Here is a 144,179-nt window from a genome sequence, read left to right as displayed (position 1 = left end):
CATCCAAACTACCAAAAATTAACGCAATATTCATCTATTTAAAAAAGCAGATCTCTGGAACCGCGCTACCGCTACGGTCGCAGGTTAGAATCTTGCTCGGGCATGGATGTGTGTGATGTTCTTAGGTTAGTTAGGTTTAAGTAGTTCTAAGTTCTGGGGGACTGATGACCTCAGAAGTTAAGTCCCATAGTGCTCAGAGCCAGCCAAAAGAGCAGATCAAAATTTGCTTGACGCCTTCCTAAGAAACTGAATTCAGAGAAATAGTATCGAAGGCAGTCAAGGGATATATACACCAAATAAATTACTGAGAGATGGTACTGATCCTTCATGGTACAGAAACAGGTCGTAACACTGTTCCAGAAGCAACGAAAAAAAACATGCCACATTTAAAGAACGTAAAACATCTTTACGGAAGATCGAAATTTAGGACAAAATTCAGTGCGAGATGCTCTTAATAGTTTCACAACCAAAACCTCTCTCGAAATGTGGCAGAGATTCTGGTCGCATGCAAAGTGCACCAGCGGCAAGACGCAATCAGTGCCTTCACTGCACGATAACAATGATGGTGTCACTGATGGGTGCCACTAAAGCAGAGTTACTAAACACGGTTGTCCGAAATTCCTTCACAGGAGTAGACAAAGTAAATATTCCAGAATTCGAGTGAAGAACAATTGCAAACACGAGTAGCTTAGAAGTAGATACCCCAGGTGTAGCGAAGCAGCTTAAAACAATAAAGGCAAGGCCTCTGGTCCAGATTGTATACCAGTCAGATTGCTTTAAAAATATGGTGATACAATAGCTTCGCACATAGCAATAATATACAACCATTCGCTCGTACAAAGATCCATACCCAAAACTGGAAAGTTTCACAAGTCACACCAATACCCAAGAAAGGAAATAGGAGTAATCCGCTGAATTACGGGCCCATAACACTAACATCTATTTTCAGTAACATTTTGGAACATATATTGTGCTCGAACATTACGAGTTACCTCGAGGAAACGAATTATTTGCAAATAGCCAACACGGATTCGGAAAATATCGTTCTTGTGAAACACAAACATAACCGAAATACTGCATGATATTGAAAGGGCACCTCAAACTGATTCCATATATAGAGATTTCCAGATGCTAATTCTAATCAACTTGAGTGCCTATGGATATCGTCTCAGCTGTGTGACTGGATTCGTGATTCCCTACCAGAAAGATCATAGTTAATAGTAAGTAACAGAAAGTCATCGAGTAAAACAAAAGTAATATCCGGCGTGTTACAGGCCCTCTACTGTTCCTGACCTATGCAAACGATTTATGAGATATAATGTAAACAAGTTATAAGAACTGCAACCAGTGACATTTTTGAATAATAATGCTTTATTCCATTAACCGGTTTTCGAACCTTTTCAGGTTCATCTTCAGATGGTTTCGGGAGGATCCGGGAAGTTACATCAGTACTGGTAGTAGCATAATGCTGGGTGCTGGTTCTATGGCAGAAAGATGGGTCACACTTTAATGTATCGCCATGACTATGCTTATCTGTCGATAAAAAAAAAACAAAAAAAAAACTAAATTTACATCCATATTTTCGAACCTTTTCAGGTTCATCTTCAGATGGTTTCGGGAGGATCCGGGAAGTTACATCATTACTGGTAGTAGCATAATGCTGGGTGCTGGTTCTATGGCAGAAAGATGGGTCGCACTTTAATGTATCGCCATGACTATAGCTTATCTGTCGATAAAAAAAAAACTAAATTTACATCCATATCGACAGATAAGCACATTGAAAATATTTAAAGAAGGGGAGCTTGTTTTGTATTATCATGAAACAGCTGAGAGAGCGCCACGAATATGATACGCGGATTGGGGAGCAATTATTGAAACAATGGGACTTTTTTGCTGCGGCAGGATCTTCTCATCAAATTTCAATCACCAACTTTCTCTTCAGAGTGTGAAAATATTTTGTTGGCGTCCATGTACACGGTAAGAAGTGATCACCATAATCGTATAAGAGATACCAGAGCTCGCACAGAAGGATTTAAGTGTTCGTTTTTCCTGCGCGCTGTTCGATAAACCCTCTGCCAGGCATTTAATTTTGTATTAGAGAGTAATGAAGTAGATGAAGATGTAGCATAATATGACTACAGTGCCAGTGAGTGAGTAATGTAGATGAAGATGTAGCATAATATGACTACAGTGCCTGTGACTCAAGTTAGAATTGATCGACTCATACAAATAGCTCGCTGTGGCAGTTTGTAGGGATATGAAACGGAAAGACCACATAGGCCCCGTCGCAAGTAAAACAGTGACAGACTTCCCCTTCATCGCTAGACTACGAGGGTAATGCAGTCACTCTGTTTACAAGATACTCGACTGACCCATCTTAGAAAACTGTCACATGGAACTCGCACCATGCATGACTGAAAGGACGTCATGAACGAAAACAAAGAACGGTAACACGAATGATCATAGGTTTCTTTGACAGACGGGAGAGCGTCTCGGAAATGCTCAAAAAACTAAACTGACAGACTTTTGAATAAAGATGTGAGTCTCCCCGATAAAATCCTATTTACAAAGTTTCAAGAATCAGCCTTAAGCGATTGATTTTGCAATATACTACAACCTAATCGTTGAAATGGCTCTAAGCACTGTGCTACTTAACATCTGAGGTCATCAGTCCCCTAGACTTAGAACTACTTAAGCCTACTAGCCTAAGGACATCATACACATTCCCGAGGCAGGATTCGAACCTGCGACCGTAGCAGCAGCGCGGTGCCGGACTGAAGCGCCTAGAACCGCTCGGCCACATTGGCCGGCTACTACAATCCCCTACGTACAAGACCCGTAGAGATCGCGGGGTACAGGAGTAACTACAGCGTGCACAGAGATGTTTAACAAATCATTCCTCCCGCACCCCATATGAGAATGGAACGGGAAGAAGCCCTAGGTGGGTTTTTTGGGGGAGGAGACCAGACAGCGAGGTCTTCGGTCTCATCAGATTAGGGTTCAAATGGCTCTGAGCACTATGGGACTCAGCTTCTGAGGACATCAGTCCCCTAGAACTTAGAACTACTTAAACCTAACTAACCTAAGGACATCACACACATCCATGCCCTAGGCAGGATTCGAACCTGCGACCGTAGCGGTCTCGCGGTTCCAGACTGTAGCGCCTAGAACCGCACGGCCATTCCGGCCGGCTCAGATTAGGGAAGGACGGGGAAGGAAGTAGGCCGTGCCCTTTCAAAGGAACCATCCCGGCATTTGCCTGGAACGATATAGGGAAATCACGGAAAATCTAAATCAGGATGGCCGGACGCGGGATTGAACCGCCGTCCTTCCGAATGCAAGTCCAGTGTGCTAGCCACTGAGCCACGGTGGAAGAAGCCCTAGTAACTGGCACAATGGGAAGTATTCTCTGCCATGCACTTTGCCATGGTTTGCGGAGTATGGATTTAGATACAGACCTCCAATTTAACGTGGATTCAGATACACGGAGGAGGCATTTTTCCCATTAACAAACATTGCCATTGCGATAAGTGACAGATAAGATTCCTATGACTAACCGGGCATCGAGCCAGACACCTCTGGATGCGGAGTCGAGCACTTAACCAGTGACCCACCGAGCCACAAAGAGGTAGTAAGTTTAATAAGAAAAGCCGTCATGTGAGACTGTAATAAGCGTAAGAATCTCTTTCGTAACCGATTTTTTATCTTAATTTTGCCTGAGAAAGACTGCACAGCAACGAAAACATGCTGATCGGGAAGTATTACTTTTTTATTTTTATTCAAAAAATAAAATTTTATTAAAAAAAACTAAATTCAGAAACGTTTGGAGCTTTGATTTAGTTAATTAAAAACTACATTCCTTACACGTGCCGCAGATAGAAATTACATCTCACATAATGGACACAAAAAATGGTTCAAATGGCTCTGAGCACTATGGGACTTAACATCTGTAGTCATCAGTCCCCTAGAACTTAGAACTACTTAAACCTAACTAACCTAAGGACCTCACACATCCATGCCCGAGGCAAGATTCGAACCTGCGACCGTAGCGGTCAAGCGGTTCCAGACTGAAGCGCCTAGAACCGCACGACCACACCGGCCGGCTCATGTACACAGGTACGTTACTTGCACATTCGAGAACCCTTAAATATTACGAGTATAGCCAGCTACGTAGTTGAAGCGTACGATCACCCATGAAGATAGGCTGCAGTAAAAGTTCTCGGTTCTCGAATGCGTATTCAGTTCATTTTCTCTCCCCCTCTCTCTCTCTCTCTCGAGAAACTTCCTTGAAGTTGTCTATTCTGCCCGCCACTACTTTCTGCGGGCGAAAGAGGAGCATTTTCAAGTTAACGGGACCACAAATGCAAATAACTGAACGGTTTAAAGAAGCAGCGTACCTTACAGAACAAATACGCGGAGTAAAGAAACGGCTACAGGTGTCTTTTACTCTTTCGTTCCGCAAGTGTCAGCCAGTTAGAATTAAACCATCAAGCGTTACCGTACTTGAGCCGGCCTGTCTCAAGAATGTTCGTACCAGCCTAAGTAATGTAACTACTACGATAGCTATTAGAAGTAAGATAAGAAACATAGCTTCACAATGAGTGCGACAAGGGCAGTCGTAGGTCAACGCGATGTACGCATTGTGGTCTCAGCATGTAGCCCAGCGTATTTCCTGCCATAATTACAGAGAAAACGTACGAGTACTTCCCGTTCCTGAACATTCGCGATATTGATGCTAATGAACACAGTGTTCTGATAAAGTTCTCTTTGTTCTGCTATTTACACCGTCATCCTGCATTACAAATGACGTTTGTGAAATAGCAGTAACTGACTAGTTTGCACAAACTTAACTTGGATGACACACAGCACAACCAATTTTTTTATTGTCAAAAATATCCCCCTTCTTATTAACCTAGTATACAAACAAGAAATAGTAAACGTGAAAGAAAGTTCTAAGTTCGTAAGTGTGCACATTGATGAAAACGTAAACTATAAAAATCATACAGAAGACCTGGTAAAACATCGAGATTCGGCTACTTTTGTCATAGGAATAAACAATTTTGGGTATACGGAAGTCAGTAATTTAAAGTATTCTGCGTATTGTCATTCACTAATGTCTTAACAATTTCTCACTTAGGCAAAAGTAATTATTACACAAAACAAAGTAGTTAGAAGCGTGTGTTGGTTTCACACATGTACAGCTTGAAGGCATCTGGGAATATTAACTACAGCCTCGCAGGATATTTATTCCCTTATGAAGTTATCAAAAATCCACCTGAGTTTGAGAGTATCTGAGATATTCGCAACATTAGAAGGAAAAACGGTGTCCATTACCCTTTAACGAATCAAATTTTAGCACAGAAAGAGGTGAAATACGCAGATATTACACACTTTTACAGTCTACCCATGGTAACAAGATGTCTCACAGATAGCAGAAGTGTTTTCAAATGTAGCTTAATGATGTTTCTCCTTAATACCTCCTTTTATACCGCAGCGGAATTCTTGAGCAGGACTAATCATTATTACGCAAAAAAAACCTGTAAATGGTCAGTGTATAGAGATATAAATGACACATTCCACATTAAAACATTTCTAGGGAATATATTATGGAACAAGTAACTAACTAACTAACTATGGGGAAAATTTATATTCAACAAAACAATTCTTAGGAAAGCTGAAAACTTACACTGTGTCAGTCATAAAATCACGATTGTAAAAGAACTGGACAATGTTTCGAGCGTTTACGTAATTAACACGTTTTCTGGAATATCCGTATTTCGTATCAGCTGCGGAATTTTTTTAGGTTTTTTTACGTTTTTTTGTAATAGACAAACTGCTCTTTTGCACTCGACCGAATACTAAATACTGCCTGATGTTAGTTTCATTGCACTGGTATGGTTGATTCTGCTGTCTTTGAAGTATATCTGTAATAAATTGATCTAAATGCAAAGAGTACGATCTCTATGGAGTGAATAATAAGATGCGAAGATCAAGTTTCTTTTCGTCAACGGACATTGCCTCCCAGGTCACGTGCTTTGGGTATGACTTGAGGTTTGTCAGTCAGCGCTCTGCAGATTTTGAATGTCATTACTTTGCCAGTACGGGCAGATCCAGTTCAAAAGTACAGACACAAATGCGTTACAAAGTACCAAGGGATTTGTACATGCATTTCACAAATCTGCATTTAGTATTAGGCATGAATTTGGCTTACAACTTTCAAGAGATAAATTCAACGGCATTTCACTTGCTTGCGACTAGTATCACAACTCAGATGTTGCTGTCTTTTTATTGTCAAACGGAAAGAAGGGATTACACCTGCTATTATTTAGATTTTGCAGTGCACTTTATCGTATTGTCGCTTGCCCGTTGTTAATAAGCTCGTAACTCATATTACCTACTACTGCACCCAAGAACATCGAATCTGGAGCTATGAGATGCAGAGATTGGTGGTTTAGGTTAGTCCAACATTTCTTAGATACTTTTCTTTGTTAATTTTTCGCTTTCTAATAGGTAAAGCCACAATAGTACATATTTTTATATTTTGTCATGTTCACTTGCCACATTTCTACATTGAAGAGCCAAAGAAACTGGTACAGTTACCTAGTATCGTAGAGGACCCACGTGAGCACCCAAGAACTGCCGCAACACGACGTGGCAAGGACTCGAAGAATCTCTGACGTAGTGCTGAAGGGAACTGACACTATGAGTTCTGCAGGGCTGACCATAAATCAGTAAGAGTACCAGGATTTGGAGATCCCCTCTCAACAGCGCGTTGCAAGGCACCCCAGATATGCTCAATAATGTTCATGTCTGGAGAGTTTGGTGGTCAGCGGAAGTGTTTAAACTCAGAAGAGTGTTCCTGGAGCCACTCTTCAGCGATTCTGGACGTGAGGGGCGTCGCATTGGTTCAAATGGCTCTGAGCAATATGGGACTTAACATCTGAGGTCATCAGTCCCCTAGAACTTAGAACTACTTAACCCTAACTAACCTAAGGAAATGACACACACCCATGCCCGAGGCAGGATTAGAACCTGCGACCGTAGCGGTCGTGCGGTTCCAAACTAAAGCGAATAGAACCGCTCGGGGGCGTCACATTGTCCTGATTGAATTGTCTAAGTCCGTCGTAATGCACAATGGACATGAATGGATGCAAATGATCGGACAGGATCGTTGCGTACATTTCACCTGTCAGAGTCGTATCTAGGCGTATTGGAGTCCCATGTAAGTCCAACTGCACGCACCCCACACCGTTGTAGAGCCTCCACCAGCTTGAACAGTTCCCTGCTGACATGCAGCCTCCATGGGTTCGTAAGGTTGTCCCCATACCGTACACGTTCATCCGCTCGATACAATTTCAAACGAGACTCGTCCGACCAGGCAACATGTTACAGTCATCAAAAATGTTGGTGTTGCTGGGCCCAGGAGAGGTGTAAAGCTTTGTGTCGTGCAGTCATCAAAGGTTGATACGTCGCGCGGCTGGCGCCAGTACTTCTGTCCCGCTAGTGTCATCTTTGCTTTCGATTTTTCTTTGGACGGCCGCAAGTCAGTTGTTCATTGCGGGTTCGGCTATTTAAGTCTGCAGCGTCGAGGCAACGGCGCACTGCGTGGTCTGTCTGTCGCGAGTTACTACTGGATCGGGAGGTTGACCCTTACTTGGCGCGCAGGATCATTGCGCGTCATACGAGTGGGGTGCTGCGGCCGGAGACGGCGGCGAAGTTGGGTTCTGGCACGACGCGTGGTGTTTGGTTTTGTGCTCACCACGCAGTTCACGTTGAGGTGAAGAGCTTGCCGGAGCGCCACCTGGATTAACCTTCTGCCTGGTCATATGGTGTGTTTTTGATTAAAGCTGATGCAACTGTGTGCCTATTTATATCTATTAATGGTTAATCAATGTTGTGTGCCGTGTGAATGCCTTAGACATACCACCTTGGTTTCTTACTACTTGATAAAAGATCAGCGGATATATTTACGTGGAGTGCAGTGCATTTCGCCCGCTAAGGTGGGGCGTGGCATCGGGGCTTGACGAGTTGGCCGTTGCCAGCGGAACTGTGATTCGTTTGACCAGCTCCATGTGGAGACCCTCTTCCTCGGTTACCTCTTTGAGTATTGCTTCGCTCCTGGTCTCTGGCTCCGTCAGGTCGTTAAGCTTGGTACCCCGTTCCTCCGCCACTCTGGCGAATGTACTTTAGGCTTGAAGTATGACTTCGATCTTGTAATGTTGAGTGGCAATCTGTCATCAGCGCCCGAACGAATTAATTAAGGCTCCGCTTGGTTAATTGGCTTTTTATGTTAAGACATTGTATAACATAGTCTTGCCGTTCTGAGTTTGGTAAGTTTTGGTTTTATTAAATGTTTGTGCCAGGAGCAACAATCAAAAATTGGTTCAAATGGCTCGAAGCACTATGGGACTTAACATCTGAGGTCATCAGTCCCCTAGACTTAGAACTACTTAAACCTAACTAATCTAAGGACATCACACACATCCATCGAACTTGCAACCGTAGCAGCAGCGTGGTTCCGGGCTGAAGCGCCAGAGCAACTTTAATTAATGCTTTATACACTGGTTAAGTAAATGTTCATAGGGGTTTGAGAAAGGTTTTATTGTAATTGTGTTCAAAAATGGTTCAAATGGCTCTGAGCACTATGCGACTTAACTTCTGAGGTCATCATTCGCCTAGAACTTAGAACTAATTAAACCTAACTAACCTAAGGACATCACACACATCCATGCTCGAGGCAGGATTCGAACCTGCGACCGTAGCGGTCGCTCGGTATTGTAATTGTGGTGAGGTTGTTAAACACCAACCTGTCATGTTGTATTAAATTGTGTAAGGTAGATAAAATTATTTAACACAAGCTGTGTGTATTTCGTATTATGGCCCTGTTGTTTTCTGTGTAATGCTAAGATGCCAAGGCGCGTGTCAGGTACACGAGTGGACATTCGGTTCCAAAAGCCCATATCGATGATGTTTCGTTGAGTGGTTCGCACGCTGACTCTTGTTGATGGCCCAGCACTGAAATCTGCAGCAGTTTGCGTAAGGGTTGCATTTCTGCCACGCTGAATAATTCTCTTCATTCGTTGTTGGTCCCGTTTTTGGATCTTTTTCTGGCCGAAGCGATGTCGGAGATTTGATGTTTTACCGGATTCCTGATATTCACGGTACAGTCGTGAAATGGTCGTACGGGAAAGTCCCCAAATCATCGCTACCTCGGAGATGCTGTGTGCCATCGCTCGTGCACCGACAACGAACACCACGTTCAAATTCACTGAAATCTTGATAACCAGTCATGGTAGCATCAGTAACCGATCTAACAAGTGCGCCAGACGCTTGTCTTATAAAGGCGTTGCCGACCGCAGCGCCGTATTCTGTCTGTTTACATATCTCCGTATTTGAATACGCATGCCTACACTAGTTTCTTTGGCGCTTCGGTGTATAAAAGTGTACAGTATGCACTATAAATAACACCTGAAACCTCAGAGTTGGATAAATGTACGACACACTCTTCACCAACTTGAGAGCCATACTCTTCGAACCACTTTGAAGCGAATGGCAGAGAGTACACTGCTGGCCACCGTAAATGCAACACCAAGAAAGACAAGAGGTAGCACAACAAAATTTATTTTGTAGATAACATGTTGACCAAGTATCAAATGATTGCGTTTACAGACGTCTGTGACATGTGGTTCCCGCCAGAATCAGTAGCCAGAGTAGCCGCCATTGTTGGAGATCACCGCTGCCACACGTCTCGGCATTGAGTCAAAGAGACGTTGGATGTGTTCCTGGGGTACAGCAGCCCAAGCAGCTTCCACACGTTGCCAAAGATCATCTGGTGTGGCAGCTGGGGATGTAATCTGGGTCACTCGTTGAGCAACCATGGACCACATGTTTTCTATCGGCGAAAGATCCGGAGAGGGAGCCGGCCAGGGAAGCAATTCAATCTGGTTATTGACGAAGAACCTTTGGACAATGCGTGCCACGTGTGGTCGCGCATTATCCTGTTGAAATATGGCTGTGGCCGAGCCCTGAAGGTGAGGAAGGACAACTGGCTCCAGCACCTCGGATATGTAGCGCCGTCTATTTAAAGTACCGGCAATGCGTACTAGAGGCGTGCGAGAGTAATATCCAATACCGCCCCGTACCATAATACCCGGTGGAAGACCAGTGTGGCGGTGCATAATGCAGCTGTCCAGCAGCCTCTCTCCACGGTGTCTTCACACTCGAATCCGACCATCGTGGTGCTGCAGACAGAAGCGTGCCTCGTCGGTAAAGACAACGTCATTCCATTCTGCCGTCCACATCCGTCTGTCATCACACCATTGGCGACGGAGACGTCTGTGGTTCTGCGTCAATGGTAGACGAAGCAATGGACGTCTTGCGGACAGACCACTCTGCTGTAAACGGCGTCGAATGGTACGCGCAGACACTGGATGATGCGTTACAGACGCAATGTGCTGTGCTATGGTTCGGGATGTCACTGAGCGATCCGTCACTGCCATGCGCACAATTTGCCTATCAGCACGTGCAGTGGTGCACCGAGGTGAATGCGATCGACCACGTCGGTCCGTCGTACCCTCCTGTATCCAACGGTCACATATCCGCATTACAGTTGTTTGGTTTCGTCCAACACGACTAGCGATTTCTCTGTATGATAATCCACAATCTCGGTAAGCCACTATCCTTCCTCTGTCGAACTCGGATACTTGATCAAACGATGTTCGCTGTTGTCTACGAGGCATAACTGATCGTCTTGTGAAACAACCAAAAGGTAAACACACGTGCCGAACGTACACTCGTCGAAATCGCCAAGCCTTAAATGGCGCTATGAGGTGGCACCACAGGCGCGCGTGATGTGCGTCTGCGCTGAAATTCTAATCAGTTGCATATCTCATCGCTGCAAACCCATGGTGTAAATTTCACTTGATTCGGATGCTTCCTTCAGGGTGTTGCATTTACGGTGGCCAACAGTGTAGATATGTGCATCGCGTCGCACTTACACTCGTGAGCCCGCGTGCGGCCGACTGCTCCGTTCCGCTGCCAGCACCGCGGGTAATCGAGCTTAATTTTCCCAGGAGCAGAGTAGGTGAGCCGCGATGTGCCGTCGAGGGCAGCAGCACAGTCTGGTACACGACCGAGCCCAGGTGTCAACAGCTCTGGGAGGTGGGAATGACTGTCCACAAGCGATCGGACTTGCTTTCTGAATCGTTTGTCCACCTTTGAGAATCGGTGAAGGATTGATATACAAGGAACATGGCGTCCTTGAGCCTTTGTAAAGAAAAATAACTCGTAATGCAAAATAATGGGTACAACATAGTAGCATGTAATACAGCGATGAACATAGTACGAGCAACTTTTTATTGGTTTATACAATTCATGCTTTCCCTTCCGTCTTCCTGATCCCTTTTATGACACTTCATCTCAAATATTGTAGCTAAGTTGTTATTATTTTTGTCTTCCACAGTAGGAATATCATCCACAAATGTTTCAACAACCTCTTTGTACATTCTAATTTTAAAAATTCTTCTTCGTGTAATGTTCCTGGATAATTTTCGACAAACACGGTCTTTTGCGGTACACTTTTGTAAGTTCTCAATGTGTCGGTGGTCAGATCCTTAGCCCATAAAATTCAAATGGCTGTGAGCACTATGGGACTTAACATCTGAGGTCATCAGTCCTCTAGAAATTAGAACTACTTAAACCTAACTAACCTAAGGACATTACACACAACCATGCCCGAGGCAGGATTCGAACCTGCGACCGTAGCGATAGCGCGGTTCCAGACTGAAGCGCCTGGAACCGCTCGGCCACAGTGGCCGGCCCTTCGCCGTACCGGAAGCAACTTGAACACGCTGTCACATGAAAATCGCAGGAAAACTCATTGACTTCGTGAACCGGTCTCACTCACTGCTGCAGAAATGCACAATGTGCACCCAATTAACGCTACGTTTACGCTGGCACCGACAAAAGTCGTCAGACGCTGTCGTCAAAGGCCGCCCGATAACATCGGCCGACAGAATGGACGTAGCGCGTCCGATCTCCTTTGTCAGGGTCAAGGAGGTTAGGTTAGGTTAGACTCTATTCCATGAGTGAAGTAGGTTAGATTTTAACCTCTTAGGGTGGTGTGCACACCACGACGCCTCTGTGCTTGGATACGAGTGGTGCCTAGCGCATGCTGCTATTAAAGAGACGCCGAAGGCAAGTGAAAGAGCTTCCTTGTCTCGTAAAGAACGTGGCGAGTACTATACACGCTGTGCTCAGTTATCGGAATAAACAGACAATTTTACGAATATATGGGATACCGGGACAAACGTTCTGTTACATACTCGAGGTAATACGTGGTAACCTTGAAAAGCAAGTAATAAACACTGTGTTTCGCCGAATTTGTTACAAAGTTGTGCAGACGTGCGTCAGTTAACCTTCAATGATTGTCATTTAGCACACGAGTGAAAGACAAGCTTAAAGCGAAGCATAAGATACGCTAAAACCTAAACCACTTAAAAGTGGAAATACATACGGTGCACTACATTTTCATACCACTTCATGTTAACACAATAACTGTTCTACTGGCATAAAACGCCAGTTTGTTTGTTTTTGCTTTAGGGCGCAAAAAACACCTGGGGTCACACGCGCCCAAGTGAAAACTAGAGAACACGAACACAGAGTGCAGTTAAACGACTATGCGTCAGCCCCAATGGACAGAATAGTAGGCAGCTAAAAACAAGCAAGCGGAAAAAGGGCTAAAAAAACACCATACAGTAATGGAGGTCCAAAACTAAATATTAAATGGCCTTCGCCATATTTCTACGGCGGAAAAAGTAAAACTTGGACGACAGCTCACGCGTCATTCACTAAAACGGCTGATAAAAAATGGTTCAAATGGCTCTGAGCACTATGGGACTTAACTTCTGAGGTCATCAGTCCCCTAGAACTTAGAACTACTTAAGGGGCTCCGGAAAGGCTCAAAATCATGAAAAGTTCAATTATTACTTTTTTGCGTTTTCTGAATCTGCAGACTATTACCTTTTAATAGATATATAATTTATTCAATTCCGAAGACTACAACTATTTTTAAATTTTTTTTGAAATGTGTTCTACATGGGCGTGACCCACTGTGGCGCTGTTAAACTGCTGTCAATTGGTGTTATTATTAACGTCCGTGTTCATCAGGTACATTTTAGTGATGTGAGATAAAGTATGTGTTGTGGCTAACCTGTGATGGTTCAATATATATCGCTGGTGTGATTGTCGATTGTTTCATGTTTATTTACTCTGTCGTTATCTCGAAAATATTCGTAATTAATTCTGTTTCTTGAGTCTCTGTTTTGTTGAAGTATAATAATGAGTAAAAGTAAAGTTATTAGAAATCCTCTGAAGGCTTTTAAGAAAAGGAGAAATGTTGGAAAGCCAAAGGTATGTGTTATTACTGTAAACAATAAAGACGATGAAAATCCCCAACATAGCTTGTGTCCCAAAGAAGAAGACAGTTGGTGTAAATATAACAAAGGATTGCTAACTGGTGAAGTGTACACTCATAAGCATAGTCTGCCTCATGCAATAATGGAGGTGATAAAACCTATTTTCAGAGACTTAGCAGCACTTGAACTGTTGAAAAAGTGTATTCACGGAAAAACTCAAAACCCCAATGAAAGTGTAAATAGTGTTATATGGTCGAGAATCCCCAAGACTGTATTTGTTGGAATAGAAACACTTCACTTTGGTGACTATGATGCTATTGCGACTTTCAATGATGGCAACATTGTAAGGTGCAAGGTATTTAGAAATATGGGAATGAAGATAGGTTCTAACATGGTACGAGCGATTCTTGCTTTAGACAAGGAACGCCTTCGGGCTGCAGACAGGGCTGTAAAGTGTCTATAAATACAAGCAAGAGTAAACAGGAGGAGGAACAAGAGGAAGCTGGAGGAGGAGTTTGCAGAGGATGAAGATAATCCATCCTATGGACCTGGAATGCACTAAAAAGTTAATCCAATCTTTGTCGCTCGATTCCCAAAACTTTTATTTTCTCATACTAATTACATGTTTTCTAAGGATCTTCCAAACATATTTGTTTCAAACTTTCAGTAAATGTTACACAGTACCTTCTGCATAATTTAACACAGCCTTTTTCCAAAAAACTGTATATTTTTGAATATATAAATAAAAAATTGCAAAAAAATGTTGTGAATTTTCATTACAATTGAAAAAAATCATCTTTAATAACTGAACTAAAATTTTGTAAAATGCCTGTGTTAAGTTGTAGCCCATATTCCAATAAATAATCTGTAAAAAGTTCAACTTCCTACCTCAAATACTTTGTGAGGAAAGATGTAATTTATAAGCGTTATTTTAACATTGCAAGTATAGGGCGTTCCGGAGCCCCTTAAACCTAACTAACCTAAGGACATCACGCACATCCATGCCCGAGGCAGGATTCGAACCTGCGACTGTAGCGGTCGCGCGGTTCCAGACTGTAGCGCCTAGAACCGCTCGGCCACCGCGGCCGGCTGGTGGGATCCACCGGCATCGCAGCCACTGTGACCGCAACCTAAGGAGGTCGGATCGCATGTCCCGGGAATTGCAGCTGACGCTCTCAACATCGTGTCTCCACTAATGCACAGGTGAATACTGGAGGTGCAGACGAGAATGTGTCGGAAATATCCGTTTACCGTCCCTAACATCCGCTAGTGTGCAGCTCTGTGCAGACAATTCAGCGCAAGACACTGTGACTAGCCCCTTTTGCGTTAGCGTATATTATTGTTATTATTATCATTATTACGTCTGAAATAGACATCGAACAGCAAAAGCCCTTCCAAAGTCCATGGATCATAAAATATATTCAGGAGAAAAAAGAGTTTTGCTGAAGCTGGAGGAGGGAACCGATACTCGCCTGAAGAAATCAGGAGTGAGCGTGGTATGGCATAATTTTACACAAGTTGCGAACAGTCAAAATAAGTCTGTAGGTTTTTCAGAGTGTAGTGGCTGTCGTACGTTATTAGCTTTCCGTGATGACAATAACAGTTCCATGAGCGACAACTGAATACCTGCAAATCTTCTCCTAATAGTCAGATCAGTAGGAGTGGCAACATTCCAGTCTCAGCAAAATCCATTGTCCTGGCAATGAGCACAAGAGATCTGCAGCCGTTCAACAAAGAAGCAGGAGAAGACATTCTAGATCTTGTACGGACACTACCAGAAATAAGAGCACAGTACCCCACTGCAAGTGCAAGAGACGTGGTTCCTCATCCATCAACAGTATCTCGCCATGAAAAGAAGTCGCAGACGAATACCTATGGCTACGGTCCCCCAAGTATTGCAGGATGTGGAGGACGGTGCGTGCGCGCGTACGTCTGACATGTAGACAGACGCGTACACTAAAAGACGTTATCTGACTCTTACAACGCATTCAGTCTCGCGAGAGTTGCAATGCGAAAATCAGGTCCTGTTTGTTGCAAAGTTCCCATCTCATATGGAGAAAAGTTTACTGCAATAATCAGCATCCACCTGCACAAACGGAACTTCATTTTTTCTACCGGCGTCAAAAATAAGATGTATGCAGAATTTTGCAGTGGCCTTGTGGGCCATAGTTCATAGTGGACACTCGCAAATAATGTGATAATTATAATGTTTACAAGAAGGGCACTAGATGTCTGAAACCGTTAAAGGAAGTAAGATTTCTTTTGTGCAACTGGTTGGTGATTATTTGAGTAAATAGAAATACAGTTGTTGTAGATGGATAAAATACTAAATGGAGAAGAGTGCAAGAAATTTACGGAACGAAATTGAAAATAACATAAGCAAGTTAGGGATATTTACAAGACATCTCTTTGGTCTTAAGTTTGTTACCGATTAGGAGGCAAATATTAGAAAGGTACTAGAGAACTATTGTCGTCTGCCGTACAACGCTCACTCCCACTATGGCTCCAGTATATTAGGACATGTTTTTGTAAAACAGATCTGGAGATGGTGATTATAGATCGAAAAATGTATCACAGACCTAAAGTAAAGAAAATTTATTCTATTTTCGGGTCACTGTTCAATACGTGACCATGTCGCAGCTTGTGGAACAATCACTCTCCTAGCACTAGGAGCCACACCCTTGAGCATAGCCGACCGGAGTGGCCAAGCGGTTCTAGACGCTACAGTCTGGTACCGCGTGATCGCTACGGTCGCAGGTTCGAATGCTGCCTTGGGCATGGATGTGTGTGATGTCCTTAGGTTAGTTAGGTTTAAGTAGTTCTAAGTTCTAGGGGACTGATGACCTCAGAAGTTGTGTCCCATAGTGCTCAGAGCCATTTTGAACCTTGAGCATAAATGACTGCACGAATAATATCCTAACGTTCATCCGTCGCCGGAATCAACTAAAAATGCCGTCAATTATTTAAAAAGAAGTGGCCATGTGAAAGGCTCACGGTTGTAGTTTCCTTAAAGCGATACGTTGAGACTTGCTGGAATACTTTGAGTGTCGTGCTAAAATCCGTTTTTATACAGCATGAACAAATTGCTGAAATTTCACGTGGATTCGGGGAAATACTCTTCTTTGGTAACTGAGATTACCAGGTAGCCGACAAATTAATTCAGTTTCTCGAAGAATTCGAGAGGCTATCAAAACTATGGAAGCTGACAGTGGTCCGACGCTGCAGTTGCCTGTGCCATAGGTGTAGCACATACAGGAACACTGTGCTGAGAGTGCACCCTGGAGTGAGATAAGCACTCCAACAAATGTAAAACGACGCTTTTAGGAACAAATAAAATTTATCAACAATCAGAACTGGATAAGAGATCATATTTCAAGAAGCCGGAGGGCCTCAACGTTGTCGAACAATTGCAGAGAACAACATTGCTGAAAGTAAGTGCTCAAAATCTCTTGAGCAAACAGTGGAAGTAAAATCAGTGCATTTACTCGTATTATTTCTAGTATCACAGGCACTTCAGGTAAAATAACTCTCTATACGTGAGAGAGAGGAATTTAATGCCGCAACACGTTCCGTATCACGTATGCGATGGTAACTGAACACGCTAAGTAAATATTTTATTAATATTTTTGTCTTCAGTGTTTGATGGTACAATAGTGAAAAGAGGTAAATTAATGTAAAGACTAGACCAAGTTTATTAGCAGCTACGCGATATGACACATTTGTCCTCCATGCACGCACCTTACATTATTTGCGGAATGTTGTACAGACGACGAAGCCTCAGCATCGACGCCTTCAAACAGTGCTAACAGTGTCTTTGCATCGTGGATGGTGGAGGAGGATACTGTCCACGAAGTTTCCGTGTATGTTTGGTAGGAAAACCAGTTGAGGGGACTCGCATTTGGGAGGACGACGGTTCAAATCCGAGTCTGGCCATCCTGATTTAGGTTTTTCACGTTTTCCTTAAATCGCTTCAGGCAAATGCCGGTACGGTTCCTTTCAAAGGGCACGGCAGGTTTCCTTCCCCAACCTTCCCTAATCCGAACTTGTGCTCCGTCTCTAATGACCTCGTTGTCGACGGGACGTTAAACACTAATCTCCTCCTGCTCTTCCAGTTGAGGGACCGTTACTTCTAGAGCGGTGCAAGTCAAGGACAACAACTTAGCTTAGACTGTCCCAAGTGGCACGAGAAGTTCTATGTACAACTGATGATGGTCGAAGTAGAGAGGATATAAACTGTAGACTGGCAATGGAAAGGAAAGCGTTTCTGAGGAAGAGAAATTTGCTATCATCGAGTATAGATTTAAGTGTCAGGAAGTCGTTTCCGAAAGTATTTTTATGGAGTGTAGCCATGTATGGAAGTGAAACATGGACGATAAATAGTTTCGACAAGAAGAAAAAATGGTTCAAATGGCTCTGAGCACTATGGGACTCAACTGCTGTGGTCATAAGTCCCCTAGAACTTAGAACTACTTAAACCTAACTAACCTAAGGACAGCACACAACGCCCAGCCATCACGAGGCAGAGAAAATCCCTGACCCCGCCGGGAATCGAACCCGGGAACCCGGACGTGGGAAGCGAGAACGCTACCGCACGACCACGAGATGCGGGCTCGACAAGAAGAGATTAGAAGCTTTCGAAATGTGGTGCAACAGAAGAATGCTCAAGATCAACTTGACTAGAAGAATGGATTGGTTGGTAGGACATGTTCCGAGGCATCAAGGGATCACCAATTTAGTGCTGGAGGGCAGCGTGGAGGGTAAAAATCGTAAAGGGAGACCAAGAGATGAATTGACTAAGCAGATTCAGAAGGATGTAGGTTGCAATAGGTACTGGGAGTTTTAAATTTGCCACCCATGTAAAAGGATAGTTTCATTACGCTTTACGGTTTATATAACAATTTTATACCGCACCTACCACTCAGTTTTACTACAGTTCAGTACCGACCTGTTCAAAATGCTCCTTTACTACGCATAATGCACTTTTAACTTGTTTCGTGTCTTTTTATGTAATTCCTTTGTTTTTTCTTCATTTTAAATGTAAACCACTAAATTCAAATTGTGAATGTCCGGGCTAGTGGCCCCGCGTTCTTCTCTCCGTCAACAGATGGCAGCACTTTTGCCATTCTGGTTTACCAATTTGCCTCCTCGTTCGCATCCGCTACTCCCTGTTCTACTCTCAGAGGCAGCACACCGCGCCTGGTACACGCGGCGCTCGGGGACCACAGCAAAGCTACGACACCTGAGGATGGGCTTATAACAGTCCGAAACTGGTCATGTGAAAATAAATAAATTTAAAGCTGAAGCGGTATTTTCAACCTATGCTTGGCAGTTCTATCTGGAGCTACATGTACACTGCTGGCCATTAAAATTGCTACACCACGAAGATGACGTGCTACAGACGCGAAATTTACCGACAGGAAGAAGATGCTGTGATATGCAGATGATTAGCTTTTCCCAGCATTCACACAAGGTTGGCGCCGGTGGCGACACCTACAACGTGCTGACATGAGGAAAGTTTCCACCCGATTTCTCATACACAAACAGCAGTTGACCGGCGTTGCCTGGTGAAATTTTGTTGTGATGCCTCATGTAAGGAGAAGAAATGCCTACCATCACGTTTCCGACTTTGATAGAGGTCGGATTGTAGCCTATCGCGATTGCGGTTTATCGTATCGCGACATTGCTGCTCGCGTTGGTCGAGATCCAATGACTGTTAGCAGAATATGGAATCGGTGGGTTCAGGAGGGTAATACCGAACGCCGTGCTGAATCCCAACGGCCTCGTATCACTAGCAGTCGAGATGCCAGGCATCTTATCCGCATGGCTGTAACGGATCGTGCAGCCACGTCTCGGGACACTATGGACCGGCAGTACACCTGTGGACTGTTCGAGCAATCCATGTTCCGTTTACAGCATCGTGATGGCCACATCCGTGTTCGGCGACATCGCGGTGAACGCACATTTTAAGCGTGTATTCGTCATTGCCATACTGGCGTATCACCCGGAGTGATGGTTTGGGGTGCCATTGGTTACACGTCTCTGTCACCTCTTGTTCGCATTGGCGGCACTTTGAACAGTGGACGTTACATTTCAGATGTGTTACGACCCGTGTCTCTACCCTTCATTCGATCCCTGCAAAACCCTACATTTCAGCAGGATAATGCACGACCGCATGTTGCAGGTCCTATACGGGCCTGTTTGAATACAGAAAACGTTCGACTGCTGCCCTGGCCAGCACATTCTCCAGATCTCTCACCAATGGAAAACGTCTGGTCAATGGTGGCCGAGCAACTGGCTCGTCACAATACGCCAGTCACTAGTCTTGATGAACTGTGGTATCGTGTTGAAGCTGCATGGGCAGCTGTACCTGTACACGCCATCAAATCTCTGTTTGACTCAATGGCCAGGCGTATCAAGGCCGTTACTACGGCCAGAGGTGGTTGTTCTGGGTACTGATTTCTCAGGATCAATGCACCCAAACTGCGTGAAAATGCAATCACATGTCAGTTCTAGTATAATATATTTGTCCAATGAATACCCGTTTGTCATCTGCCTTTCTTCTTGGTGTAGCAATTTTAATGGCCAGTAGTGTAGAAGGCTGTAGTATGTAGCTAGTCACCCCATTCAACACTGGTTCTTTAATTTTGCAAGTAAGATTTCGCGGTATATTTCGTGCTGCCCTTCGTTGTATGCGTTATATTCTCCCTGTTAGTCCGTATGGGTCACAAACATCTGTGACATATTCCAAAATAGGTGGAAACAGTTTTTTGTATGCAAACTCCTTACTAGACTGAGCTTTCCCATTATTCTATGACAGGATTGATCATTCGAAGCAAAAATCAACTCCAAGATCTATACGTTAAGAGCTAAGAGCACTTGTTCATCTTTGCGACTGTGAAACAAACCTCATCTACTGAGCAAGTGCTCATAGCTTTTAAGGTATGCATTTTAGAGTCACTGTTTACTTTACTTTCCTTAATTCGAATTATCGTTTCTGTCATATACCTGAGTACTGACCGTTCGTGATGGGACACCTTGTATATACCAAGCCTCACATATGTAATCTGCGCTTGCCAGACAAAACCTATTGTAGACAACTGTTGCTGTTATTAGGGCAAAGGCACGGCGGTCGACGGTGAGCCCCTGCGACTGTAAAGCAATGGTCTGTTGTCAGGGTCGATTATTCGCCCGCCTCCTAGTAGTTTCTAGACTCAGTTCCAGAGCATTGATGCAGAACGACGTGAATAAGTTTCTTAACCAGGAAAGTCAGCTTGCACAACCCACTTTTTGGAATGCGGATTGGTTATAGGCTGTGACAGTAGATCCCCTTCGTCCACAAACAAGTAATCTCCATATTTATATGCGACACAACTTGGGGCCAACTAAGATCGAACTTCTGAATCCGTTTGTTCGAGGGACATTTAAAAATCTTATGCAGCAGAATTAAGGCGTGTGAAACTGTTTTTTTACATCCACCTAAATCACGCTTGTACTGGAAACAAGTAAGAAGTGACCACTGGTGAAAAATTATTGTTCGTGAAATCTTTTGGAGATCCATAATGGCAAGAAATCGAATAAAGCGATGGTCTGTTGTCAGGGTCGATTATTCGCCCGCCTTCTAGTAGTTTCTAGACTCAGTTCCAGAGCATTGATGCAGAACGACGTGAATAAGTTTCTTAACCAGGATAGTCAGTTTGCACAACCCACTTTTTGGACTGCGGTTTTGTCTATAGGCTGTGACAGTAGATCCTCTTCGTCCAGAATCAAATAATCTCCATGTTTATATGTGACACAACTTGGGGCCAACTAAGATCGAACTTCTGAATCCGTCGGTTCTAGTGACATTTTAAAATCTTATGCAGCAGAATTAAGGTGTGTAAAACTGTTGTTTTGCATCCACCTAAATCACGCATGTACCGGAAACAAGTGAGAAGTGACAACTAGTGAAAGATTATTGTTCGTGAAACCTTTTGGAGATCCATAATGGATAGAAATGGAATAAAGACCATTCCCATTCACGCTTACATAGTAACATTAAAGAGTGTGTTGTCATCAGTCACTGTGTTCGAGAACCTTTTATACTAAAAGGAAGGGTAGGCTTAAAAGTTAATAATTTAGCCAGATTTGCAGGCTAAAGAGCTATTTCGATTTCACTCATTCTTTCATTTATTCGTTCCTTCACATTGCATGCTCATAAACTCATCATGAAAGAGGGCTTTCAGTGATGTGGAACAAGGCAAGTTACACACTAAGTGGAAGAGGATTGGCAGAAGCTCTACCCAAGTCTGGTGCGGTTTGCAATTGTTATGCTTCGCTGTGGATGGAGTGTCCCGTTTAGGTGACCAGTTTGAAAAGTATCTGACAACCGAAGGACGTCTCCAAGTTACTTAGGACCTGGTAAATTTAAGCGGAGAGCTTAAAGCCATTCTTGTTACAAAGAAACAGGCTTTTTTAAGCTGTATCCTTCTTGGCGATTCAAAAATGCTTAGAACGGACACCTGACCGCATTCACAGAAGTTCTAAAAATATCCGGCTTGTAAGCTGCGAGGCTCCGTCTGGGTTTCGAAGCAAAGATTGATCAAAATCGTTGTCACGCCTGGACCCTCATGAAACACACGACTCACATGAATCCAGTTACCATAAAAGTGTCGCGCAGCGGAAATGCTTGTAAGATCCCCGACTAATAAGAAATTAATGTGATGAGAATCTAGTCCCTATTAACAATGTTGTAGCGACGGAGTCCCCGTGTACAATTAAGCGGAGGCACAAAATACAACAACGAAATTAAGTTCAATGTCCAGGATATTACAAAAAAATGGGAAAGCTACTGACCTAGATGGCGTTAATTCTGAATGAATGAAATATTGAGGAATCATTTCAGAATTTTGGTTCCTTTATTTTTTAAAGACCTGTTGAGAGAACTGTTCCGCACCTGGAGAATGGAAAACAACTACAGTTATTTCTACATTTAAAAAAGTCTATACGAAAGTATAGTAATTTGTAATGGAATAAATTTACTAAATGCAAGACATAAAATTTATGTGAAAATTCTGAATCAAGGACTACAAACTATCGTTGATGCAATAATCTCAGAAGAACAATCAGATTTCAGAAAGCGACATTTGTGTAATGATAACATATTTACAATAAGACAGATTATTGAAAAACGTTGGAAATTTGGTTTACTAACGCATTTAGCATTTACTGATTATAAGAAAATCATTGGTAATGTAAAAAAGATCACTTTTGTGGAACATATTGGTAATAAAAGGTTTCTCTAAACTAATTATTAATACCATAAAGTGTCTATAAATAGGTCTTCACGTTCGAAAATGTCAGATGATGTTTTAATAAATCAACGAGTTTGACAAGTGTGCAGTCTGTAACACGCATTATTTAATATCATATTTTATGACCTAGTTATGAAGTGGAAAGGAATTAAAATAGGAACTACTGTACCATTAAATACTGTGTATATGCTGATGATACAGGAAAGAAAAGATAATTTACAAAGATTTGTACGTAGCTTGAGGCAACACGCGATATATTACAACTTGACTATATCTCCAAATAAGACAGTGATAATGGCTTTCAAAGGAAAGAAGTTTATCAGATCGAAAATAATAATAAATGAGAAAATTTTAAAACAAGTATCCCACTTCATTTATCTAGAATGTTATATTAGTTTCAACTAAGACAAAGACGTTCAGAAGAAGGATAATAAATATCAAACTATCGGCGGAACAATTGGAAGAACTTATAGGATAAGAACAAGATAGGAGACACAAGTGAAATTTCTTAGTTATGGCTGGCCTTACTCTTTTGCATGGTTCCGAATCACAGTAACAGAAAGAGAAAAATAACGTATACAGGCAGCAGATATGAATTTCATAACGTATGTAGGGGTCTATAATAAAATGGATAAAGTAAGGAGTAAAGTGATCAGATCAGATTTAAAAATCTCTTCAGTTAATGACAAGATGCTGTAGAATAGAATGAAACTGAAGGATCATGTTGAGAGAATGACAGGAAATACACTCCTGGAAATTGAAATAAGAACACCGTGAATTCATTGTCCCAGGAAGGGGAAACTTTATTGACACATTCCTGGGGTCAGATACATCACATGATCACACTGACAGAACCACAGGCACATAGACACAGGTAACAGAGCATGCACAATGTCGGCACTAGTACAGTGTATATCCACCTTTCGCAGCAATGCAGGCTGCTATTCTCCCATGGAGACGATCGTAGAGATGCTGGATGTAGTCCTGTGGAACGGCTTGCCATGCCATTTCCACCTGGCGCCTCAGTTAGACCAGCGTTCGTGCTGGACGTGCAGACCGCGTGAGACGACGCTTCATCCAGTCCCAAACATGCTCAATGGGGGACAGATCCGGAGATCTTGCTGGCCAGGGTAGTTGACTTACACCTTCTAGAGCACGTTGGGTGGCACGGGATACATGCGGACGTGCATTGTCCTGTTGGAACAGCAAGTTCCCTTGCCGGTCTAGGAATGGTAGAACGATGGGTTCGATGACGGTTTGGATGTACCGTGCACTATTCAGTGTCCCCTCGACGATCACCAGTGGTGTACGGCCAGTGTAGGAGATCGCTCCCCACACCATGATGCCGGGTGTTGGCCCTGTGTGCCTCGGTCGTATGCAGTCCTGATTGTGGCGCTCACCTGCACGGCGCCAAACACGCATACGACCATCACTGGCACCAAGGCAGAAGCGACTCTCATCGCTGAAGACGACACGTCTCCATTCGTCCCTCCATTCACGCCTGTCGCGATACCACTGGAGGCGGGCTGCACGATGTTGGGGCGTGAGCGGAAGACGGCCTAACGGTGTGCGGGACCGTAGCCCAGCTTCATGGAGACGGTTGCGAATGGTCCTCGCCGATACCCCAGGAGCAACAGTGTCCCTAATTTGCTGGGAAGTGGCGGTGCGGTCCCCTACGGCACTGCGTAGGATCCTACGGTCTTGGCGTGCATCCGTGCGTCGCTGCGGTCCGGTCCCAGGTCGACGGGCACGTGCACCTTCCGCCGACCACTGGCGACAACATCGATGTACTGTGGAGACCTCACGCCCCACGTGTTGAGCAATTCGGCGGTACGTCCACCCGGCCTCCCGCATGCCCACTATACGCCCTCGCTCAAAGTCCGTCAACTGCACATACGGTTCACGTCCACGCTGTCGCGGCATGCTACCAGTGTTAAAGACTGCGATGGAGCTCCGTGTGCCACGGCAAACTGGCTGACACTGACGGCGGCGGTGCACAAATGCTGCGCAGCTAGCGCCATTCGACGGCCAACACCGCGGTTCCTGGTGTGTCCGCTGTGCCGTGCGTGTGATCATTGCTTGTACAGCCCTCTCGCAGTGTCCGGAGCAAGTATGGTGGGTCTGACACACCGGTGTCAATGTGTTCTTTTTTCCATTTCCAGGAGTGTAGATTGCCAAAAATAGCAATGAATTATCGGCCGATTATAAATGGAGAACTAGGTAGACCGTGTGGATGGATGATAAAGACCGGAACAGGTGACTACGACATCTAATCCTTGGAAGTAGATTGTGATGATGATATCCAGGATATTAGAGTTTCAGTGTTTCAAAACGCTATCAACTAAACAAAAGCTATGGAAATACGCGTTATAAAAAAAGTGGACCATACGGAAGAACACAACATAAACATCTAAAGAATGTTAACAATATTACATTGAAGTACTAGGAGGTAAGATCAAACTGCCAATGAATAAGAAAAAGGATTTTTGTTACATCGAACACGAAAGTAAGACACAAGCGCTCCCTTGATTGTCGGTATGACTGATTACTCGATCCCAAGCAAAGCAAGAAAATAGCCCAAAGTCCAAGATTCTACGCCAGAAAGCTCTGATTCGTCACGCAAACGTATGTATCCAAACATCTGACAATTCAACGTTACCTAAATTGTGAAATCGATAACTTCTAAGCTTTATTACCGACTCGTTGCGTTGTGCCGCAGATTTATTTCGCCATCGCTCGATAGCGACTGTGGCAGCAAACGAAGTGTCACTGTCGGTGAAGATGCACCAGCATCAGTCGCGAGACGCTCAGACCTACGTTAAAGACGATCTTGGAGTTTCTATTTGAGCAAGTACAATAACGGTATTTGGTAATCAGTTTATAGAAAACTAGCTTTTGATGCCAATGTAAATGTACTGAAATAACTCATCATCCACCCAAACAGAATTTCAGTTGTCCGTGCGGGTGAGCTTTAAACTGGAGCTACGTAAAACTCGGTACCCGCACGTTGAAAAACTTCATTCAGAATGTTATGTACCTGTTCTTATCCGTCACCTTCTACCTCTACAATCTCATGAACGTTAATGCAAGGATCCATCTTGACGGAAGGACTTTTATCATCTCATTCTTCACAGTACAACCCAATCGGGGATAGGGTACAAGATAAAATCCACAATATTCATAAATGGTAGTATTCAAATTCATGTCCTCACTGCTGGTGTGCAGTCATAATGAGCTTCCCTGAAGTAAATTGACGTGAGAGTAATTGACTATTTTTTTAAAAAAGTGGTTTATCATTGTTCATGTCGTTACTGTAATTGGATTTCATCATGCGGGAATATATGGCAACACTAATTCGTCTGATCTTAACAACAAACATACATTTAAAATAAAATAGTTGGAAACACATCAGAAGATGAAGAAATGTATGTGATACTCAGATGACGGTGTTGATTTGATTGTAGCTTGATTGTGTTTCTCTGCAGATGGTCAAACATAGACGATCTTGAGGGATATATTGAAAAACTAGAAAACCAGGGAGGTTTTATACAGTGACACACGATACGACAGTGATATTTGTATATATAGTCATGGCTTTGTGGGCGCAAACTGGATAAGACAGCTAGCTGAGGAAGCATTTTGAGGCTTGGTATAAAGGGGAACAATCTTGCCGCTCTTGTGAGATGGCTGGGGGCATATGGATGGGGTCTGCTGAAGAGGGTTAGAATGAAGTTAGGCTATACAAAGCAACTTACACTGAAAAAAAAATTAGTGAATCTTGTAGTAGACGACAGTACCATTTACTCGGAACAGGTGGCCAACGTATTTTTTTGGAGATTATGGAGGCGTACAAATACACTCCTGGAAATGGAAAAAAGAACACATTGACACCGGTGTGTCAGACCCACCATACTTGCTCCGGACACTGCGAGAGGGCTGTACAAGCAATGATCACACGCACGGCACAGCGGACACACCAGGAACCGCGGTGTTGGCCGTCGAATGGCGCTAGCTGCGCAGCATTTGTGCACCGCCGCCGTCAGTGTCAGCCAGTTTGCCGTGGCACACGGAGCTCCATCGCAGTCTTTAACACTGGTAGCATGCCGCGACAGCGTGGACGTGAACCGTATGTGCAGTTGACGGACTTTGAGCGAGGGCGTATAGTGGGCATGCGGGAGGCCGGGTGGACGTACCGCCGAATTGCTCAACACGTGGGGCGTGAGGTCTCCACAGTACATCGATGTTGTCGCCAGTGGTCGGCGGAAGGTGCACGTGCCCGTCGACCTGGGACCGGACCGCAGCGACGCACGGATGCACGCCAAGACCGTAGGATCCTACGCAGTGCCGTAGGGGACCGCACCGCCACTTCCCAGAAATTAGGGACACTGTTGCTCCTGGGGTATCGGCGAGGACCATTCGCAACCGTCTCCATGAAGCTGGGCTGCGGTCCCGCACACCGTTAGGCCGTCTTCCGCTCACGCCCCAACATCGTGCAGCCCGCCTCCAGTGGTGTCGCGACAGGCGTGAATGGAGGGACGAATGGAGACGTGTCGTCTTCAGCGATGAGAGTCGCTTCTGCCTTGGTGCCAATGATGGTCGCATGCGTGTTTGGCGCCGTGCAGGTGAGCGCCACAATCAGGACTGCATACGACCGAGGCACACAGGGCCAACACCCGGCATCATGGTGTGGGGAGCGATCTCCTACACTGGCCGTACACCACTGGTGATCGTCGAGGGGACACTGAATAGTGCACGGTACATCCAAACCGTCATCGAACCCATCGTTCTACCATTCCTAGACCAGCAAGGGAACTTGCTGTTCCAACAGGACAATGCACGTCCGCATGTATCCCGTGCCACCCAACCTGCTCTAGAAGGTGTAAGTCAACTACCATGGCCAGCAAGATCTCCGGATCTGTCCCCCATTGAGCATGTTTGGGACTGGATGAAGCGTCGTCTCACGCGGTCTGCACGTCCAGCACGAACGCTGGTCCAACTGAGGCGCCAGGTGGAAATGGCATGGCAAGCCGTTCCACAGGACTACATCCAGCATCTCTACGATCGTCTCCATGGGAGAATAGCAGCCTGCATTGCTGCGAAAGGTGGATATACACTGTACTAGTGCCGACATTGTGCATGCTCTGTTGCCTGTGTCTATGTGCCTGTGGTTCTGTCAGTGTGATCATGTGATGTATCTGACCCCAGGAATGTGTCAATAAAGTTTCCCCTTCCTGGGACAATGAATTCACGGCGTTCTTATTTCAATTTCCAGGAGTGTAGGTTTATACTCTGTAAGAGGGTAGTAATGTAATGTGCACAACATTCAGCAGTGAGTGTGGAACGTAGTTGGTTGCCAGGATGGAGTGCTGTATCGTTGGGGCAAATGGAGACAACTGAAGGTCGCTAGAGTAGCGGCTTTGCTGTACATTGGAAGTAGCCGGTGTGCGGTGGGCACTGCTACTATAATCGTTGGTTCTAGGTTTGAACTTAGTATTAAAATCAATAAGATTAACTTTCGCAAGCGGAGAAATAGGAAGATTTTGAAAACTACTAATGAAATTGTTGTGTACAAGGCGAGACAGCTGAGGCAGGGCACCCTAGATATATGACGAACTACTAAATATATCGAGTTGCGGTTTTCGCTAAGGTGTAGCGGACAGTGTCACAAATTTTCTTATGTAGAGACGTAATTTTTAACGTTTGTGCTACTGGAATATGAGACCAACCCTTTTTAATAGAACTACTCATTTCTTCTGTGAGCCTTCGCAAAGGATTTCAGTAACATAACATATGTGGAACGTCATCAGATCGTAAAAACATAACAGAGGTTCAAATCTCTGTCCCGACATCGGAATAATAGATCCCCTAATGTCTGTCCCACCGTGCAAAATCCAAATGGACACGTAACTCAGGTACATGATGAGCATAGCCTGTGGAATGTACACGTCATGCATGGGAAACACAGACCATGACAAGTACATGCCATGACTATCACAGGCACATGTCATGAATGATCCAATTCATTACAGACGCAGGCTGTCATGGTGGATGACGGGTAGCAGGGAAGTCATGAAGCATTCTGGCCGTCATGGGCACAGACCATAACATATACATCGTTTGAGGGGTACATGACGTGAATTGGTCCTTAAAAGTACAGGCTATGACAATCATGGATCATTTGTAAGTAGCCTGTTTAGGTTTTTATGTTGGTAACGTCACGTAGCGCTGTGTATGAAAATCACACACACACACACACACACACACACACACACGATGACTTTTGAATATTATTAAAGTAAATACATTGTTTGTTCTCTATCAAAATCTTTCATTTGCTAACTATGCCTATCAGTAGTTAATGCCTACAGTAGTTAGAATCTTTTATTTAGCTGGCAGTATTGGTGCCCGCTGAATTGCAGTAGTTCGAGTAACGAAGATTTTTGTGAGGCCATTCTTTTATAGGGATTATTGAAAGTCAGATTGTCTCGCGCTAAAAATATTGTGTGTCAATTTAATGTTGATCAGAATAAGTAAAGAGAGAAACGTCTGAGTAGTTCAGTTCTGCTCAGCTGTTTGAAAATCAAATAACGTAAGATGTTTATCAGCACAGTAATTCATAAATTTTTCTAAAGGGAGGTTTCACATTTACTAGCACAGGCCACGACAATTACAAGCATTGCATGACAGGCACGGCCATGACAAGTAACGGTGGTGACAAGTGCGGGCCATGACTGGCGCGGACCATAAGAACCGCATTTCACGCTTAACAAGCAAATACTGTGCATGACAGCCCGTGACAAGGACAGTTAATGATAAGTGCAGACTATGACAAGCGCAGGACATAGCAAGTGCAGGCTATGCATGAAAGGTACAGGCCATTGTCGGTCCAAGTCATGAAAATCATGATCCATGACTAACACTTCCCACGAATAGCACAAACCGTAAGAAGCACTGGTCATTACTGGCAGAGCCCATTACAGATTCAGGTCATGTAGGATGCAGTAGTTATGCATGCTGTGATGGGCACAGAGTACAGTATGCATATGTCATGAAAGATTCAGGCTATGAGAGGCGCAGGCCATCATGGGTGCCGGCCATGGAAATCAGAGACCATTCCCAGCACAGGCTATAACAAACACAGGCCATGCGTGACTAGCGTAGGACGCGGCAGTCACAGGCCATGACAGACACTGGCATTGAGGTGTGGTGTTACTGACGAATGTTGAAAATTAGGTGGACTAATAAAGTAAAGAGTAAGGAGGTTCTCCGGATAATCGGTGAGGAAAGGTATATATGGAAAATACTGACAAGAAGAAGAGGGTGGTATGACATCTGTTAAGACATTAGTGAATAACTTTCACAAACTACAGGGAGCTGTAGAGGATAAAAACTGTAGAGGAAGACAGAGATTGGGATACATCCAGCAAATAATTGAGGACATATGTTGCAAGTGCTACTATGAGATGAAGAGGCTGGCACAGGACAGGAAATCGTGGCACACTCCATCAAACCAGTCAGAATAATGACGACTCGAAACAAAGCCATGATTGGAAAAGACCATGAAAAGTACAGGATGTGCATGACAAGAACATGCCATGACAAGCACACGCCACGAGAAGGTTATGCGTGCCAGGCTTAGACCACGATGGGTGCAGGCCATCACGATCTCAGGCCATGGCTAGCACTGGTCGTACTGGCCAAGACAAGAATTGGCCATGGAGGAGGAGAAGGCCAGCACAGGAGTAGGAGAAATCGGTAATGAGGGTAGAAAGGTTACCTATCTCACGAACTGAATCCCTGGCCGCAGCTTAGGCAACCTACTGCATGAAGGGGAGTTGTAAATTCTTGGGCCGCTTTTTCATATTACGATGTACGCCTTTACCTAACGAAATACATAGTTATGACCAAGAGCGCTCACATGGTAGGTTGTAGGGGAGGGGCGGCTTGTAAGTATGTTGCAGTTCCGACCCTGTTTACCTGAGAATCAGGTGTGGCCCTAGCTTCCCCTTGCACACGGACCCCCTGGCTCTAGTCTTTTAGGATAGCTACTATCAAGCCATTAAAATTATATCAGTTTCAAAGATTGAATCAAACTATTACAAGAAACATACTCACCAATACTCACACCATACAAGCAAATTTCCCACTGCTTAATAGAAATTTAGTGCAGTGTGTTAGTTGCCACTTAAAAACGAAGAGATAGCGCCATATCTTTGAAGACAGCTTTTGCTAAGTGTTCGAACTGGTTTCCTATCTGCTTCGTATTGGCTGTCTATACCGAAGGCGGGAGGCAGGAGGGGCAGAGGGGAAGTTAGCAGTATATATAGCGCTTTAGCTGCGCTTTCCGAACAGGAGAAGTGCAGGATGAAGTGCGTAACAAGTGTAATCGTATTTGCTGTGTTATACTGCGCCTGGTCAGGTACGTAAATACATATTTCTTTCTCAATATTTCCTGAAAATTTTTACTGTATAGACCGCTACAATTCAACAATAGACTTACTGCCATCCATTCTCGTCAATCAGTTTCTATTTAGTTTTGTTTGTATTTATAAAGGCGTTTATAGTGACAGTAACTATTCACTATCTGTTGGTTCTTTTTGTCAATTTTATTTCTGCAACGCGTTTCGAAGTACGTATAATGCCTGATAACAGCACAGAAATAAAGACAATGGGACTAATTGATGGTGATTCGTAGAAAGGCATTACAGCAATTAAAATATACGCTTATTTTCTACTTGTTTCGTTAATTATTTATTTAGCCTATTATGTAGCACTGTTACTAACTAATAACCAGAAAACTATGTCGCGAATATAAATAATTAGTGGTAAATAACAATGTTTTCGAGACAATAATTTCTTAGCAAGTGCTCACTGCGAAATCGTCAGAGGAAAGTATTACAAAGAAAGTTTAAAAGAAGTTAGCTGGGAATTTGATCTCGTATTTCAGTAACAAGCGCGTTTACGACAGTAGTTTCTTAAAAATACACCCGACATTTTTGTCTACTCTGTATTTATTTTTCGTGCACATTAACACAGAAAACTCTTTTAATAGCAGTAGAATAATAGATAAGTAAAGACGAAAAAATTTGCAATACTTCATATATTTACGATAGTAGCCCATCTGTAGATTATAATAAGGCCCTCTCCCACCGGAGTCAGTTCTTATATTTCGTTAATTAAATCAGGTACCTAATCCAACTTCCTTGTGTCAAATACTAAAAATTATTGAATGAAACTGTAGCTGTGGAAACACTATGGAAGATGTGCAGTAGTTTCTGTTAGTTTTGCTGTTTTCGTAGCTATAGGTAAATTAAGGAGACCAAGAAATGAATCATGGTTGCCATATTTGACTTCAAACACTGTATTTTTTTCTCGTTGTTTAGTATGTTTAAATATGAAAATATGTTAGGTACTGAATAAAGTGATATCACGGAAATCACCAACAACTCCTATAATAATGTGTATTTGTGGACGGACAGAAATTTTCGGCCAAGGGACCATCTTCAGGCCACGGGTGAATGTAAAATCAGAGTGAGAAATGGTTCCTTGTCGTCATAAACTTAATTATTGTTGGTAGTCACTTGTAAATGCAGCAGTTATCTTAAACATTTATCCATGAGCCATGTATAAGATGGTGGATTCATGTACAGGTGGGAGATCCTGGAACCGATAAGAGTTGTTGATAGATGCCAACAAACCTGATGTAATGTTCATCCGTGTCTTGAAGATGGTCTCTTGATCGAAACTGTTTGTTCGTGAGTAAATACGCATTACAGTTTGTAGCACAGCTTATAGAAAATAACTGCAGGGCTGGTAAACATATCACTGGTAGGTTGTAATATAATGCAGCGAAGTAAGACACTGGACTGGTATTCAGAAGGGAAGCGGTTCAAAAACTCGTTGCTCAGGACTTGGGCTCCGACCATTGTGGACGTCGCAGTAGCGACTGTTTCCAGCAACATCAAACAAAAACCCGGTCGACACAAAATTCAGTAACAACGGGCAGTGTAAACCAAAATTTTAAAAAGTGACAGGTATGGAGTACGCGGTAACATAAATCCTTCGCCAAAAACACGTCTAACAAGCACTTACCTGTGAGCAGAGAGAGAGAGAGAGAGAGAGAGAGAGCGTGAGTTGTTTTTCGGACGTGATTTAAGCAAACTAACTGCCGACTCCAGCATCGCAGTGCAGCCAAGAATTCCTAGGAAAATGTAATATCACACGTAGTAGCAAAAGTCGAAGTAGTGTACCGTCGACAACGAGATCATTAGAGACAGGGCACAGGTTCAGATTAGGAATTGATGGAGAAGGAAATCGGCCGTGCCCTTTCAAAGGAACCATCCCGGCGTTTGCCTGATTTCGGGAAACTGCGGAAATCCTAAATCAGGATGGCCGAACGTGGGTCTGAACCGTCGTCCTCCCGAATGCGAGTCCAGCGTATCAACCACTGCGCCACCTCGCTCTGTCTGACACATTTGGATAACGTCCTTGGGATATAGCGGGAATCTTTCTTCCTTCTTTTGCCTTATTATCCGTCCTCAACATGACAAGGTCGTGAAGGAGATACTAAGCCGTTCTCCTTGTCCCTCCAGTTAATTAGCTACGTTCGTCGATAAGAGGGGCTTCTTGGCACAGTTTACCAACGAAAGCATTCGACTTGCTTTTCATGCAGGAAAAATCCCAGTAAATGTACTTCCATAACTACCTCAGGGTAGATGGCAGAGGGTGCTTCTACTGCTACTATCACTCTTCTTGGACTAGTGAAATGATTACAGAGAAATCTTTAGTGTTTTTGTTAAATCTAGTAAAGTTTTATGTCTGCACGTGATGATGGTGAGAACTAGGACATGTGGTTGACGGTGTGCCTTACAGTGCTAGGTTTTTCAGTCTTCTCAGTAAATTTTCAGAGGAATCTGAGGCGAGCTGAGTGCTTGCAGGCCCGCTGGTGTCACGTAACTTCTCCACTAATATCACTCAGATCCCAGCACAGAAAATCGTTTATGCTCTATGGTTACTCACACATGGGAGCTATACTTGCTTCTGGAAGTAGTTTAGAAGTTCGTTGCGCTCCTTACAACGACACTTTTGGCGTTCTATATCTTTAGTCAATCTACGTCTCTATCTAGACACCACAAGCTGCCTCGCAATGTATGTTGAAGGGTACCTATGGTGACTCTATTGCGCCCCCGTTTTCGTGTTGCGTCCCTATGTCTTCCCATGAAATCTAATTTTCCAGATTTTCCCCGTGTGATCATTCTGTGAGATGTGTATCGGGAGAAAGTATCAGCTCTTGCTTGTTGTGCTTCTTTATCAACTGCTTTAGTTCCTTGCACTTCAGTTTGTCTCCGTAATTACAGAAACATATTTTTTTTTTTTTTTTTTTTTTTTGTAGACGGGTGCCTATCCAATTCTTCATCTCTGTTTTTTGTACCTCTTGCGTCACAAATTCCTCTTTTCAACTAATCTTTGATTCCAAATTGTTTATCCTTCTTCCTTACCTTTGACGTCATCACAAACTTCGCCTGGCTTCTATTCTGAAGTTAATGAGTAATGTAGAGTTTTATATGGATATGATACTTTCCGAAACTCCCAACCTGGAAAATGAGAAACCCTTCTGTCCTGGTTACTATGGCAGGGAAAGTAAACACAAAATAAAATAATGAAAGGACTGGTTCAGAAACTTCGGAGTTGCTATACTCACCCATTGGTTCCTGTGGGTAGGAAAGGATTATTATAGGAGAGGAACTGGATAAGAAAATACAGAACAAACGTTATTTGGCTGCTCAGAGAAGACCCATCCAGCATTGGTGACCCATCCAGTAGCAATGCTACCACCAGTTTAACTTTCAGTTGCAAACACGCAAACGACTTCACCCACAAGGACAGTGCTTCGTTAATGTGGTCTGCCCTGAGGACACCCATAGAATGAAACGTATACAAAAGAAAAAAACACGCTGCAGTCAGTCATCATTTGACAGAGGCCAAGAAACGCCTGGCTGATACCATGTGGGTCTATAACCAGTTGACGTAGCTGTAACCTCGAGAGTTTATTCAGCCACATGAGCGTGTGTGTGTGCGTGTGTGTGTGTTTGCCTGCGTGCGTGTTCAACATCTACTCCTAAACCACTGGATCGATTTCAACCAAACATGGTACACATGTCCCTTATTGTCAGGTGACAATCGCTCTCGATGTAAACACCCCCTGTGTATCATACTTCTGGGGATATGATGTTGTAAACAATGAGAAGCGTGAAACTGCTGCATTTTCCATGAGCTTTAAATTTATTACTTCTTTGCTGTTAACTCCATGCCAACGCATTTTGCAGACACTATCCACAAATACCACTGAATGTTCCTACAATATTATGCCATAGCACGAGAGATCAGAAGCTAAGACGCCACACACACTGAGATGTATGAAAAACTGCCACAGCCGACCGCAGGTTCGAATCCTGCCTCGGGCATGGATGTGTGTGATGTCCTTAGGTTAGTTAGGTTTAAGTAGTTCTAAGTTCTAGGGGACTGATGACCACAGCTGTTAAGTCACATAGTGCTCAGAGCCATTTGAACCATTTTTGAAAAACTGCCACAACATGCATTACGTTTAAACTACGAGGGCAGTTCAATAAGTAATGCAACACATTTTTTTTCTCGGCCAATTTTGGTTGAAAAAACCGGAAATTTCTTGTGGAATATTTTCAAACATTCCCGCTTCGTCTCGTATAGTTTCATTGACTTCCAACAGGTGGCAGCGCTGTACGGAGCTGTTAAAATGGCGTCTGTAACGGACGTGCGTTGCAAACAACGGGCAGTGATCGAGTTTCTTTTGGCGGAAAACCAGGGCATCTTAGATATTCATAGGCGCTTGCAGAATGTCTACGGTGATCTGGCAGTGGACAAAATCACGGTGAGTCGTTGGGCAAAGCGTGTGTCATCATCGCCGCAAGGTCAAGCAAGACTGTCTGATCTCCCGCGTGCGGGCCGGCCGTGCACAGCTGTGACTCCTGCAATGGCGGAGCGTGCGAACACACTCGTTCGAGATGATCGACGGATCACCATCAAACAACTCAGTGCTCAACTTGACATCTCTGTTGGTAGTGCTGTCACAATTGTTCACCATTTGGGATATTCAAAGGTTTGTTCCCGCTGGGTCCCTCGTTGTCTAACCGAACACCATAAAGAGCAAAGGAGAACCATCTGTGCGGAATTGCTTGCTCGTCATGTGGCTGAGGGTGACAATTTCTTGTCAAAGATTGTTACAGGCGATGAAACATGGGTTCATCACTTCGAACCTGAAACAAAACGGCAATCAATGGAGTGGCGCCACACCCACTCTCCTACCAAGAAAAAGTTTAAAGCCATACCCTCAGCCGGTAAAGTCATGGTTACAGTCTTCTGGGACGCTGAAGGGGTTATTCTGTTCGATGTCCTTCCCCATGGTCAAACGATCAACTCTGAAGTGTACTGTGCTACTCTTCAGAAATTGAAGAAACGACTTCAGCGTGTTCGTAGGCACAAAAATCTGAACGAACTTCTCCTTCTTCATGACAACGCAAGACCTCACACAAGTCTTCGCACCCGAGAGGAGCTCACAAAACTTCAGTGGACTGTTCTTCCTCATGCACCCTACAGCCCCGATCTCGCACCGTCGGATTTCCATATGTTTGGCCCAATGAAGGACGCAATCCGTGGGAGGCACTTCGCGGATGATGAAGAAGTTATTGATGCAGTACGACGTTGGCTCCGACATCGACCAGTGGAATGGTACCGTGCAGGCATACAGGCCCTCATTTCAAGGTGGCGTAAGGCCGTAGCATTGAATGGAGATTACGTTGAAAAATAGTGTTGTGTAGCTAAAAGATTGGGGAATAACCTGGTGTATTTCAATGCTGAATAAAACAACCCCTGTTTCAGAAAAAAAAAATGTGTTGCATTACTTATTGAACTGCCCTCGTAACTGCCTCTTTGCTGCTGAATCTATTCGCAACATATTTCACAGACGGTGTCGACATATGCCGCTTAATGTACCTCCATAAATATATCAGCATACGGAATACACTTCAAGACATACACTATGTGATCAAAAGTATCCGGACACCTGGCTGAAAATGACTTACAAGTTCGTGGCACCATGCATCGGTAATGCTGGAATTCAGTATGGTGTTGTCCCACCCTTAGCCACTCTCTCAGGGATACGTTCAATCACGTGCTGGAAGGTTTCTTGGGGAATGGCAGCCCATTCTTCACGGAGTGCTGCACTAAGGAGAGGTATCGATGTCGGTCGGTGAAGCGAGGCACGATGTCGGCGTTCCAAAACATCCCAAAGGTGTCTATAGGATCAGGACTCTGTGCAGGCCAGTCCATTACAGGGATGTTACTGTCGTGTAACTACTCCGCCACAGGTCGTGCATTATGAATAGGTGCTCGATCGCGTTGAACGATCCAGTCGGCATCCCGGAATTCCTCTTTAACAGTGGGAAACAAGAAGATGCTTAAAACATCGATCTCTACCTGTGCTGTGATAGTGCCAAGCAAAACAACAAGTGGTGCAAGCCCCCTCCATGAAAAATACGACCACACCATAACACCACTGCCTCCGAATTTTACTGTTGACGTTACACACGCTGCCAGATGACGTTCACGGAGCGTTCGCCATACCCACACCCTGCCATCGGATCGCCACATTGTGTACCTTGATTTGTCCCTCCACTGTTCAATCGTCCAATGTTTACGCCCCTTACACTAAGCGAGGCATTGTTTGACATTTACCAGCGTGATTTGTGGCTTATGAGCAGTCGCTCGATAATGAAATCGAAGTTTTCTCATCTCCTGCCTAACTGTCATAGCCCTTGCAGAGGATCCCGATGCAGTTTGGAATTCCTGTGTGATGGTCTGGATAGATATCTGCCTATCATACATTACGACCCTCTTCAACTGACGGCGGTCTGTGTCAGTCAACAGACGAGGCCGGCCTGTACGCTATTGTGCTGTAAGTGTCCCTTCACGCTTCCACTTCACTATCACATCGGAAACAGTGGATCTAGGAATATTTAGGAGTGTGGAAATCTCGTATGACGGAAGTGACACTCAGCCACTTGAACACATGAGTTCCACGGAGAGTCCCATTCTGCTCTCTCACGATGTCTAATGACTACTGAGGTCGCTGATATGGAGTACCTGGCAATAGGTGGCAGCACAATGCACCTAATATGCAAAACCCGGATACTTTTGGGCCGATAGTGTTTTACATCACAAACACTGAAATGTACGAAAAAATGTCGCGTTATGTGAATTAAAGTTTAATACATTTATTTTTAGTGCTAAGACACTCATAAAGTCGAATCAACTAGACATCTCTGAATCCCGGCAGCACTTTTGACAGCTTTCTACTGCGCAGCGGAGACGGGTGTAGGCGAAAACAATAGCCATCTACAGAGGTATGAATAGGCCTTAGAGACGTTTACAAAATCGCGTTGTAGCCACACGAAGCATCTGCACCCGGTGTTCACAAAGTGCCTGGAATACTGTAGTTATATATTTGTACATTATTCATATTTCTCTGCACGATTGTTTCGTTATTTCAAAGGGGTTTCCACGAATACGTAAATATGAATTTTTTTCCTATTTTACATTACAACACAGCTCATTTTTGTTTTCATTTCTAATAGAAAGATGGAAAAATGAATAACGGAGCAATGTGAGGTTTGTCGTCTAATCACACTATACATAGACCTATTATAGTCATCTACACACATAGCTCTCACACCGCACGGAAGGGAACTTCTATGCGCTAAGGTACGAGTACAAAATGTTGACAACTCCTGGGGATACGCAGTCCACAATGCCACAAGACTCCTCGGGGGCATTTTTTACGTTAATTAGTTAGCTGAAATTTAGCCTCCACTTAACGGTTGAGCGTGTCAGAAACGGTGCACTATGTGCTGTTTATCTGCCGAAAACGTAGTATTATGCCCTTGTTAAAACGACGAGGAAGTTAGATATACACGGGCACGTTCAAGGAACGAAGCCACATTTAGTGACACGTGCTTCTCAGTTTGACGGTCGACGTGTGTAGTACCATAAATGAAGGACATAACTCAGCATGGTGTCATCTTAGAGTATGGAAGTGTCTAAACTGTTCGGCAATTCCGTTCTTCAAAATTCTTGCACTTCAATGTTTCGAAGGCGCTGCTGGTTTCGTCTCCAGGTGGCTCTTCTTGAGCTACAGGCCACTCTCTAAATGAGTATCACATCCTGGACACGACGTAGATTATAGGAGAGCAATTAATGTCTTAGTCAAATGTTATCCATAATAAATACAAGATGAGAATTACGAATACACTGCATTGCTATGGATGCAGCCGTGATTTCATCAGTAGTTGGAATATTTTTTACTATAAATCAACATCTAATCGGCTAGTATTGCTGTGTTTCATATCAAGAGTGAAACTGGAAATCGTTCCAAGTGCTATTTTCTTTCAAAAACGCGCCTTCAGTGTTATTTTGTTTTCGGAACTCTGTTGCATCTCCCTTCACTTGTTCCAAGTGTCAGAAAATGATGAAAATATTTGAAACATTCATTATCAGAAGGTGCATGGTCTTTGTGCTAAGCAGTGCTTCCCTCACGAGTTCCAAATGCTTTTCCAATCCATACAACTGACTTAATTGTAGCCGTGTAAGTTCTGAAAATGCAGTATGATCAAAGTCCCTCACAATCAAGCATCCCAAACAGCTATTAAAAGTCCTTACTCTGAAACATAATAATCGATAAATTATAGCGCATTCAAAAGAGGAAAAATCGTAGCCATACTTCGGACGAGAACCAGGCATTTTTATCAGTTGTAAAATAGAAAGACCTGTACACGATGCTGCCAATTCTGCCTCACCTGCACTGGGCGTTTCACAAGAAACTTCTCGACATCTGACACCAAGAATGAAGCTATCTTAGATGCAGCAGTCAATACTGATGGACTTTGTCATGGAGTAATTTTATTATCCTGTTGTATAAAAAAAGTGACAGATAAGAGAAACGGTTTCTGTAGATTACTGTTCTTCTACTTTATCTCTGCCTTATAGCTGTATTTGTATTATCACAAATAAAAGTGACGTCTCCGTATCAATGTCGCGAAGAACAAAAATTCCCTTACCAACACTTAGAACCTGTCAGTTTCCTGGTATTGCACGTAGGACGTTAGTGATAAATTATTTATTTTCTAATTCGTATCATTACCTGTTGCAGCCGAGAGATGTTCACCATAATTCTATGGAATTAGAATACTTTCTCAATTTTTAGGATTCTGTACATCATTCGGCGAAAAAGGAACCCTTGCAGCATCACTTTTTTGTCCCTCTCTGTCTATCTACCTGCCTTACCAACTATTCAAAACACTTTTCCTCAGGAACGGGTAAATGTATCAAATTGAAACGTAAGTCGCATACAAAGGTCTGCGCTCCTTCAGTTGTTAAAAAATTGAAGGTTCTACGTCAAAGCAGTCATACAATACGGCCATTTATGTCAAATATACGACCACATGTGGCACACATTTTGATACTCTCAAGTTCACTTCTCAAAACGTATAGGGCAATTCCTGTTGAGCCAGAAACATGAAATTTGGCGAGAATCAAGCGTCTCTCTACAAATAAAGGAAAAAATCCGAAAACTGTTAATTTGAAATTATATTACACGGAAACAGATATTTTATACTATTCCTTAAAGTCATGGAATTCCCGGGATCGATGTGATACCAGTAACAATAACAGGCAATAATCATAGAAATTCTCGATTCCCAGGATGGATGAACTGTCTATACACATAGTGAAATTTGTACGGAACCCTCGGTGGACGTGTTCTACTGGTACTTATCCGAAGTTTTTCGAGACAAATAAATTGTGCACAAGAAGAGGTTGTTGTTGTTGTGGTCTTCGGTCCTGAGACTGGTTTGATGCAGCTCTCCATGCTGCTCTATCCTGTGCAAGCTTCTTCATCTCCCAGTACCTACTGCAACCTACATCCTTCTGAATCTGCTTAGTGTATTCATCTCTTGGTCTCCCTCTACGATTTTTATCCTCCGCGTTGCCCTCCAATACTAAATTGGTGATCCCTTGATGCCTCAGAACATGTCCTACCAACCGATCCCTTCTCCTAGTCAAGTTATGCCACAAACTCCTCTTCTCCCCAATCCTATTCAATACCTCCCCATTAGTTATATGATCTACCCATCTAATCTTCAGCATTCTTCTGCAGCATCACATTTCGAAAGCTTCTATTCTCTTCTTGTCCAAACTAGTTATCGTCCATGTTTCACTTCCATACATGGCTACACTCCATACAAATACTTTCAGAAATGACTTCCTGACATTTAAATCTGTACTCGATGTTAACAAATTTCTCTTCCTCAGGAACGCTTTCCTTGCCATTGCCAGTCTACATTTTACATCTTCTCTACTTCGACCATCATCAGTTATTTTGCTCCCCAAGTAGCAAAACTCCTTTACTACTTTAAGTGTGTCATTTCCTAATCTAATTCCCTCAGCATCACCCGACTTAATTCGACTACATTCCATTATCCTCGTTTTGCTTTTGTTGATGTTCATCTTATATCCCTCCCTTCAAGACACTATCCATTCCATTCAACTGCTCTTCCAAGTTCTTTGCTGTCTCTGACAAAATTACAAGGTCATCGGCGAACCTCAAAGTTTTTATTTCTTCTTCATGGATTTTAGTGCCTACTCCGAATTTTTCTTTTGTTTCCTTCACTGCTTGCTCAATATACAGATTGAATAACATCGGGGATAGGCTACAACCCTTTTTTTTATTCTCCTGACGAAAGCGAAATTTGGCACCTAGAAAGTTTTCCACCTCCACTCTTCAGATACATCCCGAAAGTTTTCCACCTCCACTCTTCAGATATATCCCATCTCTCTCTTACATGTCTCTCACTCCTTTCTCCTGCCTACGCCCCCGTCCCTACAAGTGCTGTGATTGTCCTAAATCGATAGTAATTTTTTCGCATGTAGTAAGTCAGCACACCCGAACTCAATTCCCACACTATAACTTAAATATCAGAACTGTCAGCAATTGGATTGGCGACCAAAAATATGAAGTATTCAACCCTAATGCCCTTCGTTTCGATTATTTTTACGCTTTATACCCACAGTCCATCCCTAAGGGTGATGGGGTTTCACCCAAAAAACGGTACTTTTTTCCATACAGTAAGTCATGCTAGCACACCAAAAAACATCTTTGTTGTCTCTGTAGATATCACGCTACTGTCGCAGGAAACCACCTCTAGACTTGCCGAGGACCTGAATTCGGCGAGAAAGATAGTTCACAACTTTCCTCAGGTATTCCAATTGCAGCAGAAACCACTCATTTATGGTTAGACCAAGTAGAGCTACCAAATGCAGCAATGCTGGTTGCTGCTTTTCACCGACTGCTCCAAATAGTTCTAGACATCTAGACATCTAGATCTAGCAATCCAACGGGCCAGTCGCCGTGCAATGGGGAACTTCAAACCAGGGTGAATGCGTGCAGCCCTCTGAAAAGGCCTGCTGTTATCTTGGAAGATGGGAATGTCCACAGCATACACATCATTTAGATGCAGAAGAATGGACAACAAGTCGTCATCTGGAATGCTGAAATAAACATCGTGGTTCATGGTGAAGTACGAGGGTTACCCAAAAGAAACCGAACTCATTGTTTTGATCTTATTTATTCACATTTTAAGCACAAACCTTCAGTCCCCTTCAAAGTATTCTCTAGTTAATTAATACCTTTGTCTAATCTTTTATTTCATTTTCAAAACATTGTTTAGATTCATCTTTTGTGATGCTTGACAGTGCCCCCATCGTTTTTATCTTCACCTCAGCAACGACATCAAAACGCTTTCCAATTGTGTCCGTTTTCACTCTAGGAAACAAAAAAGAGTCGGACTGGGCAAGGCCGTGTGCGTGAGGCTGTGGTTGGGGGGTTGGGGGGAGGGGGAGGGGCAACGAGCAACAGGAGCCGTACAATTTTTGGTCAAGGATCGTCGTTCAAAAATGGTTCAAATGGCTCTGAGCACTATGGGACTCAACTGCTGAGGTCATTAGTCCCCTAGAACTTAGAACTAGTTAAACCTAACTAACCTAAGGACATCACACACATCCATGCCCGAGGCAGGATTCGAACCTGCGACCGTAGCGGTCTCGCGGTTCCAGACTGCAGCGCCAGAACCGCGCGGCCACTGCGGCCGGCTGGATCGTCGTACAGACAGGGCTTTCTTGAGGCGAGGCGAAGTTTTTCACTGGCTTGATTGTTGCTTTGTTTATTTTTGAATTTGGGTTATTTCTGGACTCTTCTTTCAAGGCACAGCAAGCTTCCATGGGAACCCATCTTTTTCGTTCCCAAATCTTTTACAATTCACTGCAGTGAACTCCAAGCCACTCCAGACAGCTCCACAATTTCTTCAGTGGTTCGTCTTCGATCTTTGTTGATAACTGCACAAATGTTTTCAACATTTTCATGTGATTGGGCAGTGGAAAACGACGAGAATGATGTTTCTTATCGATTAACATTTCACCATTATTGAAAACGGAAAACCACTCAAACACTTGAGTATTTCCCATATCATCGTCCTTGCATACCGTTTTTAACATTTGAAGAGTTTCTATTCCGCGGTTTGCGAGCAAAAAGCAGAATTTCACCACAGCACTGTGTTCACGAAAATAGCCATTGCAAACGCGACAATGACACAAAAGAGTTGTCACTATGTCGAAACTAGACCTGAGCTTCTACAGCGACGGCATTCGGCTTACTCACTTTGGAATGTTCCCTCTTTGTGCTCCTAGCGACAGAACGCAGTATTAAAAAAGCCCTACCCACCAAAAAATTTGTTTGGTTTCTTTAGGGCGCTCCCTCGTAATCTGAACGAGTGGTGCACAAGTCACGGCACCAAAAACACCACAAAACGTCAAAGAATCAACTGTGGCCTGGATTATTCCCTCCAAACATTGCTGGTTAAAAGCCTCGTTAGCTCGTAGATGCACTGGACGCTATGGCTAATTCGGAAAGCGGCGGAAGCTTCACTCATCGGACGACACTACCCCCTTCGTCAACTGCTGCCTAGTTTCTGAGATGTCTGACCCACTGAAGAAATGCAGAGTCTTTATGTGCCGCTGTCAGCAGTCGTCTTGTGGGAGGTACCTGACTCCAGGTGCTCATTGCAAGCTGTACACTTTGCGAAGTCCGCTAGGATACTAGTCGAAATGGACCTGCATTCACCAACAAATACATCATCTTAATCAAATAACATCGAAAGGACGGCTGCAGTTGTTCCATTTTATTACATCAGTGATGAAGGGTGAATTGATCTCCACGTAGCTATTCTACTCCAGCTAAAGCGTTCCAAAACGACAGTCTGTTGTTTTAAGGATTCACTAATACTTTGTTCCATGGCCGACGTAGAAAGTTTGGTTGAAATTACGCTGGGAGCTGTCAGCTCTTCCTTCCCGCACCACTGCAAATAGGGCTGTTAGGGGTGTCTTAAGCCTAAAGTATTTTTTTTAGACAGTACGCTCTCATGTCAACCACATTTGGTTGAAACTACTCCAAACATTCGAAAGTAGTGTTTTACATGGTACCCTTTTTCTGGTATCACATCAGTCCTTAGGAGTTTAATCTTATCTTGTCTATCACGATAGACGAAACAAGAGAAAGTGTCTAGACATGGGCTCTAAAATGTATACGTTAAGAGTTACGACCATTTGATCATCTCCGCTACTGTGAAACACACCTCTCGTACTGCACCCATTTTAGAGCACTTATTTACTGGACTTCTTTTTCTTGTTTAGGTCCACACTACCACTTCTGAGAGCAGCGTACCCTACAATCTTAGCAAAAATAGTGCCGTTACATGTAAGCCACTGTTGTAGGAATCAGAATGACTTTCACTTACAACTTTCGACTCGGTCGTTTTTGGACCTGAGTCCCTTAATTTTTCCATAATACCTGAAAGCCTTAAAGCAGAAAATGACAGAGAAATAAACGAGCGGGGTAGAAAAGCAGACGCATTTCGGAAGAGTGCCAGAAGCCTGATATGGAGTAAGGTTGTACGCTAAATCAGTAAAAAGGTTATATACCGGTCATACTATGTCGCGATTCTCACATATGCATCAGAAACCTGGTTTATGAAAGGAAGAGAGAAAAGCAAAGTACAAGCTAGTGAGATAAAATTCTTGATAAACAGTACTGGAGTGACAAAGATAGACAGGTTAAGAAATGAGAGGATCAGAGAGTTAATGAAGGTGGAAACATTACAGGAGAAGATAGAGGAATCAAGGCTGAGATGGTATGAACACGTTAAGAGAATAGAGGAAAAGAATATACCCAGGAGGGTACACGAGATGAAACAAGAGGAAGACCGAGAGACAGATGGCTGAAAGGAGTAGAGGAATGCGTCCAGAAGAAAGGAGAAGACTGGACCGAGGTGAAGAGTGAGAGATGGTGGCAAGACAGAAGACGATGGAGAGGCCAATGTTCCATACAGACCCGGCCAGAGGTTGGAAACTGTCCAATATGATGATGATGACCTGAAAGTCTGTAACATGATCAGAGAATCTCCCCGTATAAAGAAAAACTCACATATTTGTAGTTGCATAAACAGTAGAACTAAGTTAGAACTTTGATCATCCTGATTTGTTGTATTATCAAAGGGTTTTTTGAATTTCTAATAATTTGCGTATTAAATGTCTAACAACATTCAGAAAGAGGAATAATTTGTACTAGAACTGTGGATTTGTGACAGGATTGTTTTAAGTACATTAAAACAGCTTAATCATACAGTTATAATAATTCACTTTCACAAGGGTTCAGTCCGTGACGTACGATTACACTTTTGTTTTCAAAGAGGTGAGTGAGCTATAAAGATCCAGTTTCATTTTTCCTGAGGTGGCTCTTTCTTGCTGTTTATGTCTGTAGCAAACAGCCATTTGGAAATCTGTCTATTAACATTGACGTTTCTGTTTCAGGTACCAGCGCGTCTGACTCTGACGATGGTGAGTATCATTCTGCATTTCTACATTCTTCAATACAATGGTAAATACTTTAAGGGGGCGAGGGATGGGGGGGGGGGGAGCGTAAGACACTAGTACCAACGAACTGAAACTGCATCTTAATTTAACAGTTGACCAGCCAATGTAGGTGGTGGAACTGCACGTACACAGTCTGACCAAAAATATGCAAACGCCCCTATTTAGTACGGCAACGACCACAAGATGCCACGAGACACGGACTCGCCAGTGTAAAATGAGTTTAGGACCATTGTCTGGTCGGTAGACACGGTCGTTCACGAGAGCTCAGTGACCTCGAATGCGAACTAGTCATTCAGTGTCACTTGGGGAATAAATCTATCAGAGATATTTCAACCCTTCCGTAGGTCCACAAGTCGACTGTTGATGATGTGACTGTGAAATGGAAACGAGAAGGTAAGACCACTGCTAAGTTAAGACCAGGCGTACCTAATGTATTGATGGTCAGGGACCGTCGAGCACTGCGGAGAGTGGTTGTAAACAGTTGCATGAAATCAGCAGATGGAATCACTCGTAAATTCTGCAGTGATACCATCAGTCCAGCTTGCACAATGACTGTGTGTAGGGAGTTAAAAGTAATCATGGACAATGATCGAAGAGCTCCTCGTCAGCTGCACATTTCCATAGTCATAGCTAAGGTGTGGACAGCGAATGACTGGAAACGAGGCTACACCCTGTGACAATCCGATGGCAAGATTTGGGTTTGGGGAATACTGGAGAACGTTGTCTGCCATCATGTGTAGTCTCAGCAGTCAATTGTGGAGAAGTTGGGGGTATTTTTCGTGGTCACGGTGTGGTTCCCTTAACGCGCTTAAGGGAACATCAAATGCGGAAGCACTATGTAGTGTGCACAGTAGAGGAACAGTTGGGATACAATGACTGATTGTTTCGGATTGACAATGCACCCTGTCATAAAGCGCCATTTGTGAGCCAATGTTTTGTGGACAATAACAGCCCTGAAAGGGACTGGCCAGCTCAGGGTATAGATCTGAACCCAAAGAAACACCCTTAGGATGAGTTAGAACGACGACTTCGCTCCAGACCCCAGGTCCACCATCACTACATTCTCTGGTTTCGGCTCTTGGGGACTAATACACTGGAATTCAGACACCTCATTGATAGGGTCTCCAGTAGAGCTCTAGCCGCCTTATGTCTAAGGGTGGGTGCACCGCTTGTTAATGTCCACTCATTGGACACAGATCAGATTACATATCAGTGAATCAGCAAAATTCCAATGGACACTCACGTCGATTCCATACGATGCCGTTTGTCACAGTGAGCAGCACGCCGTCGCCAGTTCTTTGATCACTGACGACGCTGATCGCTACGAAGGAATAGGTGGCAACTAGCAAGAGTTTTCTAATTGAGCAAGCCCTGGCCCAAACACAACTCACATTTATCAGGATGAATTATTTCACACTAGTAATTGACAAGTCTACTGAAAACTGCGCTGTATTGTTACACAAAATAAGACATGCTTACGTATGTTGACTAATCTGCATTGTCTTTTTTATATTCCAACACAAAGACACACACAAGTTAATACATATCAGTTTCCCACCTACCCCTCTCATTTTCCAAACTGCCACTACAGGTAAAAAGAATGAGTAACACTCCCCCTCCCACCAACACACAAACGCAAATTACCCTGTATTGAACTATATTAAAAATGTGGCAAGATACTTGCTTTGTAGATTAAAGTACACTTAAATACTTTCACCGAATTGTTGCTAAAACTGTCTAAGAACCAGCTGACATATAAATAGATATAACTTTTTTCCTTTCTACCATATTTCGTTTCCTTTGACGTAACGAACGGAAAGTAAACGGGGGGAGGGTGGGGGGGGGGGCGGGATAGGGGACTCGTAGCAGCAATATTGCTGGTCTACAATTTAAGTATTACAAATAATAAACGCCGATTTGTACTGATGATAGATGTACAAGAAATACAGATGACGATGTCGCGACTGTTGGTGAGGTGTAGCTGTTGCGTCTGTCGAGCAGGCGAAGGATATTTGTGCATGCCCGTCACCTCGGTACACGTAAGGAGTGGAGGGATAAGTAACAATACTGATTAGACAAAGTGTCTACTTCGTGCGGATTGAAGTGGTGTGGAGGGAAGTGAGTGTGCAGTAGGTGGAAGTTTTAAGTGAGAAGTTCTGGCCTGTGGTAATAGTATTTGTGGGATAATGACACCTTGATGTAAGGAGAGGAGACTGTTGTTAATAGGATAGTTGTAGTTTTGGGTAGGAAAGGCAGATCCTGGTAGAGGTCCATTGGGGTAATAAGTAGAGTGGGAGGGACCCAGGGTTCGAAATCATTGAAGAGACAACAGGGATTTTGAAATCAGGATTAGGAGGGCTAAGGATTTATCGATCTAGGAGAGGAAAGAGTTTAATGTGACTTTTACAGCTGTGGAGAATGGTGGGATGATGTAAGCCCACGTGAGGCCGATTAGCAGTTTCAGCCTATTGTGAACTTCCTTTGGATAGTTATTAAGTGGGATCACCAGATTATTTTTTATACGGGACCTGATCCAAAATATTTTAATGAAGCCTCTACTTTGTTCTCGACCAATATCCTACTGTCTTATTGTGTACGCCTTGTCATCCAGAGATCTTATGCAAAGTTCTTCATTAAAATGCACAGGCAATACTTACACATGCCACGCTAGGAAAGTTCTCCTTTCTTACGATCAGTATATTATTCATCAGTTTCCCAATCCCACGCTTATTGTATCAAAATCTTTTTGCAACGCCATTATCTTTTCACTAACGGACAAGTGACAAATATACATTTAGTCGACCGATGGGGCTACCAATACTCATCCTAGACCTTTGGTCTCGCCTGCGTATTGTGTCCAGCAATGCATTGTCACTACGATACTTACTCGTCAATACGCTTACAACATTTAGCTCAGTATTGATTCATGGTGTAACATAAATTACAAAAAGGAAGTATTGGTACATTCCGCAATTTTTATACTCAGATATTTAGTTTCATATGAGCAAATATAATGCAGTAATTCCAACATATCTGATGAAATAAACACCTACAATGTAAAGGATAAGCACATAAAGAGATATATACACAAAATTTATTCATGAAACCTTAATTTTTGTTGGCTACAATGATTGACATTGTCCCAGGAATGAAATAGATTAATCCAAATCCCCCAATTCTGACCAAGGTTTTCCTTTGTCAGGTAATATCGGAAGAACTGAAGCACTTCCATTTATTCGCAACTAGAAATCCCTCTTTCCTACTGCTGGCTCGCCTGGTGTTTGAACGATAAGAATCGAGACTCTTAAGATGGCTCTTAGCTCAAACAGCCCGCTCTGCAGATTGGAGAAAGTGAAAAGTAAAACAGAATGCCAACGAAATTCACTGAGGGCTAGAGACTTATACGCTGAAAGATATCCTCAACGTACTCACCCTACACGACATACATTTAAATGTGTATATGATAAATTGCCCCACATGAACTATGGACCTTGCCATTGGTGGGGAGGCTTGCGTGCCTCAGAAATACAGATGGCCGTACCATAGGTGCAACCACAACGGAGGGGTATCTGTTGAGAGGCCAGACAAACGTGTGGTTCCTGAAGAGGGGCAGCAGCCTTTTCAGTAGTTGCAGGGGCAACAGTCTGGATGATTAACTGATCTCGCCTTGTAACACTAACCAAAACGGCCTTGCTGTGCTGGTACTGCGAACGGCTGAAAGCAAGATGAAACTACAGCCATAATTTTTCCCGAGGGCATGCAACTTTACTGCATGGTTAAATGATGCTGGCGTCCTCTTGGGTAAAATATTCCGGAGGTGAAATAATCCCCCATACGGATCGCCGGGCGGGGACTACTCAAGAGGACGTTGTTATCAGGAGAAAGAAAACTGGCGTTCCACGGATCGGCGCGTGGAATGTCAGATCCCTTAATCGGGCAGATAGGTTAGAAAATTTAAAAAGGGAAATGGATAGGTTAAAGTTAGATATAGTGGGAATTAGTGAAGTTCGGTGGCAGGAGGAACAAGACTTTTGGTCAGGTGAATGCAGGGTTATAAATAAAAAATCAAATAGGGGTAATGCTGGAGTAGGTTTAATAATGAATGAAAAAATAGAAGTGCGGGTAAGCTACTATAGACAGCATAGTGAACACATTATTGTGGCCAAGATAGAAACGAAGCCCGTGCCTACTACAGTAGTACAAGTTTATATGCCAACTAGCTCTGCAGATGATGAAGAAATTGATGAAATGTATGATGAGATAAAAGAAATTATTCAGGTAGTGAAGGGAGACGGAAATTTAATAATCATGGGTGAATATGGATTGGGGGTAAGAAATGAAAGAGGAAGCCGTCTGGTAGAATTTTGCACAGAGCATAACTTAATCATAGCTAACACTTGGCTCAAGAATCATAAAAGAAGGTTGTACACATGGAAGAATCCTGGAGATACTAGAAGGTATCAGATAGATTATATAATGGTAAGACAGAGATTTAGGAAACAGGTTTTAAATTGTAACACATTTCCAGGGCCAGATGTGGACTCTGACCACAATCTAGTTGTTATGAACTGTAGATTAAAACTGAAGAAACTGCAAAAAGGTGGCAATTTAAGGATATGGGACCTGGATAAACTGACTAAACCAGAGGTTGTACAGAGTTTCAGGAAGAACATAAGGGAACAATTGACAGGAATGGGGTGGGGGGGGGGGGGGGGAAGAAATACAGTAGAAGAAGAATGGGTAGCTCTGAGGGACGAAGTAGTGAAGGCAGCAGACGATCGAGTAGGTAAAAAGACGAGGGCTAATAGAAATCCGTGGGTAACAGAAGAAGTATTGAATTTAATTGATGAAAGGAGAAAATATAAAAATGCAGTAAATGAAGCAGGCAAAAAGGAATACAAACGTCTCAAAAATGAGATCGACAGGAAGTGAAAAATGGCTAAGCAGGGATGGCTAGAGGACATATGTAAGGATGTAGAGGCTTATCTCACTAGGGTTAAGATAGATACTGCCTACAGGAAAATTAAAGAGAACTTTGGAGAAAAGAGAGCCACTTGTATGAATATCAAGAGCTCAGATGGCAACCCAGTTCTAAGCAAAGAAGGGAAAGCAGAAAGATGAAAGGAGTACATAGGGGTTCTATACAAGGGGGATGTACTTGAGGACAACATTATGGAAATGGAAGAGGATGTAGATGAAGATGAAATGGGAGATACGATACTGCGTGAAGAGTTTGACAGAGCACTGAAAGACCTGAGTCGAAACAAGGCCCCGGGAGTAGACAACATTCTCCTGGAACTGCTGACTGCCTTGGGAGAGCCAGTCCTGACAAAACTCTGCCATCTGGTGAGCAAGATGTATGAGACAGGCGAAACACACTCAGACTTCAAGAAGAATATAATAATTCCAATCCCAAAGAAAGCAGGTGTTGACAGATGTGAAAATTACCGAACTATCAGTTTAATAAGTCACAGCTGCAAAATACTAACACGAATTCTTTACAAACGAATGGAAAAACTGGTAGAAGCCTACCTCGGGGAAGATCAATTTGGATTCCGTGGAAATTTTGGAACACGTGAGGCAATACTGACCCTACGACTTATCTTAGAAAATAGATTAAGGAAAGGCAAACCTACGTTTCTATCATTTGTAGTCTTAGAGAAAGCTTTTGACAATGTTGACTGGAATACTCTCTTTCAAATTCTAAAGGTGGCAGTGGTAAAATACAGGGAGCGAAAGGCTATTTACAATTTGTACAGAAACCAGATGGCAGTTATAAGAGTCGAGGGGCATGAAAGGGAAGCAGCGGTTGCAAAGGGAGTGAGAGAGGGTTGTAGCCTCTCCTCGATGTTATTCAATCTGTATATTTAGCAAGCAGAAAAGGAAACAAAAGAAAAATTGGAGATAGCTATTAAAATTCATGGAGAAGAAATAAAAACTTTGAGGTTCGCCGATGACATTGTAATTCTGTCAGAGACAGCAAAGGACTTGGAAGAGCAGCTGAACGGAATGGACAGTGTCTTGAAAGGAGGGTATAAGATGAACATCAACAAAAGCAAAACGAGGATAATGGAATGTAGTCAAATTAAGTCGGGTGATGCTGAGTGAATTAGATTAGGAAATGAGACAAAGTAGTAAAGGAGTTTTGCTATTTTGGGAGCAAAGTAACTGATGATGGTCGAAGTAGAGAGGATATAAAATGTAGACTGGCAATGGCAAGGAAAGCGTTTCTGAAGAAGAGAAATTTGTTACAATCGTGTATAGATTTAAGTGTCAGGAACTCGTTTCTGAAAGTATTTGTATGGAGTGTAGCCATGTATGGAAGTGAAACATGGACGATAAATAGTCTGGACAAGAAGAGAAGAGAATAGAAGCTTTTGAAATGTGGTGCTACAGAAGAGTGCTGAAAATTATATGGGTAGATCACATAACTAATGAGGAGGTATTGAATATAATTGGGGAGAAGATGAGTTTGTGGCACAACTTGACAAGAAGTAGGGACCGGGTGGTAGGACATGTTCTGAGGCATCAGGGGATCACAAATTTAGCATTGGAGGGTAGCGTGGAGGGTAAAAATCGTAGAGGGAGACCAAGAGATGAATACGCTATGCAGATTTAGAAGGATGTAGGTTGCAGTAAGTACTGGGAGATGAAGAAGTTTGCACAGTATAGAGTAGCATGGAAAGCTGCATCAAACCAGTCTGAGGACTGAAGACCACAACAACAACAACAACATGATAAATTGAAAACAACTGGATATTTAACGCATCGGAAACATATCCAGTAAAGAAAAGTTACTAACGAGGGAACGGAAATTGGTACTCTCGCCGCTGTGGTTCGAGATCCTTGTGTTAGTTCGCGTCAAGTCGCAAGGGAATCTGGCATGAGCCAGAGAAGTTTTGCTCGTGTTCTGAATCGCCATAAATATCATCCTTACCATATCAGTCTCCACCAAGAATTAATTGGTACTGATTGTATGCGTCGCATTGAATTCTGCCGATGTGGTCAACTTCAGATTCAGAGTGATGACACACTTATTAATTTGATTTTATTTACTGACGAGGCTATTTTCTCGAACCATGAAAATGTTAATTTGCGTAACGTGCATCACTGGGCAACTGAATATCCATGTTGGTTGCGGCAAGTTGCACACCAGAGACTCTGGTCGTTGAATGTATGATGTGGGGTTCTGGAGAACAAATTTATAGACTCCTACTTCGTCGAAGGAAATCTTAATGGTAGGAAGTACACCACATTCCTGCAAGAAACATTATGTCTCTTATTGGAAGAAATACCTTTAGGAACAAGGAACAGAAGGTGGTATTACACGGTACGTGTCCGGCACATATTTCGCTGATGGCTAGAAATAAGTTGCAGAGACAATCTCCAAGTCGTTGAATTGGACGCGGAGGAGATGTTTCGTGATCGGCTCGTTCGCCAGACTTGACGCCTCTGGATTTTTTCTTGTGGGAATTCGTAAAAGACGTTCCAACTACACCTGAAGATATGTGAGAGTTGTGATAAGGAATACCATTCAATCCTTGATAAGGAGATTGCAGCACTACATTGATACCAATGATCATCACTTCGAAACACCTTCTGTAAATGGACGTTCATGCCACCTGTGTGACCTTTGGTGGACTTCAAATACCTTCCTGTTACAAATCACTGGATTCGTCTCGATAGCCGCTATCAGGAAATAAGTACCAAGCTATAGCATCCCATTTAAAAAACACAAAGTTGACCTTCATATCTCTGAAGCGACCCCACCTAGCAACAAAAATCCAATATCATATTATGGTCCCCGTTGTTCCATGCAACTTTTGTTCCACAAACTTTTCAGCTCCTGTCATACTTTCGGAGTTTTTCTTGGCGGCAGTAGTTAGTGACTCACCCTGCATGTATAGAAGAAGCAATGAGGGAAACAAAAGAAAGCTTCATGAGTGGGATTAAAATTAAGGGTGAAAGGACAATGAAAAGGTTCGCTGATGACATTGCTATCCTGAGTGAAAGTGGAGAAGAACTGCAGTATAGCCCGCATCTCGTGGTCGTGCGGTAGCGTTCTCGCTTCCCACGCCCGGGTTCCCGGGTTCGATTCCCGGCGGGGTCAGGGATTTTCTCTGCCTCGTGATGGCTGGGTGTTGTGTGCTGTCCTTAGGTTAGTTAGGTTTAAGTAGTTCTAAGTTCTAGGGGACTTATGACCACAGCAGTTGAGTCCCATAGTGCTCAGAGCCATTTTGAATTTTTGAACTGCAGTATATGTTGAATGTAATTAACAGTGCAATGAGTACGAAACATGGATTGAGAGTAAACTGAAGAAAGGCGAAAGTAATAAGGAGTAGCAGAAATGAGAACAGCGAGAAACTTAACTTGAGGATTGGGACCCCAAAGTAGTTGAAGTTACGGAATTCTACTACCTAGGCAGGAAAATAACCTTCGACAGATGGAGTGTGGAGGACATAAAAAGCAGACCAGCACTGGTCAAAAGGACATTCCTAGAAAAGAGTAGTGTGCTAGTATCAAACATACGTTCTTAACTTGAGGACGAAATCTCTGAGACTGTACGCTTGTAGCGCAGAATTGTGTAGTAGTGAGACACGGACTGTGGGAAAACTAGAACAGAAGAGAATCGAAGCCTTTGAGATGTGATGCGACAGACGAATGTTGACAACTGGGTGGACCGACAAGGTAAGGGATGACCTGGTTCTCCGCAGAATCGACGAGAAAAAGGAAAACTCTTACAAGGTTACAAGGAGAAGGAACACCTGTTAAGGCATCACCGGATAACTTCCATGGTTAAAACTGCAGAGGAAGATAGAGATTGGAATACATTCAGCAAATAATTGGAGACGTAGGGTGCAAGTGCTACTCTGAGATGAAGAGGTTGGCGCAGGAGAGGAATGCTTGGCGGACCGCATCAAACCAGTCAGAAGATTCATACGAAACTGAATTAAAAGTAGTTCCCATCTTTCGATACTGTTCAACGTTTTCAGGAGGTTTACATTGCTTTGTAGGCAAATGAGATTCCGTCTGCTTCACTAATAAGATCATAGGAGTAAAAATTAGTCACCCCAGTGCTCACACACAGATGAATCGTTAAACATTTACGGACGGTGTAGCTATCGGCCAGCATACTCAATTGTGCGCACACTGCCCCTGTGTGAGCATAAGGAAGTAACGATCAGTAAGACATTTACGTTTCAACGGACATTCTACATAAATATTGGTAAATGTAACGTCTTGCCCATGGTCATTGGACGTGTGAAGTTACTGAATTTATTGGCGTTTCGCGGCGGACTGTTCAGCTTGTGTACAAGCGATGGTGACCAGGAAACAGACGTCAGAACTGTGGTCGGGAAAAGAACATTAGTGAGACCGCGGAAGGATTTCACGGCTGTTGAATAAAAATCGCTTCCAGACCCGACAGGAACAACTGCAGGCTTTGTATGAAGGACCATCCCCGCCAGTTAGCGAGAGAACATTGCGATGTGAGCTGTATGCAGAGAACATTTAGAGTCAGACTCTTAAGAAGCTATTTCTCACAAAGTCACATAAGGCTGCGTGTCTGCAGTGGGCTAGACATATAACGTGTACAGTAGGTGACTGGAGGAATGTATGTGATCTGACGAGTCAAATTTTTGTCTGTACTCAAATAGCAGATATCTTAGGTGTTGAGAAACAACTCAAATCACTTGTGGGGAGCCGGAACGATCCATCTCCTCCATGTTAATTTTAGCAAATAGAAGGAACATATTTTCTAAAACCATTAAACAAATGGTTCAAATGGCTCTGAGCACTATGGGACTTAACTTCTGAGGTCATCAGTCCCCTAGAACTTAGAACTACTTAAACCTAACAAACCTAAGGACATCACACACATCCATGCCCGAGACAGGATTCGAACCTGCGACCGTAGCGGTCGCGCAGTTCCAGACTGTAGCGCCTAGAATCGCTCGGCCACCCCGGCCGGTGTGGGATCCTTACCAGGTAGGATTTACGGAGGACATCAAAAAAGTATAAAGGAGGGCAGCTCGTTTCATGTTATCGCGCAGTAGGCGTGAGAGTGTCACTGATATGATACGCGAGTTGGGGTGGCAGTCACTGAAACAAAGGCGGTTTTCTTTGCGGCGAGATCTATTTACTAAATTTCAATCACCAACTTTCTCTTCCGAATGCAAAAATATTTTGTTGACACCCACCTACGTAGGGAGAAATGATCATCATAATAAAATAAGAGAAATCAGAGTACGAACGGAAAGATTTAGGTGTTCCTTTTCCCCACGCACCATTGGAGTGTGGAATGGTAGAGAAGTAGTATGAAAATGGTTCGATGAACCCTCCGCCAGGCACTTAAGTGTGAATTGCAGAGTAATCATGTAGATGTAGATGTAGACGCACGTCGTCGAGTGCACGGAAAGCCAAGTGGAGCATTTCATCCTCAATCTGTGGAAGGTCAGGTTCAAGCAGCAGATGGGTCAATCATGTTTTGGATGTGCATTTCTTACCATGAATTCGATCCGCTCTGAGCTGACCACTAACAAGAACCAGCATTATGAATGATCAGGTGTTGCCTTTCAGTAACTGATACCTCTATTTTTCGAAACTACAGCAGCAGGATTCATCCGCGTGGAAAAAAATTTGAACGGTTTTGTGGACACTCGCCGACCCTATTGCATCTCGATTGATCTCCAAAATCACCTGATTGTAACCCGATAGAAAAGTTGTGGGACATGTTGGAACAGCTGGTATAACGTCGACATCAGTATCGTAATTTGGCGCAACTGCGAATGGCTTAACCTGGATGCAACACACCTGCACAACCTTTTGGTCCCATTTCTTAACCTTATCCGGACGGTTACCAGTTCCAGGGGCGGGATTACACGGTATCAGCTGATACTTGTAATTACTTGTAATGATTTCTCTAGCTGTGATTAATTTTTTGTGCGGCGAGCTCAGTTCGCCTGGTATTTGGATACGCAGACTCTGACTCTACAATGAATCATGACTCGATATTTAGGGACAGAGAATGACACGCATATACCCGCCAAGATAGCCGAGAGCGCTAACGTGTGTAAGTAGGCTGTTTAGGTTTTTTTATTGGTAACGCCACGTAGCGCTCTGTATGAAAATCACTGGCTGTGCTGTGTGCAGTCTGTGGCTGGTTTGCATTGTTGTTGGCTATTGTGGTGTTGGGCAGCTGGATGTTAACAGCGCGTAGCGTTGCGCAGTTGGAGGTGAGCCGCCAGCAGTGGTGGATGTGGGGAGAGAGATGGCGGAATTTTGAGAGCGGACGATCTGGACGGGTGTCCATCAGAAAGAGTAAATTTGTAATATTGGATATCATGGACTGGTATACATATTATGACTTTTGAACACTATTAAGGTAAATACATTGTTTGTTCTCTATCAAAATCTTTCATTTGCTAACTATACCTATCAGTAGTTAGTGCCTTCAGTAGTTTGAATCTTTTATTTAGCTGGCAGTATTGGCGCTCGCTGTATTGCAGTAGTTCGAGTAATGAAGATTTTTGTGAGGTAAGTGATTCATGAAAGGTATAGGTTAATGTTAGTCAGGGCCATTCTTTTCTAGGGATTATTGAAAGTCAGCCTGCGTTGCGCTAAAAAATATCGTGTGTCAGTTTAAGCACAGTCATGTATAATTTTTCTAAGGGGACGTTTCACGCTCTGCTTCCTGGACGCGGGGAGACGCGCCGGCCCCGGATCGAATCCGCCCTGCGTATTAACGACGACGGCCGGTGTGCCGGCCAGCGTGGATGTTTTTAGACGGTTTTCGACATCCTACTAGGCGAATACCGAACTGGTCCCTACGTCCCGCCCCAGTTACACGACTCGCAGACATCTGAAACTCATTCACACTATTTCATGATTTACACTAGACGCAGACAGCTGGGGTACACTGCTTCCGTCCTGGGGGGTATGGGGTGGCGGCAGGAAGGGCATCCGGCCACCCATTAAAATTAACCATGCCAATTCCGTACTTAGCCCTACCGACCCTGCGCACTATGTGGGATAAATGAAAAAATGAAATGAAGTCCCATGCTTCTTTACAGAGCGTAGGGGAACGATGCGGGAGACCCGCACCGCTTTACTAGGCAAGGTCCTAACGCAGGTGGTTTGCCGTTGCCTTCCTCCGACCGTGATGGGGATGAATGATGATGATGAAGACGACACAACACCCCCCACTCATCTCGAGGGAGGAAAAATACCTGTCCCCGCCGGGAATCGAACCCGGGACCCCGTGCTCGGGAAGCAAGAACGCTACCGCGAGACCACGAGCAGCGGATGAAGGCGCTAGCAAATGAAAGAAAGAAGGGAAAGAAAGAATGACACGCATATAAGAAGAAAGAAAAGCCTCCTTCCACTCCTATAGGATGTGGCTCAAAAACTCTGAGCTCTATAAATGACTGGATTTTAAATAAACTTTTCTAATCATTTGGCCAGGGAATGAAACACAAACAAAAAACGTAACAACTATCTTGGTCAAAGGAGTTGAGCACAGAGGAGTAGCTAGAATGGGGCGTAAGATATGCAAAGCTCTACATACCTTACCCACATGCCTCATCCACATCTTGTGTGAATCGAAATCATTTATCATCTGATCAAGGAATTTGCCGTCATTTATCAATGTACATGCTGTCCAGAATCATCCCACCCCGAATTGTAGAATGCAGCTGCTATAAACGTCTTATCTACGATGACTATATACCCACGAGTGTAATAACCACCCAAGAAGACCAAACTGCATCCCAACCCGCAATGCCGGCTATTAATTGACATTTGAAACCCATCCTACCCCACCCACTCATATCAATGCGAGAGAAAGCCACCTCGCAACAAAACTTAATTGATAATCCTCAGACAGTACCATGTTGTTTCTTCTGTTATGGAAGTTATTTATTCCTCTACTTGAATACTGCCAATATCATTCAACGAGTCACAGTGGATGCCACACTGCATTCCATCTAAATTCCAAAACCACTGCCAAATCATTTTCTCAAGGATGTATCGTAGACTTAGTATATTTCCATCCCACCCTGCGCAGCATGGGAAGTTCTTTACTCTTTACTCCAACCCTTACAGTACCCTCCTAGGAAACACCTTCCTCCAGTTCACATCCCTAAACCGCGCCTTAATAACATCCTAATTGGATTTCCCTCCACCCGATCCTCTTACCAGCAGTCATCAAAACTGGAACTGATCATCGAGACTCAACACTATCATCATCAAAATATGATAGGAGTCATGGACATCACAATCTAAATCAACTTTACCACATAAAGAACACACCTTCTTTAGTAAGTCTGCATTTTGCTCGGCTTTTAATGGTCCGTTTCAGCTTGTTCTTCTGTAATAAATGCTTATTGCTCGAGGGAAGCTGCTACAAATGGAACGAAATGGCAATAAAGAAAAACCAAACCTTGAATATACTTGAAGTCCAGAAACGCCTCTTTCTACTGTAGCCAGCCAGCTATGGACATGGCGCTTCTTCTAAGGGCATGACGATAGATGCTCGGTAGTCTAGAAACGCCTATTTCTTGTTTTGCTCACCCGTAAACATGACAACAGTATAAAGCATATGGGTTCAAGGCGTACATGTATCTCAAATAATGTAAGGAATGGAAACTGTGACGGACTTGTTCAACACGCGCTACCTCTCTAAGTTTAGAACACTTTATAGTGCCTTAAATATACTTACATTTCAACCAAACTGTTCTTTCTCTTTCAGGATCCTGTTCAAGTTTCGGGTTCGGGGAAGAGCGTAAGTACCAAAACTGGTTTTTACGTTAAAAAGAAATCACGAAGCGGTGTGCATGCATGTCTTGGTCACGTTAACTTTACGTGTACAGCTTTCGGTACACTGTATAGGGTGAGAGCGAACTCCACTGACAGAATGTCACAGACAGAAGTTATGGTTTCTGAAAAGAAGCTCGAAGGTGAAGAGTAAACTGGGCACTGCTATTGTACCATAAGTGAATACAAGTTTATTTCCGAACAACGGACACCGGACAGCTCTATATCTGCACTGTCGTGTAAATATTTTCAGTGCAAAACGGAGAAAAAGATAAATGAGTGTAAGTGATGAAACTAAAACTGTAACCAGCCATCACTCACCATAGAATCTAGTACCAAAATACTCAGAAAACATCCCTGTTCAACCTCCGACATTTTGACGGTGGAGTTAGTGGTCACCTTGCATGCCACAACAGTACTGTATTTTAAACTGTATTTTGCTTTCGAACAGCTCGTCCACGTTAATATTGTAGGGGCAGAGAATATCTCCAGTCTATAAATTTCTGCGACCATCCATTTGCAACAAAATGTCTCGGAAGGACTACATTATTTATAAATAAATTGTTTGATGAACGAGACAACCTCTGGTAAGTCAGCGATGACTGCTGATTACATCCAGACCAGTGAGGCAGTCGCCTTTGGATTCGAGCTGATGGCGCAATTGCAGGTCACCTGTATTCAGTGACGATTGGGTCGACATCACTGTAACTTCTTCACTGTTAAAACTTCGTTGTAGGGTCCATCCATTGATGTGGTATTGTCCAGTTTGCTCTGCATCCTCATTTTCACGCACGGTAGTTCCACGGAATGGTGGAAGAAGTGCAGGGCGATTTAGCTCGCTGGAATGAGTCAGTTTGTAAAACGTCAGGTGGCAGAACAAGGCTCGAGCGAGTATGTGCAGTGGCTAAGGTTACTTTACTTGTTTGCGTGGTCCATGGATCGTAACCGCGGTCTATCGCTACGCTGTGGGACGAGTCAGTTTTAAATATGTGGTGCACTTTCACGGGGGAAAATATGGCAACATGCTGACCGTTTACATAATTACTTGTTTCTGCTGTTTCGGACTGTGTGCTGAATCCGAAAATCGCTCTAGTTGCTACAGAGCATTGAGTTCACTGCCGATTTCGGCTTTTTCATTAGGCCATTTCCGAGCTCAGCCCCATCTATCACTTCTTCCCTTATTGCTGGAGAACAAAATACAATATCAACATATCCAAAACTTAAAAAGGAGAAATGTCGTGGTGGGTCGAGCTAAATTACTGGTCAATTGCACTTTTCATTAGACATTTGTTTTCAGATACACAAATGACACGAAGACGATTTTGGTTGATGAATTTTTGCTCTGTTAACATCAAAATACAAAATGGGAACCAAGAATCTCAGCCAACATATAAAAGTATGAAACAGTCAACACAGTGATGAAAATACTTGAACTGACTTAGTGATTCGCCGGAGAGGAATTCTTCCTAACTGTTATGTGATTCTGATCTCGTAGTTTTATGTATACCTGCACATACTTGAACTGACTTAGTGATTCGCCGGAGAGGAATTCTTCCTAACTGTTATGTGATTCTGATCTCGTAGTTTTATGTATACCTGCACATCCGTAGCAGCGCTGTCGGATGTCTATATTTTACGTAATGAAGCGGGAAAACGGAAAACTTTTTTTTTTCCAAATAATTTTATGTGACATGTCATTATGGTGCGTTTATTTGAGAAACACCGTAAAATGAAGTTGTTGACACTAATTACAAGCTAACTACCGATGGAACGAGAGCCTGGTCTACCGAATGACTAGATCGAAATGCGTCCTTTCGGCGACTGCCGTCTGTAAACTGAGCATACAATCGATATAAGATTGTGCATCAGCGGTTATAGCAAAGTTACTCATCCATTTATTAGTAAACATTTCCTGGGATTCTAAAATTACTAAAAGATAGTAGTTATGACCCGTACACTCATAATGTCTGAGTGGTAAAAGGCAACTTTTGCTAGCACATATTTGTTAATAACAATTTCTTGAGAGGAAATGTACTTTCCTTATGTAATTCTCTTTGCTGACTTCACGAGCGGTTTCTGCATCGGTACCTCATCCCACTGGCTCTGAAAGCTGCAGATAGCCAACCGCCTCTGCCAACCAGCGTAGAATCCTACCGCTCGCTCCTTACTCAGTACGTACTGCAGCGCCGCTGACACATTCACTTCACATACGTATATGAAATAGCAAAACCGGAGATAAAGTAAAATGCGTTTTTATCTACAAATAATGGGTACCTTACAGACATTTCCACTGTTGCCTTCACATCAACAAATATTAACAATTTCTGGCAAATGCCACATATGGTGTACTGGGAAATCTTCAATAGCATTCAGTTTCTCTACTCACATGTAACAACGGCAAAGCAACTTAACATTTAAATGGCAATCTTAAAATGAATAAGTATTAATGCAAAGCACTAACCACTAAGGACTTATCAGCTAAATCTGCACTTAGCATGATAGGTTACAAACTACGCTGCAAGATCTCTATACTTAAAACTACCCCATGGAGATACCATTTGTTTAAAAAAAAAAGGGGGGGGTCCGTTTGCTAAGTACCCTGTGCATTTAAATGCCGTTAATATCACACAAATCCCTATAGAGCTCACAACGTGCTCAAGGACAAATGCCTTCGGTAAACTGGAAGGCCATAATAACCGTCCGATCAGAACATGCTACGCAAGGTAACTGTTCGAAAATGACTCCTGTGACGTAAGATATGTCCCAGAAGGAACTAAAATCTCTGAATAACAGGTAGCAGAGAGCACAATATACAGCCTCTTCTTTCAGAACTGGCTGTCGTGGCGATGTCCCTTACAAATAAGACTTGTGTCTGCTATTGCTGGCTGATAGATATTTCTTCTTTGTTTGGATTACGATATAACGAAATGCAGAAGACACCTTTCGAGAAAATTTCACTTCTGTCAGGAATGCGACGAGCTCGGTCAAAAATTAGTAACGTTACGCATCATTTACTTTAGATAACCGTGAGGCGCTTCCAGGAACAACTTCAGTAAATGTCCTGGATTTATGTGTGTCCCTCAATATGAGCACCCTTCAAAAAATACATATATACGGAAGTCATATTTAGGGAAGTCAAATTCTTTCCCTTTTCAGTTCAGTCTGAAGAAGGTCATTATACACTGAAGCGCCAAAGAAACTGGTATAGGCACTCTTATTCCAATACAGAGATATGTAAACAGGCACAGTACGGCGCTTCGGTCAGCAACGCCTATATAAGACAAGTGTATGACGCATCTGTTAAATCGGTTACTGCTGCTACAAAGGCGGGTTATCAAGATTTAAGTGAGTTTGAGCGTGGTGTTTTAGTCGGCGCACGAGCGATGGGACACAGCATCTCCGAGGTAGCGATGAAGTGGATATTTTCCCATACGACCATTTCACGAGTGTACCGTGAATATTAGGAATCAGGTAATACATCAAATTTCCGATACTGTTGCGGCCGGAAGAAGATCCTCCAAGAGCGACGACGGTGGAGAGTCGTTCAACGAGACAGAAGCGCAACACTTCCGCAAATGGCTGTAGAGTTCAGTGCAGGGCCATCAAAAAATGTCAGCGTGCGAACCATTCAACAAAATATCAGCGATATGCGCTTTCGGAGCTGAAAGCCCACTCGTAAACTCTTGATGACTGCACGACACAAAGCTTTACACCTCGCCTGGGCCCGTCAACACCGACATTCGCCTGTTGATGACTGGAAACGTGTTGCCTGAACGGACGAGTCTCGTTTCAAATTGTATCGAGCGGATGGACGTGTATGGGTATGGAGAAAACCTCATGAATCCATGGACCCTGCTTGTCAGCAGGGGACTGTTGAAGCTGGTGGAGTTTCTGTAATGGTGCGAGGCGCGCGCAGTTGGAGTGATATGGGACCCCTGACACGTCTAGATAGGTGACACGTACGTAAGAATCCTGTTTGATCACCTGCATCCACTCATGTCGATTGTGCATTCCGACGGACTTGGGCAATTCCAGCAGAACAATGCGTCATCCCACACGTCCAGAATTTCTATAGAGTGGCTCCAGGAACACACTTCTAAGTTTAAATACTTCTGCTGGTCACAAAACTCCCCAAACATCTCATTATTGAGTATATATAGGATGCTACGCAACGTACTGCTCAGAAGAGATTCCCCCCTCCATCGTACTCTTACGGATTTATGGACAGCCCTGCAGGATTCATGGTGTCAGCTCCCTCCACCACTACTTCAGATATTAATCGATTCCATGGTAGGTCGTGTTGCGGCACTTCTGTGTGATCGCTGGGGCCCTACACGATATTAGGAAGGTGGACCAGTTTCTTTGGCTCTTCAGTGCATGAAGCAGACAGTTCGGAAGTCGCCACTGGGAGACTTACGTACACCAAACTTTTCTACCAAGTCCTGTATCAACAGATACCAAAGGAAACACAGTTCGCTTCTGAATCGCCTCATATGCATAGTACTGGCCTGTACTTACGGGTGGGAATCAAACAACGAATAATTACAATTATTAATCAAGGTTGATCATGGAGCAGTAGGTGAGCAGCAAGTTACAACTCTGGGATGTGCCCAAATATGATTTGAAAATTGAAATGAGTTGTGGTTCAAATGGTTTAAATGGCTCTGAGCACTATGGGACTTAACATCTGAGGTCATCAGTCCCCTAGAACTTAGAACTGCTTAAACCTAACTAACCTAAGGACATCACACACAGCCATACCCGAGGCAGGATTCGAACCTGCGACCGTAGCGGTCGCGCGGTTCCAGACTGAAGCGCCTAGAACCGCACGGCCACACCGGCCGGCCAACATCTGCATGATGTGTATGTTACTGATACCCCTATTTTTCAAGACGACAGCAGCAGGATACATCGCAGTAGAAGAAAATGTGAACGGTTTTGTGAACACTCGCCGGCCGATGAAATAAGTTGTTCACCAAAGGTTAAACGTTTTTGAACAAAGATCAAAGGAAAGTAGTTCACTACAGTTGACCATAAGGTTTCACATGTTGGCGGGACGTCAAACAAGAAGAGTGTTTTGTTTTTCAAACACTACTAGAAATAAAGGACGAGAGCGATGGTTGCGATTCAAGATGACCAACGGTGGAACGTGACTCGATGATAGAAAGGGCATAGACGGCATCATCTCGAAGCGTGGATCCGTGCCGGCGATTCATATTTCGATTTTGTAAATTGTGAAGATAATTTACACTTCGCTAATGCCAGACATTACAGTGTGTACTGAGGTGACAAGATATGGGATAGCGGTGTGCATGTATGCAGATGGCGCACATACGAAGTATAAAACTACAGTGCGCATGTGGAGTTGTCAGCTGTAATAAGGTGATTCATATGAAAAGTTTTCCGACATGATTGTAGGCGTACGACGGAAATTGAACGCGCAATAGTGGTTAGAGCTTGAGGCATGGAACATTCCTTTTCGGGAATCGTTGGGAGATTCAATATTCCAAGCTCCCAAATGTCAAGAGCATTCCGAGAATACCTTATTTTAGGCATTGCCTCTCACCACGGGCGTCCGGCCATCCTGATTTAGGTTTTCCGTGATTTCTCTGAATCGCTTAAGACAAATGCCGCTTTCCTTCTCCATCCTTCCAGAATCCGAGCTTGTGCTCCGTCTCGAATAACCTCGTTGTTGACGAGGCGTTAAACAGTGATATTGTTTCCTGATCTTCCTCTCACCACGGACAACGCAGCGGCCAACGGCCTTCACTTAACGATCGAGAGCAGCAGCGTTTGCGAAGTGTTGTCAGTGCTCACAGACAAGCAACTCTGCTTGAAGTAACCACGGAAATCAATGTGGGACGTACGACAAGCATATACGTTAGGACAGTGGGGTGAAATTTGGTGTAAAGGGGTAAGGCAGAGCAGACGACCGAAGCGAGTCCGTTTGCTAACAGCAAGACATCGCCTGCAGCGCCTCTCCTGGGCTTGTGACCATATCGGTTGGACCCCATACGACTGTAAAACGGTGGCTTGGTCCCATGAATCCCGGTTTCAGTGGTTAAGAGCTGATAGTAGGATTCGAGTATGGCGCAGACCCCACGAAGTCATGGACGCAAGTTGTCAACAAGGCACTGAGCAAGATGGTGGGGGTTCCACAGCGGTGTCGGCTGTGTTTACAAGGAATTGATTTCCTCCTCTGGTCCAACTGGACCGATCACTTAGTAGAAATGGTTATGTTCGGCTACTGCGAGACCATTTTCAGCCAAACGATGGAAGTATTATGGATGCGACACGTCACTGGGCCACAATTTTTCGCGATTAGTTTGAAGAATATTCTGGACAATTGAAACGAATGGTTTTACGAAATTAATGTAGGCTATGGTAAGCAGGGAAAAAACGATTTGAGGAAAACTACTAAAAAGGAACACAGACGAAAATATGGTCAGAACGAGTTAGTGGTGTTCGATTTTAAAGTGGATCAAGAGTTTAGAGTTAACAAATGTGTCTCAATGATAAGAAATTATAATTGTCCTGTACGATGTTTCAACTTGTTTTATGGGTAATACTTCAGAATGAAGGCCAGCAGGCTCACTTCACAGTGGCCGTGAACAGCAGCCCTTGAGTGCTGGTACCCAGTGCTAAAGTTAATACCCGTTGGAGTTGCCTAGAGTGGTGAAAGAAAACACTTAGAAGGGATCTTCCTTTGGCAGCACCGTATCAGGACCCAAATCATCAGGCCTAGCGGCGGCTTGTAGGCTAGCTACTAGTCTGATGACACTGATAGGTGGTCTAAACTACTTGGACCACATGGGAGAGTCAACTGGTGTGGAGTCCGTTACTGTATCTGTTACAGTCCAAAGGCGTGGAACCACTCGTAGTACGAACACAAGTACTGTTAACGGCTGAGCGGTCAATATTTATAGTTGCTCTGCCCCAAGTGACATAAATCACCACGGAAGCATAGAGTTGTGCTACAGCATGTAGAAACCCGGCCTGCTGAGGCAGACTCCCTTCGTTGCAGGGTGCTGTGCCAGCAGTATTTTGGCGCCTGGCATAGGATTTCGTAGGCAGCTTTCTTACACACATTAGACGGGTATGTACATGACTAGTTTTGTCTCATCTCGTTGCCACTGTCGAATCTTGTATCATGCGAAGCAAGGAGAGGATGTTGTTTGGTGGCTAGTATCCCCTTTTTACAATGCAAGCTGCTCACAGGTGTTAACACGGTTCTTTACTAACCAGAACAGAAAGCTACTTATCTTTATGCTAGTCCATGTGTTGTGGTACAAGTTATTCCATAATAGTCCACATTAGCATCACTGTTGGTGAAGTACTAGTCCTGCTATAAACACTACACTCACATAGCCAGTGATATGAACTGACAGATGCCACTAGAATAGTAACTGAGCTACTAACTGCGTTGACTGGGACTGCCTCTCTGCCACTGGGCTGACTGTCTGTGACTGATGTGGCCCTCCAGTGTGCGGCGGTGATCTAAGTCCTGGCAGTTAGAGGTCGTTGGCGGCGCATTGCTTGCGAGTCTGTCTTTGGCCTTTCTCCTGATATTCGCACTTCATTCAGCGCCTATTATCGATCTTCGTGCAACCTATTTGCTGACCGCTGCACTGGCGACAGTTTACGTCAGCACAAATACAATTTCAATTCTCTCTGACAGAACAGCCATCAGCATGTATTAATGTTGACAGCAGGCCTAGTAGAGAACACAATGGGTGTGAACAGTGTTAGAGGTTGAGTGATTACTGTGAAGGCCACAGAGATGCTGCACACTCACGTTATTTCAAGTTTCTGCTACCAGTCAGTTTTTATTTTATGCTTAATTTAACATAATGCAACATGTTCTGTTCATCTTCAGGTGTTTATACATACATGCATACATACATAGAGAAACGTTACTTAAAAATGAACAGTCTTAAACTAGATTAATCTAGAACATTTTGTCCATTGTTTTTTACTGTAGTTGCTGGTGTGGCGTTTTGGGGGAAGGAGGGGGGCACTGTATGGATATAAATCGAAATCGGTGATGTCTTCCGCTGGTTTTCTTCTTTATGGTTGACTATGTACATCACAGCCATTATAGGATGCAGATAGATTTGCATCAGTTATGTGTTACGAAAATAGTGTGAAAGGCTTGAAATAAATAATTACCCCACACAGTCACGATTCACAAACATAGCCATTATGGCTGAAAATAACACCTCACAGAGTTTCTTTGGGGCCACATTTTTTGTCTGCATTTGAATCATTGGTGGACACGTACAATAAGGGTCACCCAAACGTGACAGCGGCCCAGTGTTCGGCTGCATGGGACTGTCAGGAAGGCATACTCGTGGTTACACTACCAGTCGACCATGTCTGAGCATGACAAGGAAGGGTCACCGTATTATTCAACAAGCACATCCTGATCCCTTCACATCTGCGCCTGTGATTTGGGAACTACTAATGTATTCCTAGCAACATACTGTGCTATCGTGGAGCATTCGTTGCAGACTTAGCAACGTCTCATGTGTGTGAGAATGGCGCCGCATTGTCTTTCGCAACGAATCGCGGTTCTGCACTATCCTGGATGACTGTCGTCGGCCATTGTGTCGGTGATGTTGGGACATGTCCCATTCTTACACTGGTTTGGAGAAAAACAGAGTGCCGGCCTTTGACCGAGCGATTGTAGGCGCTTTAGTCTGGAATCGCACTGCTGCTACGGTCGCAGGTTCGAATCCTGACTCGGGCATGGATGTGTGTGATGTCCTTGGGTTAGTTAGATTTCAGTAGTTCTAAGTCTAGTGGACTAATTCCTATAGTGCTTACAGCCATTTGAATTTGAAGAGGCACAGCGGTGTTACTTATGGATTTGTACGGTGGTGAGCAATCGGGTATGACTCGGAGGACATCACAGACGCCTGTGTTCTTATGTGTTACTTCTCATGCGACAGTATCATGAGTCCATGATACATGTGACGTATATCTCTCTGAAGCGTCTGTGTGAAGCTGAGGTACTCCGGTGGCCAGCAAGATCTGTCTATGGTAGAACACGTGTGGCACCAAATCGGGCGCTAACTCAGTCCCAGTACCAATAACTCAGGCCATCAAGGACGAGTTACAACAGCTGTGAGCCTGCTTGCCCCTGGAAAATATACAACATATTCGTGACACCCTTCCCAAACAAATCAGAGCATGTATCCAAGCGACATTGCGGTGCAGTGTCATACTGGCAAATGTGGTTCATATTGTAAGGTTGTATATAAGTCTGACTCGATAATGTAATCACTGAAATAACATCACATACCTTGTAAATCCGCGAAGTTTCATTTCGTTTCCTCTTCCCGTTCTCGGCGCTTCATTTTTCCAGTTGTGAAGTGGTGTTTACCAGATAAATTCGGTAGTATATGTGGATAATGTTTGCAAAAGTGTTGCGATAAGAATTAGTGCTGGAAAAAACTAAAAAACATCTATGGTGTGAACTGTGAAAATATAAGTCTCTAGAATATTGTACCAAAATATTACGCCACGCGGTATAAAACAGCACAAAATCGACGAGAAATCGATATTTTAGAACTTCATGTGGAATATAACAAGAACCAGATGCAGTCACATTAGATGTTGTATATACGTCAGGACAACGTAGACGTAATTCAAAATGGAAATATTCCAAAACACCTTTCGTAATAATGTTTTAAGGAGTGATACTAGAACCTTACTTACTAAAAAGAAGTTTAAACGTCATGCTTGATGGTGAAGATTTACTGCATGAATAGCCAAAATGTAGTAACAGATAAACTTTTTTTTCCTCTTTTTTTCGTGGTGCGTGTCAGCGAGAAAAACTGTGAAATGATGTGTGATGGTTGTTGAATTCGCTAAATGTGCTTATTCTCGAATAATGGGTAAACATAGTGTGGATGATTTGCGCGCCTTGAGTTGCAATGTCTCAAGATATATACACACTTTCTAACTTTAGTACTTACTGCGTTAATTCTTAAGCATACGTTTATAACTTAACGAATTATGACAGCATTTTAAATTTTTTTAATTCAGTTAATATTTATTTATTTATTCGAATAACCGTTTTGGAGGGTACGATAAATCAAGTTTTGTTTTGCATTTTGGTGTTTAATTGTCGTTGGTCTCAGTTTTCCTTCATCCTTCAGGAGTATCGTTCCTTTTATTCACAGGTCTACTTTTTTCCTTTTGCAGATCTTTTTCTGTCGTGAAATCCTGCATTTAGTGTTGCCCCTCTAAAAGGAATTCTGTTATCTATTACGCTACCTTTCACATATTTGCCAATTACAGTGACCCATGTGAGCTTTGATTTGTTACTGTGTAGTAAGTAAATGACGATATGAAATACTGAACATCAACTTTTTTTGTCTCTGTAAACCGTTAGATAGGCGACTTGAAACTAAAACAAGTTTAGCATTTTACTAATACTGATGTGAAACGAAATACAGATAATCAAGCTGCACTGCAGTGGGAATAGGAACAGGAGATGTGCGCTACGCTTTTTAAAGTTATATTTGACTAACTACGTAACTGTAATGATTTACTTCACACTTTTACTATATATTTCCATCTGAGTGAAATAACTACAAATTTTTCAATTTAAACATTTGCTGTCACAAAACAGATTATAGTCTCCATTTCCATTAACACTTGAAAATAATAACCCCGCGTAACAGACATGTGTCTAATTAAAGAAGAATTACTCGTTTCCTTTGTACACAGAATGTATGAATAACAGCTGAACAACGTCGACTCTTAATGTAGATTCCAAGTCTTAATATAGGTCATATCTTTACGATTTACAGGTTGTTTTGCTGATGTCTCAAAACAACGACCTTTTTAGTGACCTGTCCGAGACCTGTGACACGTTGTTTTTTAGTACCCTACCCTATTGGCTATGTCGTGTCACAAACTGCACCAAGATTTTATAACAGAGGAAATGTGTCAGGAAGAAATCACGTTTACCTGAAGTGGGGAGTGTCGTACATCGAGGTTAGTGTACCTAGGAATACATGATGTTTCCTAGTCGATCTTTCAAACCCATTGACCGGTTACAGCACATGAAAGAATGCGCACTTGAGACCGTGATAAGAAGTTTCTGGTATTTTCTACAGTATTTGTTGTTGTGAGATATGAGGTAATATTCTGAACAGCATTTGTAGATATTTTGCCTTCAACACATTTACGTGCTGGGTCGTGTGTTACACCTATTTGGGAGGTATGGTTAATTCTTCAGATGCAGAAATTTATGATGAGTTAATTGCTATACACAGGGTGGTTCACGAAGATATGCAAATATTTTAATATTTCTACAAGTAACACTGAAGAAAAAGTTCATATAAACTTAGGTCTGCAAATGTTTAGTTACGGAGTTACTGCTAAAAAAGATTTTGCCTGAAATTTAGCAACTTTGCTAATATGAAGCCATCGCAAAGTTGTGCGTGGTTAAAGTAAAGCACGATTTCCATTTATTTTGTTGTTAGTGGTCTGTGAATCTAATAAAACAGGTCCCAGATGTGTATCTGCAGTAGTTTTCCGGAACATCCAGAGAAGCGAAGATTATTATACAAGTAAATTTGTTTACTTTCCATTAAGAATTTAGAAACGTTTATGTCACTGTTGGAAACCATTACTGTGTTGTTTCAGTCGTTTCCTAACATTGAAACGAGTTAGTTTTCTGTAACAACAGTGTATTTAAGTGAAACTACATAGTAACTGTCGCAGTTTGTAGATTATTTATGAAATATGGATGCCTTTCAAATTTACGACAGAGGAATACGACGATATGGCGTTTATTTATGGCAAATGTGATGGTAAAGCTACGGCTGCAGTTAACGAATATCGCGTACGTTATTCAACTTGGTGTCCGAATGCACGAACCATTAGCGCAGTATTTCAAATGTTACGCGAGACAGGTTCTCTCCCTAGCGTTCATAATCAGTACGAGCACTCGATACGTGAAGACGATAATGAGGGTATTGTGGATGCTGTTCAACTTAGCCTGGGTACCAGAACACGACGAATCTCTTAATGATTACGCATTTCACGATCTAAGGTATGGCGTACACTGAAGTACAATAATCTGTGTCCTTAACATAAACAAAAAGTGCATCATTTACATGTGGGAGATCCTGCCCTAGGCTTGGAGATGTGAAACTTGTTAAATACTAATCGGCGGTTATACAAATATATTTTATTTACTGATGACTGAAACGACTGAAAAAAGTCACTGACAGTTGCCAACAATGACGTATCGTTTCTAAATTCTTAATGGAAAGTAAACAAATTTACTTGCACAATAATCTTTGCTTCTCTAGATGTTCTGGAAAACTGCTGCAGATACACAGCTAGGACCTGTTTTATTAGATTCACCACATCAATAACAACAAAACAAATAGAAATCGTGCTTTACTTTAACCTTTTACAGTTTTGTGATGGCTTCATATTAGCGAAGTTGTTAAATTTCAGGCAAAATCTTTTATTAGCCATACCTCCGTAACTAAATATTTGTGGACCTATGTTTACATGAACTTTTTTCTTTAGTTTTACTTCTGGAATAAAATATTAAAATACTTGCATATCTCTGTGAATCATCCTTACTTTTGAGTCTCGTTATATGACTTGGGGATGGTTAAGCTATATTTCGTGTCTTGTAACGGTAGGAGGTGTTCTGTCATGGAGCATGTGCAATTTGCAACTGAACTGAGTTTCTTCAATGTGGCAAGAACTTTACACGTTCTGAAATCGGAAATTTGTGTTAGTTTCTAGTAGCTTCTATATCAAAATCTGTTTAATCTGTCACTAGGTTTCGATAACACTTGTACCTAATTTGATTCCATTTAGAGTTTACACGTGCGTAGCAGAATAATAATTCAACAGTTAGACTATTCAGTACAGTATTGACAAGATTTACTGAATTGCAACACTTTTAAATTTCAGTAAAATATTTGTTCCTAGGTAGCCTATATGATTGTGTTCTGCCTTGCAACATTTATTCACAAATGGAAAAACTTAACTTTCCGAAGTAATTTTTGTAATTTCACAAAAGGAGTGTTAAGCACAAAATGTGAATGCTATGTTTTAAAAATGGAACAAGAAAATATACTGAAGTTATATAACATGGCTGCGTACAAGTTAAAAAATGTTTCAGGGTTCAACACATTACCTGTATAATTCTTAAGTGAATGTTAGCACTGATTAATTGATAATGTATGATCTAAGAAACCAATGTAACCAACTGACTTTCAGTTTTGAACATACACGTATATAAGAAGCTCCCCCTCTTGTGGAGTCACAGGACAAGAGGATCGTAACACGGGGAGTGTTTTCTCGAACCTGCGTTGTCTTTAGCTATTTATGTCTGTGTCCACAGAAGAAAAAGAGTGGGGAGAGTGCTCGCCAGCGTGTAACGGCGACAAGCAGAGCCCCATAGACGTCCAGTGCAAAAACGCCATTACGGAAGACCTGTCCAACGTCAACGGGCCCTTCTACCAAGACCGCAGCATTCCGTTCCGCTTCAGCCTCAGCAACGACAACTACACAGGTGAATAGAGCGGGGAATTTTCCCCAGACGTTGAACATTGGACAATGCATATTGCGAGAATGATACTGTAAATTTGTGTCTGTATTAAGTGACGGTCAGGGGCTTTATTGTTCAGTAAAAATGAAGTTTTTACAGCGATAGCACCAGTCGTAAAACAAGCTTTGCTATAATTACGATGTGTGCATTTCGTTATATCGTTTGCTCCTCATTCCATTCTAAATACTCTTGTTGTTGCTCATAATACTGCACAAATTGCTGCCTCGTGAGAAATTCACGTTGCCAGTTAAATGTTTACAGCAAAAATTTCGTTTCTTGTACTAGAATCTGCTTGCCACCCACATCATTTGCTTTGTTCTATAATTTGCACACCAGTCACTTGACAACTTTACTATATTCCTGGTATTCTCTGTGGCCTTATCCATCGTGACTGACAGTGCTTTATCCTTAAATAAATCCACTGGCATTAAGAAATAATCATGACTCCTCGAGATGAATACATTCGTGCTGTTTCTGTGGCTTTTTCCGTTGTGAAAGTGGTTTCTCCTTGACTAAATCCACTGGCATTAATAAGTAATCGTAACTTCTGTTCATGATTACTTCTCACGCTCCGACTTCCAGGTAAGAAAGAGCACCACTTTCAATTGAATAGTAACTGTGCAGTCACATAACCAAATTTACTTTTCCTTTGCGAATAACACACCGCAGAAACTAAAAATACAGCGTTACTGTGATGCTAGTGAAATTTGGCAAGATTTATATGCTTTTAAATATAATATATCGTTGATGGTAGCAAGTAGTTCTTAGACTGAAATTTTCAATCTACAGCGGAGTGTGCGCTGATATTAAACTTCCTGGCAGATTAAAACTGTGTGCCGGAGCGAGACTCGAACTCGGGACCTTTGCCTTTCGCGGGCAAGTGCTCTTCCAGCTGAGCTACCCAAGCACGACTCACGCCCCGCCCTCACAACTTTAATTCCGCCAGTACGTCGACTCCTACCTTCCGAACTATCAGCGCACACTCCGCTGCAGAGTGAAAATTTCATTCTAGAAACATTCCCCAGGCTGTGGCTAAGCCATGTCTCCTCAAGATCCTTTCTTCCAGGAGTGCTAGTTCTGCAAGGTTCGCAGGAGAGCTTCTGTGAAGTTTGGAAGGTAGGAGACGAGGTACTGACGGGAGTAAAGCTGTGAGGACGGGCCATGAGTCGTGCTTGGGTAGCTCAGTTGGAAGAGCACTTGGCCGCGAAAGGCAAAGGTCCCGAGTTCGAGTCTCGGTCCGGCACACAGTTTTAATCTGCAAGGAAGTTTCAAGTAGTTCTTAATTTACAAACTCATTTTCATTCGTTAAACCCAGTACTCCACACAGACCTGCCTACACCGTGCCTCTTGTCCACAGTGACGGTGGAGCTGTTGGACGCCGACTACCTGTACCTGGAGGGAGGTCCCCTATACTCTCGCTACTTCCTGCACAACTTGCAGTTCTGCTGGGGATCAGACGACTCCAAGGGCAGCGACCACAGCTTCAACGGTGTGAAGTGAGCCTTTGACCATATTCTCTTCTGCTATTGTAGCTAATAGTCGAGTGCCACTGGAGTTGGTTCTGGTGTGTCCACGATACGTGGGCGGACCAAAAGGCAGGAGGGGCACATCTCGACAGTAGCTGACGCAGCAAGCTAGCCATCCTGAGCGCCTATGTAGTTGGACCTCTGCTTTTGTCTACAGGTCATGGAGACAACCCGCAGTAGCGTACCCAATCTAAGGACTAAAAGTCCTTCTAGGACTACAAGGCTCCCAGGTAGATGCTATTTTCCTTGACTTCCGGAAGGCGTTCGATACAGTTCCGCACTGACGCCTGATAAACAAAGTAAGAGCCTACGGAATATCAGACCAGCTTTGTGGCTGGATTGAAGAGTTTTTAGCAGACAGAACACAGCATGTTGCTATCAATGGAGAGACGTCTACAGACGTTAAAGTAACCTTTGCGTGCCACAGGGTAGTGTTATGGGACCATTGATTTTCACAATATATATAAATGACCTAGTAGATAGTGTCGGAAGTTCCATGCGGCTTTTCGCGGATGATGCTGTAGTATACAGAGAAGTTGCAGCATTAGAAAATTGTAGCGAAATGCAGCAAGATATGCAGCGGATAGGCACTTGCTGCAGGGAGTGGCAACTGACCCTTAACATAGACAAATGTATTGCGAATACATAGAAAGAAGGATCCTTTATTGTATGATTATATGATAACGGAACTAACACTGGTATCAGTTACTTCTGTAAAATATCTGGGAGTATGGGTGCGGAACCATTTGAAGTGGAATGATCATATAAAATTAATTATTGGTAAGGCGGGCACCAGGTTGAGATTCATTTGGAGAGTCCTTAGAAAATGTAGTCCATCAACAAAGGAGGTGGCTTACAAAACACTCGTTCGATCTATATTTGAGTATTGCTCATCAGTGCGGGATCCGTACCAGATCGGGTTGACGGAGGAGATCGATAAGAGTCAAAGAAGAGCGGCATGTTTCGTCAGAGGGTTATTTGGTAACCGTGATAGCGTTACGGAGATGTTTAGCAAACTCAAGTGGCAGACTCTGTAAGAGATGCGCTCTGCATCGCGGGGTAGCTTGCTCGCCAGGTTTCGAGAGGGTGCGTTTATGGATGAGGTATCGAATATATTGCTTCCCCCTACTTATACCTCCCGAGGAGATCACGAATGTAAAATTAGAGAGATTCGACCGCACACGGAGTCTTTCAGACAGTCGTTCTTCCCGCGAACCATACGCGACTGGAACAGAAAAGGGAGGTAATGACAGTGGCACTTAAGGTGCCCTCCGCCACACACCGTTGGGTGGCTTGCGGAGTATAAATGTAGATGTAGATGTAGATGAAGTTTTATGACATGATAGGACACAGGCCATAGCAGGTTACATACTGGCAATCTAAAATCAGTACTTGCTATCAAATAATTCCATTGGGGGAAGAAGAATCTGGTTGGCCAGTCAAACCCGGAACGAGTTTCGCAGAACGTCAAGCCTTTCTACTGAACACGCTTGTGCTAAGCCGCATCTGAGACAGAGAAGTGTCTGCTGCAAAATGGCCCAAGGCTCTGGTCGGGACCGCAAGGACTGGGGATCGAGATGCAGAGCCACTGCTGAAACACCGATCGATTCAAGCGGTCACTGCTGGCTGGCTGATGGATGCGGCGTGAAGCTCATTGGCCACAGACTGTGTAGTAAGCAAAGGCACCAATATTTCAGAGTAGTGGGTCTGCTTCACACAAAGTAACACCTAACGGCGAAGGGAATGATCGTCGGAGTGATATTAATAGAATGATTATATTATTGTCAACTGTTTCGGTTCAAACACTTCAGAGTAAGGTCTTAAAACACTGAATTATAGCAACCATTAATTAACGTGGGGTCTAAAGAGGTATCAGTTCTGTACAGATAAAAACAATTATTGCGTACATTACCTACATTTCTGAAACTGCATATATCTAATTAATTTATTTTTATTGCTTGCAAATACTGCAACCTATTTTAATGTTTATAATTGACAAATCAAACATAAGTTACTTACATAGTGTCCCAGTTTCGTTAGGACTATGGCTATGAAAAATAAAAATCGTGGATTATGTTCACAAATTCACTGTATTTATTCGAAACGGTCTCCCCCTGAATCAGCACACAGCTACAATCATTTTAAAAGCGTTTTCAAACAGACGTTGTAGTCCTTTATCGGAATAGCATTTAGTACCGCAGTAAAATTTTCTTGAATGTCCTGAGTTGCGTCGCAATTGTGTCCTTTAATTACCAACTAAAACTCGGGATCAACCAGGGGTCATCTGGGGTCAAAACTGACCAATACGGCGATCCAGGACTGTGATGATGCAGGACTGCTATCGATTTACTGGCCAAAAATTCGCTCACAGTCTTCGGTGTGGGGGCTGGGACGTTGTCATGGAGTAGCGACCTGGAAACTGCCTCTCGATTTTTGGGTCGAAATCGATGAATTCTCGTCTGCAGACGATAGAGCACTTAAAATACTTGTTACCTCTCTGCTCCACAGTCATTTTCCGCGAAGAGTCGATACATATTGCTATATTCTTTGACGTCCTACACGGCTGTTGTTGAAAGCTCAAGGAAATCGACGCGACAGCTCGCCACGAAATAGTGTTGCATTTTGGAATTTCACACAAGCACTTGTAGCCGCCCTTCGCCGATCTGCTGTCGTCGACTTCTCTAACGTTAGATATTGATATTGTTATGTACTGTATAGGCACGAATTTTAATTATATCTAAACATCAGATGGAGCAGCCACAAACGTCTTCACTGTAACGGCGACTAAACTTCGGGTTTTCATAATAATAATTAATGTTGACTTTTTGCGCAGTTGCTGCGTTATCGAAGACAAGATAATTAATAACGTCTTTGGATGTTAGTCATTATTTAAGCTTCCTATTTCCGACGTTACTACTTATCCGCACTGTTTCTGTCCGAATGGAAATGAAATGGTAAATAGCTTTTAAGTAAAAATTTACACTTCGTAATGTTTCATAATCTAACCTTCCGTCATCGAGAGATACAGTTTGCAGCTTGCCTTTGATTATCGCTGACTAATACGTACGCTACTGTGGAAATCACTTCAATTTTTTTATTAACAACATTTAATAAAAATTAAATGATCATGAATGAATGCGTTTTGTATATTGAGAAAAGGAGAGTTGATCCTACAATTACTCTCAGCAATTACGGCAACTAAAATGTCCGTGATTTTTATCGTTCGTCACTCAAAGATGTTATAGCAAGGACTGTGGTCCATTACTATACTTCGATATAGTTATTCAAACTTCGTACGCTTTTACCTTCACAAAGCTAAGTGTCCAATTCCGTTCTTATATTCAATTTAGCGTCCCTTCATATAGTCCACAGATCCAGTTATGTCCCAATATGTAATTGTGTTTAATACAGAGCACTGCTTTCTCTCGCGCACACAATTCCTCGGATATTCTTAGTCCTTGACCTTACCGCAAAGATCTTTGCAGACCTCAGTATAAGTTTCATCATAAGTCTGTCCCGTTTAAATTAACTATAGTCACGTTTTTGCAGTTTAACAGAAGTTCCCTGATCCCTTCCGTGGAATATCACACGGAAATACCAGCTATATCGCACGCCGCAGCTACCTAGACTTACTCAGAGCGCAGAAAACTAGAGAATTAACAATACCCGCGCATAGTTTATGTAGTCGAATTTGGAAACAAAAGTGTCCAGGCTGAACTCTCTTTGATTTCCCTGAGGATCCACTTTGCTGCGGACCTTATTCTGATGTGAGATTATATATCGATAATTTAATTAAAAACTTTTTCAGTGCTATTAATTATTACCGATATTATCGATCACCTCTCCCCTATATGGGAATAAGCCTGACATTATTCGTTCTCAATTAAAAGAGCAGTTACACAGTCCTAACGAAATGGGATACAATGTGTAGTTTCCCAAGAAAAATTGTACAATGCACTGATAAGCCTAAACAATACGAACACTAGCTAAAACGAGATTGAAATCTGACTCTTAGCACAGCAGGCAAGTGATGGTGTAAGAAAAATATAGAAGTGAACCAGAGACGTATCGGAAATCATTCTAGCGGCGATACAGTCCGTAAGTGGGGATATGCACTGACATCATCGACTTTGACACAGGCGAGATTATAACGGCTCAGCGCCTGGGAACGAACATGTCGGAAGGAGTGGAGGTGATCAGCTGTTAACGTGCTGTTGTTGTGAGCGTCTATGGAAAGTAACTGAAGAAAGATGATGATGATTGGTTTGTAGGGCGCTCAACTGCGCGGTTATCAGCGCCTGTACAAATTCCCAATCTTTACTCAGTCCAGTCTCGCCGCTTTCATTAATGGTGATGAAATGATGAGGACAACACAAACACCGAGTCCACGGGCGGAGACAATTCCCATTCCGGGCGGGAATCGAACCCGGGACCCCGTGATCGAGGGGCAGCAACGCTGTGAAGGAAGATGAAGTCACTAGTGGACGTCAAGATGTTGGACATGCACTCTTTATCTAATACCGTGGATATAGGAGGCACAAATATTTCGGAGCACATCGCTCAGCACATATTATAGAACGTGGGGTTCCGTAGCAGACGATATCTGCATGTTTCCTTTGAGCCAAGGATATCGTCAGTTTCGACTGCAATGGGCAGGATCATCGGGACTGGATGGTGGATCAATGGAGACGTGCCATCTAACTCGACGAATCACGTTTATCGTTAGATCAGGGTGATAAAGGGCAGATGATTGTGGCCCAGCACACGGATCGAAGCTGTCGACTGTTACCCAGTGTTACTGAGCACATTTATGGCGTATGACTGAAGGACGTTAAACCACGATTAGGTGTCAACATGTTGGACGTCCCCGTCTCATTACAGAACATGCGTATTGGAAGCTTGTTCGCTCAGGGTGTGCACACGAAGAAAAAAACTTATCTGCGGAACAGAAGCCAGCGACAGGCGGCTTGAGCCTCCGCCAACAAGATTCCCTTTTTATCTACTGGCACGGCACAGTGGCAGTGCCTGCGTGCAAACTGGAAGGCGCGAGAAATTATTTGCGAGATCGACGTCACGTCAGCGGTCGACGGCACGTTGCTCTGTCAAAATCGAGGCACGAGGGCTCAAACGATTTTAGAGAAACCACACAATAAAAAAATATATTTTCGTTACATGTACCTTTACATCTCAGAGTAATGCTGAGTGCATATTGGTCATAGTTATTGTTATATTTCGCTGGCCGCGGTGGCCGTGCGGTTCTAGGCGCTCCAGTCCGGAGCCGCGCTGCTGCTACGGTCGCAGGTTCGAAACCTGCCTCTGGCATGGATGTGTGTGATGTCCTTAGGTTAGTTAGGTTTAAGTAGTTCTAAGTTCTAGAGGACTGATGACCACAGCAGTTGAGTCCCATAGTGCTCAGAGCCATTTGAACCATTTTTTGTTGTTGTTATATTTCGTATTTAACCAACACAATGCGCAAAATTCTAGAAGTTTTCAGTGAAAAATAGGGGTCTCTAAGATTCTGTGCTTGGTGGACATTAGATTATACGTTGCTGTTTATGAAATTTTTCTTTAAAGTAGGGAGGAGATCTACATGCATCTCTAAAGCCAACAAAGATGATTTTATGTAGTGCACTTGTGTGCGCTAATGATACAATGAGAATGGGATATTCATAACGTCTACTGTATCTCCTAAAAGGTTCGAGATACCAAAATCAGGTTTGTGAAATTATGGCATTGGCCATATAGTTAATACACAAAATTTTCTTCTCTGTGGTAATACAGCAGTAGGTATAGTTTTCTTTTCTTTTTTTCAATGCAGTACTATAATGTTTTAGGATGCATTGACATCTAGTGAAAAGACAATCCCGTATCACGAAAATAAATATGAAACTTCTTCACTTATGTTTTTGCGAACTCACACAATCAGTTTTGCTATGAGTTACTAACATCTCATGACGTCAGTTGTTTGTTTAATGAGACATTCTGTGTCAGGAGTCCATCATAATACCACAGCTGCACATTACGGTGGTAAGTAAGTTTCTGCTCATTATAATGTGTAACATTTAACAGCCGTTTCTAAAAACGGAATAATGAAACGATTGTTCTGTCATGTCACTGTTGGTCTCAAATAATCACACGTTTTGCGCACGAACTGCTGCAACTGGTGTACAGCACCTAAGAAGACAGATACCTTGTCACTCCCAGCCAAGGTTACGAAATTAAAAGAAAAATGCAACTAGATGTGAAATCAAACTTTAAAACTCCAGCATTCCAACGCAAAATTCAACGCACCACATCTAGTGTGGAGCACAATTTCACAGTATTGTGTACATGTAATTACAGCGTTGGCAAATTGCCTTTCTTTGATGTACACAAGTATCTTTTCTACGAAAAATATTCATTGGACGAAATTTTGTTAGACGTTTTTGTGCTACGTATATGCTGTCAGTGGTGTGCGATTGTTTGTGTGTGTGTGTGTGTGTGTGTGTGTGTAACCCTGAAGCTGTGCATAGATCCACGTCCACCTGTTCCATAATTTTTAACTTTTTGTGTTTGAGTGTGACAGTGAACGCAGATACAGCCGATCTGTAATTTCTAACTGTTTCAGATATCCATTGGAAGGTCAGTGGGCACTGTACTCCGAGAAATACTCAAGCTACGAGGAAGCGTCCAAGTACCCAGGCGGGGTCTTGAGGATTTCCCAGCTGTACCCTGTGAGTATGGCTTCAACAGTTCACATTCCAAGCAGTACCAAGTCGGAATGGGAGACTGAAAAGTGGAAGGGATACACAGAAGGAGAGAAACTTTATGCCAAGTTATGGAAAGGGTGGACGATTTGATACAGCGAGAGGAATTTGACAGATCACTGAAAGATCTAAATCGAAACAACCCAAAGAGAGTCGATAACAATCCCTTAGAATTGTTAAGATCATTTGGAGAACCAACTATGACATAGCTGTCCCTCCTGGCATGAAAATTAATTCCCATGAGACCAGTAAAATACCCACAGTCACCAAGAAGAATGTAAAATTCCCAGTGCTAAAGTAGGCAGAAGCTGACAACTGTAATTCTCAGCCGATTATCAGATTAACAAATTATGGTTGCAAAATACTAAGACGAATTAACTACGGAAGAATGTAACATATGCCAGAAGATCAGTTTGGGTTCTGAAGAAATGTAGTACGACATGAGGCAGTTATAACCCTACGATTTATCCTAAGAGATTTGTTAAAATGGGAAACACAAATTTAAAGCACTTGTTTTATCCTGTTGCAGTTTATACTGTAACACCCAGCAGTTATTACGTCCCATACAAGATTTCTCTTTTGAAAATTAGGAAGGCCCACAACAGGGTGACATTTTTTGAAGCATATGAAAACAAAAACCTAAAATTAGCTACAAACTATGGCATGCACACACTTTATTCAACACCTAAACGTCGCTACGGATATTCGGATTTAGGTTATAACGTGTTCGATATGTTTGCCATCATTCGCGATGATGTGGCGCAGATGGGTTATCGAAATTCTGCTGAAATGCCGGAACATCGATGCTGTCGACGACCTCCCGAAAGGCTGTTTTCATCTCAGTAATGGTTTTGGGGTTATTTCTGTACACCTTGCCTTTAAAATAGCCCAGAAAAAGGAGTCGCGTGTGTTCAGATCCGGAAAATATGCCGGCCAATCGAGGCCCATTCCAGTGGCCTCTTATATCCCAGAGCCAGAAGGCGGTCCCCAAAGTGCTCCTCCATGACATCAAACACTCTCCTGCTTCAATGGGATCGAGCTCCGTCTTGCATGAACCACATATTGTCGAAATCAGGGTCACTTTGGACAATGGGGATGAAATCATGTTACAAAACCTTTCACGTACCGTTCGGTAGCCACCGTGCCATCAAGGAATAACGCACTGATTGTGGTGTCACCGCCAGACACCACACTTGCTAGGTGGTAGCCTTTAAATCGGCCGCAGTCCGTTAGTATACGTCGGACCCGCGTGTCGCCACTATCAGTGATTGCAGACCGAGCGCTGCCACACGGCAGGTCTAGAGAGACTTCCTAGCACTCGCCCCAGTTGTACAACCGACTTTGCTAGCGATGGTTCACTGACAAAATACGCTCTCATTTGCCGAGACGATAGTTAGCATAGCCTTCAGCTACGTCATTTGCTACGACCTAGCAAGGCCCCATTACCAATTACTATTGAGATTATGAATAATGTACCGTCAAGAGCGACGTTCACCATTTATGGATTAAAGTTAAGTATTCCACCAGCTACGTCCGGTTTTCTAAACTCTTATTTCCTTGTCCTGTTCCAGACCTCACGCCAGCCTGCGTGGGCTAAAACGCGTGCCTTTCGGCTTCCTCTAGTACCCGGTGTTGGCTCTCCTGCCAACCCACAACACTGATTATCACGTGACTGGATACTGCACACCACACAGTTACACGTTGAGAGTGCAGAGACTTCCCGATCGCGAAATTGGTATTCTCAAACCCCCAAATGCGCCAATTCTGCTTATTTGCGAACCCATCCAAATGAAAATTGCTGACATCAACAAGGCGCATGTGCATGCGCATACTAATTTCCATTACCCCAAATGGCCAACCGTGCAGTTTGGACGTCCAAACGGAAACCGTTCAGAAGTTATGACGATTTTATGTCATATAGTTCAGTAATTCTCACCTTTTTAATTAGTACCTGGTGGTTATAAATAAAGTGCAACTACTCACTGAGATCCAGTATGAGCTTTAATTAGAGCGAATCTTGGTAGATGTTCTAATGCGTTGATACGACACTGATTTACACAGCAAAATATTAGTTCCAATATTTGGCCAACGAGTGCATATCTAGCGTTGTGAATGCAAGAAAGGATGTTTCCACATGCAATGGATTAGGAACTGGGCGTGCGCAGAAAAGGTAAAATAAATGAGAAAGGCATAATGTTGATTCTGTTATGAACAGCTGCTTACAGAGATTGTTCATTATGAGCACCGGAGACGTTGACGGGATTGTGCATCTGTGAAACTGATCAACAGTTGCTTGCAGCAGTTTAGGTGGAATATAAGCAACGTGTTCCTACATACTGACCTATAGATAACGTAGACACCGAAAGTGTCGCTGGTAAAAGCGTTCGTTTACATGTTCAAATGGCTCTGAGCACTATGGGACTTAACATTTGAGGTCATCAGTACCCTAGAACTTAGAACTTCTTTAACCTAACTAATCTAAGGACAGCACATACATCCATGCCCGAGGCAGGATTTGAACCGGCGACCGTAGCGATTGCGCGGTTCCAGACTGAAGCGCCTAGAACCGCTCGGCCACACCAGCCGGCCGTTTACATGTCCCCAGAGCCAAATGTCACGTAGATTCAGATCAAGTCATATACACTGAAGAGCCAAAGAAATTGGTACACCTGCCTAATATCGTGTAGGTCCCCAGCGAGCACTAGGAGGCGATGCAACACGAAGTACAGGGTTATTACAAATGACTGAAGCGATTTCACAGCTCTACAATAACTTTATTATTTGAGATATTTTCACAATGCTTTGCACACACATACAAAAACTCAAAAAGTTTTTTTAGGCATTCACAAATGTTCGATATGTGCCCCTTTAGTGATTCGGCAGACATAAAGCCGATAATCAAGTTCCTCCCACACTCGGCGCAGCATGTCCCCATCAATGAGTTCGAAAGCATCGTTGATGCGAGTTCGCAGTTCTGGCACGTTTCTTGGTAGAGGAGGTTTAAACACTGAATCTTTCACATAACCCCACAGAAAGAAATCGCATGGGGTTAAGTCGGGAGAGCGTGGAGGCCATGACATGAATTGCTGATCATGATCTCCACCACAACCGATCCATCGGTTTTCCAATCTCCTGTTTAAGAAATGCCGAACATCATGATGGAAGTGCGGTGGAGCACCATCCTGTTGAAAGATGAAGCCGGCGCTGTCGGTCTCCAGTCGTGCCATGAGCCAATTTTCCAGCATGTCCAGATACACGTGTCCTGTAACGTTTTTTCGCAGAAGAAAAAGGGGCCGTAAACTTTAAACCGTGAGATTGCACAAAACACGTTAAATTTTGGTGAATTGCGAATTTGCTGCACGAATGTGTCAGGATTCTCTACCGCCCAGATTCGCACATTGCGTCTGTTCACTTCACCATTAAGAAAAAATGTTGCTTCATCACTGAAAACAAGTTTCGCACTGAACGCATCCTCTTCCATGAGCTGTTGCAACCGCGCCGAAAATTCAAAGCGTTTGACTTTGTCATCGGGTGTCAGGGCTTGTAGCAATTGTAAACGGTAAGGCTTCTGCTTTAGCCTTTTCCGTAAGATTTTCCAAACTGTCGGCTGTGGTACGTTTAGCTCCCTGTTTGCTTTATTCGTCGACTTCCACGGGCTACGCGTGAAACTTGCCCGCACGCGTTCAACCGTTTCTTCGCTCACTGCAGGCCGACCCGTTGATTTCCCCTTACAGAGGCATCCAGAAGCTTTAAACTGGGCATACCATCGCCGAATGGAGTTAGCAGTTGGTGGATCTTTGTTGAACTTCGTCCTGAAGTGTCGTTGCACTGTTATGACTGACTGATGAGAGTGCATTTGAAACACGACATACGCTTTCTCGGCTCCTGTCGCCATTTTGTCTCACTGCGCTCTCGAGCGCTCTGGCGGCAGAAACCCGAAGTGCGGCTTCAGCCGAACAAAACTTTATGAGTTTTTCTCCGTATCTGTAGTGTGTCGTGACCATATGTCAATGAATGGAGCTACAGTGAATTTATGAACTCGCTTCAATCATTTGTAATAGCCCTGTAACATGGACTGGAATAATGTCTGAAGTAGTGCTGGAGGGAACAGACATCATGAATCCTACAGTGCTCTCCATAAATCCGTAAGAGTGCGCGGGGGCGGAGATCTCTTCTGAACAGCACGTTGCAAGGCATCACAGATATTTAATAATATTTTCACAATGCGGGGCGACAGTCATGGTGTAATTCTGCCAAGTCAGTACCACCATTAGACTGTTGTTTATTTACAATGCTACATTTACACTTACACTATCATGATTTCGGCTTCAAAGTGCCATTATCAAATGTTTTCTGAAAGCAGGTTAGACAATAACAGTAAAGTACATAACACGTGATATAGCCGTAAAACAATCCATATTTGTAATGCTTCCTTACAAGTATTATAAATTACCTGGGATGGCATACTGTCGTATTAAAATACGCTATTAGAAACATTGTCTAAGAGTCGATATTTCTGGCATAGCCTACTGCTTTGTTCCATTACTATGTGCACCATCTTGACTGAATGACAGTTGGCTAAGTGTAAAATTGTCTTGGTCAAAAAAATTCCTGTTACAAGCACGCAACCTTTCTTAGTCTTTGGAGTCAGTGTCCGGTAGGATAGGAAAGGTTAGGAGCAATTTATTTTCTTTGGTAGTTGTTACATCTTTGCAGTACTTGTTTATCTTAGTATACGATGAAGTTGCCTGCTCATAAACATAAACAGTAACAAATCTCTCGATGATATTCACTGCATCATAAATATAGAAGTCCAGCTAGTCATTGACGTTGTTTAAAGTACATTTTAGTAGGTAAATATACAGATTTATACGTGAAATTAACACATAGCCAATTCTAAGTTGTGTAATTTTGCCTCAATTCAGAATTAATACAATACAGAGCAATTACTTATTCTACTCACTCATTAATTAACCAATGAAGTTTGAAGCGATATTTATGATGTACGTACCATCAGGCATGTAAATCCTGTTATATGTGTTGGAACATTACTTAGGAATACGTGCAAATAATACAGGTATATGAAACAGGTCATGTACATAAAAGCATTTAAGCAAATAAAAGTATAAAAAGATTTCATGTTAAACAGCACATTTAAATTTAACGTAATATAAAAGTAAGGATATCCATCCGCATTACAAATATGGATTGTTATACGGTTATATCACTTGTTATATATTTCACTGTTATTGTCTAACCTGCTTTCAGAAAACACTTGATAATGGCACTTTGAAGCCGAAATCATGATTGTGTAAGTGTAAATGTAACACTGTAAATAAACATCAGTCTAATGGCGGTACTTACTTTAAAGAAACATCACAGATATCCTCAATAATTTCCATGTCTGGTGTGTTTGGTGGCCAGTGGAAATATTTAAACTTAAAAGAGGGTTCCTAGAGCCACTCTGTAGCAATTCTGAACGTGTAGGGTGTCGCATAATCCTGCTGGAATTGCCAAGTTAGTCGGAATGCACACTGGACATGAATGGATGCAGGTGATAGGACAGGATGCTTATGTACGTGTCACCTGTCAGAGTCTTATCTAGAGTCCCATATCATTCCAACTGCACACGCCCTACATCATTACGGAGCCTCCACCAGCTTCAACAATCCCCTGCTGACATGCAGAGTCCATGGATTCATGATGTTGTCTCCACACCTGAACACACCCATCCGCTCGCTATAATTTGAAACGAAGCGTCCAACCAGGCAACATATTTCCAGTCATCAACAGTCCAATGTCGGCGTTGACGGGTCCAGGCGAGGCGCAAAGCTTTGTGTCGGGCTGTCATCAAGTGTACATGAGTCGGCCTTCTGGTTTCATTGAATGCTAGCACGCTGACACTGGTTGATGTTCCAGCACTGAAATCTGCAGCAGTTTGCGGAAGGTTTGCACTTCTGTCACGTTGAGCAATTCTCTTCAGTCGTCATTGGTTCCATTCTTGCAGGATCTGTTTCCAGCCGCAGCGATGTCGGAGATCTGATGTTTTAGCTGATTCCTGATACTCACGGTACACTCGTGAAATGATCGTACGGGAAAATCCCCACTTATCGCTACCTCGGAGTTGCTGTGTCCCATCGCTCGAGGGGCTACTATAACACCACTTTAAAATTCATTTAAATTTTGATAACCCGCCATTGTAGCAGCAGTAACCGATCTAACAAGTGTGCCAGACACTTGTTGTCTTATATAGGCGTTGCCGACCGCAGCGCCGTGTTCTGCCTATTTGCATACCTTTGCATTTGAATACGGATGGCTATACCAGTTTCTTTGGCGCTTCAGTGTATAAAGTGGTTATACTACGTCGTGGTGAGCCACACCACACCATAGTGTCACAAAACACTTAACCAGGTCGTGGAGCAGCTGCGTTCTCGAAGATCTCGAGGAGAACTTACCTTCCGTGTTCTGATGGTTGGTTGGTTGTGGGAAGAGACCAAACAGCGAGGTCATCGGTCTCATCGGATTAGGGAAGGATGGGGAAGGAAGTCGGCCGTGCCCTTTCAAAGGAACCATCCCAGCATTTGCCTGGAGCGATTTAGGGAAATCACGGAAAACCTAAATCAGGATGGTCGAACGCGGGATTGAACCGTCGTCCTCCCGAATGCGAGTCCAGTGTGCTACCACTGCGCCACCTCGCTCGGTCCCGTGTTCTGAAAGTCACTTATTAATGCAAAGAGCGGCTTACCTCTGAGTGTTAGTTACTACAAATATTCATAGTTTTATTCTTGACTGTAATTTTCAGCCACTGATGACTGACAAATTTATCCCGAAAAAAGAAAAAAAGGAAAAAAGGGAACAAGTATTCAGTTTAGTTACTTCCAGATAATGCATTTTTGCAAGGCCTTATCGTTGTACACATCTATTACACTACGGAACTATTATTTAATTTAAGTGAATTTATGAATGGTATGAATTTGGAATAAAGGTATAACATTTTATTAACCTTGCAGTTGTTATTGTGCCTCAGAAATACAGACGTTTTAAACAGACCGCACTGATTAATTTTAGATGACACACGTACTGCCTGCTGCCACAGCCAAATGAAGAACAGTTGTGCAACATACATTTGAAAATCATGTAAGAAGCAGAATCTGTTTGGCGAATGAAAACACGACTTACTAAACCCGTTCGCGAAATACTTGCAGTTCAGGAACAGAATGGGAATGTCGCACTGAATCGCATTCGCGAAAGCCACTCTGCCGCAAATTCAGCAATTGAGCTGGACAAATCTTCAGAAACCGAATTGGCTCGCCCCGCATTCGGTTAAGCAAAAGTGTTACCTTTTATCCAGAATAGTTACGTTAGTGGAGATTTATTTCAATAAAATACCTGACACATACAAACCATTGCTGCTTGCACATACATGTAGCTCTGTCTCTCTCTCTCTCTCTCTTCCTCAGCACGTATAAATGCAACCAGTTTCAGTAGCACACGATTTCACACCATAACGTCATAAAGTTGTTCTCTCCTGCAGGTACGAAGAGAGTAGGAAGAAGCGATAGCTTTGTTCTCCTTAGAAACTTGCGGAGCATGCCCACCGTCTGACCGCCTTCATACCCTCTTGGCTTAGACAGCAGAGATATTAGTGGAGCAGTAGTTGATCAGTGGGCTCAGAGTTAAGGGCCTAAAGCACAGACGTACTAAAAGTAACTACACAACTCACTGGCGCTAGTGTAGCTCTACCATATTGAAGGCATCATTTGCAGGGCGATGCACTTGACGTCCATAACGACTCAGGGAGCCTACTGTTAGGAAAAAGTGTGAAAATGAAGTCGCTAGCTCAAGTCATGTTGGAGATTGCAATCATTGAGGTACAAATAATTCGAAGGAAAATACGATAAAATTGTGGAAAGGAAGGTAGATAAAATTATGACATACGAAAATGAATTAAAGACTGAAAAACAATCTCAAAAGACAGACGTGTTGTGAGTGCCACGAAATATGAAACAAGAACCGAAACTGCAAAACTTAATGAATGATACAAAAGTCTCACTGTCTGAGACTTCGGAAGTTCCATGCAGCAATCCTGAACCGGTATTTTGATGCATTTTCGCCCCTACTTGTAAGAATGAGCCGTACATTCTTCAGTATATATTAACTGCTTCCCGTCTTTCGATGGAGATATAATACAGAAAACTGGCAAATTTCATTCATTTAAGACAGACTCAGCGGGGATTGTTAAGTAAACAGCCTTTCATTTTGTTTAGTGCTTTTCCTTTCGTTTACTCTCATACGCTTTAAATAATACCCCAGTATTCATATTCGTCCCTGCAAATGGCAGTCTTCAATTCGGGAACAGTTTCCTCGTTTCTCCGCTATGGTGTGCTGGCGGCTTAAGTAAAGGTTGCTAGCAGATAATCGATACGAAATAAACTGACTTATGAAAGCTGGCAAATATATAAATATAACACGCAACTTTCCGTACATTTAGAAACAGCTTTTGGATAGATAAAATACAGACAAAATAGGATGATTTATATAAGAGAAAGAGCTTAAAAAACTGAGCAATTCAATAACGTGTTGGCCAACTTCTGGTCCTAATGCAAGCAATTATTCCGCTTGGCACTGATTGACGGAGTTGCTCGATGTCCTCCTGAGAAATATTGGGCCAAATTCTGCACAGTTAGCTAGTTGGATTGTAAAAATCCTGAGCTGATTGGAGAGCCCTGCCCATTATGCTCCAAACCTTCTCAATTGGAAAGAGATCCGGCTACCTTGCTGGCCAACGTACAGTTCGGTCAGCACAAAGACAAGCGGCAGAAATACTCGCCGTGTGCGGGCGGGTGCCGCATTGATGAAATGTAAGACCAGGGTGTCTTGCCGTGAAGGGCAATAAAACGGGCTGTGTGAGATAGTCGAATTACCGCTGTAATGAAAGGGTGCCGCGGCTTACAACCAGAAATGGAATGGGACCCCAGACCATTACCTCTGGTGGTCGGGCCGGACGGTGGGTGACGTCACATTGGTATCCCGCCACTGTCCAGGTCGTCCAAGATATGGCTTCGCTGGTCAGCGGTGCTCAATTCGGAGTGATACTCATGACCGAAGACACTTATGCTCCGGTCAATGAGATTACAGGTCTGGAGACGCCCTGGACTGCCGTAGGATACCATTGTGATTGTCACCCGCCATATGGTCCGACAACCAGGAAGGTTGGTCTGGGGCGCCTCTTCTTTTCATAGCAGGACGCCTCTGTTTGTCATCAGCGGCACCCTTACAGCACAGAGGTTCGTCGACAAAATATTCTGTGCCTCGTTCTGTTGCCATTCATGGCAAGCTACCCTGGGCTTACATTTCAGCAAGATAACACTCCCCCCCCCCCCTCCCTCCCCAATCCCCGCCCACCGCCCCACCCCTCGCTGAACACCAGGAGCGTTCTACTGCTTGTGTTTGTGCTTCCAAACTTTGGATAACAAAGTCGCCGTATCTCTCCCCAGTTCAGAACGTCTGTAGCGTTATGGGTAGGGACGTCTAGCCATCTCCTGGTTTTGACGATCTGACACGCCAGTTGAACTGAATTTGGTTCGGTATCCCTCAGGAGGAAATCCATCCACTCAGTCAAGCAATCCCAAGCCGAATAATTACTTTCATATGAGTCCGAGGTGGCCTAAAGCGTTATCGACTTGCTCAGTTTGTGGAGCTCTTTCTCTTGAATGAATCGTCAAATTTTTCTGAAACTGTAATAATTTGTTTGTCTTTACAACTACAACACATTCACCGAATTTGATCCCATTCGGATAATTCCTTCGTGGTACGGTCCTTTTTTTTCTTTTGCATAGAACGTATAGGCATTTTTAGTAACTGCAAAGACGGATTCGAAATACCTAAAGTAGTAACACAGCAATTACGGACACCATGACCGCATTAATGAAGAATATTGTGCTTTATTCTTGTGCCATTTTGTTACGGGGACAGGAAGACGAAAATCAGTATCTCCAGAGATTTGTGTACGTAACTTATGTATCACGTTGTTACACGAGCAAGAACAGGAAAATCAGTATTCCCTGTACATATTGCATTGTGTGCTACGTTGTTGCAGCTACAAGAGGAAGACAACCCGTCGCTGGCTCCGATCGTGCGAGCCCTGCCCCAAGTTGTGAATTCTGGAGAGACGACACAGCCGGACGAGGAACTCACCTACGACGAGATCTTCTCCGGCTACCCCGTCGACGACTACTACTATTACAACGGCAGCTTCACCACTCCGCCCTGCACAGAGACCGTCATGTGGTTCGTCTTTCCCCCTCTGAATGGCGTCTCCGAATCGCAGGTAACACTGGTCATTCAGCGCTCTAGCATTACTGATTCAAATGAGACCCGTTTGGTTTATGTTGCTGCTCCGCTATCGGATTTCGCCGTACACTGGACATTATTACACGCGGGAACGAGCGACATAACACAGTAGTTAACACAATGGAGATGTGATCTGCTTCTGCAGTCGCTGGTCTCATTGTGCCAGTAACCAGCGAAGCGAGAAGCGCCAGTTGATACGGATGAACAGACAACAGAGATCTGAACGCTCGTTTTGAGGGTCCTTCCGATTGCGATTCCATCCCAAAAACTGCACCTCTGGCTCGGCACGCACAAAGCCAGGAGACATCTTAAGGAGAGACTCTACCCAATAATTTAACTTTCCTTCTACTTTGCCAATTTGAACCGCTGTTTAAAATCGTGTATATCATATAAAGATGTAGCAATTCCCAAGCTTAGAATTCCAGGCTTCATTGGTTTTTTAGTTCCCAATTTTTAATGTGACTTTTAACGGTTTGTTTGAAAGTCAAATTTTTGTATTCAGTCTTCAATTTTTACATTTTAGTTTCTTTAGGTACATTCACCACACATTGTTCAGCAATTCTATGCATTCATCTTACGAGAAAAAATTCAGCATTTTTCCTAAATTTCAAACTTAAATTTTCTTTAATTATCAGTCCGTAAATGTGATAATGAAACTGGCAAACTATACTGTCACTAATACTAATGCATAGAAGCATACAAATACCTCAAGACCACTTCCTACAATAATATCGTTGAGATTGGTTAATATTTATGTTTAAAAAGTTGGCACTGAACGTAGAAAAACAAACTTATGGGACAATGGATTCTAAATTTTACTAAAACATGAATGCTAGTGGAAGACACATGTTGTTGTTGTTGTGGTCTTCAGTCCTGAGACTGGTTTGATGCAGCTCTCCATGCTACTCTATCCTGTGCAAGCTTCTTCATCTCCCAGTACCTACTGCAGCCTACATCCTTCTGAATCTGCATAGTGTATTCATCTCTTTGTCTCCCTCTAGGATTTTTACTCTCCACGCTGTCCTCCAATACTAAATTGGTGATCCCTCGATGTCTCGGAACATGTCCTACCAACCGATCCCTTCTTCTAGTCAAGTTGTGCCACAGGCTCCTCTTGTCCCCAATTCTATTCAATACCTCCTCATTAGTTATGAGATCTACCCATCTAATCTTCAGCATTCTTGTGTAGCACCACATTTCGAAAGCTTCTATTCTCTTCTTGTCTAAACTATTTATCGTCCACGTTTCACTTCGATACAAGGCTACACTCCATACAAATACTTTCAGAAACGACTTCCTGACATTTAAATCTGTACTCGAACAAATTTTTCTTCTTCAGAAACGCTTTCCTTGCCATTGCCAGTCTACATTTTATATCCTCTCTACTTCGACCATCATCAGTTATTTTGCTCCCCAAATAGCAAAACTCCTTTACTACTTTAAGTGTCTCATTTCGTAATCTAATTCCCTCAGCATCACCCGACTTAATTCGACTACATTCCATTATCCTCGTTTTGCTTTTGTTGATGTTCATCTTATACCCTGCTTTCAAGACACTTTATACCCATTACAATTCACCAGCACCACACGTTTTCCCTTCCTGCTCACGTAAGGCTTCTTCTTGTTGTAATTCCAAGACCAAGGTAGACTTTTTCTTGTATCCTTTCTTCTACATGCAGCATATTGAGGACTGCTTGTTCAGTCGGTCTTTAGATAAGGAGATCTTCTTCAGGGAAGTGATAAAGTGCATATTGAACTGCGAAACAGTTTTAAGACCCAAGATGACACTGTACAAACTTGCATTTCGATTTTGTGTCTTGCCAGCAGTGCATCTTGCCAGTAGTGCATCAGACGCAAGTCTCTGATAGACAGGTACTGTCTTGGCCACTTTGGTAGCTGCCATTGTGGCATGGCCCTTTCGCGCAGTTGATATTTCAAATATTTCTTAGACGTACATGCAATTCCCAATTTTGGGATGTAAGAGTAAACACTCCAAAGAAGTGAAATAGCCATTAAAATTGCTTTGAAAAAAACTGGTTTCAGGGTGGAGTCTTCATTTAAGCGATGGGCCCATGTTGTTGACATCGAGTTTTCCAGAAACAGTGTTGCATCAGGCCCGCTGTAGATACAAGGTTGCTAACTTCCACTTGTGCTACCTCATAACCCAGCTGTTTCCAGGCTTGTCAACAGTATTCAAACAGGTAATCACCACTCCAGCAAGGGAGAAATTACAACGTTCAGCCCCGCTCACATCAAACGCCGTGAAAGCGACAATCGTTGCTGTTGTTTACATCAAAAGTGTCATGGAACCTTCCATCGCGGGGACAGTGGAGGGAGACAAGCACGCTTCAGATAGTTCCGGGATGGTCTCGGAAATGTGTCATGTGGGACTGGTCGCTGTCCCCAGCTCAGAAGAAGGTGGATAAGAAGATCCTGGCCCATAAAACACCATTTTTTATACTATGGTGTAGTACTGTAATGGGGCCGAATAGGTCTCTTCAAAAAAGTCATACAATCGGTGAAATATGACTTGAGAGGCTTGACGCTATTCGAATTTATTTCCATTATCAGACATCCAATTACACAGAATGTCGCAGGATACGACAGGCTTTGGTGGTCTCTATATGGAACTTAAGATGACCGACATGAGCACTGTGTCACCTTTTATTACATCTAGTAATTCTTGTATCCTGTGACCCTCTGTGCACTAGGATATGTGATGATGGAAATAAATCCGAAACGTGTCAAGTGAGCTATTTGAGTGATAAGGTCATTTATCAATAGCTGTATGACTTCTTTGAAGCTCCAATGCATTGTTGTTGTTGTGGTCTTGAGTCCAAAGACTGGCGTGATGCAGCTCTCCATGCTACTCTATCCTGTGCAGGCGTCTTCGTCTCCGAGTAATTACTGCAACCTGCGTCCTTCTGAATCTGCTTACTGTATTCATCTCCTGGTCTCCCTTTACTATTTTCATTGCCCACGCTTCTGTCAGTACTAAACTGGTGACCCTTGATGCCTCAGAATGTGTACTACCAATCGATGCCTTCTTCTACTCAGGCTGTGCCACAAATTTCTCTTCTCCCCAATTTTGTTCAGTACCTCCTCATCATACGAATGCATTGTTTCGTGGCGATATTTACTGATAAAATTTCTCGGGCTTCCAGCGGAATTCTCCTCACCATTGACAATGGCCGAGGAGAAATTGGCCGAAAGCTCGTGTATTTTGAACCACTGGACGCGGCTGGAAGCCCGAGAAAATTTTATCCCCTCCTCGTTAGTTACATGATCTACCCATTTAGTCTTCAATATTCTTCTGCAGCACCACATCTCAAAAGCCTCTATTCTCTTATTGTCACACTTAAATCTATAGTCGATGTTAACAAACCTCTCTTGCTCAGGAACGCCTTTCTTGCCATTGCCATCTACTTTTTACAGCCTCTCTACTTCGACCATCATGAGTTATTTTGCTTCCCAAATAGCAAAACTCATTTCCTAATCTAATCCTCTCAGCATCACCCCGTTTAATTCGACTACATTCCATTATCCTCGTTTTGCTTTTGTTGATGTTCATCTTATATCCTCCTTTCAAGACACTGCCCAATCCGTACACCTGCTCTCCCAATGCACGAAATTTCGTGTTCCAACTGTATATATATTGCTGACAGCTCCAGATGAATGGTGGGGGGAGGGGAGGGGAAAGAAGAGGGAAGAGGGGCCAGGGAGAAGAAGGTTTTAAGAGTGGCATGCGAAGAACACAGTTGTCATATTTAATCTGAAAATGTCACAGAACAACAGTCTATTGGAACAAATTTACATCTCTGGTAGTCTGACAGATAATGTTACATATACAGCTAGTTACGCTCGTACCCTATTATCCTCTGTGCACTTGAATATCTGTTGTTGTGAATGGAAATAGACTTTATCTTAGACTATTTAGCGTCATCTCTTTTGGAATTTTTCTTTTATTCATCCTCAATGTCATCATAAGAGTTAGGATTCTACTCAAGAGTTGTTCTGCCAATGGTACGCCTATAAAATAATTATCTATAGTAACATTGCCGGCTGCACCAGTAATATTGCTTCGAAGGTTCTTCACTGTGGTAAGGCCTAAATATTGCAGAGGTGACTCGTCTGGTTGTCCTCCTTCATATACAGTCCCATCTATGGTACAACTTTCCACGCTCATTTGACATATTATATTGTACAAATCCACAACAGCTCGTAAATGGAACTAGTTGTCTTCCGACTGTAAAATTAATTTTGAGTCTCATTTCTTTCCTGCACTGTCCCATAAATATTTCCCATTCATACAATACAGCAGCAAGCTTATCGGTTTGTAACTTAGCATCTCTTGTACCTGCGAAAACTAATGAATCCTCTTATTGCCTCTAACCGACTCATGGACATGGTAGCCGTATATGACGAATTGCAAAACTTTCTCAAAAAAGTTCCCTGATTGTAAAATGTCAGGCCTTACCTTCTCGACTACGACACAAAATTTCCCAGAAGGATTACACTTCTTCTCTAGTTAAGTCATACCAGTTTATCATTTTGGTACACACACTATTCTTGCCTCTAAGTTTGTGCAGCTCACAATTTCATCCACAGTGCCTAAAGGATCCTAAATATCTTTGAGTGTGTGAGCGACTATACCCTTCGCTGGTCCTGGTATAAATTTCACTAGATTGCGTGCAGACATTTTATGTTGCACTAGAGAGCTTTTACTCCATTTGGAACAACAAGTATGTTGGTGGTTTCACAGATTATTTGTCTAAAGGCACTATTATGTTCATCACCATCACCTCCACCACCACCACTATTTTGCTCTTCATCTAAAGAGTTGCATGCCGCTGCCTTACAAAGAACTTCACGGATTTCATCCGAAGCAGTACTTACATCTGGAAGGAAATCGTCATCCTTAGCTCTACACCGAGTAACAACTGATTTAAGATTTGGGCTTCAAAAACATACGCTGTCTTCTCTCCTGCTTGGTTTTTTTGATGTAGATTCAGGCATTCTATCTGAATAAGAATAATACGAATAAATAATGCCTCTTCTCCTATGGACTGTAGGAATATAACTGCTGTTGATGTTATTCTTTCGTGTTTCAAATGAGTGAGTATCGAATGTCAATCACATTTCTACACTGCTTCACACACTGGAAACTACCTAGCTCAATATTTTGCTCTCTTACACAACAGAGTAGTAAGCTGTCTGACAGTTAATTAAGCTGCAAGTTATAGCAATGTTTTTTCTGCAGTCGCAAAAATGAGTATGTGTTCCAATAAAATAATCTCTGAATTCCAACGAAATGTAATTGATTACAGCCCAATCTGATTTAACGACACCACAACGTGAACCAGTGGGTCCATCGGACACAGGTTATGTAAAAGTGTGTTATATGTGAGCTCAGAAAATACACTGAGGTGACAAAGGTCATGGCATACCTGCCAATATTGTGTCAGATCTCCTTTGGCACAGCCCAGGCCGCATCTCGACGTGGTATGGACTCAACAAGTCCCCAGCATAAATATAGCCATTCTGTCTCTACAGGGTGGAGAAACATTGTGTCGTGAAATTTTAACCCTGGGTAGCGGATGCCAGTAGGAATCAAAATTAGGTCTACAACGCATAATTTTTAAACTACGGAAACTTGGCATCACGCGCCCTGATTAGCCGCGGGATTGTCCTGTTGCCCGATGCTCTGGACAATGCATGGCCGCAAATGCTCTGCCTGCCGGAGATCACGATGTATCCACGGAGGACCGCACGCTCGTTGGTAGCGCTCCAGCCTTCCACTCAAGGGGCCTGGGAGCGAATCTGCCAGGGTCCCGACACATCCATTTAGTTTCATGATAAGACGTGCCGGGAACAAACCCGTCAACTCCTCTTTTACAAATTTTGTCCGCCCTGAAAAGGGCGTTTTGTGAAGCTAGAATAATGTTTACTTAAAGCAGGTGCTCGAACTGGCGACCCTCTGACGCGACACAAGCTTGGTAACGTCAAACGGTGTTTTGGCCAACTCTTTCAGAGATTCCTGGCATTGAACTGATGTGATTGACGCATGTTGGATGCGATCCATTAATTCCTCTTCGTTCCTTGGTGGTTCACGTCCGGGTGGGTGGACTCGAACCTTGAAGACTCGCCACAGGAAGAAGTCTGGTGGCGTGAGGTCCGTGATCGTCCTACGAGCACCTCTGCCAACTAGCCGGCCGTCTAAGAGTTCAGTTAATATCTGCGCACAACACGACTGTTACGTGCGGGAGCACCATCATGCTGCAACCACGTGCGTAGCCATATGTCCAGGGGAACATCTTCCAGCAGGCCAGGTAGAGTTTCTTGCAAAAAGTGAAGGCAATTTGCCCCGATAAGTCGAGGAAGTAGACGGACCGCTCCAATCAGATGGTCACGCATAACGCCTGCCCAAATGTTAAACGAAAATCGTTCCTGGTGTGATGTTTTCATCTTGCCGAGTAATGAACGTTTCGAGTGTTGTGAAGGCCATCTCGATGGAAGGTGCACTCGTCGGTAAACATCACAATGGCGGGGAAGTCGGATCTCGCGCAACACGTAGCGGAAACCACCGGCAAAACCTTACCCTGTGTTCATAGTCCACCACAAGATTTAGGCCTCGGGCAGGGTGGAAATTGAATAGATGTTGCCCGCCGTCCTTGAAAACCTCCCAGACTAACCGATGAGCTCTTGAATACTTGTCGTAGGTGCTTCCTCGTAGTGCTCGACGTCTCTTCAAATGTAGCATGCCGTCGTGTTCGAGGTCTTCCAGCATCACCATGACATCCCGCTAACGAGCCTTTTTCGCCAAGTCGCCGGTGAATGGCTGTAAACGTTTGCGGGTGTGGGTGGCGTCTTACTGGGTACCGTTCCTCATACAACCGTCGAGCTTCATGCGCATTACCGTCGGCTAGTCCATAAACAAAAACCATATCTCGTTGTTCTTCAAACGAATATACTGTTCCGCCATGCTTACTGTATGAGTAAATCACAGGTGACGTATTTGTGCTCCGAAACGAAGCTTATGTGTGAATGCCTCTGGCTTGAGGCGGGGACTAACAGCAAGACTTATTCGACACGTGTGCGTATCACGTGGCGGCAGTGACAGAGCGAGGGACGTTTGTATGTGGGAACCGACAACAATAGCGCTGCCCCTCAACCGGCAAACGGCAATAGGGTGATCCCATGGACAATCGGAGCGCGTGGTGCCAAGTTTCCTTAGTTTAAAAATGGTCCGTTGTCGACCTACACGACATTAGTAACTCTGGTTCGTACTGACATCAGCTATCCAGGGTTAAAATTTCGTGACGCAATTTTTCTCCACCCTGTATACTCGTCCGTAAATAAGAATGCGTTGCCGGTGTAGGATTTTGTGCATGAACTGACCTCTCTATTATGTGCCATAAATTTCCGATGGGATTCATGTCGGGCTATCTCGGTGGGCAAATCATTCACTCGAACTGTCCAGAATGTTCTTCAAACCAATCCCAAACAATTGTGGCCCATGGCTTGGCCATTCCCAACCAAAAATTCCATATTTTCTTGGGAACATAAAGTCCATGGATGGCTGAAAATGAGGTGGCCTAACATGACCAGAACCCAGTCCATTTCATGTAAACGCAGCCCATACCATTATGGAGTCACAACCAGCTTGCACAGTGCCTTGTTGACAACTAAGGTCCATGACTCCGTGAGGTGTGCGCCCCATTCGAACTTTACCATCAACTGTTAACAACTTATACCGGGACTCATTTTATCAGGCCACGGTCCATCTCATATGGTCACGGTCCCAGGAGAGCCGCTGCAGACGACGTCGTACTGTTAGCAAAGACACACGCCATGGTCGTCTGCTGCCACAGCCAATTAACACCAAATTTCGTAGCACTGTTCTAGCGAATAGGTTCGTAGTACGTCCATCAATGATTTCTGTAGTTATTTCACGCAGTGTTGCTGGTCTGTAAGCACTGACAATCCTATACAAATGCCGCTGTTCTTGATCGTTAAATGAAAGCCATCGGCTACTGCGTTGTCGGCGATGAGAGGTAATGCCTGAAACATGGTATTCCCTGGATGCTCTTGACACTGTGGATACAGGAGTATTAGAATCCTTAAAAATTTCCGAAGTGGACTGTCCCATGCGTCTATCACCAACTACCATGCACTGTCCTAGCGAATAGGTTCGTAGTACGTCCATCAATGATTTCTGTAGTTATTTCACGCAGTGTTGCAGGTCTGTAAGCACTGACAATCCTATACAAATGCCGCTGTTCTTGATCGTTAAATGAAAGCCATCGGCTACTGCGTTGTCGGCGATGAGAGGTAATGCCTGAAACATGGTATTCCCTGGATGCTCTTGACACTGTGGATACAGGAGTATTAGAATCCTTAAAAATTTCCGAAGTGGACTGTCCCATGCGTCTATCACCAACTACCATGCACTGTCCTAGCGAATAGGTTCGTAGTACGTCCATCAATGATTTCTGTAGTTATTTCACGCAGTGTTGCAGGTCTGTAAGCACTGACAATCCTATACAAATGCCGCTGTTCTTGATCGTTAAATGAAAGCCATCGGCTACTGCGTTGTCGGCGATGAGAGGTAATGCCTGAAACATGGTATTCCCTGGATGCTCTTGACACTGTGGATACAGGAGTATTAGAATCCTTAAAAATTTCCGAAGTGGACTGTCCCATGCGTCTATCACCAACTACCATGCACTGTCCTAGCGAATAGGTTCGTAGTACGTCCATCAATGATTTCTGTAGTTATTTCACGCAGTGTTGCAGGTCTGTAAGCACTGACAACCCTATACAAATGCCGCTGTTCTTGATCGTTAAATGAAAGCCATCGGCTACTGCGTTGTCGGCGATGAGAGGTAATGCCTGAAACATGGTATTCCCTGGATGCTCTTGACACTGTGGATACAGGAGTATTAGAATCCTTAAAAATTTCCGAAGTGGACTGTCCCATGCGTCTATCACCAACTACCATGCACTGTCCTAGCGAATAGGTTCGTAGTACGTCCATCAATGATTTCTGTAGTTATTTCACGCAGTGTTGCAGGTCTGTAAGCACTGACAATCCTATACAAATGCCGCTGTTCTTGATCGTTAAATGAAAGCCATCGGCTACTGCGTTGTCGGCGATGAGAGGTAATGCCTGAAACATGGTATTCCCTGGATGCTCTTGACACTGTGGATACAGGAGTATTAGAATCCTTAAAAATTTCCGAAGTGGACTGTCCCATGCGTCTATCACCAACTACCATGCACTGTCCTAGCGAATAGGTTCGTAGTACGTCCATCAATGATTTCTGTAGTTATTTCACGCAGTGTTGCAGGTCTGTAAGCACTGACAATCCTATACAAATGCCGCTGTTCTTGATCGTTAAATGAAAGCCATCGGCTACTGCGTTGTCGGCGATGAGAGGTAATGCCTGAAACATGGTATTCCCTGGATGCTCTTGACACTGTGGATACAGGAGTATTAGAATCCTTAAAAATTTCCGAAGTGGACTGTCCCATGCGTCTATCACCAACTACCATGCACTGTCCTAGCGAATAGGTTCGTAGTACGTCCATCAATGATTTCTGTAGTTATTTCACGCAGTGTTGCAGGTCTGTAAGCACTGACAATCCTATACAAATGCCGCTGTTCTTGATCGTTAAATGAAAGCCATCGGCTACTGCGTTGTCGGCGATGAGAGGTAATGCCTGAAACATGGTATTCCCGGGATGCTCTTGACACTGTGGGTACAGGAATATCAGAATCCTTAAAAATTCCCGAAGTGGACTGTCCCATGCGTCTATCACCAACTACCATGCACTGTCCTAGCGAATAGGTTCGTAGTACGTCCATCAATGATTTCTGTAGTTATTTCACGCAGTGTTGCAGGTCTGTAAGCACTGACAATCCTATACAAATGCCGCTGTTCTTGATCGTTAAATGAAATCCATCGGCTACTGCGTTGTCGGCGGTGAGAGGTAATGCCTGATACATGGTATTCCCAGGATGCTCTTGACACTGTGGATACAGAAGTATTAGAATCCTTAAAAATTCCGGAAGTGGACTGTCCCATGCCTCTAGCACCAACTACCATTCCGCGTTGAAAGTCTGTCAGTTCCCATCGTGCGGCCATAATCACGCCGTAAACCTTTTCACATGGATCACCTGAGTACAAATGACTCTTCAAATGGCTCTGAGCACTATGGGACTTAACATCTGAGGTCATCGGTCCCCTAGAACTTAGAACTACTTAAACCTAACTAACCTTAGGACATCACACACATCCATGCCCGAGGCAGGATTCGAACTTGTGACCGTAGCAGTCCCGCGGTTCCGGACTGAAGCGCCTAGAACCGCTCGTGACAAATGACTGATCCGCTAGTGCCTTGTGTACGTGACTCTAGCTTCATCTGTATATGTGCATACCGCTATTCCACGACGTCTGTCACATAAGTGTAAAAGTAACACTTGAAAGTATAAAACTAATTTCTAATAGTGTCTCTGATGTGTCATTGAATGTTGGATGAGAGCATATCTGATGGAGTGGGGGCTCAGATTTATGTCTTTCGTACAGCAGTTGAAAGTTAAAGCTGTCTCTGCGTCCAATGGACCGAGGGTATAAAACTAGGGTAAATCATGCATTCTTCGAACTAGACGCACAATACGTAAAATTTCGTTATGTACTGCCTTCCATGGTGTTACAAACTCAAGATCCAGCAGTGTAATCCGGACAGTTCGTGCTTAATATTGAGTGTGGTGATAACCGGTGTCTTACGTGTCCACAGCTGGAGGTGTTCCGGACTCTCCAGTCGACAAATGGCCCCTTGGTGAACAACTTCCGTACCACGCAGCCGCTCAACGACCGCCAGGTGATCAGGAGCAACAAAAGTTCCACGTACCTCGGAGAGTGTGAGGCGTGGGGCAGGTCATTGCGGCGTCGCGCCGGCACGCGTCACCAGGCAACAAAGTCTGGTCGCCATAGCAAGCACGGCGCCCCCAAGCATCACGGCGCAGCCCGTCGCCGACAGCACTAGTCGCCCGCCTTCGGTGCCTGCTGCACACAGCTGCTCCAGGTTCCTCAGCATTACCAACAGGACCGTACTCACTAGACGCCTATACCTACACTTAGAATATTATCCTGCATCTACAGGCAAACTTAAATGAAGTTCCACCAAATATTACACTACAAGTACAAAATCGAATCTACTGAAAACAATTAACTCCAAGGAAACTAAGTACGAAATACGTAAAGGTACGTTTTCATTCAGCGAAAGAGCCTCGCGAACAGTTTAGAGAGGCAAATTTCGTGCAGCATTAACGTCGTCCCCACTGTGCTACGAGAGCCTGCTTCTCGGCCATACAAACCCCATTCGGCCGATGTGTCCGTATCAGAATGCCTTGCTTCTCTCGTTTCGCATAGTACCAACGCCATTATTTGTTGCGAGCGAGACAGACACCTCGGGGAAACCCTCCACGTCATCCAAGACCATAAAACCGACTCGCGTATGTTGGACAGCTAAGGAAGAGCAGAACACAACCGGGCAAGAAGGGACGATGCGAGGATGGAATGATGATTCTTCAGCATCCAGTGTTACGTCTTTTGTTCTTTCCGTTTTGGGCGCTTAAGCATTTATACCATTTGCACTGTACCAACACTGAAATCTAAAATTAAAAAATAAATAAGTAAAACGATTGCTGAATCTGTGAGGGCGCATGGGGATGCAACTTCTGAGATTACAAAAGACCACGTTGAAATGGCTGTGTCGCCCAAATGGACATTTCACCGTTTGTGTGCCTGTTTCGCATATCGTTTCGCCCTCCGTAAATGAAAACGGTTAAACAGCTGTCTCGCGAAATAGCCTCGCACGTTTATTTCGCGAGCAGTTTCGTATAGCGTAAAGGTGCCTTAAGACATTCGGAAATATAGATTGTATAAATGTGAGGAGCACACAAGGCAATTAATTTTTTATTTTTCTGTAGACCAGATTCCACAGCACTAACAGGAGCTGTTACCACGTAACTAGATATCCTCCTTTTTTACGCTAAACTAGAATACAGTTACCGCTGCCAAAACAAAAATATTTGTCATTGGTTCACTCATAAAGACCTGCTGCAGAAGGACCAAATATGGATGCTTAATTATTTTGGAGCTTTGTGAAGTGTCGCATTTATTGCAACTGCCTGTGGCAATGTATTAGAATGCTCATTTTTGTAATTTCCACAGAATATTTGGTGAAATTTTCTTATGACTTCCGTACCACACTCTCTTCGTATATCTGCACGTGTAAAATAAAGAACTTTCGCATTCAAAAGCTGTTATTTTTCACAAAACTTACCTCAATCCTTTTCCTTCTTTGAGGCTTTCTCAACTATTATCACTACTTTACTCGTGAGACTCAGTGGAAAATTTTTGACATTTTATCGACAGCATAAAATTACAAGTAACTAAATGGCGGAAGAAAGCTAAGACAGACAGATTTACGAGCCTCAGAAACGTGTAATAACAAGCAGTAAGTAGTTTATTCACTGAGGAGCCAAAGAATTGGTACACCTGTTTAATACCGTGTAGGGCCCCGCGAGCATGAAGAAGTGCCGCAACACGACGTGACATGGACTCCACGAATGTCTGAAGTAGTGCTGGAGGGAACAGACATCATGCATCCTGCACGGCTGTCCATAAATCCGTAAGAGTAGAGCGAGTGGAGATCTCTTCTGACCAGTACGTTGCAAGACATCCTAGATATGCTCAATAATGTTCACATCTAGGGACTTTGGTGGAAAGCGGAAGTGTTAAAACTCAGAAGAACGTTCGTGGAGCCACTCTGTAGCAATTCTGGATGTGTGGGGTGTCTCATTGTCCTGCTGGAATTGACCAAGTCCGTTGGAATGCAGAATGAATGGATGCAGATGATTAGACAGGGTGCTTACGTACGCGTCACTTCTCGAGTCGTATCAGGGGTTCCATATCACTCCAACTGCACACGCAACCCGCCATTAACAGAGCCTCCAGCAGCTTGAACAGTCCCCTGCTGACAAGCAGTGTCCATGGACTCATGAGGTTGTCTCCATACCCCTACACGTCCATCCGCTCGATACAATTTGAAACGAGACTCGCCCGACCAGGCAACATGTTTCCAGTCCCGAACAGACCAATGTCGCTGTTGACGGGCCCAATCGAGGCGTAAAGCTTTGTGTCGCGAAGTCACCAAGGGTACACGAGTGAGCCTTCGGTTCCGAAGCCCATATCGATGATGTTTCGTTAGATGGTTCTCACGCTGACAGTTGTTGATGGCCCAGTATTGAAATCTGTAGCAATTCACGGAAGGGTTGCACTTCTGCCACGTTGAACGATTCTCTTCAGTCATGGTTGGTCTCATTCATGCAGGATCTTTTTACGGTCTTAGTGGCGTCGCAGATTTGATGTTTTACCGGATTGCTGATATTTACGGTACATCACATTCAAACTCACTTAAATCTTGATAACGTGCCATTGTAGAAGCAGTAACCGATCTAACAACTGCGCTAGACACTTGTTGTCTACAGGCGTTGTCGTAGAACCGTTTTCTGCCTGTTTACATATCTCTGTATTTGAATACGCATACCTATACCAATTTCTTTGGCTCTACAGTGTATTTCTGCATGATGTTGAGCGCTCCCACGAAAGACACTCAAATAACTATTCTTTAAATTTTGACTTTTTTTTTTTTTGTTAACTATTAAGTAGTCCCCCCATGAACCATGGACCTTGCCGTTGGTGGGGAGGCTCGCGTGCCTCAGCGATGCAGTGGCCGTACCGTAGGTGCAACCACAACGGAGGGGTATCTGTTGAGAGGCCAGACAAACATGTGGTTCCTGAAGAGGGGCAGCAGCCTTTTCAGTAGTTGCAGGGGCAACAGTCTGGATGATTGACTGATCTGGCCTTGTAACATTAACCAAAACGGCCTTGCTGTGCTGGTACTGCGAACGGCTGAAAGCAAGGGGAAACTACAGCCGTAATTTTTCCCGAGGATATGCAGCTTTACTGCATGATTAAATGATGATGGCGTCCTCTTGGGTAAAATATTCCGGAGGTAAAATAGTCCCCCATTCGGATCTCCGGGCGGGGACTACTCAAGAGGACGTCGTTATCAGGAGAAAGAAAACTGGCGTTCTACGGATCGGAGCGTGGAATGTCAGATCCCTTAATCGGGCAGGTAGGTTAGAAAATTTAAAAAGGGAAATGGATAGGTTAAAGTTAGATATAGTGGGAATTAGTGAAGTTCGGTGGCAGGAGGAACAAGACTTTTGGTCAGGTGATTACAGGGTTATAAATACAAAATCAAATAGGGGTAATGCAGGAGTAGGTTTAATAATGAATAAAAAAATAGGAGTGCGGGTTAGCTACTACAAACAGCATAGTGAACGCATTATTGTGGCCAGGATAGACACAAAGCCCATGCCTACTACAGTAGTACAAGTTTATATGCCAACTAGCTCTGCAGATGATGAAGAAATAGATGAAATGTATGACGAGATACAAGAAATTATTCAGGTAGTGAAAGGAGACGAAAATTTAATAGTCATCGGTGACTGGAATTCGTCAGTAGGAAAAGGGAGAGAAGGAAACATAGTAGGTGAATATGGATTGGGGGGGAAGAAATGAAAGAGGAAGCCGCCTTGTAGAATTTTGGACAGAGCATAACTTAATCATAGCTAACACTTGGTTCAAGAATCATAAAAGAAGGTTGTATACCTGGAAGAATCCTGGAGATACTAAAAGGTATCAGATAGATAATATAATGGTAAGCCAGAGATTTAGGAACCAGGTTTTAAATTGTAAGACATTTCCAGGGGCAGATGTGGATTCTGACCACAATCTATTGGTTATGAACTGCAGATTGAAACTGAAGAAACTGCAAAAAGGTGGGAATTTAAGGAGATGGTACCTGGATAAACTGAAAGAACCAGAGGTTGTAGAGAGTTTCAGGGAGAGCATAAGGGAACAATTGACAGGAATGAGGGAAAGAAATACAGTACAAGAAGAATGGGTAGCTTTGAGGGATGAAGTAGTGAAGGCAGCAGAGGATCAAGTAGGTAAAAAGACGAGGGCTAGTAGAAATCCTTGGGTAACAGAAGAAATATTGAATTTAATTGATGAAAGAAGAAAATATAAAAATGCAGTAAATGAAGCAGGCAAAAAGAAATACAAACGTCTCAAAAATGAGATCGACAGGAAGTGCAAAATGGCTAAGCAGGGATGGTTAGAGGACAAATGTAAGGATGTAGAGGCTTGTCTCACTAGGGGTAAGATAGATACTGCCTACAGAAAAATTAAAGAGACCCTTGGAGAGAAGAGAACCACTTGTATGAATATCAAGAGCTCAGATGGCAACCCAGTTCTAAGCAAAGAAGGGGAAGGCAGAAAGGTGGAAGGAGTATATAGAGGGTTTATACAAGGGCGATGTACTTGAGGACAATATTATGGAAATGGAAGAGGATGTAGATGCAGACGAAATGGGAGATAAGATACTGCGTGAAGATTTAGACAGGGCACTGAAAGACCTGAGTCGAAACAAGGACCCCGGAGTGGACAACATTACATTAGAACTACTGACAGCTTTGGGAGAGCCAGGCCTGACAAAACTCTACCATCTGGTGAGCAAGATGTATGAGACAGGCGAAATACCCTCAGACTTCAAGAAGAATATAATAATTCCAATCCCAAAGAAAGCAGGTGTTGACAGATGTGAAAATTACCGAACTATCAGTTGAATAAGTCACAGCTGCAAAATACTAACGCGAATTCTTTACAGACGAATGGAAAAACTGATAGAAGCCGACCTCGGGGAAGATCAGTTTGGATTCCGTAGAAATGTTGGAACACGTGAGGCAATACTGAGCCTACGACTTATCTTAGAAGAAAGATTAAGGAAAGGCAAACCTACGTTTCTAGCATTTGTAGACTTAGAGAAAGCTTTTGACAATGTTGATTGGAATACTCTCTTTCAAATTGTGAAGGTGGCAGGGGTAAAATACAGGGAGCGAAAGGCTATTTACAATTTGTACAGAAACCAGATGGCAGTTATAAGAGTCGACGGGCATGAAAGGGAAGCAGTGGTTGGGAAAGGAGTGAGACAGGGTTGTAGCCTCTCCCCGATGTTATTCAATCTGTATATTGAGCAAGCAGTAAAGGAAACAAAAGAAAAATTCGGAGTAGGTATTAAAATTCATGGAGAAGAAGTAAAAACTTTGAGGTTCGCCGATGACATTGTAATTCTGTCAGAGACAGCAAAGGGCTTGGAAGAGCAATTGAACGGAATGGACAGTGTCTTGAAAGGAGGATATAAGATGAACATCAACAAAAGCAAAACGAGGATAATGGAATGTAGTCAAATTAAATCGTGTGATGCTGAGGGAATTAGATTAGGAAATGAGACACTTAAAGTAGTGAAGGAGTTTTGCTATTTAGGGAGTAAAATAACTGATGATGGTCGAAGTAGAGAGGATATAAAATGTAGACTGGCAATGGCAAGGAAATCGTTTCTGAAGAAGAGAAATTTGTTAACATCGAGTATAGATTTAAGTGTCAGGAAGTCGTTTCTGAAAGTATTTGTATGGAGCGTAGCAATGTATGGAAGTGAACCATGGACGATAACTAGTTTGGACAAGAAGAGAATATAATCTTTCGAAGTGTGGTTCTACAGAAGAATGCTGAAGATAAGGTGGGTAGATCACGTAACTAATGAGGAGGTATTGAATAGGACTGGGGAGAAGAGAAGTTTGTGGCACAACTTGACTAGAAGAAGGGATCGGTTGGTAGGACATGTTTTGAGGCATCAAGGGATCACAAATTTAGCGTTGGAGGGCAGCATGGAGGGTAAAAATCGTAGAGGGAGACCAAGAGATGAATACACTAAGCAGATTCAGAAGGATGTAGGTTGCAGTAGGTACTGGGAGATGAAGAAGCTTGCGCAGGATAGTGTAGCATGGAGAGCTGCTTCAAACCAGTCTCAGGACTGAAGACCACAACAACAACAACACTAAGTAGTTAACACGTGAATCGTCTACTGAACCAGACAGGAATGGCTATCATATTGGAACTGATGACAGGCTATTCCAAGGATTCTAACATTTTTAGGTGAATCGTTTGTGGTATTACCGTAATGCTGAAAGCTTATTCTTTGCACTTTGCGGTACAATTAGTGTAGAAATTAATGAAATTTTGAACCAGCTTGCCCATCTGATGTGTTTACCTATAATTAAATGTAACTAAGACTTTGAAATGGTACAATTATTTACGGAAGTTACTGTATACCTTTACCTCTTCACACTTTAGTAAGCCATTAATGCTGTTTCATATGAGACACAATCACAAAACAGTGATCAGTTCTAAGCTACACACATACTCTAAAAACTGTTCCTCTGCTTTCTTTGTATCTCTTTCAGGTGGATTAGCATCACATTGCAAACATACAACACAGTAGAGAAATACAAATATGAAGGTTAGGTTAGGTTGGTGTTTAACGTCCCGTCGACAACGAGGTCATTAGAGACGGAGCGCAAACTCGGGATAGGGAAGGATGGGGAAGGAAATCGGCCGGGCCCTTTCAAAGGAACCATCCCGGCATTTGCCTGAAACGATTTAGGGAAATCACGGAAAACCTAAATCAGGATGGCTGGAGACGGGATTGAACCGTCGTCCTCCCGAATGCGAGTCCAGTGTGCTAACCACTGCACCACCTCGCTCGGTTACAAATATGAAGAACTGTGGCAAAAGTAACATATTCCATCGATCAACCCACACTGTGCAACAGAATTAAATTATCATTTTCGCACAACCACGTAATTATATCCCATTGTGAATAAGTTTGATGAACTCAAAGGTGCCTACAACCTTCCTTTGGCACCCTGCGACGTCATCCTCGGGCTCGTTGGTGCTTCAAATCGCAAGATGTCGACACATTCGTAAAGGAATCCAGAGGACAGAAGCTCATGTGAGGTGTAAGGTGGGTTAATGATGTCATCTTGGCACCAAATTCACCAAAATTCTGTCCAACGCAATCACACTATGAGAAGGTCGTCGCAATCCCTGTTACCAACATTTTACCCTCCTTTCAGGCCTCTGTGATTGAGGTTAGAATCGCGACGCCCAGAGTCGAAATCACGCTGATTTCTTGTATATGGCCAAGGAAAATGTTGTTGTTGTTGTTGTGGTCTTCAGTCCTGAGACTGGTTTGATGCAGCTCTCCATGTTCCAAGGAAAATATTTCAGACATAATCATTAGCACGCTTTCCTCCTTCGGACCCAGTTCAGATTTCGTCGAATGGTTTTAAACGGCCCCTTGTGGTTCCACACTGTACACGAGAGCAAAAATTGCTGTCGCACTGCGCTCCGGAGGGGTGCGTTCATGTCCAGTTGGGTTGCTAGCCCACGATGTCCTTACAAAAGAGTTGATGCGTCCACGGGGTGTCAACAGCGTCGTGTTGCTTATAGCACATGGAACTGCCGTTTTAGGCCGCAAAATGTGTGCGAATCAGCGCCTGAAGGGAAGGAGTGGTTTCATAGACGCCCTTCACGTCACCCCATGAGGCCTTTTAGTGTCTACTCTGAGAGGCGGTGCGACTGAAACATCTTCCTCGGCCAGGCGCGAGAGACCCGCACGATTTCAGCGCTGAGTGTGGCGCTTCTAATCTCCATAATGGAATCGTTGGCCAGAATAGTGGGAAAATTTTTTTACAATGTGATATCATTAACTCTGCTTACACCTCGCACGTGTCGAGATCTTGGATGACGTCCTATAGCGGCACGCTTTGGAGTATTGCAGAAGAGGGCTGTAGGCACCTTTGTGACAAATTTCAAATTGGGAAATAATTTCGGGGTATCAAAAGGGTGGTCCTTTAACCGTATTGCTGAGTGTATATGCTAATCCAGGTTGTTCTTAATGTTAGCGTAGACATACAGGGGGACAATTACTGAACTGTATGAAAAAAATGTAAATTAGCTGCAAAATACGGCGTTAACACACTTTATTCAACATGTAAACGTCACTACAGATATTCGGATTTAGGTTATGACGTGTTAGATACGCCTGCCATTATTGGCGACGATGTGGCACAGACGAATAGTGAAGTACTGCATGACCCACTGAAGTGTCGGAACATCGATGCTGTCGATGACTTCCTGAATGGTCGTTTTCAGATCAGCAATGGTTTTGGGGTTATTGCTGTATACCCTGTCTTACTACAGCCCCACAAAAAGGGATCGCATGTGTTCAGATCCGCAGAATAAGGTGGCCAGTCGCGGTCCATTCCAGTGACCTCTGGGTACCCCAGAGCCGGAATGCAGTCCCCAAAGTACTCCTCCGGGACATCAAACACTCTCCTCCTTCGATGGGGTCGAGCTCCGTCTTACATGAGCCATATCTTGTCGAAATCACGTTCACTTTAGATAATGGGGGTGAAATCATCTTGCAAAACCTTCGCGTAACGTTCGGTAGTCACCGTGCCATCAAGGGATGTCGCTCTGATTATCTCGTGACTGGACATTGCACACCACACTGTCATCCGTTGAGGTTTAACAGACTCCTCGATCGCGAAATGCGGATTCTCAGTCCTCCAAATGAGCCAATTTTGCTACCAACAGATCCGGCCGCGCGGAGTGGCCGCATGGTTTAAGGCGCCTTGTCACGGACTGCGCAGTCCTTACCGCCGGAGGTTCGAGTCCTCCCTCGGGCACGGTTGTTTGTGTCGTTCTTAGCGTAAGTTAGTTTAAGTTAATTTCAGCAGTGTGTGAGTCTAGGGATCGATAACCTCAGCAGTCTGGTACCTTAATAATTCACACCCACCACCAATCCATCCGAATGAAAGTGGGCTTTGTCGCTAATGCGCATGCGCATACTAATTCTCATCAAGCACGTCCTAACGCAAACGGTTCATAAGTTTGACGATTTCATTTCATATAGTTCAACAAATGTCAGCCTGTACGCTTTTATCACGACACCCTAGAGTTACAAATGGCCGGCCGGAGTGGCCGAGCGGTTCTAGGCACGTCAGTCTGGAATCGCGCGACCGTTACGGTCGCAGGTTCGAATCCTGCCTCGGGCATGGCTGTGTGTGATGTCGTTAGGTTAGTTAGGTTTAAGCAGTTCTGAGTCCTAGGGGACTGATGACCTCAGATGTTAAGTCCCATAGTGCTCAGAGCCATTTGAACCATTTGAAGTTACTAATGGCGGTCACACCAGAAACAATTGTATTGCCAGCATGTTGTAACTGTTTTCGTTGCAAGTTTTGTGGAGCTGTACGTCACATTTTTACAGTTACTTATTATAAGCTGTACTAAATATATTAATAATATTTTTATCTGCCTATACATGGTAAGGTCCACACAGGGGAAAAATTTATCTGGTCGAACAGAGGTACCCAAGGCAAGGGTACAAGACTATTTTTAAAGTTACTGTACAGAGGTCGCGTTTGTTTGGTCGGCTTTTCAGCGTTGATCGAGTGCGATATAGGAGCCACACATCTGACTGAAGTGAAATAATTATTGCTACCCAACAGAAAACAGTTTAAAGGTTCTAGGAGAAACTTCGCCAAACTAAGTATAACTGTGGAATGTTTACACATGAAACGCTTTTTGTCAGGTGCATGGTCTTTAGTGTGTAAGTAGAGAGTAGCGCAGAAATCAGTTGCTAAGAAATAATTTTATAGGAGGCACGAAGAGTTTGAGACGGTATACAAAACGTAAGGACACACCAAGGGTGAACGTTTCAGAATGACGGTGCAGACAGGAAGCTTGATGATAGTCACACTGTAACACACTTGTTTGCATTATGGGAGACATACATTTGCGAATTTCACTCAGTGCTTTGATCGTCAACGTAAGTGATGATAATCAGCCAGAGTTGTTACTGCTAAACGCCTAGTCCAGTGGTGTTTTGCAGCTATACGTACAATAACACTGCCTGTCACGTCACATATGCAGGATGGAAGCCACAAATCAGTCAGCTACGATACATTACCCAAAGGGAATGACGTGCACTTCCTAAAGCACCCAGTCAAAGGCTGACTGACATTGTTCCATATACCTCAAAATATCTAACACCCAGTTAAATTAGAGCACTAGTATTTGTGTGGTGGTATGATGTATATTGTTTAGGTTCAAATACTTCGGCGGCCGGTGTGGCCGAGCGGTTCTAGGCACGTCAGTCTGGAACCGCGCGACCGCTACGGTCGCAGGTTCGAATCCTGCCTCGGGCATGGATGTGTGTGATGCCCTTAGGTTAGTTAGGTTTAAGTAGTTCTAAGTTCTAGGGGACTGATGACCTCAGATGTTAAGTCCCATAGTGCTCAGAGCCATTCAAATACTTCAGAGTAAGAAATTAAGTGAGCTTCTAAAGTATAATAGCAATCACTTCAGCTGCAGTACGGAAAGTATTATTTCTGTACAAATGCAAGCAGTCATGTATTCATACAGTGATTACATTTCCACTGCTGGAATATCTAGCCATTTTCTTCTTTTCTGTTCAAACACCTACATACATTACTCTAATAAGACTGTTTGGCTGCAAATTGGAACACGAAAACAGTGTCATATTAACAAAGTCATTAATATATATTAGCAAGAAGAATTGTGTAGAGTGACAATTGTGCACAAGAGAAAGAACTTACCTGAAAAGCACTTGACATGGGTGACCACATTTTCGGTGGAAGGGGGCGGGGATAACAAATGAACGTTGTAATGTGACAATGTGCCATCTAGTGAATGCCAGGCATAGTCAAGGCGCAACGGTAGAGAAAGTGGACGCTTATGCCATTTGTGGGCCAGAAGCGAAGGCAAAGCGGAAGTGCTTCCGCCTGGTGGCAGCTACGCGGAAGACAGTGTCTGGCTTGTGCTGCACTCTGATAGCGAAATAACAAAAGAATTAAAGTAAATAATACGTCGTGTAGTAAAAATACAACTGTAATATTACTTTAATATATGAAAATGACTGTAATTGAATATTGTAATGCTATGGTGTGTTTAATTGTAAATAGAGAACATGGCATAATGTAAAATAATGTTTAGGTGAGGGGGGTATCCCCGAGAATGAGGACAGTGTACAGGTTGGCGCGTAATATTTGCGGTAGAAGTAAGTTGGCGTAGCTCTGAGGCAGAACAAGTGTTAAGTGGCGTAAAAGTGACTGCCGGTGTGTGCTACGGTAACGTTGCTAACAGATCAGTTAGAAGTCAGCTGAAAACAGATACGGACTTCGTTTATCGTATGGCTACAAGCTAAATGGACACTAACGCTTGTAAGAGGCGGTATTTCGACGGCGATGTGCTGTGAGCGGCAAAATAGTACGGTTTCCCGCTCTGAGGTACATGGCACTACATGGTGCAATGCTGTGTTAATTGCGACTAGTTGCTTGTGCCAACGGCGAGGTGTGAAGGGACCTGTAGCCGGATCCAACGGCGTATTGTGATCTCAATAACTGATGAGGTCCATTGGTGAGCTCACTTCGGTAGCAACGAACTAGAAGTTATCTTACAAGAGTATTATTACGAACAGTGGTTGTCATAGCAACGCCATTACCAGTACATTTATATTTTGTGAATCAGTCTGTGTAATAGTCAAACCAAGTTCTCTACAGTGTGTAAAGTTTGGAGGCAATAATAATTTTGTGGTTTAAATTGTATTCCCCGAGTGTAATCAATTATTTAAAGGAAATAGCTCATTATTACCCCATATCCAGTGATTTCTATGTGCTGCAACATCAGTGAAAAGTTATGGTGCGTGAGTATCGGCGTAGCTATGTAACAAGAGAAAATAGTCGGAATTAACGCCGAAATTGCCAGCAGTCGCCACTTCATGCAACGGATGAAAGATGCCAGGTACTGTGCCACCTTAATTACTATCCAGCTCGATGTGGTGGCTTTTCAGTACATTGCCATAGTCAAAAATTACTCGGTTCCGTCCGAGCAACGTGATTCTCAATTAGTATTTTCAGTAACTATATTGATAAGCAGATCTATATTGTTCTTTAATTAAGCGTTCAAGGAAATTGCTGCCACCACAGTAATTACAATTTGTGTAGTTTACATTAACCTAAAACAAGTTAAAGTGTTTATCATGTGTGGTTATGTATTGTGAAACGATTTCAGGCTGTGGTATTGTTTTAAATGAATAATGTCCTCCTGCTAGGCAATATCAAACATACAGAATTAAGTGCTCCCTGTTCAGTCACTTCAAAGAGATTATCAGTGCTACTAATAATCAAATATAGACGTAAAAATAAGTCGGAGACGAAACGTTGGGAATCGACACAGAATTCATCATCCGACCACGGCATAACAGCCCGGATAATTATAATGGACATGAAAAATAAGTTTGTTACGCGTCATTATCATTATTTATTCCAAAAATTCTATGTAGTAGTTGGACCACCATAGGGTGTCTATTCAGACCTATTACACGCGAGAGCCGCTTTCCGGAAGTCCGATGCCTCATGGTCTAATAATAATACAGTAAATTCGGGTAGTGGCATCGCAACCTCCACAATATTTCTTATGTGTCTGATGACAGCACTTTTTCTTTAATGAAACTGCATCTTGTTGTTCTCAAATGTATACTAATGAAATAAAGACTGAATGTAGTTGAAGATTAATGTTCTTCAGGAAGCCAAAAGATTTTTTTAAAATCTGTAATGCCGTAATACCGTTTTGTGAGTCATTTGTATTGCATGTGGACATATGAAACAACTGAAAACTAGCCTTCGGTACCAGTAATAAACGAGCCAAACTCTTCACTCACAAAGTACTTGTTTGAGCGAAAGACTTCACCGATGCAGCTAACAGCTTTTATGACGTCTTTCTGCTCGGCCTTTGCAGTGTTTCAATTTTGGATGAACTTTTCTGGTGTTTGTTTCAGCTCGTTGAATGTTGTCAGATTTTGAAACTAACTTAAATCAATGGCAAGGAAATTCCGTGAGGCTCTGAACGACCTATGGCGAAGTCACTTCAACATATCTACCTCATGTTTTCTGACCCATGCTCTAATCATCATTGTTTTGTGCATATGGGAACTGTCATATGTTTGCAACGGATTTCGGAAACTCATGAAACGCAGGTACAGCTATATAATGCTTCTTAATATTGGCGATAAAACTTTTCACTTCAGCATCCCAGAAATGAGCTGAAATTGAAAGACAAAGTGATTTGAATAGACTATTGCCGCAGCCAAGTAGAACTCTCACTCCAAGCTCCGTCGTTTATGCATCAAGAAATTAGGCCTACGATACCAACAAAAAATTTATTTTTCTTGGCCTCATTTCATACGTCATAGATACAACACAACTTAAGTGTCACTCTTCAAAGCCACTAAATTGTCTCCCATCGCCGCAAAGAAGTTTTAAAAATTGGTCAAAGTTGCCTACAACCTTGCGAAAGCGTGGCGCCCTGCCAGGTGTTGACGCACGCGAAAATAGAGCCAGAGCTGAAATGTTCATGTGAGGAGTAAGGTGGGTTAACGATGTCATATTGGCAGGAAATTTCACCATAATTCCGCCCAACGCTACCATGGACGTATCATACGGTGGGAAGATTGTCACATCGTTTCTTATCCACCTATAACCCCTACTTTTGACACCTGTGCTGTAGAGGTCAGAACCACGACGCCCAGCGTTGAAACCATGCGGTTTTCCTATGGGTGGTTGAGGAAAAGATTCCAGAGACAACCGCCGCTCGGTATGGACACGAAAAGTCCTCATGGGGCGAGATAAAAGGCATCAATGAAGCCATCCGCCCCCTTGGGGCGCTGATTCTCACGCATTTCACGCTCGAAAACGACAGTTCGAAAGGCGATGGACAGTACAAAGATGTTCTTGACAGCCTTTCACACTACTGAACCACTCTCCAAGACAATTTAATCCTTCTCGAAGAACATCGTGGGCTTGCAGTCCCATTGAATATGATCGCAAACCTATGAAGTGTGGAGCCACCACAGTTTTCACTCTGGTGTGCAGGTTCGTACCGCAAGGTACTGCTGAAAACCACTCGACGAAATGTAAATGTGATCTGAAGCAGCTAGTGGTGTTTAAGCTTTTTCAGCACTCCTGTTTTGCGCCGCCAGCAGTGTGATAAGCAGCAGAAAGACATTGGTTCAAATGGCTCTGAGCACTATGGGACTTAACAGCTGTGGTCATCAGTCCCCTAGAACTTAGAACTACTTAAACCTAACTAACCTAAGGACATCACACACATCCATGCCCGAGGCAGGATTCGAACCTGCGACTGTAGCGGTCACGCGGTTCCAGACTGAAGCGCCTAGAAAGACATTCTTCACAACCTTTGACACTGGTGACACCCTCGGACGATTCAGACAACAGGCAACCCCTTCGATACCCTTCCGGATCAGGATGGCCTACTAGCAGGTGCAAGAGCTACAGCGTCATCTGCTTGAATGTGCCTGTAACTCTAATCCGTGCCTGTACGTTTTTAGATCGTCAACAAAGGTGGGCACCGACGGTGCTGCAGAAATGGTTGGTCTTAGAGGGACCATTTGCCCTTTTATTGACGGATGTGTTAATGTCGCACCCCAGCCGGCCTTTGTGACCGAGCGGTTCTAGGCGCTACAGTCTGGAAGCGCGCGACCGTTACGGTCGCAGGTTCGAATCCTGCCTCGGGCATGGATGTGTGTGATGTCCTTGGGTTAGTTAGGTTTAAGTAGTTCTAAGTTCTAGGGGACTGATGACCTCAGAAGTCAAGTCCCATAGTGCTCCGAGCCATTTGAACCAATTTGTTTTGCGCCGTCCTGTGGCGACATCTTGAGGCTTTGCGACCTTGAAACATGCGTGAATAAAACGGTAAATGATTTCTAAAAGACCTCCCAATTCGACAACATCTTCGGTGCCACCCACGAACTTTTGCTGGGCAATTAAAAAATGTACCTGTACAGAGGTAGTCAGTCGTAGACTCCTACGCCCCGGTGTGACAGGCAACCATTTTGACACCGCTGAGTTGCGTGAAGCTACGTCGCTGCTCTAACGTCTGCTAGCAGCATGTGAAATCTAAGAATCGAAGAGGATGCCAATCATGATGGAATGGCGAATAGAAATCAGTGACGAGCTATCTCTGGAACATTTTGCAACTGTTCAACAAAGGTTTGCCACTATTACCGAGGATATCGCTCGGTTTACTCCTGGCTCAGTTTCGCACGCTGCTGTGATCGCGGAACAGGAAGGTGCGAAGTAGAACGTCTGAAAGAGTGTGTACATCATTTTCTGTTTCGGATCACGTTCGAATCTTGTCGAATGGTTCTGAACGGTTCCTAGTGGTTCTATCCATTACACCAGAGCAAAAATTGCAATGGCGCTCCACTTCAAAGAGGTCTGATGACGTTCAATGGGATTGCAGGGCCAAGACGTCCTACAAGAAGAGTTGAATCATCTGGGGCTTGTCAGCAGTGTGGAATGTTGTCAGGAACGTCTTCTAGTTTGTCACACGGTGAATTGTCGTTTTCGACGAGAAATGTATGGGAATAGACGGTCCAGGTGATGGCGTGATTTCATTTGCGCCTTTTATGGCATGCCTCGAGGCCATTTCGTGTCGTTACTGAGCGGTGGTGGGTCTGAAATGTTTTCCTCGGTTACCCATAATCAAATGCGTGACTGCAACGTTGAGTGACGCGGTTGTGACCTCCATCGAAGTGGTGACGAAGGAATGGGATAAATGTGGCTAAGAGGGAGTGTGACAGCATTTCCATCGAGTGGCCTTTTTTCTCCCTCGTGGCGTCGCTGAGGACGAGGATGACATCACAGGGCGCCACAGCTTTGCAGCATTACGGAGGAAGTCTGCAGGCACCGTTCAGCTAAATTTAAAAATCTTTGTCGCAATGGGAGATAATTTCGATGTATATATCAGCTTCTATTGTGTTAGAAAGTATCTAGGAAAACAATTTAAAATTGTGTAAGTACTAATTTTTAAGTGGAGAAACGGTTCAAATGGCTCTGAGCACTATGCGACTTAACTTCTGAGTTCATCAGTCCCATAGAACTTAGAACTACTTAAACCTAACTAACCTAACGACATCACACACATCCATGCCCGAGGCAGGATCTGAACCTGCGACCGTAGCGGTCGCGCCTAGAACCGCTCGGCCACAACGGCCGGCTTTAAGTGGAAAATTTTTGAAGAAACAAATAACTTAAATGCTGTATACGACGACAGAGCTGGCGTAAGTGTCTATCTTGGCAGCATTTAAGACGCAATAGATAATGGCCGTGTAGCTTTCAGTTCTAACAAATTTTTCGGATATTTTTGGAAAATTTTCCATGCTAATACTAACAAACGTTATCTCACTGTATCCATCTTTTGAGAGCTGTCAAAAGTCTCTAAAAAGTATACCCTTTCACTTAAGCCCACAACATTAAACCTTCGTAAAAATTACGACTGCAGTTGGTATCAATTCGCAGTCCCCACCAATCTGGTGTTGTCGGTATTGGGTCTAAAAGAGGACATTTTGTACTTACGAGGGCTATTCGGAAACTAAGATCCGATAGGTTGCGATATGAAAACCGCTTTGAAAATCAAAGATGTTTTATTTACAATGGAAAAAATGGAAATGAGCGTTTGGCGTAATTGGCCGGGAGGTCCCTTACAGGGCAGGTCCGGACGCTTTGGTGCAGGTCTTATTACATTCGACGCCACATTGGGCGACCTGCGCTCCGGATGGGGGTGAAATGATGATGAAGACAACACAACACCCGGTCCCTGAGCGGAGAAAATCTCCGACCCAGCCAGAAATCGAACCCGGGCCCATTAGGACGGCAGTCCGTCAAGCTGACCATTCAGCTGTCGGGGCGGACATCTTTGCTATAATAAGCTACATTTTACAGCTACTGTTCTAAATAGTTGCCGCTCATACTTATTCATTTGTCGTAGCGTTGTACCAGCTTTCCAATACCCTCGTCATATAAGGCAGCCGCCTGTGCCTTCCGGCAATTCTCCACGATCGCCTGCAGCTCGTTGTCTGTGCAGAAATGTTGTCTTCATTGGCAGCTGTTCAAGTGAGCAGAGATGAAACTCAGAACGAGCCAATTAGGGGCTGTGTGGCGGGTGATCAAACACATCACATCTAAAACGCTGCAGGAGCATCATCATTAACCATGCAGGTTGCGGCCGAGAATTGTCATGAAGAAGGAAGTACATGACAGGTATTGTACGTGAGCTGCTTGACATGAGGGGAAATTTCTCACCAGGCCCTCATAATTACGGGGAGACATATTTTCTAGGCATCAAAACGCGCTCACAGCGCGCTCATACCGCGGTCGACGGACATACTAGAGGCAGTATCCAATATATCTGCGCGAAACGTCATCGGATTTCCACAGTGAGTTCCATTTCCTTACCAACAGGAACTATTTTTCCGAATAACCCTTGTCTTTTTTTAGTGACCTACCAATGGACGCCTTAGAACAGTAGATAACTAGTGCATAAATTAGAAACTATGACTTCCTTTGAATAAAATATGGAGAATACTGTGAAGAATATATCTGCCACAGAACTCATCGAGGGACCATGTGTGTTTCGTGGATGCAGACTGAACTTCAGCATTGACATTAATGATACCTTTACGCATGGAAACGGATGGTTAACTGTAGCCATTGTAAGAGGTGGTAGTGGTGTTCCTGCTGTTGGTGGCCTGGAGACATATCATCAGTTTGACCTTTGACCCCGCCGCGCGAGGCTGGCTTACGCAATCTTGGCAGCGCGCCAGCCGCGGACTTCGCCCACAGCCGGACGGGCGCGCCTAGTGATGCTAGTGCGCCCGTCCGGGATAACTCGCGGCTGGCACTGTGAAATATTCTAAGTCCGAATCACGTGGCGCGGTATCGCGCGTCTATAAAAGCGAGCGAGGCCCGCGGAGCGGATCACTCGCGCTGCTGCTGCTGCACAGGCAACTGCATTGAACGCTGCCAAGATGCCATACAGAAGGTACCGTTGACGTTCTCGTCAAACAGTCTACAAAACAATTGAAAATATCGAGATGACAACATCTGCTGCTGACAAGAAGAAGAATACTGTGAAGAACATATCTGCCACAGAACTCATCGAGGGACCATGTGTGTTTCGTGGATGCAGACTGAACTTCAGCATTGACATTAATGATACCTTTACGCATGGAAACGGATGGTTAACTGTAGCCATTGTAAGAGGTGGTAGTGGTGTTCCTGCTGTTGGTGGCCTGGAGACATATCATCAGTTTGACCTTTGACCCTGCTGCGCGAGGCTGGCTTACGCAATCTTGGCAGCGTGCCAGCCGCGGACTTCGCCCACAGCCGGACGGGCGCGCCTAGTGATGCTAGTGCGCCCGTCCGGGATAACGCGCGGCTGGCACTGTGAAGTATTCTAAGTCCGAATCACGTGGCGCGGTATCGCGCGTCTATAAAAGCGAGCGAGGCCCGCGGAGCGGATCACTCGCGCTGGTGCTGCTGCACAGGCAACTGCATTGAACGCTGCCAAGATGCCATACAGAAGGTGCCGTTGACGTTCTCGTCAAACAGTCTACAAAACAATTGAAAATATCGAGATGACAACATCTGCTGCTGACAAGAAGAAGAATACTGTGAAGAACATATCTGCCACAGAACTCATCGAGGGACCATGTGTGTTTCGTGGATGCAGACTGAACTTCAGCATTGACATTAATGATACCTTTACGCATGGAAACGGATGGTTAACTGTAGCCATTGTAAGAGGTGGTAGTGGTGTTCCTGCTGTTGGTGGCCTGGAGACATATCATCAGTTTGACCTTTGACCCTGCTGCGCGAGGCTGGCTTACGCAATCTTGGCAGCGTGCCAGCCGCGGACTTCGCCCACAGCCGGACGGGCGCGCCTAGTGATGCTAGTGCGCCCGTCCGGGATAACGCGCGGCTGGCACTGTGAAGTATTCTAAGTCCGAATCACGTGGCGCGGTATCGCGCGTCTATAAAAGCGAGCGAGGCCCGCGGAGCGGATCACTCGCGCTGGTGCTGCTGCACAGGCAACTGCATTGAACGCTGCCAAGATGCCATACAGAAGGTGCCGTTGACGTTCTCGTCAAACAGTCTACAAAACAATTGAAAATATCGAGATGACAACATCTGCTGCTGACAAGAAGAAGAATACTGTGAAGAACATATCTGCCACAGAACTCATCGAGGGACCATGTGTGTTTCGTGGATGCAGACTGAACTTCAGCATTGACATTAATGATACCTTTACGCATGGAAACGGATGGTTAACTGTAGCCATTGTAAGAGGTGGTAGTGGTGTTCCTGCTGTTGGTGGCCTGGAGAGTTTCGTCGATAGAGACATTATTGCCTATCGGACATATCATATTGGAGAACTTGCTAATAATTGGTTAAATAACAATGTAACATTTTCCCCTTTGCTTCAATACCTCGACTGATACAGCAGTTAAGTGTATCAAGCGTGCAACAATTATGAACCCCTCTGCGTACTATCATTTGCCGAAAAGCTCGTTTTGATATCTCGAACTGTTCACGACATATAAAGAGTGTTACGTCTTACGCGACTCTCCCAGGGTAACGACGTAAATCTAAAAATGTTGCTGCGAGTAGTCAGTCAAATCACGATAAGAGTTCAAAGTGGCACAAAGTTTGACAATTTTTGTTAACTTGGTTTAAACGGACAGAAATGTGAACTTGACGAAATGCAGAAAGGTACAATTTTATAACTACAATATCAATGAGTCACAGCTAGAATTAGTTGACTCATACAAAAACCTGGGTGTAACAGCTTGGAAGGGTAGCACGAAAGCTAGAGCCATCGGAGAGAATGTCAGAAATACTGAAAAATCTGAAGAGTGTGAATGAAGATGTATTTTAAACGACTATTTTTTTTCAAATTCAGGTAAAATTATAATGCTGCTCAGTGAAAAGTTTGTTTACGTCGCAATAAATTCTCTCATTATGGTTCCCTCTTAGCCACACGAATTGTCTATAATATTGTGTACTGTCGCCCACGCTTTTTGACATTTGTGTGGATGATATCATACACAGATGGAAGAAAGGGGCACCACCTGCTATTAACTCAGGAAAGACCACTTTAAATATGCTCACATTTGCTAACAACTTAGTGAATACTCCAAACATTAGACATAATCTTCAAAGAGCTATTTATTTGTTAAATAAGGTTTTCTAAAGAATAGAATTTTACAGTTCTGTCTCATATTCCAAGGCAAAGTCAATAAAAGCAAAGATTATTTTGGATGGCTGTATAAATAATAAATTAGTGAAATGCCAGGCAACGTATGGAACAATTCGGAGAACACTGAAAATAGCGCGAACTACAGCTGGAGTTATACAAGATGATGGCAGTGCCAGTTATTCTATATAGCAGTGAAACGTGGGCATTAAGACAAATGGCCGCAACCATATACAAGCCATAGAAGTACAACCCTTTAGGGAACTACTGGGACATACAAAGCTTCATGAAATAAGAAGCCAGAATATACAGAACAAGTTTTGAATATCAGGTGGTTGTAATTAAACTGAGAGCTGCAGCGTGCGCTGTGTACAACGCAGGCCTCTGAAACATCGAAGGAATGTTCAGTGATCGATGTGCTCGCGGAGTATGCTGAAAAAAAAGAAGTAGTAGTTCCTCCGTGCCACCAGGAAAATGTTGCTGTAACCAGTCAGAAACTGAAATGTTTTCTGTTTTGACGTCAGTATGCATTTTGTCGCTTAGCGGCTCGTATTAATTTCTTTCGTGAAGTGAGTGTTAGCGTTTAGGGTTAAAAAGATTTAAGTTTTCCGTTCGAAACCCATTGGCCAGTTACAAGAAAGACCGTGCATAGCAGGTAAAGCTGCTTTATCAGAATGGCAACAATAGCAGCGCTGCATTACACGAACAATAACTGATAGAAACAGATGCGAAGAGCACGCATGTCAAGCAGTTTGAAGAAACAGGTGGATTACGTGGTGCAGCAGTTAGTGGGAGAAGGCCCATTCTCATAGCAGTTGTTAAAAGCTTGCTGTAGCTACAATCGACAGTGCAGCGTATTCCTCGAATTCTGCAGCCTGTGCTCGAGCTGTGTCAACAGTTCAAAAGATATTTTGCGCTAATATCCCTACAAGAAACATGATGTGCACCAACTGATGCCCCAAGATGGACTATAACAACGTGACTTTGCACTACGTTCATTGATACACATGGAAATGGATGAGATGTGGTGAGGGAATATTTTTTGGACGGATGAGGCACATTTTACTCTGCACAGTGCCGCGAATACACAGAGCTGTCGCGAATGGTGCTATTCTCCGCTTTGTGCTCGGTCTGTTTTTCTTCGAGGGGATGACATTTCGCGAGCCTGTTGGGAGTACAGTGACACCTGATCGTTGTAAGAACCACTTTTTGCAACACGTAATTTCAGCTTGACAACACGTTTCTCCTGTCACGTGAAGGATTTCCTGCGAGAAACATTCGGTATCGACTCTAAGCAGTTTCAAGATGTGTGGTCTTCCATATCCCCAACCTACAGCCATGTGAGCTCTGGTTGTGGGGATGGCTGAAGATCGTGTAATCTGCAGCCATGTGAGCTCTGGATGTGTGGATAGCTGGAAGTTCGTGTCCATCAATGTTGTTGTTGTTGTGGTCTTCAGTCCTGAGACTGGTTTGATGCAGCTCTCCATGCTACTCTATCCTGTGCAAGCTTCTTCATCTCCCAGTACCTACTGCAACCTACATCCTTCTGAATCTGCTTAGTGTATTCATCTCTTGGTCTCCCTCTACGATTTTTACCCTCCACGCTGCGCTCCAACACTAAATTGGTGATCCCTTGATGCCTCAGAACATGTCCTACCAACCGATCCCTTCTTCTGGTCAAGTTGTGCCACAAACTTCTCTTCTCCCCAATCCTATTAAATACCTCCTCATTAGTTATGTGATCTTCCCATCTAATCTTCAGCATTCTTCTGTAGCACCACATTTCGAAAGCTTCTATTCTCTTCTTGTCCAAACTATTTATCGTCCATGTTTCACTTCCATACATGGCTACACTCCATACAAATACTTTCAGAAATGACTTTCTGACACTTAAATCTATACTCGATGTTAACAAATTTCTCTTCTTCAGAAACGCTTTCCTTGCCATTGCCAGTCTACATTTTATATCCTCTTTACTTCGACCATCATCACTTATTTTATTCCCCAAATAGCAAAAGTCCTTTACTACTTTAAGTGTCTCATTTCCTATTCTAATTCCCTCAGCATCACCTGACTTAATTCGACTACATTCCATTATCCTCGTTTTGCTTTTGTTGATGTTCATCTTATATCCTCCTTTCAAGACGCTATCCATTCCATTCAACTGTTCTTCCAAGTCCTTTGCTGTCTCTGACAGAATTACAATGTCATCGGCGAACCTCAAAGTTTTTACTTCTTCTCCCTGGATTTTAATACCTAATCCGAATTTTTCTTTTGTTTCCTTTACTGCTTGCTCAATATACAGATTGAATAACATCGGGGAGAGGCTTAAACCCTGTCTTACCCCCTTCCCAACAACTGCTTCCCTTTCATGTCCCTCGACCCTTATAACTGCCATCTGGTTTCTGTACAAATTATAAATAGCCTTTCGCTCCCTGTATTTTACCCCTGCCACCTTCACAATTTGAAAGAGAGTATTCCAATCAACAATGTCATAAGCTTTCTCTAAGTCTACAAATGCTAGAAACGTAGGTTTGCCTTTCCTTAATCTTTCTTCTAAGATAAGTCGTAAGGTCAGTATTGCCTCACGTGTTCCAGTATTTCTACGGAATCCAAACTGATCTTCCCCGAGGTCGGCTTCTACTAGTTTTTCCATTCGTCTGTAAAGAATTCGTGTTAGTATTTTGCAGCTGTGGCTTATTAATCTGATTGTTCGGTAATTTTCACATCTGTCAACACCTGCTTTCTATGGGATTGTAATTATTATATTCTTCTTGATGTCTGAGGGTATTTCGCCTGTTTCATACATCTTGCTCACCAGATGGTAGAGTTTTGTCAGGACTGGCTCTCCCAAGGCCGTCAGTAGTTCCAATGGAATGTTGTCTACTCCCGGGTCCTTGTTTCGACTCAGGTCTTTCAGTGCTCTGTCAAACTCTTCACGCAGTATCGTATCTCCCATTTCATCTTCATCTACATCCTCTTCCATTTCCATAATATTGTCCTCAAGTACATCGCCCTTGTATAGACCCTCTATATACTCCTTCCACTTTCTGCTTTCCCTTCTTTGCTTAGACATGGATTTCCATCTGAGCTCTTGATGTTCATTCAAGTGGTTCTCTTATCTCCAAAGGTCTCTTTAATTTTCCTGTAGGCAGTATCTATCTTACCCCTAGTGAGATAAGCCTCTACATACTTACATTTGTCCTCTAGCCATCCCTGCTTAGCCATTTTGCACTTCCTGTCGATCTCATTTTTGAGACGTTTGTATTCCTTTTTGCCTGCTTCATTTACTGCATTTTTATATTTTCTTCTTTCATCAATTAAATTCAGTATTTCTTCTGTTACCCAAGGATTTCTACTAGCCCTCGTCTTTTTACCTACTTGATCCTATGCTGCCTTCACTACTTCATCCCTCAAAGCTACCCATTCTTCTTGTACTGTATTTCTTTCCCTCATTCCTGTCAATTGTTCCCTTATGCTCTCCCTGAAACTCTGTACAACCTCTGGTTCTTTCAGTTTATCCAGGTCCCATCTCCTTTTTGCAGTTTCTTCAGTTTTAATCTACAGGTCATAACCAATAGAATGTGGTCAGAGTCCACATCTGCCCCTGGAAATGTCTTACAATTTAAAACCTGGTTCCTAAATCTCTGTCTTACCATTATGTAATCTATCTGATGCCTTTTAGTATCTCCAGGATTCTTCCATGTATACAACCTTCTTTCATGATTCTTAAACCAAGTGTTAGCTATGATTAAGTTGTTCTCTGTGCAAAATTCTACCAAGCGGCTTCCTCTTTCATTTCTTAGCCCCAATCCATATTCACCTACTAAGTTTCCTTCTCTCCCTTTTCCTACTACTGAGTTCCAGTCACCCATGACTATTAAATTTTCGTCATCCTTCACTATCTGAATAATTTCTTTTATTTCATCATACATTTCTTCAATTTCTTCGTCATCTGCAGAGCTAGTTGGCATATAAACTTGTACTACTGTAGTAGGTGTGGGCTTCGTATCTATCTTGGCCACAATAATGCGTTCACTATGCTGTTTGTAGTAGCTTACCCGCATTCCTATTTTTCTATTCATTATTAAACCTAATCCTGCATTACCCATATTTGATTTTGTGTTTATAACCCTGTAGTCGCCTAACCAGAAGTCTTGTTCCTCCTGCCACCGAACTTCACTAATTCCACGATATCTATAACGACATTCTCTTGAGTAGTCCCCACCCGGAGATCCGAATGGGGGTCTATTTTACCTCCGGAATATTTTACCCAAGAGGACGCCATCACCATTTAATCATACAATAAAGCTGCAGGCCCTCGGGAAAAATCACGGCCGTAGGTTCCCCTTGCTTTCAGCCGTTCGCAGTACCAGCACAGCAAGGCCGTTTTGATTATTGTTACAAGGCCAGATCAGTCAATCATCCAGACTGTTGGCCCTGCAGCTACTGAAAAGGCTGCTGCCCCTCTTCTGGAACCACACTTTTGTCTGGCCTCTCAACAGATACCCCTCCGTTGTGGTTGCACCTACGGTACGGCTATCTGTATCGCTGAGGCACGCAAGCCTCCCCACCAACGGCAAGGTCCATGGTTCATGGGGGGAGGGTGTCCATCAATAATGCGTCTGAACTTTTCCTGATCTGAAGGACAGCATACGACAATATATCGCTCTGATTACATAAGATATGCTGCGAGCAACTGTCGACCGTGCCGAATTACGGATGCAGCATGTTGCTGAGTCGGGAGACCATGGAGAACACATGCTTTAACTTGTGACCATATCCAAATAAACGTGGCATAATCGCCGTTACCAAGTGTTTTATTGTTCTTCCCGTTTTCTCACTGCTTGCAGCCCCGTGTTTTCACTGATGTAATAAAACGGAACACCTACAGCCGCCCTTACAGTGGTATTTATTATAGGACTACCAGTTTCGGTGCTCCAGTACACCATCTTCAGGCCTTAACTGATGCTGAGAAGGTTAAATCCAGTGGTATACACGATACATCACTGGCCAGCATCTGAGATGGTAACGCAGACTGCCTGTAATAAAGATGTTTTCTGTGGTATTAGTCTACTGACTGCTTTGATGCGGCCCGCCACGAATTCCTCTCCTGCGCTAACCTCCTCATCTCAGAGGAGCACTTGTACTCTAAGTCCTCAGTTATTTTCTGGGTGGTTTCCACTCTCTGCCTTGCCCTACAGTTTTTTTCCTCTACATTTCCCTCCAGTACCTTGGAGGTTATTGCCTTATGCCTTAACACAGATTCTGTCGTTCATTTAATTCTTCTTGTCCATTTTCCATGTCTTCCTTTCTTCGCCCATTCTGTGGAGCACATCCTGATACGTTATCATATCAGTCCACCAGAGTTTCAACATTGTGCTATAACTCCACATCTCAAACGTTTCGATTGTCTTCTGTTCCTGTTTTCCACAGCCCATGTTTCACTACCACAGAATCCTGTGCTCCAAACAACGTACATTCTCAGAAATTACTTCCTCATATTACGGCCTATTTTGACAGCAGTAGACTTCTCTTTGAATACCTTTCTTCCCTGTAGTAGTCCGCGTTTAAAGTCCGCTTTTCTCGTCCGCCATTGATTATGTTACTTCCAAGGTGGAAGAATTCCTTATCTTCGTTTACTTAGTGACCACCAACATTGACGTTAAGTTCCTCGCTGTTCTCATTTATGCTAGTTCTCAGTACTTTCATCGTTTTTCGGTATACTCTCAGTCAACATTCTTCATTCCATTCAACAGATCCTATAATTCATCTTCTCTTTCACCGAGGATAGCAATTTCTTCACCGAATCGTATCATTGATATTCTTTCACCCTGAATTGTACTCCCATTCTGAAAACTTCCTTTTTTCCTTCGTTTATGTATAGAGTGAACAGTAGAACCGAATGACTACATCCAGTATCCCCTTTTTAATCTGAGAATTTGGTTCTTGGTCTTCCAGTCTTACTGTTCCCTCTTGGTTCCTGTGCATTTTATGGGTTTTAACACCCGCTTTTACCTGTAACTTACTCCTATTTTTCTCAGAATTTCTAACATCTTGCACCATTCCACAATGTCGTACGCTTTTTCTAGATAGGCAATACTATGCGCGTGTCTTGATTTTTGTTCAGTCTTGCTTCCATTATCAAGCGCGAAGTCTGGACAGTATCTCTAGTGCCTTTAATTTTCCTAAAGGCAAACTGATGATCATCTAACACATCCACAGCTTCCTTTCCATTGTTCTATGTATTATTCTTATCAGCAGATTGGATGCATGAGATGCTGAGTTGATAGTTCGCTCACCTATCTGTCCTTGCTAACTTCGGAATTGAGTGGATGATATTTTTACGAAAGTGTGATGGTATGTCGCCAGTCTCATGGACTCTACACACCAACTTGAATAGTCATTTGGCTGTCGTTTCCCCCAATGATTTAGAAATTCAGTTGGAATGTTATCTGTCCTTTCTCCTTTATTTGATCGCAAATTTTCCAGAATTATTTCAAATTCTACCTCTCATACAGAATCCTCTACATCTTCCTCACCGACTCCAGTTTCATCAGACAAGTTCTCCCTCATATTGTGGCCTTTAATGTATTGTTTCCACCTATAGGTTTTTTTTCCCTGCGTTTAACGATGGAGTTGGCACTGGACTCTTAATGTTGCCACTCCTGCTTCTAACATTGTCGAAGGTTGTGTTGTATTTTCTGCGGGCGATCATTTCTTTTACATTGTTTTACGATATCTTCACATTTTTCTTCAGCCATTTCGCCTTGGCTTGTTCTTCCTTCTTTTGTCTATCGGTTGAAATGTTTCTTCTGTTACCCAGTGTTTCTTCGGAGTTACATTCCTTGTACCTGTGTCTGACGGTCCAACATGTGTGACTGCCCATTTTGGAGATGTCCACTCCTCTTGAGCTGAACTGTCTACCGCAATATTGGTCTCACTATTAATCTTCATCATTACTACATTATAATGAGTCTGTATCTGCCTTGAGTACACATTACTATCCAGTACCTTATTTCGGAATTTCTATCTGACAACTATGACTGTAGTCTTCCGTGTCTCCTGGTCTTTTCCAAGTATATCCTCTTTTCTTGTGTGTTCGTTATTACCACCTCAAATGTACTGCAGAATTAATTTAGGCTCGTTCCTCTGTCGTTCCTGCTGGCAAGCCCATATACTTCCATAACATTTCCTTCTGTTCCTGCCCCTACAAAAGCGTTCCGTTCCAATTCCCCAAAAATATTAGATTTTTATTTTCCTTATGTACTGAATCAGAATCCTCATATACTTTCTCTGTATCCTCATATATTTTCTCTGGGTGTTCATATTCTGCTTGTGACGTCGGCTTGTATACCTAAACATTGTTGTCGGTGTTGGTTTGCTGTTCATTGCGATGAAAACAATCATATCACATGCGGTGTATTATTGGGGCTTAAGGGGTATATGGAGGGACTATTTAGTTCATGGGCGGCTCCTAAAAAAAGACAGAAAAACTTGCTTTTTGGGTACCAAACCCTAGCCGCGGTTTCCAAGACGGCTTAGCGCAACAAATGGTTGAAATTTTTGCGATATATTCCTAAGATCCCAAGCTTGAACAACTTCGAAAATTTCTGAGATACAGAGACTCAAATTTACCCTCCTTGTACACTTAAAATATACACGTAAAAACCGTCGAGAAGCGAAATCGTAATTTATAAAATGACGAAGCATGGGGAAACATGCTGTAAAGTGACTCCGTTGTCAGCAGAAGGATTCTGGGAGTCCATTGTTGTTTTAGTATAGAAGCACATGAAAAATTTTTGTTCACAAAGAATCCAATCTGAGGTGTAAAATTATATAGTTTAGCGTTATTTCAACTTCACTTAACTATTAAAATTTTATTGACCCACAAGTTCTTTTTATATTAGTAACATTCTCTGCTGTAGCAGTGAAAAGAAGGGAACCAGTGGCAGAATGCTCCATTGGACAACAAAAGAGACAAATGTACTTCTGTTTACTAAAGACTCTGACTGAATTAATTAAAGACTCTGACTGAAAATTGGAGTACCAGCTGCCTCTGTCAGTCTTCTTCAACCCTTTAAATTTTTCCCATAAATTTTGGCACTTGAACATATTCGCATTTTTTCATGCTGAGAGAAAAGGAGACAGTGGCAGTGGGAAAAAGATGTAAAAGAGATAAATCATGGGAGGTAGTAGGCAGTGGTTGTGGCATAGAAAGAGCGAAGGAGACATTGGCAGTGTGAGAGAAATAGGGGGGACATATTGGCAGTGGAACATCGTTGACAGTGACAGAACAGTGCAAGGAAAAGGCAGAACGAGACAGTGCCACGGGGAGAGGAATAAAAAGTTCAACATGGAAGTGATAATGAGAGACAGATTCTATGGCAATGACAACTGGTAAGAGAGAGATAGTGACAGGGAGAAGAGACAGTAGCTATGGGAAGGAAAGAATGAGATAGTAGCAGTAAGACAGAGCAAGAGGGAGACAGTGATAGTGACAGGAGGCAGTAGTATGATAAAACAAACCAGATTGTGGGTGTGAGACAGGAGACAGTTGCAGAGAGACACAAAGAGATAATGGTGATTTGGGTTGAATGAGTGAATGTGAATGTGAATTTGGGGGCTGGGGGAGGGCATGGATATGAGCGACTTACAGCCATGGACTGTTGGGTGTGAGCGACTTACAGCTGCAGGAATTTGTGGGGGTAAAAGGGCGCGAATATATTAGAACCCCCAACATTTTAGGAAAAACTTTTAACTGCGCTGAGGAACGTAGAATGAGGCAGTTAGTACTCCACTTTTCGGAGTCTTTTAATTAACAGGAACATATTCGACTTCTTTGTACGATGATAGGAGCATTTCTCCGTTGGTGAGGAAATAACAGAAATGAGATTGAGGACACTACTTTTGCATATTTCTGTATAGTTTCTCTTCCATTTAACTGCAGAACAGCACCGAAAAAGCCGCCACGTGTAGAAATCTTCATAATTTCAATTTCACAGCGTTACAATCAAAGAAGCCAAACATACCCTATAGATATATACCGATAGATTGATCACGGCAAGGGCAGTGAGAATGAACTCTTACCGCAACCCCCTTCGTCATTCTACTTACGCCCATTCGGCTTTTTTGTGAGAGGTTGTACAAAACATTCAGTGCTTAGTCAGCAGAACTACGAATTCGGAACAAAAATACCTTTAAACTGATTGATTTGAAAATGTTATGTGGAGTCTGGAACCCACAGAACTGACGACCTTCGAGTTATCTACTCAGCAATGAATACCAAACTGTTTAAAAAGAGTTATTTCACTTCAGCACGAAGTGAAAGTATCGTGTAGTAAAATTTCATTTCTCCACCTTAAACACCAACAAATACCATCCAGTTTGATTTTTGAACCATTGTCTGGCTAAGACGTAAGAGAATACATTAAAACTACTAATTACAATTCACATCACATTACTTTCATATTACAAGAACCTGATTACAGATACAAATATCATAATTTCACCCGTTATTTTGCGTCCCAATCCAATAAGAAAACTAAACACGCAAAGGTTTTTATGCAGTAGCAGGTGTAGACTGTCAGGTCTTGGAGTAGTTTGCTGTCCACATTGGAACGCAGGTCGCTCCCACTCGTTTTTACTCGTCAGTCTCAACGTTGTTTTCAGGTAAAAAAATGGTTCAAATGGCTCTGAGCACTATGGGACTCAACATCTTAGGTCGTAAGTCCCCTAGAACTCAGAACTACTTAAACCTAATTAACCTAAGGACATCACACACACCCATGCCCGAGGCAGGATTCGAACCTGCGACCGTAGCAGTCCCGCGGTTCCGGACTGCAGCGCCAGAACCGCACGGCCACCGCGGCCGGCTTTCAGGTACACTTGAAAGAGTTTCTCCTCCGTTATGTTTTGCACAAATAGCAGAAAATACAAAATATATTTCCACATTAGAGTATTATTATGCAAACAGATTTCAACAATCATACGTCCTTTTATGCATTTAACCATTTGTCACCATGTTAAAACAAGTCTTACCCAGAAGGAAATGTATTAAAAAGGAGAATCTCGGTGGTAGTAGTAATAAAATTAAGCAGTTCTGAGAATCCCATGTGCGAATAAACTTTAAACGATCAAATTGTAAACATCCTGGTTCATAAAAGTGGATGGAATAACCCGTAACCCAGAGGCCAGCGGATCAGAACCATGCCCCAGGATACCGAACCAGAAGGGTACCACATAAGCATGAAAGGCATGGGCCCCCATTAGTTATCATCCATTACTTCAACAACAATAATTGAATTTATTATCAGTTACTAGAATGTTTACAATCTGACACGACAACCTATCCACACATATCTTCAAGCTTCCTGTAGGTAAAGAAGCAACATTTAAACAATTAACAGTCACACAATGGATAAAACTTGTTAAAGGCAATATAGTTCCAGATGTAGAACTTCCAGAACAACAAGAGGATAGGACTAATAAACAGATTTAAGAAAAGTCCTAGTTTAACAGAAGTTAAAGTGCTCAGTGGTTTTACCAGGCGATGAGTAAAACGCCCTTAAAAATATCATTAACAATAAATTGGTAAGTCCTCAGAACAGATTGTAAGGGGTCCGCAGGCCCTTACTACTAAGTTTGCACTCACACAGGTCAACAGGGTAACTGTCGATTAGTGTGTGTCAGGTCGCGAGAGCGAAAGGGGGTTCACCGGAGTGCCGAGTGTTGCTTGGGTAGATTCCCGCGAGGCGGGAAGAACTGGGCGGAGAGTTAGTGTGGAGATGTGCCGAGTCAGGGTGTGGTAGGTTCCCGCGAGGCGGGCAGAGCTGTGCAGAAGCCAGCAGTTGAATTAAGGAAAATTACCGGCAAAAGGGAGTGGCCATCGTCGTGGTTTAACCCCTTTGTATTAGTATTATACGGGAAAGTGAGAAAGTTTAATTGCAGAGTGATTTCAGTGATATTAAGTGCCGTTATTGAACTTCCGCGTCTACCGCGCCGGCATTACTTGGATTACAGTGATTGGATGTTGCGTGTGACGATTAAGAATAACTAAAGAAACCTGTGCTGAGATTAGCCGTCATTAACAGTGTATTGACGAAGGCAGTGGCTGTCTCCTTATTTTGTGCTTTTGCTAAGAATATAGATCTTGTTTGTGAAACTGTGTTGTGTCCTTCTTACCACCAAACAGTACTTATTACAGTATTTGCGAAGGACAATACGGAATGTAACATCCCCTGAGCAGTCCAATCCGATTGCCAGCCCATTAGGTACACGGTCACATTAATCAATTATCTAAATTTGGGCTGCTATTCAGATCCCGAACGAGCGGGAACAATAAAATAAATAAAAGGGTATGTTACAAGATACAGAATAATTATTCAAACCTAATTTATTTAAGGTTAAAAGAACAATTACTTATAATTACAGGAACTCGAGTGAATAATTCAGTTTACATGACAATGAAATAATGGACGAGGAAGTACAATCAATTACAATAGGCTACCAGGTTAACCAAGAAGAGAATAGAAAAACAATTATAGTTTAAGTAAAATAAGAACCTTTTTAAAAAATAGGCATAAAAAATTCTCTCTTAACACCCAAGCTTGCTCTAGTGGCAGCTATAAAATTGCTCAGAGAAGAAGCAGCTCTCCCCACCCACAAATCAACTGTAGTGTGACTCACAGCCCAAAATAATTTAACGATCACCAGTTTGGGTTGGAATAAGGCGAGAAAGTCAGATATCTCACCGGAGAACAGGCCAATAAAACCGCCACACTGGCGACTATAACATGCGCCAGAGTCATACCGCAGTGCGTCAACACAAGCTGCACTTAGGAAGCGCATCGTTTTTGTAAGATTTCATTAGCAGAACACAGTACGATTACCTGCTGTATTCCAGTTTTGGGCTTGCTGCACGTTATAAGATTGTGACGTGAGACCCTTTGTTTGCAAAATGATCGTTGCATCACAGCAGGACGTAATGCAAGAGTATACAGTGTGAGTCAATAACTATTGCCACCTAGAATGACACCGAAAGTATGATAGTAGCTGAAAAGTTTGTGGTACAAAGTTGCATGGGAAAACGGGGACCATTATATGACGTTGGTTTTTTGTTGCTAGGTTGGGTCGCTTCAGAGATATGAAGGTCAACTTCGTTTTTTTAAATGGGGTGCTACAGTTTGGTTCTTATTTTCTGATAGCGGCTATCGAGACGAATCCAATGATATGTAACAAGAAGGTCTTTGAAGGTCAACGAAGGTCACAAAGGTGGCATGAACGTCCATTTACAGAAGGTACTTGAAGTGATGACCATTGGTATCAATGCAGTGCTTAACATGGACGGAGGGGTAATCCTTATCACATCGGCACTTACCGAAGCACATGCTCTGACAGTTCTCTCTCGTATATCGTGCAAATAGTAAATATTCGCCATATAACGTGCCATTACATGTAAACACCTTTCGACGGTTTCGGAATACAACACAAATAGGAACGGTAAGACAAGTATCGTCGAATCAAGCGAATGTGAATGATGTATTCCTTCGAAGAATAAGTCGATGTGCATCTCATTAACGGAGAATGCCAACGAAATTCAGTGACAGATAGAAACTTATACGCTGAGAGATATCCTCAACTTACTCACCCTACACGTCGAAGATTTAAATATGTGTGTGATAAATTTAAACCAACTGGATCTTTAACGCATCTGAAACATAAGCGGCAAAGGAAAGTTACTAATGTGGAAACGGAAATTGGTACTCTTGCCATTGTGGTTCGAGATCCATCTGTTAGTTCGCGTCAAATCGCAAGGAAATCTGGCATGACCCAGAGTAGTGTTGTTCGTGTTCTGCATCGCCATAAATATGATCCTTACCATATCAGTCTCCACCAAGAATTAACTGTGTGCGTTGCATTGAATTCTGCCGATGGGCTCGACTTCAGACTCAGAGGGATGACACATTTATTAATTTGATCTTATTTCCTGACGAGGCTACGTTCACGAACCATGGAAATGTTAATTTGCATTATTGGGCGACCGCCGCAAGTTGACAGCAAAAATCGTGTTCGGTGAATGTGTGGTATGGGATTCTGGAGGACAGAATTATGGGCCCCTATTTCATCGAAGGAAATCTTAATGGTAGGAAGCACGCCACATTTCTGCAAGAAACATTTGCTCCGTTATAGGGAGAAAGATCTTTCAAAACAAGGAACAGAATGGGGTATCAACACGATGGGTGTCCGGCACATTTTTCGCTGATGGATAGAAATGAGCTGCAGAGACAATTCGCTAATCGTTGGATTTGACGCGGAGGAGTTGTGTCGTGGCTGGCTCGTCCTCCAGACTTGACACCTCTGGATTTTTTCTTGTGGCGTTTCGTAAAAGGCATTGTTTATAAAGACGTTCCAGCTACACCTGAAGATATGAGAGAGAGAACTGTCAGAGCACGTACATCTATAACTGCCGATGTTTGTGCATCTATAAGATCCGATGTGATAAGGAATACCACTCAACCCATGATAAGGAGAGTGCAGCACTGCATTGATACCAATGGTCATCACTTCAAATACCTTCTGTAAATGGACGTTCATGTCACCTTTGTGACCATCGTTGACCTTCAAATACCTTCTTGTTACATATCATTGGATTCGTCTCGATAGCAGCTATCATAAAATAAGAACCAAACTATAGCACCCCATTTACAAAAACCAAGTTGACCTTCATATCTCTGAAGCGACCCCACCTAGCAACAAAAAACCAACGTCATATAATGGTCCCCGTTTTCCCATGCAACTTTGTGCCACAAACTTTCAGCTACTATCATACTTTCGGTGTCATTCTAGGTGGCAATAGTTATTGAGTCACCCTGTATAATATCTTTTAGCTCGATGCAGTTTTCATCTACACCGTATCAAGGTGTGAAATGACTGATCAAACAAAAATTGTCATGACATCTGGTGACCCGTTTCTGCTGCCTTTGGTTCACTTTACTGCCTTTAATGTGTGTTTCGTCACATTTGAAAGAAGTGTAGTTGCAATTATTAATGCAGTTTTACAGGTTTGTGATTGCATTTAGAGATGACGGCTCAGTGCATCGAAACTTGTTATGTAATCTAACAAAATTTTTTGTGTTAGTGACTGTGGCTTGACGACCGTTTGTGGTGCAAAACATTTTAAATTTGATTCAGTCACATTCCTTCATGACTGTTATGTCGCACAGATACAAGCTGCACTTCACTATTGCTCGCTCCCTTCGCCCGCCTCGCCCAAGTACACAATGGCCAGCACCGCCACAAGCGACAGCAAGAAACAATGAGTTCCACGTGAAGAATAAATATAAATGCTGATCGTACATAAGTGAAATCACATGACCCAAAAATATCGACATTCAACGGTAGTAAGGTGCTACCCAAATAAACTAATGAAAGGCCCCTTATTACTTCTACTCCTAGTACGGTCAAATTATCAGAGGTTCTATAGGAATACTTGAAGGACAGCAGCATGGGCAGAAAGTCCACAACGTCGAGCTTATCTTAAATAATACAAGTGCAGTAAGCTAATTGACACGTGAACAAATGTGCATCGCTGGTTCGTACCAGGACTTCTAAAATGTAGCTGAGTGACATACTTGATTGAAAACATGTAATGACCATAATAAATGCAGAATTTAAAAAATGTATCCTTTGAAATGCAGATTAAACTAATGCTGTATTTAAACTAATACCTAAGATGAGCAAGAGCTTCCACAACACACGTTGAAGCTAGGATACGCTCAAAAATCTTTTGCAAATACCAAGTATACATTATTGAGACGCCAGAAAAATTACACAGTAAGCCGCTAACAAGGCAGTCAGCCAACTCAGAACAATGGAGGCTGGAGCTGCACTCGATTACGTAGCGAGAGGCAGGCCTGCAGAACCAACAGCCACAATGTTTGCCCACCAAGGTCGTGCATCGGCGATACAAGTATGCCAGCAAGAACAAGTCAGATAAGCAACGCGCGAATAGCCCTCGAAAGGCACGCTGCGGATTAGCGCACCAGCTGTCACCAGACAGGAAACAGCGAGCACGCCAAGACACTGGAAGCAACAAGTGCTGACCGCCGGTCGCGCATCGCCCCGCTCCGCCATCGGCCTGGAAGGATGCTCAACTTCCATCTCTCTCTCTCCCGCCACGTCTGGACGCTGAGAGCCGAAACATCAGTTCGCGGAGCGCGAACGCGAAAGGTCGCGCCGGCAGATCGAAAGAAGAATCGAGAAGAGCCAGCGCGGCTGGCATTTACTTCTGGCTAGTTACAGAACCTACTGAGCACGTCATGTCCTGTTTTCCGTTGTTGTCCTGACTTTTACATACGTACCGCCACCTATATTAGCCTCGGTTGCCATTTTGCCTTCGTAGACCCACTATGTCGACTAGAAGTTTCTACACTAATTACCTATTACGAGGGTAATCCCAAAAGTAAGGTCTCCTATTTTTTTATAAGTACTTAGACCTGTTTATTTCTACAATGGTTTACATCAATTTACAGCTTGAACATTAAACTATTTTTCGACATAATCACCATTTCCGTCGATGCATTTCTGTAGACGCTGTGGCAGTTTTTGTATGCCCATGTCATACCAGCTCGCCGCCAAGCTGTTCAGAAAGCTATGAAACTCTTCCTTCACCTCGTCGTCGGAGGTGATCGCTGGGACCACAATTAACGCTGACAGGTACTGTGAGATTCTGAAAAAAACTGTGACGGGCTATTCAGAACCGGAGGAGAGGAGTGTTGTCCAAGGGCGTACACATACTCCATGGCAACGCACGCCCACACATCGCTCGGCAAACCGTTGCTCTCCTGCAAAAGGTTCAGTGGAACATAATCACCCACCCAACCTATAGTCCTGACTTGCCGCCAAGTGACTATCGCCTGTTCCCTACGTTAAAAGAACATTTGGCCGGAAAGCGATTTGTAATTTTTTTCATCCGTAATATGCTGAAGAATCGAATCTGGCGACCCATGCACGAAAATACGGTAAACAGGAGCAGCTTACTACACAACCTGAAAGTGTTGACAGATTTATTGTGAAAACTACTCATAACACCATTTCTGTAGCACGGCAGAATTTATATGTTCATGTAATCCAAACTTTCTAAACTGTTCACTCTCTGCTGTACAAACAGATACAACGTCTGCTTGTGCTTCAACGTCTGCACAGAAAATCATTCTCCAGAGCAGATGGATTTGAAAGTTTTCACTGATATTACTTATTGTCCAGAAAATGTATCATTAGTGTCCTGCCTGACGCAATCAAGCTGTTTAAATATCTGGGAGTAACGTTGCAAAGCGATATGAGGTGGACCGAGCATGTGAAAACTGTGGCAGGGAAGGCGAATGGTCGACATGGGTTTGCTGGGAGAGTTTTAAGAAAGAGTGGTTCGCCTGTAAAGGAGACCGCATGTAGGACGCTGATGCGACCTATTCTTGAGTGCCGCTCAAGTGTTTGGGATCCGTACCAGGTCGGATTGAAGGAAGACATCGAAGCAGTTCAGAGGCGGGCTGCTAGATTTGTTACCGGTATATTTGAATAACACGTAAGTGTTACGGAGATGCTACGTGAACTCGAATGGGAATCCCTGGAGGGAAGGCGATGTTCTTTTCGAGAAACACTGTTGAGAAAATTTAGAGGACCGGCATTTGAAGCTGACTGTCGAAAGATTCTACTGTCGCCGAAATACGTTGGGCGTAAGGACCACGAAGATACGAGAAATTAGGACTCATACGGAGGCATATTGACAGTCTTTTTCCCTCGCTCTGTTTGCGAGTGGATTAGGAAGGGAAGTAAGTAGTAGTACAGGGTACCCTCCGCCACGCACAGTACAGTGGCTTGCAGTGTATCTGTGTAGATGTATATGTAAGCGATACTTTGAAAAATGAAGTTTTTAAGAGAGGGACATGTAAACAACGGAATAAAGATGTATTTTCTTTAGCATATAACATTGGAAGATCATTTTCTAAGGTTTTGTTTTATACGAAGTTATAAAATGGCGAGAAAATTTTAAGGACGTGGTTGTTGTATTCTCTTACGAAATGTGCTACATAGTGCTTTCGATCCATAGGTTTTTAAAAAAGAATTAAGGGGGGAACTCTTGTACAGCCGCACGGTTTTGAAAAATGAGAAAAGTGCAACCACAGATTATTAGAATATGGAAAACGCCGCTATCATGTCGAAGCAGTGGAAAACTGGAAAGAGCTTGGAATGCGACTACAGAGAAGTGAGACAGTCGATGATGCTGTTCATTTAAAACAATCTAAGTCGTCTTAGAAATAGAAAGCTATATTTACAATAATTCTTGATTGGACATTGCGTTTAGCAAGACAGGCCTTAGCGTTAGGTGGTAATTCAAAAGATCTTTGTCGAAGTAATAAATGTTGAAATTTCCTTAAAACTTTCAAACTAATTGTCAAATATAATGCATCTGCGAATAACCATCTTCACAAAGTTCAGAAAACTGTGTTCTGTCTTATCTTCCCCCACGAAGCCAATATGAATTCCTCAAACTACTTGTGATCCTGTCAGAATAGAAATAGTTGAGAAAATTTCTAAGACTAAGTCTTTCTCCATAATGTCTGAGAGTACAGCAGGTACATCGTTCCGACAAGATGTCTGAAGTAATCCGTTATGTACATATAGAAGGTTCAGAAGTCACAGTAGAGGAATTGTTTATAGATGTCATCCTATTACATGGGAATTAGCTAATGAAATTACAGAACAAATTTGTTAAAAGTTTAGAGAAGATGGTGTAAAACTACAATACTGCTACACACAAGGATATGGTAACGCTGCGACCATGGCTGGACACGTTACTGCTGCTCAGAAACTCATTTTGGATATAAATCCAAAAACAGTGCTTGTGTCATGCAACAATCACTCTTTTAATGTTGGTGGAGAACTCTTTTTTAGGCACTCTGAAAAATCTGCATACTTTTTTCTGGCTCTACATACAGGTGGGATGCTCTTAAGCAACACCTTGCAATTAATGGGAAGCGATAGTGTGGCACAACAAGGAGTTCAAAGCCTGAATCTGTACATGTGGTTGCTGAGAAAATTGAAAGCTTAAGAGAAGCTTTTGAAGCTGTCAGCGATACGTCAGAAAAAATCTAGGAAACCAGAGTAGATGTAGGCAGTCTGTTGGTTTGCATTATGACCTCCACTTCCTTTGTATTCCTTTATTTTGGGAGACCAGTGCTCACAGAAGTGAGTGATGCTCAGTTATACCTGCTAGGGCGTACTGAAAAGTAATGCCTCCGAATTTTTGTGTGAAAACTCTTCAAGATTTGTAAAAGAAGCAAACATTATTAACATTCTACGTCTCTCTTCTTCTTGTCTACATATTTATTTCTCAACAGGTACCGTGGCAAAGAGACATATTTCTCCCAACAAGAGTCCAGTTTATGGATACCTTCACTGCAGAATTACGGAACGAAAACCTCACCTCTGCTGCGTCACTGTATCACTATCAGAGTGAAGTCTTCGAAGGTGCTCTTTAAGTTTTCGTAACACATGAAAATTTGTAGGGATAGAGGATGAACGATAACAGTGAACCTAAGGCGTCGGACTGTTGCAGACAAATGTTGTCGTCTGGAGTGAGTTGGTGCTTCATGTGTGGACGAACTCTTCGAATTCGTAACTCGAGTACAGCACACTGTTTCTTACACACAGACATAGTTACGTTACACACTACCATGCTACACACTACAATTCTAAGCTCTCTTGATGCAGAAGGTTGCAACTTGCGTCAGTGAAATGGAGAAGTCGAACGAGTAATATACATGAAATGTAATACAACTGATATTCAGAATAAAATAAAAAATTAGGAGGAATTACATGTCAGCACGCCCACATTCAGCAAAGAGGACATGGACTTGATCAAAATGTTCAAAAGCATAATGGTTCAAATGGCTCTGAGCACTATGGGACTCAACTGCTGAGGTCATAAGTCCCCTAGAACTTAGAACTACTTAAACCTAACTAACCTAAGGACATCACACACATCCATGCCCGAGGCAGGATTCGAACCTGCGACCGTAGCGGTCGCGCGGTTCCAGACTGTAGCGCCAGAACCGCTCGGCCACCAGCGGCCGGCAAAAGCTTAAAGCATTGATTCTATTTTGTAATGAAAAGGGTGACTATCTAGGCACAAAACTAGCTGAGGGAGCCATACAAATATGCAATATATTTGATATTTCAACAGAAAGATGAATCGGAAGACGAAAAAAAAATTTTCAGGTGACAAACGGATTGACTGTTGCTTAAATTTAATTCATGAAATTCTTCATGAACAGCTTGAGGTAGTAGATAAACTAACATCATAATTGAAAAAAATGTACATTAAAATGAATGCACTTCATGAGCTATTTGCCTTCCTTCAGGTTCAAATACTGTTGGACGAAGATAAAGATGAATTGGAAACATTCACCATTTATGTGAGAAATATTCCGAATCCAATGCTTCAGCTATGAGTACTGAAATACATTGTGTTAGACGCCATATTTATTTATTTAAAGAATTTCATCCAGAGGACAACATTTTTGCACTGACAACTTTATAATTATTAAGCCTTAAAATTAAGTGGAAGATGCAAATAAGTTTAATTAACATTGTTGTGATACTCGACTTTTGCTTAACCATCACTGAGTAAAACCCGAGTTACTAAAGAAATTTTTCCAAATTGAAGCTAATAAGCCCTATCAGAGATCGGCTATGGGCTATGAAAGGTTAAATAACTTCGTAATTTTATGAACTGAAAGGAAAACAAATGCAAATTTTAACAACGTAATTGCAAAATTGGCGAAAATAAAATCCAGAAGATTTTAAATAAAAGTAATTTAAATACTGAAATTCTAACATTTAAGATTTTCTATTTAACTAAATCGTTATTTTTTGTATTTGTACTTGTAAAATGTTAAAGTTTATAAGGAAATATTAATGACTTTAGAGAAGTAATTTGATTTTATAATTATAATTATAGGTATAGAAAATAAAGAGTTTTAAATCGTGGGTTTGTAAGTGCTTATGATGGGGTGCAATATCTTAAATTTCCTCACATTCTCAAATCCCACTGTATGCTATTGAAGATGGGATAGCAAAAGCACTACCAAGTGTCTTCGATTACCACTAACCTTAATTCCTACGAGTAACTGTCAGCTTTAGAAGTCTTGTTGTTGCCCGGCGATTTCACTTACATTAGCAGCCTATCTTATTTTATGCGAACTTAAAACAAACAGACGATTTTAGATTAGCTTTGTTAACAATGGAAAGGACACAATGTGTGTCAGCAAAATTGTGGCGCAAGTTCGTGATAACGAAAGTAGACCTGGCTGTCAATTGTGTCGATTTGTAATACGTAAGAGGTAGAGTTATGAAGAACTGAGTCTTCAAATGTTCGATAAGCACACATTTTTATGTCAGTGCTCTCAAGTACTTGAAAATCGAGCAATGTTCTGAGCATTATCTTAAACAGTATTATTATTTTCAATTCAGAATTGCAAATGGTTAATTTTATTGTACTTATTTCAAAACCATATCGGTTTAACCATGAATACTTCCTTACTTGAACTTCGAAAATATAATTCTCAGATAAAATATAATAATTACGCTCTTACATAAACTCTATAGATCTAGGTGTTCAATCGAAGTCCGAACACATAGTTCAAAAGCCGATGTAATAATTTCTAACTTGTTTGCAAAACAACAGTCCAACGTATAGGTTCTATAGTGCCATGTAGTCAGTGTTGCCACTTACTTAAGGGTCAGACACACCAGAGTATAACAAGGCTCTGTGAGCCTCTTGCACATCCGTAGATATCTTGTAACAACTAAACAAATACGTCCATTGTGAGCTCCACAAGCTAAAAAACTCTGCACATGCCTCACCAAGTTCTTCACAAAGACCTTGAATTCCACTACTTTGTATATAAATTCCAATCCCCTTTCTGGACGTTTCACTTTTAGATCCAATGGGACAGTATTTTTTCTTGGTGTGATGTCAAAATTTACAGGGACTTGTAGCTGACTACATCCTAGTAGGTCCTATGTCTTATCCCATTAAAATCTAGATACCACAGTGCTGGATCCAAGATTTATTTTCCGTGCACTTGCTCTCTGGTGGATTCGTAAGGTGTAATAGCATATGTACATCAATAC

The 144,179-nt window shown here is 43.1% G+C and overlaps 1 protein-coding gene and 1 non-coding gene across 2 annotated transcripts; one reads left to right on the top strand and one right to left on the bottom strand.

Annotated features, from left to right (window-relative positions):
- The first annotated feature begins 31,048 nt into the window (after positions 1 to 31,048).
- Positions 31,049 to 104,133, top strand: LOC126237370 (carbonic anhydrase 2-like). Its single transcript, XM_049947454.1, has 8 exons — positions 31,049 to 31,124; positions 45,713 to 45,739; positions 59,523 to 59,555; positions 72,975 to 73,145; positions 74,539 to 74,677; positions 81,315 to 81,420; positions 91,553 to 91,783; positions 102,607 to 104,133. Exons 1-8 carry the CDS (start codon positions 31,070 to 31,072, stop codon positions 102,853 to 102,855), a joined length of 1,011 nt encoding a protein of 336 aa, XP_049803411.1. The 5' UTR covers positions 31,049 to 31,069; the 3' UTR covers positions 102,856 to 104,133.
- Positions 104,134 to 109,473: 5,340 nt separating this feature from the next.
- Positions 109,474 to 109,546, bottom strand: Trnaa-cgc (transfer RNA alanine (anticodon CGC)). The gene has a single exon. It is a non-coding gene; the product is annotated as a tRNA-Ala (tRNA).
- Between the last annotated feature and the right edge of the window lie 34,633 nt (positions 109,547 to 144,179).

The sequence above is a fragment of the Schistocerca nitens genome, chromosome 2, assembly GCF_023898315.1.
Source record: "Schistocerca nitens isolate TAMUIC-IGC-003100 chromosome 2, iqSchNite1.1, whole genome shotgun sequence".
NCBI lineage: Eukaryota > Metazoa > Arthropoda > Insecta > Orthoptera > Acrididae > Schistocerca > Schistocerca nitens.
Note: the sequence above shows the minus strand (reverse complement) of the source record. Positions and strands in the feature narration are given on the sequence as shown.

Coding starts and splice junctions, on each gene's coding strand:
- LOC126237370 (XM_049947454.1), top strand. CDS start 31,070: ATGAAGTGCGTAACAAGTGTAATCGTATTTGCTGTGTTATACTGCGCC. Junction 73,146..74,538: donor CAGCAACGACAACTACACAG/GTGAATAGAGCG, acceptor TCTTGTCCACAG/TGACGGTGGAGCTGTTGGAC. Junction 81,421..91,552: donor GGATTTCCCAGCTGTACCCT/GTGAGTATGGCT, acceptor ACGTTGTTGCAG/CTACAAGAGGAAGACAACCC.